The following is a 114,845-nucleotide window of genomic DNA, read 5'->3' on the forward strand; positions in this document are numbered from 1 at the left end:
TTCCTAGTGCCGCCAGTTTGCAGGGCCTCTCCAGGCGGCGCGCAGGACAAGGGCCGCCCGGCTGCAAGTGGGGGGCGCCGCGGGGCTCCACGTGACGCCGAGGCCGGCGCCAGGGCGCCGCCCATCGGGGCGGAGGGAGCGCGCCGGGCGCGGGGAGGCCACCTGCTCGGGGAGCGCCCGGGCGCCGCAGCTCTGCGAGGGCGCGCCACGTGCGCGGCCGGCCGCCTCCTCCTCGCCTGGCCCCGGGCGGCGGGCGGCTTCCGCGGCGAGGCCGAGGGGCGGGGGCCGGCCGAGCAGCGCCCGATGCGGGCGCGCCAGAAGGCAGGCGCGGGCGGCGGCGGCGGCGCTGGGCGGGCGCAGGATGGTGGGCTGCGTGGGCTGCTTCTGGGGGCTGCTGGGCTGCTGCCTGGTGGCCGTCTGCAGCTTCAGCTTCCTCTCGCCCGCCTGGATCGTCCGCGAGCGGGGCGGGCGGCGCGGGGCGGCGGCGGCGCCGGACGACGAGGGCGGCGAGGTGAGCTTCGGCTTGCTGTGGCACTGCGCCGAGCCCTGGCGCCGCACGCGCGACTGCTACGCCTTCGGCGGCCTGGCGCGCTTCGGCGAGATCCCCTCCGGCTCCTGGCAGGTGAGCGGGGCCCTCTCTCTCCCGGGGGGCTCTCCCGCCGAGTGGGTCGGGGCGGGGGGCTTCGGGACCGAGCGCCAGAGGAGGCGCGCCTCTGGATCTCTGGGCGAGAGCCGGCCGCTCTGATCTGTTACGGATAGAGTGCGGATAGAGCGCGGCTCGCCCCCGGATGCGCGTAGGTAGGATCGCAGGCGAGGCGGTGCCGTTGAAACCAGCGAGGTGCTGGCAGTAGGGGCGGTTGGTTTCCCCCCATTCCCCCCCCTTTACAAGTCCCTGCAAAAAGAAACCGATAGGAACAGCCGCTGCGGTGGTCGCGCTCTCGGTGGCAAAGGGGCGCACCGTCTTGGCGTCGAACCCGCAGTTCGCGGGCACCCGGTCCCGTGTTCGGCCCCTGGCCGCTTCCCGTTGAAGTCGAGGCTGCCAGCTTTGGGAGGGCTTCGCCTCCAGGGAGGGGCGCCTTGGTCCTCAGCAGCTTTCCACGTGCAAGCCCCCCTCCCTTTCCTGGCATCTCCGCTTGGAAAGATCTTGGCAGAGCCGGCCAAAGCACCCGGGCAGCCCTTACTCAGTCCGAGACCTTGGAGAGCTACCTCCAGCCCGAGTCCTCAGCAGCGCTGGGCCACCACGTTGCCCGCTTGGTCGGACCCTCTGTGGGGCAGTTTCAGACGTTACTGCCTTGAAAACATTCTGTGGCCACGGTGCCCCTGGGCTTAGGGCTGCTTAGGAAAGCAAGGTGGAGAAAAAGTATTGCCCAGAGCAAGCGGCTGATGCTGGGTAGGGTTGCCTTAGCAACATGAGGATTAAAATACTGGCGCCTTTAATGGGGGAAAACCGGCTAGGTCGATCTTGCACTGTCGTTTTTGCTTTGGGCTGGTGGCCCTGCTTGCCCTGTTAGGAGAGAAGTTTGCTCAGGCTGTGGATCTGGGCGCAGCTGGCACGGATTTTTCTTCGGGGCATGGCATAGGCGTTTGGCTCCCAGATTTCTTACAGCTGCTCTTTGTTTGGAGAAGAGCCCCTTGAAAATTAGACTGAACTAAAACAATTCTTAAATTTGAGAATGTTTTAAATCTGTGGGGAACGCTTCCCTTTGATCTGAACCTCGCCTTTTGTTTTCTTTGATGGAAAAAAAGCTGCTCCGTCACTATGCCTTCTCAGTCCCGATTGCTTCCCGCAGTAGCCTTTGAACTAACTCAGTTCAGAAATGGGGGTTTTGAGGAGGTGATGGGAGGGTAAGGCAGCCCTGCTCTTGTGATTTTAAGGCCCTACATAAAAGTGACGCTGAGCCTAACAAAGGTCCCTATTTGGGGCTGCATGTGGCAAGTGCCACATTTAAATCAGGACCCTGATTCCTGTGCATGCAGCATTAACATGCCAAGACCCCGTTATCCCAGCACGTGCCACATTGGTGCGCAAATGCTACACTTGTGGGAACTAGAGAGCCAGTCTAAAGATACACCTAATCTGGAATGGGCAAGTTCCTTTCCACATACCTGGTGTCACTTTGGAAGCTAGGATGGCCCCACCTTCACTGGGAGTTGGAATAACGGAATGGGGACATCCGTCCCAGGGGAAGTTCTCATCTTGTCCTCAATCATGCGGCCAAGGGAGGATAAACAGGAACCGAATCCAGATAGGACGGACATAACGGTGGCTGGTTAGATGTCCCTGTTGAAATGTCAAGATTTTCCCCACTGGTGATGGAGTGTAACTTTCATTGAAGGATCTGGGGTCACACTAGATGTGCAAGTTTTTAAAGAGGTCTGGGTTCCTTGCACTCACACAGCAGCTTTGGGGAATAGCTGTTAAAAATAAAAGAGTACCCGAATATCCTCATATTCCCACGGGGTTGGGGGGGAATGACTCCTCCCCTCTGAAGCTATTCCCCATGTCAAAATAGCATGGGGGGGAGTTTCCCCCCTGTTTTCACTGCTTCACATGCACAGAATACACCACTTGGAGCAGAAAAAACGGGGGGATCCTCCCTCCGGTACTATTTTGACAGGGAGAAATGGTTTGAGGGGGGAGGGAAGAGCCCCTCCTCCCCCCACAGATGCTTTTTGAGGCTGTTTGGGCTCTCCGTTATTTTTAACAGCCGATGTGTGGTTGCAAGGAACCTGAGTTGGATCTTGGAAATCTGGAAATCTCTTTAAAAACCTGCATGTCTAGCTTGACTTTTAGTTAAAAGGGTGATAATCCTGCTAGATCCAAATCTTCCGCTAGCAACAAGAAGCAAGTGTAGTTGTGAGAAACACTTTCTTCTAGCTGTCTTCAGTCTCTTAATGCCTAATGGGCAATTCTGATCCATGCATTGCCCATTCGGGATTAACTTCAAGGCTAGATTACTGCAACATGCTGCGTGTGGGGCTGCCCTTGAAGTTGATCCAGGAGCTTCACCTGGCACAAAATGTGGCAGCCCTTTTGTTATAAGAGGCTACCTGTTAGGACCACGTTACACCACTCTTGAAGTCTCTCTGCATGTTGCCTATTTGTTTCTAGGCCCAATGTAAGATTCTGCTGCGTACCTTTAAAGTCCTTTATGACCTGGAACCCACTTACTTGAAGGACTGTCCCTCCCAGTGTGAACCTCTGCGGCGGTTGCACTTCTCACAACAGGGTTTCTTAGCAGTCCTCTTAATATGATCCCAGACCTTTTCTGTGGCTGCCCCACTGCTGTGGAAAAGTCTCCTAAGAAGGGGTGAAGCAGGCGCGTGCCCTTGGAGTTTTTCCATACGGTTGTAGAACAGAACTAGTTCAGAGAGCTTTCCCTTTGTATACTTGAAAGCAATTCTGATACGCTGTGTGCAGCCAGGCACATAGCTGCTTACAGGCTTGCGCGCCTCGTCTCTGTGGTATGAAAAGCGTATGGCTCACATGCAAGATGTGAACGCCTGTAGGCTTTGCTTGCTTTTTTGGAAGCTGTTTGTGAGCTCCAAGGCAGGGGAGCAGATGCTGCTTGGGGGGCTCCACCATGCTTCATTGTTGCCTCTTTTCTTACTGAGCAGATGACCCGGGTGGGGGGGGGGCGGACTTCTCTCCTCTTCGGCTGGACACTGGGCAGTGCAAGCTCTTCTTGACCGGTTTAGTTTTCAGCCTGGCAGCCGTGATGGGGGGGGGGGGTCATCTTTCACCGTCAGATCCCAGCCATTCATGGCCAAATGGTTTGTTGATGTGTATGGCACTTTTAAGAGGTGTTTTCCTTGTTAGTACAGAGTGAAAACTCTGAAATTGGGTTAATTGTATATGTTACTATAGGAATGCAAGTTATGCTGTTGCGAGTAAAAAACCAGATACTAGTTTGACTTGTTAATAACACTTGTATTTATTGTTGACGTCAAAAGCAGGGCTTTTTTTCAGGGGGAATGTGGGGGAACGGAGTTCCGGAACCTCTTGAAAATGGTCACATGGCTGGTGGCCCCGCCCCCTGATCTCCAGACAGAGGGGAGTTGAGATTGCCCTCAATCTCAACTCCCCTCTATCTGGAGATCAGGGGACAAGGCCACCAGCCATGTGACCATTTTCTCTGAGGGCAACCCACTGAGTTCCACCACCTCTTTTCCCAGAAAAAAAGCCCTTGTCTAAAGTAACACACAGTAAGTTTTCGCGGTTTGATCTTGCTGATAGAGGGACTTTGCCAGGCCATTCAGTGGGCTGAATGGACTCGATTCCCCAGTCCAGCGCTCTACCCCAGTGCACCACGCTGCTGGCTCTTTACGTTTATGAACAGACAGGTGCTAGAGATGGAGCAGCCAGCAGAACTTCTGGTTCTGCTTCGAACAAGATTACCTGCCAAACGTACCAGGCTACCGAAGCGGCCTCTCTCGTTGAAGGACAAGAGCTGCCCGTAAGCATGTATGTTGAGTAATCAAACCCAGCATGTGAACTTGTGAAGCAAGCCCTTGAATGGTAGCGCACACACCCCGCCCCTGCGGGATGGTGGTTTTAATTAAAACAGCTTAAGTGTATGTGTGTTTACACACATTTTCTGTTTTCTCATGAGGGTGTCCATTTGGGGGGCAGTTCTTCTCCCGTTTATTGTATCTCAGTGCCTCTCTGGGTGGGAGGTTATTGCCCCCATCTCTGAGCAATCCAAACACAAATCCTTCAGAGTGGTTTGGCCAAAGTTGCTGACGCGACACGCTGAAGATCAAATGGGACGAGACAGGCCCTTGTATATTTACATACCAAGGCTGGGACTTGGAGAAGGTTTGGGTCCGATCTCTCTTCTTCCAGTCTTGTTCCCTTCTAAAATCTGAGCCAGTGTTACTCTCTCTACTTTCTTGGTAACCAAGTTACTCTCTTGGTTTCCTTCTGGTACCCAAGTATTGTAGGCAGAAAGGGCGATGTAAACGCACGGGTGATTTTTTGTTTTAAGCTGGAATGGGTGCTATTGACAAATGAGCATAAGGGGGAAACTGGCGGTGCTGCTCTAAATGCCTCTGCGGTGCTTTTGGTTCACCTGTTGTTCTTGTAAGCACTTAACATTTTAAAAAGTCAACTCTGATGCTGAATCAAGGTGCATTTTGTGTCTTGCAATTTAATATGGAGATAGATGCAAGAATGGCTTTGAAGCGTTGCTGAAAATCTCAGCCTTTATCTCTGCTAGATTTGCTGCTTTGCATCCCTCCTCCCTGATGAAATTTGAAATGCCCCCCCATGCACCTCACAGCCCAAATGGTCCTGATCTTGTGTGAGAAGGAGGGGGAGGGGGGGCTCCAAGAGAGCATTCAGGAAATGATCAGTAATGCACGCTGTGTGTTTGCACTGGGGGAATTATGTTAATCACCCTACAAACGATGCTTTGAATAATGCCCAGAGGTTAATTAACAGGCCTTTCTTCTGCAAAGAGGGCCGCCTTGTCTGTTTAAAATGGCAAACGCTGTCTTAATTTTCCAGCCCTCTCTTCTAATCTCTCTCTAACTTGGAGTTTCTGGTTCATAATGACCTGCCCGTCTTTTAAATTATTTTTCAGTTTCTTAAGTGACCCCCTCCCAGTGTTTTGTCATGCTGATGTCTGGTGTTCAAGCAGCCTCTCTTAAATCCTGGGAGAATTCAAATGTGATTCCTTCTTTGAGTAACCCACCGTAACCAAGGTAAAAATGTATTGCAGGATGCGCCTGGTGGCTTAGCTCGAAGTGGGGCATCACCAGCTCCATCCTCCATCCTACAAGAGATTTCTGTCCATCAGAAATCAACAGAGCCAAAAGAAGCAATTCCTGCCATTTGGTGGTGGTGGTGTGTGGGGGGGGGTTCCTCTCTGTTTGCCAGAGTTGACAGTTACCTGGGCTGTCCAGTTATCCGGTGAATGTAGCATCTCCACCTCATCTGAAACTTGAATTTTATCTGTTGTGGATTTTGCATTCTTGTAGCCCATCATTAACTTTGTGGTGATGGCCCTCTTTGAAAAAGAAGTAGTGTCCGGTGTATTGAAGATTGCATGCTGAACAGTGTCAGACAACAGAAAATTGGCCTCCCTCCTGCCCAGGTTGTGCGTAGCCAGACAGATGTGTCTAATGCTGTTTGGAAGCTGAAAATAGGATTAGGTGCTCCCCTGGCCTGATCCAACAGCCTTGTTTTGATGTATTCATCTATTTTTACAGAACAGATAGATCCCTGGGTTTCTGTGAAATCTAAAAGAGAGGGAGGCCGATTATACATTTGTGTACCCCCTCCCCTTCCCCAAACAGTGAACAGTTCCCGGGTAGAGCCTAGAAGGTTATGACAAGTTTGTAATAATTGCTTTAGTTGCAAAAATATAAGCAGAGCACAGGGGGAGGTGAATACGCATTCAGACAAGGTACCACATCCATTGCAGCTCTCCAAAGAGAAATCTTTCCCCCCTGGTGCTTCACTCTTTCTCTCCTCTTCAGACTTCCAAGCCCCTTTATTGCAGTTTGGTGTAGTGGTTAAGAGTGGCAGGACTCTAATCTGGAGAACTGGGTTTGATTCCCCACTCCTCCGCTGGAAGCCAGGTGGGTGACCTTGGGTCAGTCACAGCTCTCTCAGAGCTCTTTTAGCCCCACCCACCTCACAGGGTGGTTGTTGTGGGGATAATAATGAACACTGCCACCATACCACATGCCTCATTTTCCACATCCAGACTGCTTCACCCCTCTTCCTGAAATTCATGAATTCCTATGCACCAGAGCATCAGTTTTGTTTACAGAAGGCTCTGGGAACAGTCTCCAGTTAAAGGATCTCAGGGCCAAGCTACAAATGACGAGTGACACTTGAATGGCAAGTGAACAGACTCACGTGTATTCCTCCCTGTTCATTTGCACTCCACTTGTGCTCCACTTGATCACGTGGGGCACAAGTGGAGCGCAAGTGAGCAGGGAGGAATACACGTGAGTCTGTTCACTTGCCGTTCAAGAGTCATTCGTCAAGTGATCAAGTGGAGCGCAAGTGGCGCACAAGTGAACAGGGAGGAATACACGTGAGTTTGTTCACTTGCCGTTCAAGTGTCATTCATCACTTGTAGCTTGGCTCTTAGTTAACTGGACCATGAAAGTCCCTGGAGAGAGACAGCCACTGAAGTTGATAGATGTGGACTAGATGGACCAGTGGCCTGCTTTGGAGAAAAAACTGCAACATGCACTTAAATAAGAAAGACCCGCAGCTCAGTGGCAGAACTCCAGCTTTGCATGCTGAAGATCCCAAGTCCGATCTCCAGTCTCAGGATCTCACGTGTTGGAAAAAAGGCCTCTCTGCATCTGAAATCCGGGAGAGTTGCTGCCATTCAGCAATGCAGTAAATGGATGTATGTTCTCGCTTGACTTCAACCAACTTGTATTGTCGAAGGCTTTCACGGCCGGAGAACGATGGTTGTTGTGGGTTTTCCGGGCTGTATTGCCGTGGTCTTGGCATTGTAGTTCCTGACGTTTCGCCAGCAGCTGTGGCTGGCATCTTCAGAGGTGTAGCACCAAAAGACAGAGATCTCTCAGTGTCACCACTGAGAGATCTCTGTCTTTTGGTGCTACACCTCTGAAGATGCCAGCCACAGCTGCTGGCGAAACGTCAGGAACTACAATGCCAAGACCACGGCAGTACAGCCCGGAAAACCCACAACAACCATTAAACCAACTTCATTTTGAACCAAGGGTTCAGAAGCAGAGCATAAACGACTTACGTTGTCTAATGTCAATCCTAGAATGGATTATGTTCTGTTTCAGCAGTCCTTCAACCCTGTATTGGATCCTTGCTAATGTAATCCGTGCTCTGTAAACTTGTATTCATCTGCCATATAACATTGTTTTATGGAAATGTCCTTGACACTGTATGGAAATGCCTACCCTTGTCCTTGCTACTGATTGTACTGATCTCACACTATGTAATCCGCCTTGACTCTCAGTGAGAAAGGTGGACTATCAATGACATAAATAAAATAAAAATAAAGAAGGCCCCGGATTCTGTCTCCGGCATCTCTGACTGAGGGCTCACAGATGACAGGAAGGACCTTTCTCTGTCTAAGATTTTGGAAGGGAGGGAGCTGTCAGGTCTTCCTGAACTTGATGGACCAATGGTCTGACTCAGTTTAAGCCACCTTCCTCTAAGCCAGTTTAGCGTAGTGGTTAAGAGTGGGGGACTCTAATCTGGAGAACCAGGTTTGATTCCCCACTCCTCCACTTGTAGCCAGCTGGGTGACCTTGGGTCAGTCACAGCTCTCTGAGAGCTCTCTCAGTTCCACTCACCTCACAGGGTGTTTGTTGTGGGGATAATAATGACATATTTTGTAAACTGCTCTGAATGGGTGTTAAGTTGTCCTGAAGGGCGGTATATAAATTGAAAGTTGTTGTTGTTGTCCCCCCATCCCTCAGCTGAGGGAGAGGTTGTTGTCTGTATTATCTCCCTCAACATGAGAGCCATCCAGAGATACCTTCTCCTGATACTAAACACCTACTGAGGCAACAACCACAGCCATTAAGGAACACTAACCTTCTTTTGTCAAATCCCAGCAGTAACCGTAGTGTAACACCCTTTCATTAGGACCAACCTAAATCTGAAACGTAGCACAAGCTTTTGACTTCCCTGGGGTAAGTTGGTTTCCCCGTCAAATGCTACTTCAGGCATATCCGTAATGCTAGACCCCTTCATTGAACCCAAGAGTAGAGGCGGGCATGAACCGGGAAAATGACGGTTCATTTCAGTTCATGGTTCGTTGCGTTTCACAGACGACAAACTGCCATAAACTTGCCCGGTTTGTGAACCAGTTCGTTATGGTTCGTTGGTTCGTCACTTCTGGGGCTTCAGAAGGTCTGCAGAAAGCCCGTCCCCCTGTTGTCTAGGTAACAGATTGATCAGCGCCAGGCTGCCTGAACCAAAAACCGAACCATACCAACCGCTCTAAAAATCATAGCAGTTTGTTGTGGTTCATCAGAAATGAGCTCCAACAAGCTGCTGGTTTGCGAACCAAAAAAAAAAAGGCCCAGTTCATGACAAACTATGGTTCGTATTTCGGTTCTTTCCCATCTCTACCGGAGGGCCATCTCCCTGGCAGTAGAGAAGTGCACAGAAGTAGCTCTTATCTGCTCTTTGTGTCTCCATGATGGCCACCTCTGAACATGAAGGGTCTCCTCCAAGTACTAGCCGCTTTGCGGGTTGTGAACTCCCAAAAGTGTGTGGCTGGTCTCTAAGAACGTGGGAGTTAGTGGTCATCTTTTCCAAAGCCATCTGACGCCTGCAGCACCACTTGTATTGAAGCTTCTGGAGGATGCTTCCGCTGCCTTGTGCATGTTAAGCGTTTAGGCGGCTGGATTGAGAGAAGCACTGATGTGTCTTTGTGTTCAAGACCTCACCCAGCTGTAAGATACTGATCAGATGGATGGCACGCGGCGGGGGGAGCTTGGGTGCCTCCTAATGATGACTCCAGCTTTGGCGTTGGCTCTGGGAAAGGATTTCTCCTTCTCAGAGCAATAATGAAGGCACGCCGGGAAAGAAAGGTTGATTTGGCAACCCTCAACAGCCCCCGAGGTGCCGCCTAATTAAAATTGCATTAAGTCTCTTTGCCTGCCTTGATGGAGGTCACAGGCAATGCTTTTGATGTGCTAATGCCTTCCTTTAGCCCCCCCTCTTCTCAGCCATCCATCATTTCTCACACACGCACCCTTTAGATAAAAACACGCATGTGGAAAGTCTGCGCAGCCCTCATCCCAGCTTCTGCAATGGATCCGATGCATTGTTTGTCTCCTGGCTTCCTCCCTGTTTTTTTTTTCCAAAAGGTTAAAATAATTTGGCTTGAACCTCTTTTCAGGATAATAGTATAATGCTAAGTGGAGTTATACCCTTCTAAGCAAACTGTGCCGCCAAAGCCTGTGTACATTTATTTAGGAGGAAGGAAGGAAGTATCCCAAGTCTCACGTTTGAATGCAGTTACTTCCCTGTGGGGGTTTGTAGCCTTTTGCACCCTTGACTAGCCAGGAGGCTTTATTCTAAAAGCAAGGTGTGTGTGTTAAAACCCCCTTTCTTTCTTGTAGTTAGATTTGGCCTTTAACAGTCTTCTTACAGCCTCTGGGTAGTTTGCTGCCACCAGGAGTTATATTCCAAAATAATTTAAATTTCCCCTTTAATAACGTGCCCAAGCGTCAGGCTCCTTTGTGGGTCTATGTGGCCCTGAGGATAGGAATGAGATGTAAGAATAACTGATACTTATTTTTACAAGAGGCGTATCGGTTTCATACTGTTAATTAAGCTTGATGGTTTCAAAGATAGTTCTCAGTTGTTAAAGTTTCCTCACATAGGCTCATTCACAGAGATATACATAAACTTTCCCTCTCAGGTGTGCACACAGTTTGCCTGCTTCAGATTGAATGTTCTCTCACAGACACACAAAGTTCAGGCTTCCACACAGGTTGCCTGACTGAACTAGAATGCAAATCCCCTCAGACTTCCACACAGGTTGCCTGCTTTGCCCAGACTCAGTATTTCTCTCAGAAATGCATAGACACCCTCAACCTGCACACAGCTTGCCTGTCAAAACCAGATTCAATATTTCTCTCAGAAACACCCAGTTCAGGCTTCCACACAGGTTGCCTGACTGAACTAGAATGCAAATCCCCTCAGTCTTCCACAGGTTGCCTGCTTTGCCCAGACCGAACTTTTCTGTCTCTGCTCAGTAACTAAAAACTGCATTCACTCCGCCCACCCTCTCAGTCATCAACCGGTCATCTCACTCCTTCATCCCTCTCTTTCACCCCCACTCTTCATCTGTACCACACCAAGCATTTAAAGAGACACACACACACTTAAAATCATCACAGGGTGGGTTGGCATGCAAAAATAGAAGAGGGCAGAAGGACAGAGACCCCCAGGTTTGGAAGCAGAAGTGAAAATTAAACCGAGGGCTGGAGCTGAACAACGGTGCTGTGGAATTGGGTAGCAGTCTTAGTTCAAGCCCAGTAAATGGAGGTTTTCCCTTCTCTGTAGCCACTTTATTCTTTAATAAGGCTGGTAGTGAGGGAGATCCTAATTTATATTGTTTTGAAAAATCTGTCTGCTCCGCTGGTGGGCTCTACGTTTAGGAGGTGGATGAGGGGCTGTGGCTGGCTTTGAGGGCCTCCCGGTCTTGGCTAGGAGCTAACATGGGGGCTGGACAGCTTTGGTGTTCTCAGTACACCTGGAGACCGGAAGTGTGCCTGTTGCTACAAGAGGACTGCCTCACAACTGGTCCCACTCTGGAATAAAGCTGCCTGTACCTGCAAGCAAGAAATTTAGTCATGGAGTTTGGGCGTGGCACTGCTGTAGGGTTTCTAACTCCGGGTTGGGAAATTACTGGAGATTTGGGGGAGTGGAGCCTAAGAGCTAGACCACACAAGATGAATTACACGAGGACGCTCAAGTGAAGCAAGATCCAATGTCAGCTGGGAAGCGTAGTTTGAATTTCACTTCTCTCTACAGTGCCAGCCAGATTGTTCCTCAGAGGGTTTGTTGATAATTGATAGAGATCCAGTCTTTTGGGATTAGAGTTACAAACTCTATATAGTTCTGCTAATAGAACTTGTTCTCCCCTAAACTTGGGGATTGTCCCTAATGTAAGTCTCCCAGCCGTAAACCTTTACCAACTCTTGGCTCCCGATTTATGTAGAGCCTTTTCTCTGGCCAGATTTAATGTTCTTCCTTCAGCCATTTTATATGGCAGATTTCATGGGATTCCTTATTATAGCAGGTGTTGTCCTTGTTCGATGGACTGTGTTGAAACTGTTCCCCATGTTCTTCTCCAGTGCTCTTTTTATCTGGCGCCACGCCGGGATCTTCTACATCCTATTTTAGCCCAACTTTCAGAGTTTTCTGATGATTTTAAGGTTCAGTTTCTGCTTGACAACCCAGATGGGGAAATAACTGAAATAGTAGCAAAGTATCTCTACAGTGCCATGGCTATACGCCCTGACAAGTAATATTCTATACTGGTTTTGCTGCACTGTTGCCCTGTCCCTATCTGTAATTTTAATCTCATTCTGTATGGATTCGTTTCTGTATTTAATATCTTACATTTTATATATGCCAATAAAGGCTTGCTTGCTTGGCTTGCTTGATAATTGATAGAACCTTGGGGGAGGCAAAGAGGAAATTAATAAACCCTCTGAGGAGCAATCTTTGCTTGCTCTGTAGAGAGGTGAAATTAACAAACACTCTGAGGAGCAATCTTTGCCGGCTCTGTAGAGAGAGGTGAGAGTCAAACTACGCTTCCCAGCTAACATTGCATCTCCCTTCACTTGAGCGTGTTCATGTAATTTGTCTCATGTTGTTTGGCTCTAAGAAGACCAGGATTTAGGAGAAGAGAATTTTTAAATTGACATTAAAATTTGAATCTGTAGACAAATGCTTTATTCTGCCTCGACTAAAATTTAATAGATACCATGAAGTGAACTTTGGAGAGGAGAAGTACTGTCTCTCCCATGGGATCACCCATTGAACATCCCCAATTTTCCTTATTTTAATACATTTTTAAAGTCCTTCTCAGTAGATTCAGCAGGGTGCTGAAGGAATGTGAATTGTCACCTGAAAGTACTTTTAAAGTTAATTTTCTGAGACTCTCTCTGTCCCCAATTGGAGTCCTGTAGCCCAGACTGCGTCCTTCATCTGCTCTTCCCTCCTTTGGTTGTTCCTAGAAGGGCAGGAGCAAACCGCCATGCACCTCAATTCTTGCCAGATTTTTTGTGTGGATTTTGTGTTTCAGTGCTGTGACACCTTGTCCTCCCTTCTCATCCCCGTGGCCCTCACTGCCAACTCATTTTGATTCTAATTTGTTTATGGAAATGACATACTGTCACCCTTGGTCTTTATGGTATGCCTGATCCTGTCGTATCGGATAAAAAATCCCGTGGTTGCAGTTAGAGAGGTTGGGGAGGGAGTAGCAAAAAAAAAAAAAAAGTCTCTCTGGAATCTATTAATATCCAGGAGAGGTGAAGATTGCAAGCTACGAAGGAAGTCTCCTCTGCTTTGATCTAATTCTGTCCTCACCCTCAAAGCCTGAGCAGCATCAGAACAAAAGTATCATTGAGCATATGCAGAGCTGGTCCAAACCCACCTCTCCAAGACAAGAAGCTTGGAAAGATGTGCTGGAGAGGGAGTTTTGCCTTATGAATGGCTCTGGTCGCCTTGGAGATTTCCTTCCCGCTTTTCTGGATCTTGAGCTCATGTTTCCTCCATTAGTCTGCACTTCGGTTTCTCTGCCCCAGCCCCGCTTCACTTTTTAAGCTGCCTTTACCCTACAATCCAGTGTCAATCGTGTGTTCTGTGGATGAGTTTATAGAGGCCGTGTACATTGCATAAGCATCTGTGGATTCAAGCAAGCCCCTCTTTATTGGAGCTAATCAGAGTATCACAAAAGGGTGCTAATGAAAAGGCATTGCATGACCCCTGTTTTTGCAATGTTTCTATGGACCAGCATGGTTAGCTACAATCTCTGTGGATTTGACGGAAGGGACATCTTAAAGATGTCTAAAGCGTGTCTAGTCCCCTTGACATTCTGCCTGCCTCCAAACTCACATGCTTGCCCACTGAACTAAAACTGTGTTGAGGCATCAGTGAACATTCTGTGACATCACAGAAGCTCATCCAATAGCTGGGAAGGAGGCAGAGCTGGAAGATTAACCAGTTGCCTAGACTTCTCAAGTGTTGGAGGGAATGATTTCCCTCCTGCCCGATGCTATTTATCCTTGGCCATAGCAGCTCCATCTTGGAGCATGTGATCCTCTCCACGGGGTCCTTTGCACTTTGAAAATGTAATTGCAGAAGCTGCTTCTAATAGCACACCTCTAGAGTCAGGCATGTATTCTTTCTGGATCCTGCATTTGGAATCTTATTTTTTGCATTAACCAACTTTACTGCATGCATCTGATGAAGAGAACTGTGATTCTCGAAAGCTTATGCTACGGTGAAGTTGGTTAGCTTTAAAGGTGCTACTGGACTCTTTACTATTTTGCTACTACAGACTAACACAGCTAACTCCTTTGGATCTGTTTTTGCATTATTTCCCTATCAGCAATCTTAGGGCTCATAAAACCTCCTTGTCCTTTCTGCTCCCACTCCTGGATGTGATTAATTGTTTATCCCAAATAAATTAAGAGCCCCTCAACGGGTCTATAAATATGCCTTTCTGTGGCCTCCATAAATCCTGGTTGATGATAGATCTATACCCGTTGTTTTATTTCCTTGGGTGTGAGATGCAGGCTGTGGCCATTCTGTTCATTAAATATATCTGGTCATACTTGCACAAAAATCTCGTTTTTAAAAAAATCTGTTAACTCCAAGTGAAATTTAAACTGGAAACCGGCATAAGCAATGTTTCTAAAAGTCCTCGCCTGCTCCACAGCTAATTTTTACTGGACTTAGGGTTGCCAGCTCTGGGTTGGAAAATTCCTGGAGATTTGGGGGAGTGGGGGATAGAGCCTGAAGAAGATGGGATTTGAGGAGAGGACAATCCTCGGTGGGGTGTTATGCCGTGGAGTCCACCCTCCAAAGCAGCCACTTTCTCCAGGGGAAATGATCTCTATCTGGAGATCAGTTGTAATTCCAGGAGGTCTCCAGCCACCACCTGGAGGATGGCAATCCTTTACTGGATAGACAGCTTAAAGTGGTAATAGATAGCCATGGGGCATTTTTCTTCTCCACTAGCCAGAAGTCCCAGGGCTTCAGCCATCGCACTGTACAATCCCCCAAGTGGGGCTGTCAACATCCAAGTGGAGCTTGAAGATCTCCTAGAATTACAACTGATCTCTAGCCAACAGAGCTCAGTTCACCTAGAGATGATAGCTGTTTTGGAGATAGATTTTATGGCATAATATCCTACTGAGGTCTCTCTCAACCCTAAACCCTGCCCTCTCCACACTCAACCACCAAAGTCGTCAGGAATTTCTGAATCTGGAGCTAGCAAACTTACCTCAAATAACCAAGTTACAATAGACAAATTACACGAGGAGGAGCACGTGAAGGGAGTTGCAATTAGAGATGGGCATGAACTGGGAAAAACCCGAACCATGTGGTTCGTGGCTCATCAAATTTCACGAACCATGAACTTTCACTAACCTGCCCCTGGTTCGCAAACCTGTTCGTTTGGTTCGTGAAAACATCACATCCAGGTCAGAAAATAATCACTTCCGGGTCAGCAGAAGGTCACTTCTGGGTAAGCAGAAGGTCTGCAGGAAGTCCATCCCCTGTTGCCTAGGAAACTGATTGATTGGCACCAGGCTGTCTGCAGTGACGAACCAAAAAACAAACCAAATGAACCAGCCTAAAGCTCATGGTGGTTCGTCAGAAATGGGATCTGATGAACCGTGGTTCGCAAACCACGAACCGGCCTGGTTCATGCTTAATTTTGGTTCTTATTTTGGTTCGTGCCCATCTCTAGTTGCAATGTTAGCCAGGAAGCTGAATTTTAAAAGAGATCAGCTTTGTCAATTTCCCCTCTCTACAGGGCCAGGGAGATCCCTGCTCAGAGGGTTTGTTACCTCCCAAAGGCTCTGTCAGTTTCACTTCCCCTTTTAAGAGGCAAAGAAGAAATTAAAAACCCTTCTGAGCAACATCTCCCTGGCTCTGTAGAGGGGGGAAATTGACAAAGCCTTCCGATCTCTTTTAAAATTCAGCTTCCCGGCTAACATTGCAACTCCCTTTACATGCTCCTTCTTGTGTAATTCGTATCTTGTAGCTTAGCTCTAAAAGAAAGTATTTCTCAGGGTGGGTTTGGCCCAGAGACAGCCAGTTGCTGAATCCCATGCTAAAGTTATAAGGAGCTTAACGGGACCTCGTCAGCGACTGCCTTCCTTGCTGACTTGGCAAGGCAATCAGGCCTTAGCTCAGAGGAGCCTGCAGCCTACATTTTTGACAGTGGGGGAAGTGACTGAGAGCCAAGCGACAAGTGACGCCTGACACAGGTTGGACACTTGTCAGCTTACCTCAAGTTTTGATGAGAAATGTAGGCATCCTGGTCTTACAGCTCGGCTCTCCATTTAATTGAAGTTTACAGACCCCCCCCCCCACACACACACAACGGAGGGGAAGGGGGAGCCCAGCAAGAGCCCGACGCCTGCACTCCCCTCCCGACTTCATGTTCTCCCTCCCATAGACTGCCGCTCTGTAAACTTCAATTAAATGGAGAGCCAAGCTGCAAGACCTGGATGCCTACATTTCCCATCAAACCTTGAGGGAAGCTGACAAGTGTCCAACCTGTGTCAGGCATCACTTGTAGCTTGACTGAGAGTGAGGGGCCTAGGGAAGGGAGGGTCAGCCGCAGATAACAAGTGGTGCATCCAAACTGGCATAGCTGCTTATATGCCTGGTTCCTTTTCCTTGTGGGTTAAAGTCTGAAATTTAAATTTAAGTTGAGCTTTTATGGCTCAGGGTGGCTTCATGGTGGGATTTAAAGGAGGAGGGAGGGCACAGCTGGTGCGTGGGGCACCTTCACTAACTTGTGTGAGTCTTCGGGGGAAGCCATATTGCTGTGTCTCCCAAATAAGCTTGATAGGGTGGATAAAAACACTTTGGGGGCACTGTCTGAAAATCCTATGCCCGTGGCGGTCATGTGTGCCCGTTTAATAGAACACTTAATGATATTTAATATTAGAACAATACCTTTTGGGGGTATGTTAAAGCTGATCCCAGACAGTGGCTTGGTTCAGATACAGGAGTAAGCTATCGGAGGCAAGAGGCAATAGAGTGGCCTCCCACATGTAGAAGTGTTGTTTCCATGTTGTCTTCGTGTTTATGTGTAACATGTGCTTGCTATTCTGGGTCTTTTGCTTTCTTTCTGAATCCTGTAGCATTTGGCATGTTGGGGTCTCTCCTGTGTATGCAAGGCTACAGTTTGGGAGCAAAAGCCATTTTTAGTACCGTGAATATAATGTATTTTGAAATATGTACCTGGAGCTGAATTGGTTATAAGGTACCTTGGGAATGTTTAGTTTGGAGAAGAGGAGGTTGAGGGGGGACATGATTGCTCTCTTTAAATATTTGAAAGGCTGTCATTTGGAGGAGGGTAAGGAGCTGTTCCAGTTGGCAGCAAAGGGTAGGACCTGAAACAATGGGCTTAAATTACATGCACAAAGGTACCGGCTGGATATTAGGAAAAACTTTTTCACCGTCAGAGTAGTTCAAAAGTGGAATCAGCTGCCTAGGGAGGTGGTGAGCTCCCCCTCACTGGCAGTTTTCAAGAAGAGGCTGGATGAGTATTTGTCAGAGATGCTTTAGGCTGATCCTGCATTGGGCAGGGGGTTGGACTAGATGGTCTCTGTGGCCCCTTCCAACTCTAAGATTCTATGATACTATGATTTTTCCAGTGCAGTAACTTTTTCCGGTGCTCAGACTCTACGGCTGTCGCAGTTGGGCACTGCAGAGTGTGGATTTACACACGCACACACCACCCTCCCAGTCCTCTCCCACTGAACTATTTTTGGTTCCTGCCCTTTTGACTATTTCCTGTTATTCTCCAATCCTTTCCTCTAGTTCTGTCGCAAAGGACAATGGAGAAGTGCCAGGATCTCCTAAAATGTCAAAGACAGTTTTGTTGTGCTAGCCACAGAGAGCAGTAATTTTGTTTTCCTGCTTAGAAAATAAATGGCATGTTTTCTAAACCGTTGTGTTTTCTAAACCTAGTGCAGGCTCCAGAAATAAACCGGCTGCCTCCTCTCTGTCCAGTTTTGGCAGCCGGGGAGGGGGGGGGGGCGTCTTCTTCCTGTTTGTCTCCAAAGTTAGAAGGTATTTTGTATCTCAGGATGAGTGCGTGACAGTTTTTCTCCTGCGCTAGTAACTGTGGCTTAGTTGAAATTGTCGCTTGTCTCTTTGTAAGCCTAGATCTTTCATGGGGCTTGTTTAGCGTTCTCTATCCTTGTCGTGTTCGGGTATGTTCTGTCTTGGATGGCCGATGCTGTTGAGCAGCAACAGCTTGTTCAATGGAATTGACTGGGACAGGCCCAAAAGAAATAACTTTGTCACACAACACGTAATTTTAATTCATGGAATTTGTGGCCGCAAGATTCGCCCACTGGTTCCGATGGCTTTAAACGTAGTTAGAAAAATTCTTGGAGGCTAGCACAATCAACAGCCATTGATTGTGATGACTAAATGGAACACCCATACTCAAAGGCAGTATATCTTTAAGTAACAGTTGCTGGAGACATTTAACAGGGGAGGACTGTTTCCCTTGTGCCTGAAGTATGGGCATCTCGGAGGTATCTGGAGGGAGTAATAAATAATGTGCTTCCGGAAAGTTGAAAAACATCCTGCCCTGATGCAATAGTGATACTTATCACTCTTGTACCTCCTTGTAAGTGTAGTGGTTTGGAGTGTTAGCACTGGACTGGGGAGATCTGGATTCAAATCTCCCTGCAGGCCATGAAGCTCAGCAACTGATCTTGGGACAGTCATTCTCAGAGCGGTTGGATGGGGTTTTCCCTTCCTCCATGTTTACTACCCTGATACCTTTTGAAGGAGGCCTGGAGAGAAATGCGAAAAATATTAAAAATGGAGCCTGGCAGACCATAGGGCATATGTCTTGAAACTCACATTAGATCTATCACAGCTTATACAGGGGAACCTTCTTTTCTGTACTTGCTAGGTCCCTTAATGTCTTTATCAAAAATAATTTATTTATTTATTATATTAGATTTTTAGTCCGCCCTCCCCGCCAGGTGGGCTCAGGGTGGAGTACAACATTTCAAATTACATAAATACAGTTAAAAACAGATAAAACAGTATACAAATAACATCAAAACAACTTTATACAATACAGCTTCTTTTCAGATGGTGATGATAAAATACTGCTTTTCAAGCCCTGGCTCATATGTGGGGTGGTGGACAGATCTTTAGTGTGGCCGGTGGGGGCCCAACCTAGCCTCCACCATATGCCTGTCTTACATCTCTGTCTTACAGGCTCGGCGGAAAGATAACAAATCTTGCTGGACCCTGGTTTCCTCAGACAGAGAGTTCCATCGGATCGATGCCAGGACCGAAAAGGCCCTGGCTCTGGTCGAGGCCAGGCGGGCTTCCCTTGGGCCAGGGACCACCAACAGTTGTTTATTTGTTGAACGAAGCATCCTGTGGGGTACATATGGGGAGAGGCGGTCCTGCAGATATGCTGGGCCCAGTCCGCATAGGGCTTTATAAGTCAACACCAAAACCTTGAACCAGACCTGTTAACCAGCAACCAATGCAGCTGGCGTAGTATATGTGTTATATGTTCCCTAATTGGGACCCTTGCAATTACTTGCGCAGCTGCATTTTGGACCAGCTGTAGCCTCCGGATCAGGCCCAGGGGAGGCCCTGCGTAGAGCGAGTTGCAGTAGTCTAATCTAGAGGTGACTCTTGCTTGGATCACTGCAGTTAAGTCATGGGTTGATAGGTAGGGGACAAGCTACCAGGCCTGTCTTAGATAAGAGAAGCTTTTGTGCGTCTTAAATAAGAGAAGCTTTTGTGCGTCGCCAGAACAGACTTCAGTCCACCATATCTAGGACTGCTGCGTCACAGTCTGAGGTTACTGGCAGAATTAACCTTGTGCTGGAAACGCTGGCAAAGTTTTCTCAGCGTGCTTGTCTTCGGATATGTTTACCTGCTCTCTGACATCGTCAGCCTGAGAAGGACACATGGAGACCGAGAGCTGTTATTCCAGCGCTGGAAAGATCAGGTGTCTCTCACAGTGCAGCTGTGGACAAAAGACTCCATTACATTAAATGTACCTAGATTAGACCTCAGCAGGAAAATAGCTGTGTGACGGATGGAATGCGTGCTTCCACTAAGAGAGATGTTTAAATTATTAGGAAACAAAAAAATCCTGCTGATCAGCAAGAAACCACTCTGCGCAGAGACACTATATAACCCTCTTCTTTTTAAAGTTCATTAGGCTTTTCTGCCTTCTCCTCTTTTTCTTCCCTCCATCGTTTTTATACTATTCTCCCCTAACCCCATTTGTTGGATGATTCTTGTAAAAAAAAAAAGTTTGGAAAAATTACTTTAAAAATGGAAACTGGAGAACATCTGCCATGAATATGCATGCTGTCCTTAGAGAAAGACTTCATCTAGAGCAGAGGTGGGCAAATTGCAGCTCGTGGGCCACATGCGGCCTGCTACAGAGTTTTTTGTGGCCCGCCAAGGCAGTCAGAAAAATCCACCTTCAACTGAAATTTCCTTCATTTCCTTCATTCCTACATTTGTCTCATTAAACTGATTCTAAAATTAAATGTGCTTGCAGCTATAGATGATATGAAATTAGCACAATAAATACATTGAATAAAACTACCACTATTTTATTTAATTTATATTTATTGATTTTTATGATACAATTTATACCTTTTCTGAAATGCATAGTTAACTAATGAATGCAATCATTATGAATGAATGCTAACCTCCGCTCCCAAAAAGTGGCCCCCGAGCCAAAACAATTGCCCACCCCTGATCTAGAGTATGGAAATAATAATACTGACTTACCTTATAGGGTTGGTTGCTAGGATTTCAAGGGAGTGCTTTAGAATCTTCAAAGCATTTTGTTGCATATTATTAGCAAGAATTCAATTGTAGGCTGTTGTGGCTGAGGCCCTGGGACTTGTGGGAACAGTATCTAAGAGTCCTCTCTCAGTACAACATATTTTGCATTATACCCCCTTCCTTCTTCCATGTTTGGAAATGTGTGAGGTGTGGGGCTGAGCTGCTTTTTGAACTTGAAATGTACAATTGCTTCTGGGATGTGTGTACCAAATTTCCATATGCTCTCTCAGCATTCAGCAGAACGGTTGGGTTAAAAAGAATGCCAAACAGGTGTCAGCCAGGGATGGGCAATATCTAGATAGAGCATTCGTCAGATCCCATAGGGCTGCTCTTATTTTTCTTTTTTGATTTTGTCTGTTATTGTTGATCCCTACTTTCAGTTCACCTCATTTTTGTCGCTCCTTTGTGGTATTCTGTTTTCTTTTTTAACATCATCAGCACAAAGAATCTTGAAAGACATTAAAGGAGAGGGAAAAAATCAGCACAGGGAAAGAGGAATTGGTGCGGAAACAAGACCGGTGGGACGATTTCTGAAGAGGGATATTCAGACGCAACCAGGCGGCTTTGACCTGTCTCTGCCCTCTTGTCTGCCATCTTATTGCTGGATCCTGTGGAACAAGCAATCTGTATGGATCGCTCTCACTCCTTGTTGACTGCTCCTGTTCCCCGGGAAGTTCAGAGAGAGATCTGGGAGTTTGCCACCCCTGTTGGGCGTTCTCAGCTAGGCAAACGATTCTCTTCTCTCTGGCAGACTGCGTCAATAGATGCTCAGTCCCCATCCAAGGGTGGCTGACGGGGAACAGTCACGCCGGGGAACTTCCTCGTTCTGTTCCCGTAAATAATACATCAAGATGGCAGATCAGAAATGAAATTATCATTGGAAATGCATGAGTGCTGGCTATTAATAACATGTAGGGAGCGGGGGTGGGGAGGAGCACTTCTGTCCCCGTGATTAATTATGCAGACGAGCGGAGGGGAGGCTGCAGTGGTTCCTCCGTGGGGCGGTGGTTGTGTTGCTCCTTGTTGGGGGGGGTGCCTTAAGGATGCATTCTTACACATGGATTTCCCATTTTTCTTTGGGGATGCCACGATAGCTAAGAAAGATAGTATCCAGCTTGATCAGACCAATAGTCAAGCATCCTGCATCCCTTAAGCACCATCCAGGTGCCTCCTACAAGGTCCCAGGCAGGGTGACAGAGGCCAAGGCCTCCCCCTGTGATTGCCGTCCCCAGCAACTGGCTTTCAGGGGTAAACTGCCTCTGGACATGGAGGTTCATATAGCCATCAGGGCCTTTTCTCTGGGAACTTTAGTCTAATTACCTTCTAAAGCCATCTCAGCCTCTGACTGTCGCTACATCATCCTGGGGCACTGAGTTCCGCAAGTTCAATCCTGAGTTTGTGTGATGAAATACTTACCTTTGTTTACCCTGAGTGATAGAGTGTCCTTGGGATCTGGTATTACGGGAGAGGGAGACAAATCTCTCTGGTTCCTGCATGCCTTTCATGTCCCCCTTTTTCTAAATGGAAAAGATCCAAACTCTTTATCCTCCGCTGAGGTGAAAGGTGCTCCAACCTGCTGTTCGTTTTGGCTTCCTTTTTCTCTACCTTTCCCAGCTCTGCAATATCCTGCCAGATACAGGCTTTCTTTTGCCAGCTGCTCAGATGGGCTGTTGAGCTACTTGCCCCGTCTCCTTCCATCCTGACTGTACAGGGCAGGCTGGCGAAATCCAGGGCGCTGGGGTGAACAGTATTTTTGATAAGTTTTGAGAATTTTTCCAGCCACCCAGAAACCAATTTCAGTTTGATGTCTTGTTTGCATAGATATTTCTCTCTTTGCAGAATTTGAATGCACTTCCACCTTGCGTGGATTCTGGCTTATCATTTGGCGTGTGTGTTGCCTAGCCCCATGGCAGAGGTTCAAACATCTGTTAATGGGAGTTTATCTGGTGTTAAATTAGGTGCAGCTCCAGCACGGATGGAAATGCCGGATGTGTGACTGGGATAAGAAGAAAGAGAAATGAATTTCTTTTATGATGGTACTGGGGAGTCTGGCTATGAATACCAAATGAAACCTTGGTAATGTAGCACTTGAATTATGTTTTCTCTGCCAGGTGGAGGGAGGAAGGTGAATACTGATCAGGGGGCAGTGTTTACTGCTCGGGCCGGGAGCCTGCAGGCATACTTAGGAAGCCCTGTCTGTGGCTTCTACGGTAGGGCCATTTTGATGCTAGATGGGAATTTTAGGCTCTTCAGAATCTCTGCCTTTTTGAAAGCAAGCTTCTAATCCACAAAACGAGGCTAATAATGTTGTGAAATCTCACAGGCTTCTGTGATCTGTACCAGGCGAGCGCAAAATTTGATGTGGATTGTCGAACTCGGCACGGTCTTGCCTTCATTGTTCGGTTTTCTCTGTTTAGGTTAATTTTTTCGTGAAACAGTACAAGCGTGATTCTAGTCCTGCAACAGGAAACGGAAATTTCCAAAACAAGCCATAGTGGTGGTGGTGGTGGTGTTGAGTGGTCAATTGCTGGGTCTTTGATTAGCCCCTTATCCCAACATGCAGATGTATGCCAAAAGAAAAATAATAATAATAACAGTTCCTACGCAGTCTGTGATTTCTTGGGCGAAAAGTTCAGGGACTGTCATCCAAATAAATGCACATTGCCTTAAACCCTAGATTTGAGCTGTCTTCATGTAGTGACTCTGTGTGTGAGTGTGTGTGTGTGTGTTTAAATGTTGGTACAGAAAACCCCAGCTTGTGTTTTGCCTCTTCTGTGAACTTGCCAGGTGACCTTTGGCCGGCCTTCAGTCTGCATGAGAGTAATACTGGCCTACTTTACAAGGTTGCTGAAGGATCCATGGATCAGTGGTCATGATTCTCCTTGGCATGCATGCAGGTTCTGTCCCTGGCATCTCCTGTTGAAGTGGTGAGGCATGAAAGACCTGTCCTGAGGTCCTGGGTAGCCACTGTCCGTCTGAGCAGCCAGGATTGGCCTTGGTAGATTAATGGTCTGAGGCAGCTTCATCCATGATACATACTTTGTGGGAAGGAGTATCTGATGTGCTTTGAAAGCACGATCTAAACTTTTGTGGGAGCTTTTGGGCAGAGGAACCCGTGTATATGTGTTTTCTGCAAACTTATTCAAATCCCTAATACATTCCTATCTCTGATCTGCCAAATGCTATTTTCTCTCTATGGCCATAGATCCAGAGGAGTTAGCCGTGTTAGTCTGTAGTTGCAAAATAGTAAAGAGTCCAGTAGCACCTTTAAGACTAATCAACTTTATTGTAGCGTAAGCTTTCGAGAGCCACAGCTCTCTTCGTCAGATGCAACTTTATTGTAGCATAAGCTTTCGAGAGCCACAGTTCTCTTCGTCAGATGCAACTTTATTGTAGCATAAGCTTTTGAGAGCCACAGCTCTCTTCATCAGATGCAACTTTATTGTTGCATAAGCTTTCGAGAACCACAGTTCTCTTCATCAGATGCAACTTTATTGTCGGATAAGCTTTCGAGAGCCACAGCTCTCTTCGTCAGATGCAACCTGACGGTTGCATCTGACGAAGAGAGCTGTGGCTCTCGAAAGCTTATGCAACAATAAAGTTGGTTGGTCTTAAAGATGCTACTGGACTCTTTACTATTCTCTCTCAAGGATCCAACGGTGGGTGGTGCTGCTGGAGAAGGACGAAGCAGGTCATGGCTTGAATTGGACAGTTCCACCACTGGCGTGGCAGGGCTTTCACTCATTCCCTTCCTCAAGCGCTAAGGATAACAATTTTAAGCAGCACGAAATACACATGCAACTTGAAAGCTGGGCAAAACTGTCGACACGCTTCTTTCCCGCTTGTCTAGTATAACCTCTGTGTGCATTTTTTTTAAAGTTAAGGAATGTATTACTGCAGCGAAATGAGTGTAAACGGTAGAGTTGCCAGGTCCCCTTACCCTCCTGGGGGGAGAGGGGAACCAGTGCTTACCTTTTCTTTGCTCCCATCATGCTTTTTGCGTGTGCCTCTGCAATGATGTCACTTCCTGGAAGTGACATCATCACATAGGTGCAGGGGGGGTATGCATGCTTTACTGCAGGTCGATTTTGGTCCCAAACAGGCTTGTTTGGGGTCGAGTGCTCTTGGGGTGCCATGATGACATCACTTCTGTGGGTGATGTCGTCGCATCACCTTGGGAGCATGCCCAGGAGGCCCATTCCCACACCTTTCTTCTGCCCCGTCTAGGTGACTGGTGGCAGGGGGCGGAGGGTGGGAGCAGGGGATCCCTCGCTCTCACCAGGGGAATGGGATCTTTATCATGGAGGGGGGGGGCTACACTCAAATGGGAAGTGGTTCCCTGCAGCACCTTCACATCTGCACAAAACAAAGGAATGGCCCGGACTTGGGCAGTGTTCAGGATCCCGGTTTGTTGACAGAGGATACTGTGCTGAGAATAGTTAAAAGAAGATAAGACACTCCTTTACTCACAACGCAGTTAGATGAAACGGAAGGGTGTTGCCTTTAGCTCTTGTGCAACATGCTCAGTTTCAAAAGTCACTGTGAAGAGCGAGCATTTGTACCTGCGCCATAGCGTGCCAGAGAAGGCATAGCTTTCTACTCTCCTATCTCCCCTCTCCCTGCATGGGGGAGAGGGGAACGGCCTGTTTTTGCTTTTTGCTTAATAGCACTTTGTGAGCACGTGGGCAATTTCTGTCCTGCAAATATCATGGGGCGGGGGAGGGGAGATAATCTCTGTTGTTGCCCCAGTGCCAAAACCACAAGCCAAACTGAAGGGGGCATTCCCCCACATTGCACTGCTCTGATTTTATTTAAGATGGTTATGGATTTTCTGGGCTGTATCGCCGTGGTCTTGGCACTGTAGTTCCTGAAGTTTCGCCAGCAGCTGTGACTGGCATCTTCAGAGGTGTAGCACCAAAAGACAGAGATCTCTCAGTGTCACAGTGTTATTTAAGATGCTGAGAAATCCCGTCTATTTTCAGTGTTTCCTTTTGGAAAAAGTTCAAGCTGCACCTGTGTCCATGAAATAAAATCACTGGCTACTGACCATAAGCAGTTGCTGATGGGCCGAGCGCGCAAGGGCCTTTAGGCAAGGGTTGCCAACCTCCAGGTGGGGCCTGGAGACTTCCCAGGATTACAACTGATCTCCAGACTATAGAGATCAGGAGAAAACGGCAGGTTTGGAGGGCGGAATGCATGGCATTATACCCTGATATGGTCCCTTCCCTCCCCAAGCACCATCCATTCCAGAAATTTCCCAACCTGGAGTTGACAACCCTACCTAAAACTGCAATACTACTATAAAGTTGCCCTAAAGCACACTGCTGGAACAACATAGTTAGCTGCACCAGGGACTGTGCTCGCAGATACAGTGGAGAGGGAGGCCTTCCTTTTGGCATCTTAAGATTTTGGTTTCTCCTTGCTCTCCCCCCATCCCTGCTGTGGCTAGTAACACCCAGCAGTATCACCCAAAACAATGTTTGAAAAGTGCAGCTTTGATTTCATGCACAGCTCCTAGATAGGTTTCAAAATTCAGACCCCCTGATTCATTCATTCATTCATTCATTCATTCATTCATTCATTCATTCATTCATTCATTCATTCATTCATTCATTCATTTAATATTTGTATTCCGCCCTCCCTGCAAGCGGGCTCAAGGTGGATAACAACCTTAAAATCATTTTAAAACATTCCATATTAAAACATTAAAACATCATATATAAAGTCTGCCAAGAAAATGTTGTGATACGATGTCCCCCCATGGGTCAGTAATGACTCGGTGCTTTTATAAGAATAGCAGCACTCTTTTGCCTGGTGGCAGCAATACAACTAATAACCAACGATACAGCAGTACAACTGAATATAGCAGCACAGCAACAGCAGCTGAAAAACAAACAGGGGTGGGCAACTTTCACAAGGAGGGGGGTGGATGTGGCATCCTCCGGCCAGTGGAGGCCCAGCCTCAGCCATGAGCCTGGCGGAACAACTCTGTCTTACAAGCCCAGCGGAAAGATAGTAAATCCTGCCGGGCCCTGGTCTCAGTAGACAGAGCGTTCCACCAGGTAGGAGCCAGGACTGAGAAAGCCTTGGCTCTAGTTGAGGTGAGGCTGGCCTCCCTGGGGCCAGGGACCGATAACAATAGTTTTTCTCCCGATTGGAGAGTCCTCCGGGGAATATATGGGCAGAGACGGTCCCTCAAGTATTTTAAATTCAAGTATAGAATTTTAATATGCCTCGACTCCCTCCTCCTCTTCTCCCCCACCCGGCAGTGGGCCATGTCTGACAGCGGCAGGGCGTCTTCTGCGGAGTGCCTGTTAATTAAGAAACATCCAGGCACGGCTGGTAACGAGATCCATTTTATCTATCAGTGGAGGCAGCGAAACGCATCAACAGAGTCTAATGGCCCTTGTATTCAATGCCTAATCTTCACGCACGGAAGACGCTTGCTGCTATCCCCTGCCCTGCGATCCTGACCCCTCTTGGGACCGAGGGGCAAGTGAACCGTGGGCAATACATTTAACAGGGAAGGAGCAGAGAGCCCCCAAAGGGAGGCGGAGAGCCAGCACCAGAGACCTGGCCCATCAAACTTCCGCTTCGGAAATCAAAGTGGGATAAATGTTTAACGATCTTACGAGGGAACTGAAGGAGAATGTTGGATTAGAGGAAAATCCAGTTTATTAGCTCTTGATTCAAGCAGGGGGAAAAAATCAGCATTAAAACGTTTAGGAAGGTGACTCGTTCTCTTCTCTCCCTCCCTTTGCCTCCATGAGAGTTAGGAACTTAAGGTATGCGCCGATTACGGGAGAGGGCATCCAGTTAAACATGAACGTTTTTGCAGTGGAGTTTGGAAGGATTTGTCTGGTAACATAAGGGTGTTCGGTCCTGAAGTTTTTAAATTACAATTTGAGGTTGGTTATTTGGAATTGCCATGTGAAACCCAGCTTCCCTAGTCTTTCTGAATCGCATCTCACAAACATTGCAGTCCATGTTTTTTCTTGGCACTGTGTGTGGCTTTGTCTCCCTCCACCCTTCTTTTCAGCTGCCTACTATCTCCCAAGCAGTCTTTGTGACAAGTACTGTTCCATTCCCTACGTATGGGGACCCGTTTTTAACATCAAAAAATTTCACACACACACACCCACATGATAGTAGCTGTACTGCTAGTACCCATTGTTTGAGAAAAGCCATGATAACAAAAAGCTAGTATGAATTCATTCACGCCTTTTATGGATTTGTATTTAATTAATCACAAGAGCATCTGCATACGTTTGGAAAATAGCATTATTTATTCTACAGAAGCTCTGTTTGCTTATTTATTCTATGAAGTCATTTAATGAGATGACTGGTGTATTTTTACTGCTTTTGGAGACTGGAAGTCTGGCTGAAGGGTAGACTGTACAGACCAGTGATTTGACCTGGTATAAACAAGCTTCATACGTTTATATAGTTTGGAGGTGAAAAGAAATCCTCCCCTCAAGTCATAGTAGCTGACTTACAGTAACCCTTGGCAGGGTTTTCCTGGCAAGAGACTAACAGAGGTGGTTTACTATTGCCTGGCTCTGCAACCCTGGTCTTTGTTGCAAGTCTCCTATCCAATTATTAACCAGGGCCAACCCTGCTTAGCTTGTGAGATCTGACAAGATCAGGCTCACCTGGGCTATCCAAGTCATAGTTTGGAGGTACTAGTGTACAGTCACCTATTTGCTGACAGTTAAGTCTGGGAATTCACTTGGATGTCTCGTGAACTTACAATCCTTGACAAAACAATTGGTGGAGGCTTATTTATTTTGATTTTAACCCTTCTTTTCAGTAGTTCTGTTTGTATCTGTTTGCAGAATAAAAGGCCGATAAGCCACTTACATTGCTCTTAGCAGAGATAAAGTCATCAATTTTCAGCTGCTTTGTAGACTTTTCTGGGGTATGTTGATCTGAGTTCACCCTCCTCCGCTTCCCCCCCCCTTCTTGCAAGGGCTCGTGATTTGCAACTTCTATTCCAGATAGCAAACCGTCCAACTAAGAACAAAGCCACAGCTTCTCTAGTTAAAATAGAGTCTAGTTGAAATAGATTAAGATAAGGCAAAACAACGCTGAAACTCTAAAACCCTAGCAGAGAGATAAGGTACGGCTGCACGCTGCCTGCTTTTTAGTAGTAAGTTGGCTCCGAAAGGCTCACAGAAATCGGAATCAAATAATGAATAAAGTGCAATACGTAATGTTCCTTGTCAAAAGAATTCTTGTGGATCCATGCTTCAACAAGGGATGCCTGATTGCCCCCACCTCCGTGGCCTTAGCAGCGGCGCTTGGGTTGGAAGAAGGGGGATCTCATCTCCAGAACATGGTGTCAGATCTCTGGGCACAAGTGTTGAGTTTCATGTCTTTCCCACAGCTGTGACTAAGCATCTGAGTGGCAAAATGAGTCCAGTGGCACATTAATGCATAGCAGCACTCAGAGCTTTTTTTCAGTGGGAACACAGTGGAACGGAGTTCCGGCACCTCTTAAAAACGGTCACGTGGCTGGTGGCCCCGCCCCCTGATCTCCAGACAATCTAAACTCTCCTCTGTCTGGAGATCAGGGGGCGAGGCCACTGGCCACATGACCATTTTCATCGAGGGAGTTACCACATCCCAGTGACTGGCACAGTCTTGGCCTTCCTGGGCTGCCAGAGTTGTGGGAGGGGCCAGGGAAGCCGCCACCTGATCAAGGCCCAGGCATTTCCACCTAATACCAGAAATGAGAACAGGTGGGTGATGGGAGCCAATGTGTCTCACCCAAGCCCCTCACGAGGAGTGGTTCTCCTCCTCGCAAGCAGGTAAGCAGCCCTGAGTGCGTTGGTGCACACTTGGGGAATTACTGTTGGTGAAGATGGCCCTATGCTGCGTGCCTGGGTGGGGGCTTGGAGTTGGCAGCCCCAGTTGAAGAAGTATGGCAGATGAAGCACAGCTGTCAGCCATTCAACTTGGAGTTGAGGGGGGCACGGTGGCTATGATGGTGAGCCTGGGGGGAGGCAGAAACCTGCCCGAATTGAATGGATCTGTTGGACCACTTGCAATAACTTTGTGGTACCCAACCCATAGGTTGGGAACCACTGCCCTACGCTATAGGTGGGGATCTCCCTGAAGCCGTCATCTTTTGTTTCCAGCACTTAGCAGCTGACCCCCCCCTTCTTGACAATTAGAGTGTTTGTTAATATTCTGTAGCATCACAGCAGCTTGGTTAGATGTGCGGATTGCTACGATAAAATATACACAGTGAGGCCAGCGAAGTGTCATGGGAGGGAGTAACCATTTGGAAATCCCCCACCATCCTGTGCTCTAGCATGGCCAAAATTGAAAAATTCCTGGAAATTTTTTGAGGGGAGGGCTTGGGGAGGGTGGAGTTTGGAGAGGAGAGGGACCTCAATGAGACATAATGCCATAGAGTCCACCTTCCAAAACAGCCATTTTCTTCTGGGGAGCTGATCTCTGTAGTCTGAAGATCAGCTGTAATTCCGGGAGATTGCTAGGCCCTGCTTGGAGGTTGGCAAACCTGTCTCAGGGGCTTTACCCGGCTATTTCTTCTTCTACCCCACTAACTGATTCTCGGTACATTGTCTCCTGGGGCACAAAACCATCTTGGGCCAAGAGAAAAGGTGGGGCATAAATATTTTAATAAAGAAATAGAACTGCTCTTTCCTCGCCATTGTATGAGAATTCTTCCCCCTTTTTGGTTAACTTACAAACTGATATTTTTCTACATACTTGCTCCCCCCCGGTATGTAGGAACGCCTAAGTTTTTTGTAGGCGGCTTTCATGATTGGTCCAAGCTGCCCCAGTTTACTGTTATAGCAGGAAGAGAACGTCTGAAACGCTTGACGTTTTTTGCCAAGGGGACGGGGGTGTAGATTAAAGACAGGTCCCTCACTGGCATATCTGTCAAGAGTGACGGAGGCCTAGTCAGTGGGGACCCTGGGAACCCTTCAGGACTGATCACGGTGCTGCAAAAATTCAGAGAGATCTGTTTGATTCACTGCATGCCTTTCCTTTCCAGACAAGTGCGGTGCTGTGCTCCGGGGGCTGTGCCCTCTTGGCCTTCAGTTCCTTGCTGGCTGTCATCGTGATCTTCCTTCCCGGTGGGGCCTGTGAGAGACGGGTGTGCACTCTAGCAAGTTACATTCAGACGGCGGCAGGTAAGTGAGCAGGTGTCCTGGCTTGAAGTGAAAGCTGCATAAACTGACTCCCCCCGCCCCCTTTGGCATGGGGTTTCCAGGTTTGTGTGTGCATTTCCCTTTTCATTCCTCTTGTCCCCGTGCTTCTAAGAGAGTTGAGTTTGTGACTTCTCTAAAACTAGGTTTTAAAATATATAGAATTTTAAGGGGGGGTGGAGGATGAACTGGGCAGGGGAAATGTATCAACCACGTAACACGGTGCATAAGTGGCTCGGCTGCGAATCAGCGCTCTGCTGGTTCGAATCCCACTCCTGCCATGAGCTCAGTAGGCGGCCTCGGGTAAGCCACTCCTCTCAGCCCCAGCTCCCCAGCTGCATTGTGGGGATAATAATAACACTAACTTGTTCACCGCTGTGAGTGAGGCACTAATCTCTCTAGAAGAGCGATACATAAGCGCCATTGTTGTTGTTGCTGTTGCTGTTGTTATTATCAGGGCTTTTTTTCTGGGAAAAGAGGTGGTGGAACTCATTGGGTTGCCCTCGGAGAAAATGGTCACATGGCTGGTGGCCCCGCCCCCTGATCTCCAGACAGAGGGGAGTTGAGATTGCCCTATGCACCATGCGGCACAGAGGGCAATCTCAACTCCCTTCTGTCTGGAGATCAGGGGGCGGGGCCACCAGCCCATGTGACTATTTTCAAGAGGTTCCGGAACTCCGTTCCACCGTGTTCCCGCTGAAAAAAAGCCCTGGTTATTATTATTATTGAGTCATGTATTGATGAATGGAGTTTGCCTATGATAGCTGCCTACTGGTTATACAGCCAGGGGGGCCTGGTGCCGGGAAGCATTCCATGGGGAGGGGATATTGGTGGGACTTTTTTAGATTTTTGTGCAAACCTGGGTGCTGACCTAAGATTGTACAAACAGCCCCCTTAAAAATGCATTTTAAAATACTTCCTAGTATTTCCGTCTAGTATTATATGCAGGTAATTGTATAGCCATTACAGTGGCATCAACATAAAACAACTCAGGCTTCCAGACAATTGCTGACACATCTATTACAAGAATGGCTTGGCTGTGTGTTGACATTTTCTTGAAGATAATTTTGCTTTCTTAAAGTATTTCAACCAGGCCTGTATTTATGGAAAGCAACAACAACAACAACAAAGGGCTATAGGAGGCGGGAGGTTGTTTTGTTTTTTAAAGGCCGGTGGAAATGTCAAAGTGAAACTACTTTGGTGTTGCTCTGGGAGTGATTCATTTTTCATGACTGCACTGAACTGGTGTTAAAGCTTTTGCACGTGGGCAGGGCCCGTGGCTCCCGTGACTGAGCATCTACTTTACATGCCGATGGTTCTTGCTTCGTTTCTCTGCCTCGCCAATAAAATGAGGGCTGGGAAGGAATTCCGCTTAAGAGCTTCCATAGCCACTGCCTCTCGGAGAAGACAGTACTAATCTAGGTGAGCCAGTGGTTTGATGTAAGATAGCTTCACGTATTTCCGTATTGCCTGTTAGATTATAAGATTGTGTTGCTACCCCTTAAAAATGGGAACTGGGGGGTGGGTGAAGAGGCCCTCTTCTGTCCCCCCCACTCCCCAAAAGCTCCTGCTTCTTTTTGCTAGTTACTTTAAACCAGTCTCTTGTGCCCTCATAATCTATCAACAATCAGTTAGGGCTTTTTCACTATGTGGACTAGAAACTTGGGCTGATTTTATCTTTATCGAGAACACAAAAGTGCTTAGCCCTAAGGAAGATATGAAATCCTGGGCACTTTCCGTTCTTGGTGGAATGGCACACATCTTCCCCGCTCCACGCTGACCATAAATGAATCCAGCTCTTTTACCTCGGCTGCCAGGCAACTAGAACTTCTCTTTTAAAGGTATCTGTTTTGGGAGAGTGTTGTGGACCCCAAAGAGGGGTCAGGGATTGATTACAAATCGACTTCGATTATTGTTCAGTTGACTCACGCCACCACAGTTCAAATGGGAATTAATCCATATAACCACAATTAAAAGGCGTGGAGTAAAAATGGTTAGTGACACACAAGGGATGGCCGAAGAGCCTTAAAGGAGCTCAATAGCTTGATCAAACAAATACAGTAAATTTCCTTTTGTCAATACGAGCCTGCAGTGATTTATTTCCAGCTCTGAGTCTCTCAACCCCTTCAGAAATCCTCCGTTCTTACTTTAATTACCGGGGTCCATTTTTCTCTTTAAACTCCACAGCATTTCAAAAGGCCATAGCCATCTGTATGCTGGCAGGGCATTTGTTCTTGTTCTTTTCTGGGAAAGGGCAAGCCTGCGTTACTTTGCATTTACACATGCGAGGAGGCTTATGGAAGGGTCTGGCTTAAGGAGGGTTGGGAGGGGGGTGCAAACCGTTCTGCTAGCCAGAATGTTCATTTACGTGGATGAAGGTAATAAACTGGGGCGGGGAGGGGGCAGATACGCTATTTTGAGGCTGCCTGGGGGTTTGCCAGGATTATAGAATCCCCACCAGGATTCTATAAGCTCTGGGAGGGTTAAGCATACCACTTTCCATCTCCCTTCTGTTTTTTCTATTAATTTCGTAGTGTTCTTCTCAGCACTGCACTTGTCTAGAAAGAGAATGTCAGGTATGCACAAATCTCCATTCTGAATCAGACCCTGGGTCCGTTCAGTCCAGCGTCCTCTTTTTTCCCCACAGTGGCCAGCCTGATGCTCCGGAAAGCCCACTACAGGTGTTCAGTGGCCAAACCCTCTTCCTGTTGTTGCCCCCCATAAACTGCAATTCAAAGGTATACTACCTCTGAATATGGAGGTTCCATTTAGCCATTCATGCATGGTCTCTTCTCCATGAAATAACATACCTGCTTCATTTAACAGAAGGAGACAGAATGCCTCGGTCCTGGAGTGTTTAGTGCTGTAATGGTAAGTCCCCTAGATGAGAAACTGCCCACAGCCAGTTGTCCTGTAACGTCACTCCAAATCAGCCGCTTCACCGTGCCCAAGGATAGGGCCAGCTGTAGCCTGGATCAGCAAGACCCTTGGCTCACCCAGGAGGGAGCTGGATTCCGTCAAAGTTTCCCAGCCCACCAATCTTTTTACTGGTTTGCCCAGTAAAAGAAACACCCGCTGAGGCGAATAGCAGCAGCATCTGAAACTTTGATGAACTTTGAATTCTCTTCCATTTGGCCCAGGGGCTGCCAAATGCCATATTTTTTATCTTATTTTTTAATTTAAAATTTTAATTCATGTTACTTTCCCACCTCGCTCTGCTCCTGCTAGATTATGCCATGTTCTTCCTTTCGCCCTCCCTGGCTCTTTTCTCCCTTTGTCCCCTGCCCGCACCGGGGAGTAGAGAACGATTTCTGAAATGGGTGCTTAACTTTCCTGCTATACTTGGCTGTTCCATCCAGGCCCAAAACCCAGTTAGCAAAGTAAGATTGTCTGTCTGTCTGTCTCTTAGTGCAAGTCTTACCTTTTGTCCTAGGGAATTGCAGAAGAAGGTGCAGAATTAGGCCTTTTCACCAGTGCCAGAAAGTGAACCTAAGTATTTCTGGTCTCTTAAAAGCTGAGAATAAGCATTAAAAAACAAGTTTCTTTCCAGAACTTTTAATGCTGCCAGGATTTTTTTAATGGGCTTTTAAAAGTTGGTCTCCCCACCCCATTCTAGTAAGTAGCGATTTGGAGAAAGAATATACTGGGCAAGGGGATGCTTTGGGTGAGAGGGAACCAACCATCCAATTCTCTAATTTTCCACCTACTGAAGATAAGAACTGTGTTTTGGAGCTTTTTGCAGCTGGAAGAAGGGAATCCCTGCACACCAGTGTGCTCCAGGGAAGATCTTTCCCACTGTTTCAGACTCCAAAATGGCATGTCTTCTAAAGGCTCCACGGGAACTTGATGCTAGCACAGCCCGTCTTGCCTTAGGCAGCTCCCATCTGCTGCCACACAAGGGACGCTTTCCCTAATGTTTGTCGGCCACTTGCCAAACCCCGTCTGCTTTTGAGAGCCCTCTCCTTGTGTGCGATCATCCCCCCCAAATGCTTCAATTTCCTCATTCACCTGCAGAGACGTCACCTGGCGATTGCATATGGAAGACTCCCTCTGTGCTAACTGGATGCCATTGCCAGCGGCTTAATCAGCAGCAGCATAAGCTTTATTGCATTGGCTCACAGCCTTAGCAATTAACACCCAAAATACCAACAGCATCAGAGTTATAATACAACAATCACAATAAGAGTAAAAACTCTAATATACATTACAGTTTTATAAACGGTCATTAAGATCACACAAGAATTTGAGTTAAAACCAACATCAGTTCAAGCAATTCAGTCCAATAGTTGACAAAATTCACAGATTTATCCATCAGCTACAGTAACGGTGGATGGCTTTGGTAAGGCCTTTATCACCCTTGCAACAAACTTTGCCGTTTGCATCATTATCCATTTCCTTTTGTCAGCAAGTAATATAGTTAATCTATCATTATCCGCTCTCCCTGGATATTGTAGTAAAATATTCCCAAGATATCTCTTGCGTTCTAATGCAAATCTTGGGCAGTAAAAGACCACGTGGCCTAGATCCTCAATAGAGTTCTGATCACAAGTCCTTTATAGGGGATTGTGTTATAGTGGAGTCTTATTCCGGCTCCTTTAATCCTCTTTCTCCACCCCTCCCCTTAAAATCTCGAGGGTTCCGGATGCTCACAGATGCAGCTTCGCTTGGCTGCACTCTGGGTCTTTGCATCCAACACCTGCTCTTAGGTGCCTCCCCAGGAACTTCAGGTCTCGGCTGTTTTCCGGTAGCGGAACAAGGAAGATGTTTGATGCAGCAGCAGTTCTGGAGGATTGCCAGAAACAATAACATTTTAAAGTTGCTCGGTACATGTTTTGGGGATTTTACTAAAGGAAATGTGAGTGGGACTTAATTTTCTAGAAAGCCTTCCTAAGAATGAGGGGTGGTGGTGGTGGTTTTTCCAGTAATGAAAGAGTTCTGCCAGGGCAGACCCAGGTCGCCCATGTGGCCTGGCTCCCTGTGTCCCAGTGTTGCCTGCCAAACCTGCCTCAGTTGGTGGCCCATCCCTGCATTTGATAACATTGAATCCAACGAGTTCATGATGTGTTGAAGAGCTCCTTTGAGGGCAGCAGCTCAGAACGCCTTAGAGCACCTTAGCTGGGTGTCCCGCTTGGACCCTTCTGGGATGAGGATCTAACACCACTAATCCATTCTTTGGCAACCACCCCTTTAGACTACTGCCGTGCCCTCGTATCCTGGAAGACTGAATGCACCTGTTAGTGCTGAGCTCTGCTGCTTCTCTCTCAAGGAAACTGAGACTTGGCTTAATTACGCTGCAGAGTAACCAGCAAATGTCTCATGGTCTCCTTGCAAGGGCCAGTTGCTAGCGTGTTGAGCTGGCCGTTGGCTCCTTCGGTACGAGATTGCATACTTGCTTGTGGAGAGGGTTCAGGCAATCTCCCAGCCTTCACGCAGCACCCGAAAACAAGAACACGTGGGGAGATGGGATGATGCTGCTGTACATGGAAGGCTTGCTTGTTTAGTGGACTAATCTCCACAAACGGTCATGCGAACGCACTTGCCTTTTCAAGACCAAACCAAAAAGGCACCCCAAGTGAAAAGCAAAAATGTAACACCTCTGGGGGGCTTGGCAGCACTCAGAATTACTGACTGAAGAACAGCTGTACCACTATGTGAGTGCTCCTCATGTGACTTCAAAGTGTCACGAGTGCCTGGCTGGGATCACGGGGGGGGGCAGGGGGGGTCTCATTCCAGCTTTAGTTCTGCTGCCTATCTGCTTCCTGACCTGTGTCAGGCTTTTCGAAACATCAAAATGATCGGGCGGTGGAGTAGCCTAGGAAGCAACTTCTCTGACGCATTCCTCCCAAACCTCTGAGATAGGGAACCTCAAGACCCAAGGGCAAGATCTATTCCCACTCCAGTCCTCTCTTGGGGGAACGGGGCATATTGCATAGTTGTAAAACTTGGGAAGCTTAATATATAGAAAGAACACTGCCTGCTGTTTTCTCTGCTTTTGAAATGTGGCTGTGGCAATCCGTGTCTGGTTTCACAAAAGTCTTCCTGCTTGGTCTAATCTTCGGAATGTTTCTCTTTGAACAATGGGGATAATGCTTTATATTTTTAATGGTTACTGCCGATGAATTGTGTAGTGTGTTTTAAATTATTGTGATCCGCCCTGAGCCCACTTGGTTGGGGAGGGCGGACTATAAATTTAAGTAAATAAATAAATATGTGAGCATTTGAGTTTGAGATATCCATTTGGGGGGCGGAGCTGTTCCTCAAGAGCATGCTCTTCTGTTTTAGAGGGCGGGACTTCTATGGACCAGGGGGTGTATCTGGTGTGAACTTACATTTTTAGGCACTGTGGATTTTCTCGATGGTAACAATAGTAACCAGATTCTGTCTTGGCTGTACCTGTGCCAATCTTGCTGTCATTTTTCCTTCTGATCAGATGGGGTGAGAATTAGGATTCATCACTCGGCGGTGTGGGAAATGCATTTTGCATATGCCCAGAGGCGTTCTCCTCCAGATAGTCCAGGACTCAACCCTGGTATTGAAAAAGTGTTTCCTAGGCTGCATCTTGGCACAAACAAACCATTTCAGGCAAGACAACTTTTCCCTCATTTGGGCTGAGTGTTAGAGCCCAACAATGCATTGCAATGCATTTTGTAGATATATGCAGGGCTCATTTCGAGGGGGAACGCACAGAAACGCAGTTCCGGCAGTTTCTCAAAGAGGTCACATGTCAGGTGACCCTGCTCACCTGACTCTCGGCCATTTGGGGCCCGTTTTGGCCTGGATTGGGGCCGAAACGGCCTGGATTGGGCCTCTGACAGGTGGTGGATTTCTCTCCTGCTCATCAGTGGCCCGATCTTGACCATTTTGGGCCCCTTTTCCGCCATTTTCAGCCCTTGTCATTTTGGGCCCAATTTCGGCCCTGAATGGCCAGGATTGGGTCCAAAACAGCCAGAATAGGTGATGTCAGGCGGTGTGGCATATGCAAATCAGTTATACTAATGACACACTTCCGGTGATGGCAAGAGGCGTGGCATATGCTAATGAGTTATGCTAATGAGTTCCTCCAGCTCTTTTTCCACGAAATGACCCCTGGATATATGTATTGTTAGTGTGTCATATTTAGAATGGTGTGTTTTTTCTTATTCTCTATGTTTATTGTTTATTATGTTATGGTGTATAGTTTATAGTTTAAATAAAGAAAATTCAAACGGAAATGCATTACAGTGTACCCAAGTCTGCCACGGGGACCAACAGCCGTATTGTAGCTGTGAGCTTCCAGTGGGAACTCCATTTTGGGTCACATCCATGGTTCAGATTGAGACTGCAGCCCAGGGCTGGGAGGAGCTCCTGCCTCCCCCCAAGTGCTGTTTTCCTGAGCTTTTAAATGGATTCATTTCCTCCCAGGAGGTCACAGTTGTGATAAGGCTTCAGGTCCCTGTGGCGGACTTACATTACGTACATTGTACCATGTCATTTGGCCCTGAGTTTGAAGGGCTAGACAGGTGAGGTTCGATAAGGGTGGGGCTACCAGACAAAAGATTTGTTTAAACACTTAACATGTTGGAATTCATATAGTTTTCTCTCGTGCCCATAAGAAGATCCATCTTCTCCCCCACCTGCTAATTCAGCTGTTGCTGTCATGCTCAGCCAGATGATTTTATACCCCTGGGGGGTAATTTGATGGCTGCGTTTTTGCCCCTGCAGATGCGTTCCCCCCCACCGCCGCCAAGCTGGCAGCACTTTGAATCCCAGAACTTGCTGTGCAAGAGAAGCAGTTAGTAAACCCGGCAAGGTTTGTGAAATGAGTTTGCAGAGAAGAACCAAGGAGGCAAAACACGAACCAGAATTTCTTCTCAGTTTTCTGTGTTCAAGTCCCTCATTCCCTTTGTGACTTCATTGGTTCAGACGTACACTCCGCCACAGCACCAGCGTGGTGTAACGGTTGCTAGAGTGTCAGATAAGGATCTGGGAGGCTCCGGTTGGAATCCCCCTCTGCTGTGGAAGTTGCTTGAGTGACTTTGGGCCTACCTCTCGGCCTAACCTACCTCACAGGGCTGCTGTGAGGTACAGAATGGAGGAGGAGAGAATGTTGTAAGGTGGGGTATAAATGAAGTAAAATATAAATACATGATACATAGACGGGAATGGTTTTTGTTTGGGTTATGGTTAATCTTGTATTTTTTTGTTGCTGTGGTTATACTAAATTGTGAGGGATTGATTATTCCGCCTGCCTGCCACCCGGTTTTGTATACCATAACAGCTAAATGTTCCTGAAACTGTATTCATTTACCCTATGACATTGTTTTGGAAATGTTCTTGACACTGTATGGAAATGCCTGCCCTTGCCTTGCGACTAATTGTGCTAATCTCACACTATGTAATCCACCTTGTGTCTCAGTGAGAAAGGCGGAATATAAATTGCATACATGCATACATATTTTGGTCATAGGTAGTGTCAATTAGAGCCAGTTTGGTGTAGTGGTTAAGAATGATGGGGCTCTAATCTGGAGAACTGAGTTTGATTCCCCACTCCTCCGCTTGAAGCCAGCTGGGTGATCTTGGATCAGTCACAGCTCTCTCAGAGCTCTCTCAGCCCCACCCACCTCACAGGGTGATTGTTGTGAGGATAATAATAACGTACTTTGTAAACTTCTCTGAGTGGTTGTTAAGTTGTCCTGAAGGGCAGTATAACAACAAATCAAATGTTGTTGTTGTTGCTGCTGCTGTTAAGATACTTATTTATACACTTGTGCTGCTGGCCAGTGGCTATTGAACACGCCCCCACACACACAAACACAAAAACATTTTTTTTTTTTAGTGAGGCTTGAAGAGAAACATGTTGCCAGCAAAGGCTCCAGAAATTTGAGTTTTGCCATGGGCTGACTGGAGCTGTCTGCTTCTCTGGCTTTCCTTTCTGTTCATGAACTGGAATTGGGGCCTTCTGTTGGCAACAATTTTTGGCTGGGCTGACATTGCTTCTTAACAAGGGCCTCACTTCTTTTACTGGTAACAGTGGATGTTTAAACATAAATAAGCTGTAAGCAGCTATATTGGTCCATGCAAAACCCCAAACCAAAATCCATGTAATACTTTTTATTAAGAGCAACCAAATTGACACAAAACATTGTACAACTTTTCAAGCGTATCAGAAGTCTTCATCAGGCGCAAAGTTACAAAATTTAAAGAGCGAGGGTGATGGGGAGCATATTTTTCAAGCCTTGATGTTACAACCTGATCTTAAAAGCATTCTCTGTGAAATGTAGGCAGGCATAAAGTTCAGCTTTACTGCTGGTCTTAAGTTATGGCATATTCTTCGGGAAGAGGCAGAGCATTTGATGACATCTATTCTTTGTCCACTCATTGGAAATGCAAAAGACAGCAAAAGTTCACCCAAACTGTCACTTAACTTGTGCTTCCCTGTGTCTTTTTGTGTGCACACAAAGTGCATACATGATGATATCACTTCCGGGAAGTGACACCATCATGTCCGCCACTGACATACTCCCATGCTTTGCGTGGAGCAAATTCAGCCTGTTGGGGGCCAAAATTGGCCCCAGTGAAAATGGGAACATGCCCACGGCTGGCGCGACGATGTCACATTGCAAAATGACGTTGCACCCTGCTCGGAGTGCACCCACTGCAGTCTTTCCCAGGTTGCCTGCTGGTGGTGGGTGATCACCAGGGGCGGAGGTTGCTGCCTCCCACCAATGGCCAGCAATCAGCAGGCAATAAGGTAAACCCTAGGAGATTGCCTGCTACTGGTGGGCAACTGGGAAGCCTAACTGGTTGTCTTTATATTAACAATGTTTAAGATAAATGTCATGTGACATGCAAGCTGTGGAGTCAATCACAGCCCAGTTGGGTGGGTTTACCTTGGTTTCATGAACACAGCCCCATTTGGACTATTCTCCTTTTTAAAAGAAGCAGGTGTGCTGTGGCTCTGCGGGTATGTGTAAATATGTATGTTAAGGGCAAGGCTCATTTCGAGGGGGAACGCACAGGAACGCAGTTCCAGTAGTTCCCCAAAGAGGTCACATGACAGGTGGCCCCGTCCACTTGACTCTCAGCCATTTGGGGCCCATTTCAGCCTGGTTGGGGGCCGAAATGGCCTGGATCGGGCCTCTGACGGGTGGTGAATCACTCTCCTGCTCAGCAGCGGCCCGATCCTGACCATTTGGGGCCCCTTTTCAACCATTTTCAGCCCCTTTTTGCCATTTTGGGCCCAATTTTGGCCCTGAATGGCCAGGATTGGGTCCAAAACAGCCAGGATAGGTGATGTCAGGGGGTGTGGCATATGCAAATCAGCCATGCTAATGACATACTTCCAGTGGTGGCAAGGGGCGTGGCACACGCTAATGAGTTATGCTAATGAGTTCCTCCATCTCTTTTTGTACAAAATGACCCCTGGTTAAGGGAAAGGTTATCTGAGCATGCACAGGGTTTTCCTCACTATTGAACATCAGCCTGTATCCGCACACTTAGAATGGTCAGAGGAGTTCCTGGCAGGACCTATACTCTGGTACTTCTTTCAGAGACCATGGTCTGAAATGCTCTTGAACAGTTATAAATTTATGGGCAGTTATCGAAACACATGGCTAAACCTTAGTCTGCGATTCCCTGCTTGCTCTCTTCTTCTGCTTTTTGCCCTCCTCTTAACTGTACAGGGTCATACTCTGCCCAGATGTCTCTCTCGCACACACGCAACCCCAGGTACCACCAGCCACTGCAGGGTCAGTGTGGCAGGTTAATCCAGCCTGCTTTCTCTGATAGAAAATAAGCTTGGCGTTAGGAGGGCTTGCCATAATCAGATTAAAATGATAATGTAGATACTGCCCAGGCAACAAGATAGATTAGCGAAAGCTTGTTTCGTTTGAGGCCTAGCTGTGTCCACGTTCATCTACGTAATCCTGACTTAATTGGCTTTTTGAACTAGAAGAGAAAAGCACGGGAACCACCTTTTTATAAATAAATAAATTGCAAAGAGTTTCCAGCTGTCCTGCAAGCCTATTAGAATATTCATCAGGCTTCTTGCAGATATTAATTAAAAATTACACAACCCTAATCCTTTTTGCATAACCTAATTAAATTCCCCTGGTCTGGGGAGATTTTTTTTCCCCACGCAAAGTTCATTGTTGGCTGACTGATGCCCACGCAAAGCAGTTTTGCAGTTTAATGTGATTATATTGTGGAGCAGAGCTGGGCACTGCAGACAGACGGCTTGTCTGCTATTTGAGGCTGTTCGGGGCAAGATTGGGATGGGAGGCAAATTGCAGGGGCTAATCCTTTTAAACCCAAACCTGTGCTTGTGATTAAAATAAGGAGGGCGAAAGTTTAATACTGCCTAGAGGAGCAGTGTGTAGTTCCAGCTCTCCTTCGACAGTTTTTAGGCACCCACTTCTTTCTTCTGTGTGGGTAAAGATGAGCTTAAAATCATTAAAGAAGCCACAGCAGCTGTCTCATGGGTGGTAGTAACCCAGAGTCTTTCTGCATGAGACATCTGACATGTGAATAACATGTGTTAGGAGATGCAAAGTTAGCCAGGAAGGGTGGCTTAAAAAGACAGAGCCAGCGGCAGGGCAAAGTTTTTGTTATACACTGGAGGGGCTGTGTGAAGGGGCTGTGAAATGCCGGAAGGGAAACTTCAGCCCATTATAACCTCTCCAGGTCCAAGCCCGTCTCTGGCAGGCAGCTCCAGCCCATTTCCGTTCCTCACTGCCCTCTGGTTACGATCTCACACAGTTTTAGACTGGAGAAGTAAAATTGACAGTCTTCAGGGAGGCGAAGATGAAATTTACAAACCCTCTGAGGAGCGATCTCTGCCGGCTCTGTCTTTTAAAACTATGCTTCCCGGCTAACATGGAGTCTCCCTACACTTGACAAACACACGTCGAGGCGTCTTGTGTAGAGAGACACCCAGTTTCACAACTTGCGTTACGAATGCACGTTCCTGTAATTGCTCTGGTGTGGCCTGCTTTTTGAAGTGGGACAATGTATCTATCCCTATTTTCTCTCCACTCTCCAGTAATTTTTATCTATATTTAGGTAATGCATAGGCACCAACCTATAAGTGCCCTTCACAGCTGGCTTTTTCCTGATTCAAACTCTATATGCTGGAATCTAGCTCAACCGGCTAGTGTCTTAGCAGTTTGTAGGGGCGCATCTTAAGAACACCAGTAAAATATTGCACCAAAATAACTCTGGTGTGTGATCGCATTAAGATTGTGTTCTTTGCTGTGTTTTCTCCATGCTAAGATTAGTAAGTGTGCATTGGAAGTGTGTGGCTATGGGGGTGGGGGATTTGAGGTTGTGGAATGAATCAGAAGTCATGCTGGGCTCTGCCTGTTTCAGATGAATTTTAGAAACTTTGCTAGTTCAGCAGAAAGGAGGAACGGAACTTGGCTAAGACAGAAATCTCTGGAACAATAGAGGAACGGAATCATGTGTGGGGAGGAATCTACTGCTCCCTCGATGCTTCCAGCATATGCATTATCCAAATGCATATGTTCCCCTCTTCAAAGTATTGTTTTGTTCACATGCAAATTTATGGAGGCTTAATTGGTCAATTAAAGCTTGTACAATTGATTTCTGCAATGAGATGACAGCCCTAAATCTTAATTGGGCTTGCTTCCAAGTAAGTATATACTGGGAGGAGGGGGAAAGACACATTAAAAATTGGCTGGCTTTAGGGCAGAAAAAAAATTTATAGGAAAAGCAATCAGGGTGGGTAAAATTCTTGCCTGACCTGTCTGGTTTCTCACGTCTCTCCTTCCCCATCCGACCCCGCTTCTTTTCCCCAGAACCAGCTCACTTGATCAATAGAGGTCCTGGTCTTTCCAGGTTGCTGCTTGCAGTTCCGTGGGTGCAAGCGAGTTCCCCACTCCAAGCATCGATCCCTCAGACGGTTATTGATCTGAACAGCGTGACTTATTAGGGGACGAGTAATTAGTAATGGTGAAAAGGAGGTTGAGATGGGAAGGTGCGTGTTTGGGATCCCGTTACCATCAGAAGATTAGGGTTTACTGCACTGTCGGTCATCCGCTCACCCCACCCCTGAACAGGTCTGGACAAGTAATTGCCTAAAATGGTGTTAAAAGAGACTGAATTCTTCAAAGCAGTGGGCAGGCAGAAGGCAACTTTCAGCATTGGATTCGTGGGAAATGCAAGGACAGTCAATAAGTGGATCGTGAGCATTGACGAGACCAGAATTTGAAATCGGCATATGAAGGAATGGAGTCACAAGCCCTGTTCCCTCTTGGTTTCAGGAGCTTTAAAAAACCCTGCAGGTGTCCTTTGTCTCCACTCAGTGACGCTGCCCCTTTCCCTTACTCCTGTGGGAGGAGGATTCCAAACTTCTATCTAGGTCATAGCCGCTGTCACCAGCAAATCTGAAAGTATCTCCTTGCTAGGCCGATTGGCACATCTAGTGCTCTGCATTTGCTTTGTTCTTTAGAAGCTCAGCCAAATCATTGCATCTCCTGCTTTTCTTGTACTAGCTCGGGTGGGAACAATCAGTGGCACCTTTGCAATTTCGAGCGCACCCACTGCACTTCCCCTTTACTGCAGTTAAGATAGCAAGATGGAATAGGTGTGATACCAGGTGCTTTGAGCATTCAGATTATATAAACAAATATAAAGAGTACCCATGGTCTGCTCAAGCATCAGGCCGAGCAAGGATATAAAGAAAAGGAGGAACACGCAAATCCCCTTATCTGAAACGCTCTATTTATTCTAGTGATGTGGTTTGAGAGTCCTTCTGCCTTCTAGGTTGTTCTGGTCTTCATGCTTGGAGAGAACGAAATTACTGTCCTTTGGACTGTCCAATTCTCTGTCCCTTCAGGTGAGAGATGGTAAATCTTTTGTACTTTGGCTATAGCATAGGTATGTCCTGAAGTGGTCTGTGTTTAGGCTGGATGGCTTAGTCCCTGGCCCCCTTCATTCTGACAACTGTGAGTTTGCAGCTGGTTCCAGAGTGCCGTCCCAGTGGTTGAATCAGTGGGGTGAATTCTAGGGTGGAGAGCATTTCTCCACTCTGCCCAATTAGAACATTTCCATATTTGATTTTGTTTCTCCCTTGTAAAAAAAAAGACGCTCCACCTGTAAATCGGCCCTAGTTTTTCTTTTCTTTCAGGATCCTACCCATTGATGAATGTGTTAATTTTGCAGAGGAGTTAGCCGTGTTAGTCTGTAGTAGCAAAATCAAAAATTGTCCAGTAGCACCTTTAAGACTAACCAACTTTATTGTAGCATAAGCTTTCGAGAATCACAGCTCTCTTTGTCAGATGCATGGAGGGCAAGAAGAAACTGGTCATGCATCTGACGAAGAGAACTGTGATTCTCAAAAGCTTATGCTACAATGAAGTTGGTTAGTCTTAGAGGTGCTACTGGACTCTTTTTGATTGTGTTAATTTTGTCATCTTTTCTGCTCTCTCCTTGCAGCAGCCCCCTCCCCTCCAGGTCCCTCGTGGCTTTTATCTACGTGGCTCCCCTGATACCCACCATAGCCTTTTTGGTGATCAAAGGGGGGGGGGGCTCCTCCATTTGCCTGCTGAAAAGCTGCTAGGATCCAACTTTTGTGTGAATTGCATATAAATGGTGGAAAAGAATAGAGGCAGGAATGAAAATGAGGCAGATGGAAACCAGGGGCAACAGTGACAGCTTGATGGAGAATCCAAACAAGCAAATGCCCGTATCGGCTCATCTGTAATTGTAGGCCTGATACAGCGTGTGTCTGGCAGGGTTTGTGATTCCTGCCTCTGTTGTGTCAGAATAGTTTGGTCCTGAGAAGCTACTTGATGTGTTGGTTGGACTGTCTGAATAGGACTAAAGCTGGTATCGGATCTTCCCTCTACCATGAAGCTCACTGGATTATCTTGGGCCAGTTGCATGCTTTTTCTCATTGTAACCTACCTCACAAGGTGCTTGTGAGAACAGAATGAGGAGGGGAGTTCAATGTTCACCGCTCTTAGCTCCTTGAAAGAAGGGCAAGATATAAACCTAACAGATGCTTTGGGGAGCAGCTCTCTCTCTCTCTGTTGTATATTGTTTTGAACTAAATTTCTGTCCTATTTTAGTTTTGAAGGTCAGTTCCTATCTTGAAGGTCTGTGGGGGAAGTGTGCCTGTTCTCTGCCCTTCCATCAACAATGCCCTCATACATCGGTGGCACCTGTACTTCATAAACTGTTGATGTTCTTCTATCACTTGGTGGTGGTGGTGGTAGTGGAGAGTGCCCTCAAGTCATAGCTGATTTACGGCAACCCCTGACAGGTTTTCTTGGCAAGATACTAACAGAGGTGGTTTGCCATTGCCTGCCTCTGCAACTCTGGTCTTTGTTGGAGGTCTCCCATAATTACTAACCAAGGCGGACCCTGCTTAGCTTCTGAGATCTGATGAGATCAGGCTCACCTGGGGCTATCCAGGTCAGGGCATCGTTTGTTGGTACCCACGTTTTATGAGCCCTCTTCACCCCCAAAAAGGAATATTATGAGCAAGTTTTGAAATTGAGTAGCTCCTCTCAAGCATTCAAAGTGCCTCATGCACATTATCTTTGCAACTCTGATACAATTATTTCATAGAGCAGGGCTTTTTTTCAGCTGGAACATGGTGGAATGGAGTTCTGGCACCTCTTGAAAATGGTCACATGGCTGGTGGCACCGCCCCCTGATCTCCAGACAGAGGGGAGTTGAGATTGCCCTCCGCGCCACTCAGTGGCGCGGAGGGCAATCTCAACTCCCCTCTGTCTGGAGATCAGGGGGTGGTGCCACCAGCCATGTGACCATTTTCTCCGAGGGCAACACACTGAGTTCCACCACCCCTTTTCCCAGAAAAAAGCCCTGATTAAGAGTATTTATTATTAGTAATGATAGCTTCAAGCAGCGGCATGATGTGTCGCAGCAACTTTCTGTTCTCAGTGCCACCCAAATGTTTGATCGGAGAGCTTCCATGCCGTGAGAATTGCCGTGGCTAACGCCCTCCTCCGTTGTTCCTCCAAACTGGTAAGCAGTGGGCGAGCAAAGAAGGAATTGATGGAGAGGTGGAGGGAAAGCCATCTGTCAGCGGTGACAGTGCAAAACCCAGATCCATGACTCATTTCTCCTTGATTAATATATTAATCAAAGAGGTCATTGAACCAGAATCACTCCTGACTGGTGGATTGTAACGAGAACCACAAAACGTGCAGACTTGGGAGAATTACGGTTGAATTATGCCCACTAACTTCTCCTCTTTGCACCAGGATGATGGGGGCAGGTCTCTGAACTTGGAGTGTTCTTTTTTTTCAAAATTTCCATAGATATTAAACTTCATCTGATATTTACTGTGAATATTATTGTTTATATCTGTCTAGCGAAGCTGCCTCCTGCAGTGTTTGCTCCGTAGTGCTCGGTCGTTTCTGACCTTGCTCCTTAATGAAATGTGGGATGGGAGGGGAAGATGGCCTGTGCTTTCGGCAGGTGGAAGTTCATTGTTGAGCACTGTCCTGTGTTCTGCAGGCTGGCCTGGTTTGGACTCCTCTGGAGTAGGGCCACCAGCTTGGCCAGCTAGGCTCAGGGGCAAAGAGTGGCAATGGGCCTACACTTGGAGCGGGAGCTTGGAGCCTAGGGTGGCATACAGGGCTTGCGCCTAGTGGACTGGCTACCTATATTTGCTGTTCTTTCTCTGCCTCAATCCTAGCCTTTTCTGTTTCCATCCTGACTTTTTCTGTCTCTGCTTCAATTCTGGGCAGTTCAGCCTTCATTCTCATTATTTCTAACTAGAGTTCTCTTCAACAGTCCGCTCTGGTGTCTCCCTCAGCCTCTTTATTCTTCGGTCTAGCAGCCATTTCTGACAGGATTTTTTTCTGAAATTCTTCACAAACTACTACAGCAGAGTAAGATATTGATGTTGTATTGTGGTGGGAACAACTTGTTGGGAGTGTGCTATTCGGACCATGCCGCTACCACCTGGTTCCTTTGGCATGGTTGATCCAGTAAGGTAGCCTTCTCAAGCCTCAGCCTGAATAGGCTGAGAGCGATGATCTGTCTCAGCTGCGTCTGCTGACAGGTGTTGAGGCTCTCCAGGCTGTGCTGGGCTCTGGTCAAGATCCTGAGAGAAATCACCACTCTCCGTGAGGTGGCGCACAGCCAGCCTGGCACTTCTTCTCTGTGCCACCTCAGCTGGGACCTACACCTCTGCCATTCCTGCAGAGTGGAAGACAATCTTGAGGGGGCTGTGGGCCTGGGTTCATGTCCTGCCTAGCAGAGGCTTAGTGGTTATCTCAGGGGCCAGCAGTGAGGGCTCACTTGCAGGCTCTGGTAGAGCAACCTCTGGCATTGCTGGAGGATGGTCAGCAGGTGCCTTTGCAGCATGAAGTCCTCCTTGACCCTGTTTGTCCTCCTGGATCCCAGACCTGGCTCCTCAGGCTCTTCCTTTCAGCCCTCCAGATCAGAGTCACTGGTCAGAGGGGGTCATGACAAGCATATTTCTGATAGATGGTTGTTGTGGGTTTTCCGGGCTGTATTGCCGTGGTCTTGGCATTGTAGTTCCTGACGTTTTGCCAGCAGCTGTGGCTGGCATCTTCAGACAGAGATCTCTCAGTGTCACAGTGTCAGGAACTACAATGCCAAGACCACGGCAATACAGCCCGGAAAACCCACAACAACCATCGTTCTCCGGCCGTGAAAGCCTTCGACAATACATATTTCTGATAGTTAAATAAAATGTCACCTGGCTTTCAGAGCAGGACCAGTTGCGTTTTTGGATGTAGTGGAATCTGATTTCTTTCTCGATATGCGTAGGGAGGAAGAACTACTCTGTAGAGAGCTATGTGGGTTTTGGAGGCGGGTGAGGCAGAAGAACTGAGGGAGTTCATAGGAGTCCGCATTTTCTCTGAATTGTGTGTGTTTTAACCACCCATTTTTCTATCGGAAAAGGATGGTATCTAGCAAAACTTAGCTTTTTATCCCTAAGGCTTCTGCAAGTTTTTGTATTCTAGTGTTGGCTTTGAGCTAGTGGTCAGCAACTGGAAGCCCTGGAGCCTCTCCTGCCTGCTCATGTGCCCTTCCAGTTGCAAAGACCAAAAGAGGGATAGTCATACGGTTGCTTTGAGGCGGGGATGGCAGCTCTCGTCACGAATCTCTTGAGCCTAGTATGGTATATTGGTTGTTGGACTAAGATCTGGGAGACTTGGATTCAAATCTCCACTCATCCATGAAGCTCGCTAGATGGCCTTCAGCTTGTTGCTGTTCTTCAGCCTTATCTGCCTCAAAGGGTTGGTTGTTGTCAGAATAAAAGGGAGGCTAGACATGTCCATCTCTTGAGTGCCTGTAAAATTGGAGAATGCTTATCACATACGAGGGACTCTGCGTGCTTTGGACTATTTGTGCAGTGGGTGAATCCTGATATCCCTCTCCTGGGGTTCTTAGACATCCAGTGGCCATCTCTGGGCAATTCATGAATATCCAAAAATACCTCAGTGGAATTTTTTTTAAAACAGTGACATAGTAAAAGGACACACACACAAAACCCCTTGGTAAGTGTTTTTGTGCCACTACAGAGGCCATTCTGCCCAAAGATGCATCAAAGAGCAAAATCCGCCTCCACAGATGAAGGGAAAAAATGGCCGTTTTTCTCACATGAAAATAATCCTTTGTAATAGTGGTGGACGGTTCCCATTGGTATAAGGAATGAAACAACCCCTTTTGTTTCCTGCGGAGGAAATGCTAACCTTTATGGTTCATCAGCATTTGGGCTTCTCAACTCTCTTTTCAGGACTTTTCCTCTTCCCGGCAAGCTAATCCGTACTGACCTTTCCAAAGATGTCGCACAGGAGATGCCAAGCTTGTCTTTCCTCCCAGTGTTGGTAAAAATAGCCTCTTCCTGTTTACGTAGCAAATGGCGCGGTGGATCCGTTTCAGGAGGCGGCTTCTGCTTCTGATGTTACAGAGAGATTTCAAAATCCTAGGCCGGCTTGGCTCACCAGTTCCCCTGTGGGAAAGAGAATGTTTGTGTATAGAGTTTGTGGGAGGGAGGGTGGCAGAAAGCTAAGCAAGGTTGGTACTTGGATGGGGGACCACCAAGGAAGACTCTAGAGAGGAAGGCAATGGCACACCACCTCTGCTTCTCACTTGCCTTGAAATCCCTTTTCTGTGCCGTAAATCAGCTGCAAGACGACATGTGTACGTGTCGAGTTCTGACCCACAAAAATAGTATTACTAATAACACTTCACGTTTCTATAGCACAGTCACTTGAATCCTTACATTTAGTCCTATAAGTTGGAGAGTGCCCTCAAATCATAGCTGACTTATGGAGACCCCTGACAGGGTTTTCATGGCAAGAGACTAACAGAGGTGGTTTGCCATTACCTGCCTCTGCAACCCTGGCCCGACCCTGCTTAGCTTCTGAGATCTGACGAGGTCAGGCTCACCTGGGCTAAATGAAACCCTGCCCTCAAGTCATAGTTCCCAAATAACAGCCTTCTCTAGGAGCAGCAACGGACGTTTATAGGAGTGACACTTGAATGGAAGTGTATGAATTTTGAAATCCATGTCAGTGGAATACCATCTTTGATAAAGACTCAGAAACAGGACCCAGCATACAAACCAGTCAGCCCGTTAGATGGTCTACTCTGCTTGCGCCACTTGGACTTGGACTCAGCAACTAAACCTGTGGACTTTTTGAACGTTGCATAAATTGTAATAGCATTGTATTGAAGGAATATCAATTGTTCGTGAGCTATACCATGCACTAGCACTTTATGTATGAGTCTGTGAAGACTGTGTACTGGGAAATACTGAATGGCAATATTATTTCTGGCAATAACAACACAAGTCATTTGAAAGTGATTGATAAGTCTTTATTTCGTTAGCACGTCATGTATTGTTACTTTTGTTACTCAAGTCATAGTTGACATGGCGACCCCTGGTGGGGTTTTCATGGCAAGAGAGGTGGTTTGCCATTGCCTGCCTCTGCAACCCTGGCCGACCCTGCTTAGCTTCTGACGAGATCAAGCTCACCTGGTCTAAATTAAATCCTGCCCTCTAGTCATAGTTGAGATGGCGACCCCTGGTGGGGTTTTCCTGGCAAGAGCCTAACGGAGGTGGTTTGCCACTGCCTGCCTCTGCAGCCCTGGTCTTTGTTGCAGGTCTCCCATCCAATTACTAACCAAGGCCGACCCTGCTTAGCTTCTGAGATCTAATGAGATCAGGCTCTCCTGGACTCTCTAGATCAAGGCAGTCCTATAAGCTAGGCCAGTATTATATATCCTGATATTGCTGATAGGCGACTGAGGTGAAGGAAAGCATTTGCTTAAAGCTGCCTGTTCAAATGTAGGGGGGAGATATGAGTGGAGGACTCCCTGGGTCACAGTTCATTCTTCACGTCCCTGTGATGCTCTGGCTTATGTGACGCACGTTTCCAGGCACTTCTTTGCCACCTCATTGAGCATGTTGCCTGAGGAAAAAAACGGGAACAAAAAGGATCTCATCCCTTAGCCATTTCCAAGAGCCCTAGCATTCCTTTGTGGGGGGTGGGTGTCAATTGAAAGAGGCCAAAAGAAAGGATCGTAGATGGAGAGAGGCTGCCCTCTGTTCCAGACCCTCTGCTAGCCTCAGGTGGAACTTTAACTTTAACTTTAACTGAATTTTTATACCGCCCATCTCCCGAAGGACTCAGGGCGGTGTACAGCAAAAATAAAACATACAAATATATGTATTTTGAGGGGGAACGCACCGGAACACAGTTCCGGCAGTTCTCCCATGAGGTCATGTGTCAGGTGGCCCCGCCCACCTGATTTTCGGGTATTTGGGGCCCGTTTTGGCCTGGATTGGGGCCAAAATAGCCTGGATCGGACCTCTGACAGGTGGTGGATCACTCTCCTGCTCAGCAGCGGCCCGATCCTGACCATTTGGCCATTTTGGCCATTTGGCCTTTTGGCCATTTTCAGCCCCTTTTTGCCTTTTTGGGCCCAATTTCGGCCCTGAATGGCCAGAATTGGGTCCAAAACAGCCAGGATAGGTGATGTCAGGAGGCATGGCATATACAAATCAATTATGCTAATAACACACTTCCGGCGCTGGCAAGGGGCGTGGCACATGCTAATGAGCGATGCTAAAGAGTTCCTGCAACTCTTTTTCTGCGAAATGACCCCTGCTTCCCACACAGATGTCCCTCTGGAGACCCTCACAAGATGGCCATTGTGTCAGCCATAGGAAAAAAATTATTAAAAGTTGGTTGTGCAGACTCCCCCCCCCCCCCCCCTGTGCATGGAGAAAAATGGATCCTGTTTTACGCCAGGCTGCATCCTGTTCTGGGCTGCATTCCAGTAATGCAAATGACTGCTAAAATTAGTTTGAAAGAATATGCTAAATGAGTATGAAATCCAGTTTTCATCCTGATTCTAAATGCAGGCCCTCCCCCCATTTATATTTTTGTTCAACATCACTGATAAAAAGCATTTGCTGTTGTCTTTGTTTTGTGACATCGTGAACAATATCGAGCATGATAATGCTGCTGATTGACATAGAAACGTGTATATAATAACTGCTCTTATATACCACTCTTCTAGACAGATTAGTGCCTCACCCACAGAGGTGAACAAAGGCAGTGTATTGTTATCCTCACAATACAGCTGGGGAGCTGGGGCTGGGAGGAGTGGCTTACCCAAGGCCATCTACCGAGCGCATGACAGCAGTAGGATTTGAATCAGCAGAGTGCTGATTTGCAGCCCAACCACTAAACCACGAATGGTGTCCAGTTTGCAGCTAAAGATTTCCATCTTCTCTTTTTTTCTAGTCCCCCTTCTCAATAACTCTCAGCATAGAAAAGATGTGCTAACAGCAGGATTCATTGACAGCCGTTGATTGGAGAAGTTGCTTTCGGGGACAGGTGCAGTTTCTCATTGTGTTTTGAAAACACTGGTAGCATCTATGCTGGATTACTCAGAGCCTTGCTACAAGTGACATTTTACACGTGAAGGATAAAGGATCATTTTTGCAAGTCTTTCTGGGAACTGTAGTTCCTCTCCCCCACCCCTTTTCCTTCTGTTCCTTCCCCTCGCTGCCTGAAGAGACAGAGAGAGCCTACGGCAACATCAGCTTTTGCAAATCGTCTTGCTGGTGGGGGGGGGGGGGAATGCTCCGGAGAAAGCTGAGAAAGTTGAAGCTGCCTGTCCCAAAGATCATTGAGAGCAGGCTTGTGAATGGAGGAACGATTTGCAAAAGTTGCTGTTGCCGTAGGCTCTCTCTGTCTCTTTGGGCAGTGAGGGGAAGGAACAAAAGGAAAAGGGGTGGGGGAGAGGAACTTCAGTTCCCAGAAAGACCTGCGAAAATGATCCTTTATCCTTCACGTGTAAAATGTCACTTGTAGCAAGGCTCTCAGAGTTGTGTTCGAGCCAGGGACTCAGATCTGCCCTTAATTTCATATACTCGGGGGGTGTCAAGAGAACACCCTGTCTTTTGTGTAAGACATTCTTGAAAGCTGCTCTTTTCTTTAGCGCAAGCGTCGGCCCATCCTTCTTGACGGTTCTTTGCGGATGAGGGCACGTAAACCTGAGTGATTTTCCTCGTGACCTTGCCAGTGCAGTCAGGCTGCTCTGGGAAGCCAATAAAACCGACAAAGCCTGTTGCCTTCTGATAGGGATATAAAAAATATAATTACTTCATCGGTGACTTATGATTCCCTGCAAGCAGCCCCCCCCCTTCCGTCTCGCTCTGTTTTTATTTTATTGAATTATGCAGCGGTATTCCTCAAAGACCAGTAGCAGATGGCCAACTCCGGCCAGGCATTTAATAGGTTGAGTTATTGCCCTTCGGAGAGTCTACTTGAAACGGAGGTGGATTTGAAGGCCATTTTTTCCCCTTCACCTTGTTCTTCTGGGTTGCCATGTTGTTTTTATGGCAGTAGAAGGAGGAAAGCAGCAAGATGTTTTATGGAGAGGCAAGTTCATGAAGCGGATCTGCCACGGCGTGGTGTGAATTTCTTTTTACGGCTGTGTTTTTGTGGCTGAATGGTGCGTGGCTTTTGGGACACCTCTTTGCGAGGGAGGAGGTGTTTGTAGAAGCCAGCCGAAGGATAACAGGTTGCGAGGTTGAGAGCCAGGCTGTTGCCATTTTGAGTGGCCTTTTTATGTCATGTGAAGATCAAAAGTGTGGGGGGAGCCTCACACTTTGAGAGAAAACCAGACTCCCTGGAAGGAAAAGCCCCCCCCTCCACTTTATTCCCATTCCTAACTTAAATTGTTGAGAGATTTTTTTAAAAAAAGAGATATGAACTTTGCAAGCAAAACAAAGCTGCTTGACCTGTTTGTGATTTTGTTTTTGATGGAAAGACAGCATCCAGTGTGAGCTTGTTTGAAATCCTGCCAGCAGGTCTGCTTGGCTGTGTTTAAGTAGGAATGCCCTGCAAGTAAAGGGACAGTCCTTAGACCGGGGCCGTAAATCACATAGCCCTTATTCCAAAATAAGAGTTGTGGCATTTTAAACGTTCCTGTTTCCCCAGCTTCCTGGGTCAGATTCTATTTATTTATTTTGTGCCCTGCCTTTCGCCCCATTGGGAGCGGTTTCTATTGTCCTCTCCTCCCATTTTATCCTCACAATAATTCTGTGAGGCAGGTTAAGCTGAGGGCCAAGCTAGAAGTGACGAATTACACTTGCCTGGCAAGTGAACAGACTCACGTGTATTCCTCCCTGCTCACTTGCGCTCCACTTAATACCCCAGGGTTAATACTTCCTCCCTCTCCCAGTACTGCAGTCCTGATCCAATCCAGCCCTTCTACAGCTGCTGTTTATATGAACATGCGAAGATGCCTTATCCTGAGTCACGTCATCGGTCCATCAAAGTCAGTATTATTGACTCAGACTGGCAGTGGCTGACCAGGGTCTCAGGTAGCTGCCTTTCACATCGCCTCTAGCCTGGTCCCTTTAACTGGAGATCCTGGAGATTGAACTGGGGACATCCAGGATGCCAAGCAGCTGCTCTACCACAGGTCCTCCTAGACATTTTAAGAGCTGGGAGATCCATATTTGGGTCTCTGTGTTGTTTGGCTGTATTCTTATATGGCACCTGTGTGGTGATGGTGGAGAGTGCCCTCAAGTCAGAGTTGACTTATGGAGACCCCTGGTGGGATTTTCATGGCAAGAGACTAACAGAGGGGGTTTGCCATTGCCTGCCTCTGCAGCCCTGGTCTTCGCTGGAGGTCTCCCATCCACTTACTAACCAAGGCTGAACCCTACTTAGCTTCTGAGATCTGATGAGATCAGGCTCACCTGGGCTATCCAGGTCAGTGTCCAGGTGTGGCACCTGTGAAAGAGGATTACGCAAGTCTCGGAAGAGGGGTGGTCAAATGCTGTTGGTCAGCGTTGCCAAATGGATTCTTGTTCAAGCAGCTGTTGGCCAAGCAAAAGAGCCTGCTCTGGAGGGATGGTGGCAGCTTTCAGGCTTTCCACACCAGTAGCAGAGAAGACCCAGGGTATGCTTGTATGGGGGTAGCAGATGGTGCTGAGGAAGACGGCTGCGCTCTCTCTTGAGGACAGGCCAAAGTGCATGTCATTGTTTTCTGCCCAGATGAAGCTTCCAAAGAGTCTTGTGTGAATCTGCTGTTAGAACTTTCCTGTGCAGTGATTTCCAGACTGGCGTGCAAATCTGGTCTTTCAGTGAAAAAGCAGCCAAGCTTTACCTGGAGGGTGCGTCATCGGTGTTGTGTATGCCAGCATACCTGCCAATATTGTGTTATGTATCTTGTGCTGCCCGTAACGGTTTGCTAAGGTTCTATGCTGTATTTTGTATAACTCATCCGAGAGTGTGTCAACTGCTAACTTACAATGCACTGAGCCAGTGGGGACTGTCTGTTATCTATTGCAAGTATTTACTTTCACTTCTGGAGTAAATGTCCTTGAAAGCAAGCTGCGGGCAGCGAGCAATGTATCTTTTCTCAGAGACTGCGGTGATTTCATTCTGTACTCTGTCTAGCCTAAACTAATCAGTTCCCATGTAACTCTTTGGGGTTTTCGCGCCAGAATGTCAACGGACCCAAAGGGCAGGAAGTTTACCTATAATAGCAGTGCCCTTTTTTGAATAGTCCTGCCAATTGCTACCTTTGTGTGAACACCCTGAACTGTATGGATCTCTAATAAAGTTGCTTCAACTGGAACACCTGTGTGTTAACTGTGGAGAACTTGAAGGGATCTAGCTGCCAGGGACTGACAATTGGCCAGTAACTTCTCTGTTTTGAAGCAAATCTGTCTTCAAATCTGTCTGGGGAGAGTGCCATGGCTCAGTGGCAGAGCATCTACTTGGCATACAGAAGGTCCCAGGTTCTACCCTTAAGAGGATCAGGTAACAGGTGATGTGAAAGCCCCCTACCTGAGACCCTGAGAGCTGCTGGCCATCTGTGTATGAGTACTGACCTTTTGGACTGAAGGTCTAATTCAGTATAGGACAGTTTCATATATGTACATCCAAATTCCAGCCACCACTGTCCTAATCTGGAACAACGTTGTTGTGACAGAAGTTGCACATCTGCATGATAACGTTATAGGCTGACTCAACTTATTCTTGGAGCTCTTGTTTTATGTGAGGGCTAAAAAATCCTTGCAAGAGATTCCTGGCACCTTTGTGACACTACTTGACTGAGAGTTATGACAGTGAAGCAGAGATAAAACTGATTTTTAAAACTGGTAGTGTGGTTTTTTGGAGAGAAAAAAAAATCGAGTGTCATCAGTAGCTACAAATGGGGTTGTGTGGATCACAAAGGTGGGTTTTTTGGTATGGGGATCCAGAAAATCCAGCATGGGCTTTTTTTTGTTTTTCAGAGTTAATTTTTTACTGTTAAGGTTTTGCCAGCACCACCACCCCTTCTTTCTATGAAAAAGACATGACTTCCCTATTTCGTTCATAGGTCCAGAGGAGTTAGCCATGTTAGTCTGTAGTAGCAAAATCGAAAAGAGTCCAGTAGCACCTTTAAGACTAACCAACTTTATTGTAGCATAAGCTTTCGAGAGCCACAGTTCTCTTCTCGTCATGCATCTGACGAAGAGAACTGTGATTCTCGAAAGCTTATGCTACAGTAAAGTTGGTTAGTCTTAAAGATGCTACTGGACTCTTTTCTATTTCGTTCAGGAGCAAATCAGCAGAAAGTACAAAACGTGATCTTGCCCAAGTGGCATATTAAAGAAAGCAAAGATCCTCACCCTCAAGCCTGCTAAGCCAGGCCTAAAACTTTGTGGATATTGTTGATTTTAGATTGTGAGCTCTTCAGGGCAGAGGCCTGCCTTCCTTTTCAAGTGCCAGCATCTGCTACAAGTATCCTGTAACAATTCCAACAAAATGAATCAAGGTGCTCAAACCATCCCAGGATAAATTCCTCTTCACCTCCAGTCCCTTAGGCAGTCGATGCCCCTAAATGAAGAGTGTGAAGCCAGGCAAGGGGAGCAAGGATTAATTACCATTCCGCCATCCGATGCTGCTTTCACCCACAAGGCACCATTCATTAAGATCTCACTGAGGCAGGAATGATTGAACAAGAGGCCGTGAGGAGTGCAGCATAGGGGAGATGAGATGAGAGGGAAGTAACCATCCAATCTCAACAGACTCATGGAATGAATCGGCGATTCGGCTTTTTGAGAGTCCTGGATTCGTTGGCATCAGTCGGCCATCTGAGTGACCCTGCGGAAGAATCTTTGATGTTTGCCTCTTGCTTCCCTCCCCCAGTTATCCCAAGCATAACTTCTTAACGTGGGATGTCAGAAGGATGAACTGCTGGTTACATCAGCCCTTCCCGAGGCCCAGAACTGTTCAGAAATCCCCCAGGAAAGTAGAGCAAGAGTAAAATGCAGAACTGGATGCAGAACTGTGACACTGAGAGATCTCTGTCTTTTGGTGCTACACCTCTGAAGATGCCAGCCACAGCTGCTGGCGAAACGTCAGGAACTACAATGCCAAGACCACGGCAATACAGCCCGGAAAACCCACAACAACCATCGTTCTCCGGCCGTGAAAGCCTTCGACAATACAACTTGGCTTTCATTTTAGAACAAACCAGCAGGCAAGTCTGATCCTTATGGCTGAGAAGATGTACAAGTGAATGCATGGTCTCAGGAGTCAGTGGAATTACTGAATAAGGTTCCCATTTACTGGTAGGGGGTGGGCATCCTGTGGAGCAGTGGGGGAAGCAGCATAAATTAAGCAAAATAAATGACCTCTCCTTCAGGCGTCCATAATGAATGCTGGTCGCAGAATTCAGCTTGCCTTTATTTTGCCCATTTGGGCTGACCGCTCTGTATTCGGCACTAAAACACACTTAAATATCTGTATGAAGATGGGCATGTTTGGAGGGGAGGGATGTTTGGGGCATCCCCTCCCCATGCATCTAATCCTAATTTTTTACTCTCTGCAAAAAAGGAAAGACTAGCAGGCTCTTGCTTGCAGTAATGAAAGGAAACACATTATCTTCTCAGCCTGCAAATAATGGCTGTCCGTTGAGCGATTATTGTAATGTTGATGATTGGCCATCTTGAATTCATCATCTTAATAGAAGGCCATTTGTGGGATCCATTTGCTTAATAAGGCTTCCGGCCACATGCAGAACCCTGGGTGGGTATTAGCATGGCGTGTATGTTGAATTATTGGCTCCTGTAGAGAGCTCGTGGTGAGCCCCCGGCTCAGTTCAGATGTTGCAGCCAAATCCTGTTTGGCTGTTGGGAACATGCTCCGTGTTCATGTGCGCGCATGTATCTTTTCTACTTCCTGTTCACTGCTCCCCCTGTTCATGGCAGTGTCTAAGTTGGGTGTGTTGTGTTTGCAGTTAACCACTGTTTGTTTCTAAGCAAGACTGGAAAGATCTCACAATATGAAGTAGGTTTCTGGTTAGCAGACGATAGTTTGTCCTAATCAGAATGTGTCTCACTTGAACACCATGGCTGCCTTTGCCTCCAAATATTCAGATTCACTTGGGGATAAAAGCTTACGGGGCAGCCAGTCTAACTTTTTCCGAAGCACACCTGTTCAGGATGAAATCTTCAGGGGTTGTGCCCCTCGGCTGGATTGGGCCCACTCTTGATGAGCAAGTTCCAGCTATATATCCTGGTTCGTAGTTACTGTAAACCAGGAAATGCAGGAGGGAAATCGAGCAAGGTGGGAGACACGTGTCAGCACAGAGCACTTTGCGGTGGCACCTGAGTGTGCTGTCTTCTGGTGCCTTCTCATCCAGGAGTCCTTTTAGTTTGAACAAGATTTGTGTTGAGTGGGTTGGGCCCTCCGTTTACAAACAGAGTAACTTTAAGTGGTTTTAAAAGGGGAGGACGGTGCAGACACTTAGATGAGTCCTTTGATTTTTATTGCTGGAAAAGATCTGAAACAACTTTATAAGGTTTACAGTCCAGTACTAGCCTGTGTCAGCAAGATCTGTTTTATTTGAATTACGCTTTGGAAGTGTAGATGCCTGGGGAAGGCAATGGCAAACCACCCCGTAACAAAAGTCTGCCAAGAAAACGTCATGATGCGATGCCCCCCATAGGTCAGTAATTACTTGGTGCTTGCACAGGGGACTACCTTTTCCTACCTTTACGGTTTGGGAACATTTCAGTTCACAGACGGTCACTAAAATCCTGGTTTGCCTCAGCAAGGGTCAGTTTTATTACTTTTGATCTTTGCCCTGCAGGGGAAGGAGCTGTGGCTCAGTGGTAGAGCCTGTGCTTGGTATGCAGAAGTTTGCGGGTTCAATCCCCGGCATCTCCAGGTAAAAGGCCGAGGCAGTAGGTGATGTGAAAGACCTCCACCTGAGACCATGGAGAGCTGCAATACTGATCTTGGTGGACCAAGAGGTCTGATTTAGTATAAAGCAGCTTCATGTGATTCTGGATCTGGCCAGTATCCCAGTCTGGATGGGCAGAGAGGCCAGCCTTGGGTAACAAGCCAGGATTAAGGTGGGATGTCTGCATTCATACCAAAATTAAGGTGAGCTGGGGTTAACAAATACTTCAAGCAATGGTTGCATGTCCTGGCGTGAAGGCCGCTAATCAGGGCTTTTTTTCTGGGAAAAGAGGTGGTGGAACTCAGTGGTGGAACTCAGGACCACACAATGACGTCACTTTGGGTCAGCTGGAACAAGGGGGGAGTTTTTTAAAGTTTAAATTGTCCTCGGTGAAAATGGTCACATGGCTGGTGGCCGCGCCCCCTGATCTCCAGACAGAGGGATCTCCCCTCTGTCTGGAGATCAGGGGGCAGTGCTACTAGCCATGTGACCATTTTCAAGAGGTGCCAGAACTCCATTCCACCTCGTTCCAGCTGAAAAAAAGCACTGCCCCTAATAGTAGTAATGGAGTGGCCGACCTTCCAGATGATTATGGGTTTTGCATGAATTTTGCAAGAATTATCCTGCTGCCTAGAATGTCAGTCTCCTAGAGTCTGGGAGAGCCAGGTTCAAATCCAGCTTTGCCATGTAAGTTCACTAGGTGATCTTGAGCCAGTCATCTTCTTTCACCCTCATCTCCTTCACACAGTTGTGAATATACGATCAAAGAAAGGAAGGGAGAATGATATTGTACACCGCTTTGCGTCCCCATTGAGAAGAAATGCCATGAATAAACGGGTAAATCAAGCCACCACTTTCCAGCTGTGGTCAGCCGGTTGCTTCTGGGAAGCCCAGAGAGCAAGTCCTGTCCGTTCCCTTTCTAATCTTTGCAGCAGCTTATTCCGCTGGAATCTTTGTTGGCAAAACGTTTCCCAGCAAGATGCAGAATTGCTGACTGTCTCCGTTTTTTTAATGCCATGAGAACTTTTTTCAAGTTGTAACTTTCGGGGGGGCGGGGGTAGTACTTTTCCTTTGGGATGAGATAGAGGAAGAAATGCCACCTTGGGACACGCTGAGGGCAGTTATGGCTCATGGGAACTAGGATGGAAATGTTGACCTAGTTTTCTGCCTCTCACATGGGACAGCTGTCCCACTTCTTTTTTCTCTCCTTCCCTTTGGGCTCAGCTTATTGGAATGACTTCCCCATGAACACCTTTATGATCAGCTTTTATTTTTGCTGAGCTCGCATGAAGTCTCCCAATGGATTGTTCAAATTGGGGCCATTTAGACTCCAGTTGGGAGCCAAGAAGGACCCCCCCCCCAATTGGCTGCTGTGTTTTGCGGGCAAAGCAAACTTCCGTTGAGGGCCTCTCAGATTGTCTTGCTGATAACTTGAGCTTCTCTGCTGATCTTTGAATGCACAGAGAGGAAGATTTACCCTGGAGCTCTCCTTTTCCTCTCTCCTCTCTCCTTTTCCTCTTTCCAACCCCCTCCTCCCCTATAATTGGGTGGCCCCATTGAAAGTAAGAGTGAAAGTGACAGAGGGGGGAATACTGATTAGAAGCCTCCCTTTCCCTTTTACTTCACAGGATTGACTTGGAGCATGAGGCAGAATAATTGTGTTCTGCTTTTTTCCAATGGTCTCCACTAGTGTGTCTTCTGGATCCTTTCTCATAATTTTGTACATTTGGCTTAGGGGCGAGGTTTGGGTTTCAAGGTAAAATGACTTTTTTGTTGTTGTTCTAATTAGTTTGCTTTGTCGTTGTACCCCGCCCCCCTCCCACACACACACCTTACCCTATTCTATGCCTAAGTTTCCTGGGCTTGTGCCTTGGTCGAACCAGAGCATCGCTGTCTCAGACCTCTGCCAGAAAAAGAGGGAAAGGTGGAGAGAAATGAGCTGTGCGGTGTTTTTATTTCTTTTTCTTTGCTTTATATATGATCAGGGCTTTTTTTCAGGGGGAACGCTGGGGAACGGAGTTCCGGAACCTCTTGAAAAGGGTCACATGGCTGGTGGCCCCACCCCCTGATCTCCAGACAGAGGGGAGTCGAGATTGCCCTACGCGCCGCCAAGCGGCGCGTAGGGCAATCTCAACTCCCCTCTGTCTGGAGATCAGGGGGCAGGGCCACCAGCCATGTGACCCTTTTCTCCGAGGGCAACCCACTGAGTTCCACCACCTCTTTCCCCAGAAAAAAAGCCCTGTATATGATCCGTAGAAGAGAGCAGGCAGGCCTGAGCTGGGGTCCTCTGACATGTGCTCAAGAGCCTGTGCTGCTGCTCTTTCAGCAGGCTTAGCTTCCTGTCCAATGGGAAAGACATTCAGCACACACTTTATTAAAGCCTTTGGTGCTTTAATAAAGACCCTTGTTTTGCTCAGAGAAAAGTCTCTTCATAGGCTCAGAAGCAGGCAGTCTCAGAGGCCAGATTTTTAGGAAACATGTCGATCATTTTATCCTCACCGCAGCGGCAATCTCTTCAAGAGCACAAGTCATCCAAGGCAAATGTTCTGGTGCAGCACTGTCTTCTCCAGGTGGATGTTTAAACCACCTCTTTTAAGCAGTCTACATGCCATGAGTGTGCGGGTCTCTGAGAGTGTATGCATGTGTGCACACATACATGTATGCACACATATGTATACGCGCACATGTATATGCATCTGTGTGTCGCTGATCATCTCCATGTTTATCAGTTCTTCCTCCAAGGAGGCCAGGATTGTATGCATGGTTCTCTCTCACTTTTGCCGTCACAACAACTCTGTGATATAGGTTAGGTTGAAAAAGCACCAGGCCCAAAGACATCTGACAAGCTTCATGGTAGGGTGGGGCTTTGAACCTATGTCACCTAGTCCGACTTTCTAACCATTACGCCAGCTGTAATTTTGAAGTAAGAAATGTTTCCTCATTTTAGTTTTTTCATTTTTTGTAATTCTAGACCTTTGAAACTTGCTGTGCATCTTGCCTCACACAAAATTACTTCTCCCCAGACTAAAATCTTCAGCATTCCTGTCTCTGGCTGAAGTGTCTGCCTGCCTGAACTTCTTCACCATGCCTAGAGGTGAGGCTACAGCCTCCTCTTAAATGCACCACAGTGTTTTGATTCCGTATGACTGCCATTTTGACATATGTCAGTCTTGTGCTCGGCTTCAGACCCGGCCAGAGCTACCTTAAAATCCAACAAGCAGGTTATTACACTGCTCCCCACCCCCAGCACACAGCCTGTGCTGCTAAGTTTGTCTCCCTCTCCCCCATCCTTTCTGATAACTTGTCTTTACAAGCCAGCGGTAGTGCCCTCAGAAGATCAAGACTTGGGTGTCTCCTCAAATGGCGTGAGAAGGTTTGGAACGCTGCTACGTTGCAAAGTCTTCTGGATGTGTTTGATCCTCCCACAGGGTTGCTTTGATAATTATAAGCTCTACATAACGATGACTCTTTGATGGATTGATTGCTTTCACCTTGGCGGGAGGAGAGGGGGAGCAAAGAGTCCGACAAGGTGAGAATGCATCTGGGTTTTCCAAGCAGCAGCCACCAACATAATAGTCTAATTAGTTTCCATAAAAGAGGGTGTGCCAGGCCATGGGTGGGGGGGGGAAGGAAAGATGTTCTTAGATGTCGGATTCCCCCACCCCCAAGACAGCAAACAGAAAGAACAGATTGCAGTTAATTGCTACTAAGTGGCTACAGTTAGAAATGGCTCACAGGGGAATTGGGAGCGCCATACCAGCACGGAGCAGTCGTCATGGCTCACAGTGTGAAATGGGCTCTCTGCCCTCCTTCAGCTCAATGTCCAAGGGCTTTGAAGAGATGGGAAGAGTGCCAGCAGACCATGTGAAGTGGCTGAGCGCTTTGGACACCGTCTCACAGGTTCTGTTCTCAGCTTAGGTGCTGCAGACCACAGGCTGGCTTGCGAGTCCCCAGCGAGGCCCACAAGAAATTGGCCTTGAGAGCAAGTTTGGTGAAGTGGTTAAGAGCAGCAGGACTCTAATCTCAAGAGCCGGGTTCGATTCCTCACTCTTCCTCTTGAAGCCAGCTGGGTGACCTTGGATCAGTCACAGCTTCTCAGAGCTCTCTCAGCTCCATCCACCTCACAGGGTGATTGTCCTGAGCATAATAATAGCACACTTTGTAAACTGTGGGCGTTAAGTTGTCCTGAAGGATGGTATATAAATCGAATGTTGTTATTGAGCGGGAGCTGTCCAGCTGGGGGAAGTGGACAGCAAATTTCAGACGCCAGGACCTTGGAGAGCTCCCAAATGAAGGCAGGCGGTGTTCTGAGGAGGCCAGAGTGTTGCTGGATCCACAGATCCCTGGGCAGGGATGGGTGACTTGCAGAATTTGCTCCTTCAGTGGAGCTGCAGGGCACATAAAGAAACGGGCACATAAAAGGACGGAGCAAACAGAAACAGCCTTAACTGGCCCATTCAGAATGCACACCCCTAACCTGCCACTGCTAGTTTGAGAGCCTGGAAAGTTGTCCACTGTGGATGGAGGAGTAAAAAAAAATTATCCTTCTGGACAAACATGGGCCCTTCGGTGTACCTAAAGTCATTCTTTGGATCAGGGCCATTGGGCTGGTTCTCCCTTTCCTTCCCCATTTTGAGTCTTGTTAAAAGCTGCCACCTGTCACCACCTAAATTGGGCAGTGAAAAACGGCCACTTTGGAGTCTGCTGAGGCTGCAGACTGCCAAGCCCATTGTCTCGCAGCGGCTTATTTCTAATTACTCGTGTTCAGTTGTCGCTTGGAGAGAACACTGATGCATCTTCGCGTGCCCCCTCCCCCCCGCGCAAAACAAGAGGCACAGATGAAACGATCAGACACGAGGATAACAACAGGTGCAATCTGTCATTGTTTAGGCCTCTTTCTGTCTCCCAGATGAAGGCTGCTAAATATAGGTACTTGGCCAATTGTTGTTTTAATGGCAGCTTGAAGGGTGGAAAGATGAGGCGCCATGTTACCTCACGACATTGTGTGTGGCAGGTGCTGTGAGGGAAGAGAAGAGAATATTTGGGGTCATTCAAGCCACAGAAAGAAAAGATAATCAGAAGAGCTCTACAAGATTGGACCAAAGTGTGTCTTACTCAGTATCTAATTTCCTACAGCGTCTAACCGATGTCTCCTGAGGCCTACAGACAGAGACACCGAGGTCAACGATACACTGTCTTTGGACATGGAGGCTTCGTTTACCATCATGGCTAATAACTGTGGGCAGGACCTTTTCTACATTAATCTGTCTAATCCACTTGTTAGAGTCAGCTAAAGTTAATGGCTATCCTAGATATTCCACAGTTTAGTTACTCACTGAGTAATTTTGTCTCTCTTGAATTGACTTCATTGTATGGCCCTGAGTTCCATTGGGGTGGGGAGAAAGTTCATTCTCCTGCCCCATGTATAACTTGGTAAACTCTTGTTCCCTCCGTTGCGATCATCTTTACTTTTATTTGAAAAGCTGTAGCTTGTTTAGCCTTTCCTGACCGGGAAAATGCTCTAATCCCTGGATCATTTGGGTTGCCGTCTTCCGCACCAGAAGCAGGAAGGTTACACTGTTTGAAACTGATCCCAGATTCAGCCTGTGGGTAGCTTGCCGAAACGAACAGTATAACCGTCACCTACTAACTAATGTAACACTAAAGATACTTGACACAGTTCTATGCAAAAATACAAAATTTACTAGTACATAAAATGAACTCTAAGTGGACAATAAAGTAAATTCCGTTTAAACAAACATGGTAGAACGTATATCACACCCTCACCTAAACAAAAGGGGGAGGGGAAACATTCAAATCAATCCCCGATGTCCACAGAGCCAATACAATTATAATAGGGCTGGAAAGCCTCTACAAAAATTCATCCAAGTACCAGTATATTTCTTACAGAATTACACATGTATGTCGCCAGAATCGCTGGTCAATAAGAATTCGATTTGTGAATTGTAATGAACATATTCAAATTGTAACCGCAACGGGTCAGCTAGCAAGAGGTCCCGTTTCCGGTTTCCCCTTCTTCAGAGCAGTTACAAATCCAGCAAGTCAAAGCGTACACCGGTGAGCGAGCCATAACTATGTTAGATGTGGAGTATGAATTGCTTTGACTGGCAACATACATGTGTGATTCTGGCGACATACATGTGTAATTCTGTAAGAATGTTTCCCCTCCCCCTTTTGTTTAGGTGAGGGTGTGATATACGTTCTACCATGTTTGTTTAAACGGAATTTGCTTTATTGTCCACTTAGAGTTCATTTTATGTACTAGTAAATTTTGTATTTTTGCATAGAACTGTGTTAAGTATCTTTAGTGTTATACTGTTATACGGTTATACTGTTCGTTTCGGTGTATTATTCCGTTACTCTCTCTACTTGGATGTTTGTGGGTAGCTTGCAGAAAAACCCCCACAACTGACCAAACTCTTGTGCTGTGGTCCTTGAAAGCACATGCTCCAGTGGCTGGCAGTGTTTGCCTTCAAAGGGTCTGGGTGAAGCAACGAGACCCAGAAATCCCTGAAAGAGAGCTCCCCCCTTTTCTTGTACCACCACCTGAAATCAGAGAAGGAAGCAACGGGCGGGTGAAGACAGAAGCGACTGTGTGTGCCGGTTGTGATCTCTCTCTCTCCCCCTTGTTTTTTCTTCACCCTGTAACCAACTGCAAGCAAAGATACCCATTTGAATCCCATTCCTCTCCTAAAGCAAAGGCATTCTTCAAGCAAGAACACTTTATTGACAAAATGGGTCTCCTGGCCTGGTTTCAAAATCGCAGCAGACCACTCTGTCATATTACTTTTTAAAGTAACTCGGTAATAAATTCAATGCCCAGGCTGGAGGAGGAAGAGGTGTGGGAAGGTTTAACAGCTTCATGATTCAGACCGGATCCATTTAATCAAAAACTCCCCTTCCCCCAAATTCGGCTAGCTGAGCACGGATCAGTTACAGACAATGAGAAACTTGCGACCACTTGCATGGAATGTGCAAGAAGGTGCTGAACAGCAAAGCATTCTAATACTGTACCAAAAACCTGCGATCCTAAAAGCACCTTTTTCTGGAGGGATTGAGCCATAAGCAGCTGACTATATGGGAGAGGAAGTGGGGCTTCTAGCAGGATCCGAATCCAAGTCAGGATGGAGCTCTGGGGCAGATCTGAAAGAAGGGGTTATCCACAAGCAGCACTGAGCACAGGCCAAAGTCTGAGTAGAGAAATCCAGTGCGGGGGGCTGCGTATTTGCTGGGATGAGGATTCAGGCAGCTGATTGGAGAGGAAAACTGGTGAAGACACTGATTGGCGGGGAGTCAGGCGGAGAAACTTAGAAGAAGACGGCTAAGGAAAGATCCAGGCTTAGCGTGGAAGCGTTTGCAGTCTGACCAGGTCAAAGAAATGAGTGAGTTGGGATGGGTGGATCTACTGGTTAGTGGTGCCTCTTTTTTCTTACTCCTGTGGCATCCCATAGACCCACACAAGAGGCAGGAGCGGGGGATATCAGGACCCAGAGGTCCCATTTGATTCTTGGCTGTTGTTCACCCATTTTACTTGTCAAGCCGAGCAAATTGAAACAGAGAGGGAGGGAGAAGACCACTACTGTGGAACTCGAATCCACCAAGAGTTTGAGGCTTTCAGATGAGAAAAATGAAGACTAAGTGAAGACGTGATCAAGGCGTGTAACTTTATGGATGGCATTGCAGAAGGGGAGATTTTTGTCAAGCGTTTGGCTGGCAAACGTAACCTTTTTAGGGAGGTGGTCCCATTCTTGTGCAGAGGTACCTCCACTGCCTGTGTGATGTTGGGTATGTGTGTGTATGTGTGCAAACAGTTCCCTTCCAAGATTTGGGTGCCCATCTCCAATCCTTTTGGGCATTTCTTCTAACTACTTCTAATTCAAACACCATTAGAAGTAAAATGATTTGGTCCTCTGAAGATCACCGCTACATGTTAACAGATGATCTGACCATGAGTATTTGGTTTTTTCCTCCCTTTTTCCTTTATAGCTTCTTTCAGTCCTCTTTCTCTTAAATCAAGCTTCTTCCATCCTGTTCTAACAGTCTTGTTGTTGTACATTAATGTCTGCCAAAAAAAATCCCCCCTCCCCCGTTCAGCTGCTATGCAGATGGTCCCATTTGCATCCAGCAACGTTTTAAATTATCATTCAAATTAAATTAAATTTGAAAATGCGGTGAGCTGTTTGCGTGAAAGCTGCATACCCCAAAGGGAGTTAACGTCGGTCAGGTTGGTTGCTTGTTTAGCAGGGGGGAGAATGTGGTTGATGTTTTCTATTAATGTACCATGACTTTGAGCCTTCCTAGCTTATTTGTGCTTACTACAGCCAAGAGAACTCTCTTCAAATACTATATTTTACATCTCTTTAAAATATGTGTGGTGTCAAACTGGTATGTAGAATTTTATTTGCCACTTCGGTACATTTTTATCTCACCTTTGCTTTAAGGAGTTTAGGACTCTGCACATGGTCCATTCCTTTTTCATTCTCGCAACAATCCTGCAAGGTGGGTTAGGCTGAAAGAGTGTGTGTGGCTGGCCCCAAATCCCTCAGTGCGCTTTGTGGCTCGGTGGGGATCTGAACTTGGCTTTCCCTGGCTGTAGCTTGACACTAACCACTCTACAGCACTCCTTTCAGAATATGAATCCGTCTGCCAGGTTTCCTTCTTGATATTAGAGAATGTAGGGCAGGCGAATTAAGATGGTGGTGGGATTGGGATTGGCCTCCTTTAAGAGGGCAAGAGAGGGTGGGGTGGGGTGAGGCTGTTCCAGAGAGGAAGAACCAGGGATGCTTTCCTTCCAAAAACTGTTTTTTTAAAAAAATATATCATATTTATTTTAATTATAAATAGATAACAAAATATATTTACAATATAAGATATACTATTGATACAATCTTATTTAGACATTAATGGAAGTAAATACATAGTATTAGTGAGCCTTTTAAATTGTCAAGAGGACAAAAAAAAAGAAGAAAAAGGGAAGGAAAAAACTCAAGTTAGTTGAGCTGATATACTTTAGTTCAAATATTCAAAATTGTTTGATAAATTTTGGTTTGGTGGGTGTACATTTTCCATAGAAATAAACTCAAAAAAGGGAAATTTTCAGCTTGGTAAATTCCGTCATTGATCTTTTCAAATAAGAAATGGTCCCAAATTTTAGAATACCAACTAGTAATCCAAAAACTCTGTTGACATAACAGCCACCAGATGCTATTATTTTTATTGTTTATTATATTTCTAATCCGCTCTCCCTCGAACGGGCTCAGAGCAGAACTCAACATATGTAAGGTAACATGAACATGTTAGTTTAAAACCAGATAAAAACATCAATAAATACAGCAATACAATTTCCAAAAGACAGCAGCACACACACTACAAGATCCAACAAGAACAGCAATCTGTGACCAGGTGGCCAACCTGAAATCAGGTCTCTACACTGCAGAGCTTGAAGGATGCTGAAGCTTCTAGCCGTAGCACCTCATTTGCTTTTTTGTCCAACCCCTTCCCCCCTTTCCCTGGCTGGCTTTAGGAAGAATGCTGCCTGCTGTGCTCTAGTCATCTTAGAATGCAGTTGTTGGTTTAATGACCCAGAACCACAGGTCCTTATTGTCCTGTCTCAGGCCCATGGCTGGTTTGGCCATTCTTGAGCTACAGGACCTTGGACAGCTCAGAAGCTGACAAGTTGCTCCAAGGACATCCAGTAGAGTCAGACCCTGAAGCCTCGCCCAGGCTCTTTTTTTCCTGATGCGGAGCCCTTCCCAGAAAGGCATTGCGTGTGACTCTTAGAGGTCTGTTGTTGTTACTGTTCTTTAATATGTCCTCTGGTGTATCTGATGACTGATGCTGTGATGTCCAGGGCTCATCTTCAGGGCTGACAGCTGAAGGGGGCAGGGGGATGCTGGCTCTGTTGTTCAGGCTTGGAGGGGGGGCATCTCCCTTCCAGCCTTTTCCTCCCTTCCAGCCTGGGCCGTTATTTCCTGCCCACCCAGTAGGAATTTTGGATTCCCTTCTACCAAGATGGCTAAAGATTTACAGGCTCACAAAAAAGATCTGCTACGTGACTTGGCTTTCACAGAAAAACAATCAGATTCCCCATATCAGACAGAAAGATTGTGAATCTTTTGGAAGCAGGTTAAAGTCCATCCCTGTTTTTGTCTTTATTTTAAAGAGGCACGGTTTCCTTTTGTTTTTGCTCCACAAAGTATCTCCCCCCCCCCCCCCCCGCAAATACCGCAGCATCTGCTGGGGCCTAACAGAATGTTGAGAATCTGGTGCTGTCAGGTGATATAGATGATCGCAGGGGGAACAGCTCAGGCCCAGATGTGAGTCCTCCATGCTATGCCCTCTGGCTGCTGCTGGCTTCTCTATGTCTGTCTTAGTACCCCAGTAAAAATAAAATGGGCAACATCAAGGACCTCCCTTAGGAACACCTCAGAGGCTATTTCTCTTCCTGTCTTTTGGATGGGAGAGGGACTAAATTTCTGGCAAATAGGGATTGATCAGGTGTTGTGATTTCCAGCATGAGAATTCCTGGTATATTCTTGATCTGTGGGAAGCATCTCTCAGCCCAGGGAGTGATTCTGATTCTGAAAGAGGCCTGCCTCACACATGTAGGAGAATGATATGGTACAATCCTGAGGTGACAGAGTAGACTGCCTCACTTCTGGTGGCAGGTGAACACATAACACTTGCCATTTACTGAATCAGACCCTTGGTCCATCAAGTTCAATAGAATCTAATCACTGGTGGTGGCTCCCAGGGCCTCGGGCAGAGGTCTTTCGTGCCACCTGCTGACAGATCCTTTAAACGGGAGGTGTTGGGGATTGAACCTGAGACCTTCTGCATGCTAAAGCAGATGCTATTCCGCTGAGCCACGGGCCCCTCCCCACATCTTGGAATGCCTGCATGTTCTTTAAAAAAATGCTCCCTATAAATAGAAAATTGGCACAGCAAGCAAAGAGGTGGTGAACCTTTTCTCCTACTTTGCTAGCTTTATGCCTGAAGGGAATTTTATGGAAAGAAGCATTCAAAGCTGGGTCGTGCAGTCTAAATTATGCTGCATCTGCTTCTCTAAAGCCCATTTCTGTACTCTCGAACATTGCTCTGTTCTCTGGTACCTGGAAATGTGTGTGACCAGGCATATCACTTGAGCTTCTAGAGTGAACTTGGAATCATGAATCGGGGGGGGGGGGGTTATTTTGATGTCCCCTGCAGTTGTAGAGAATCTTGCAAAGCTAGGGCCCTGTCGGTTTAACCCACAGCAGCACAAAGCAAGGGGCTAGCTGTCTGTCACTTCGTTTTATTTCATTTTAGGGAATTAATATACCATTTAGCTCTTGGTGGTAGTAAGCAGAAGATGTGAAATCAGCGAACATTTTTTTAAAAATGCCAAAGCAGAATATTAGACCAAATAGCAGAATATCAGACGTAATAAAATAAAACCTGTAAATTTCTAAAGCCAGTCTCCATGTGGGAAAGGGGGGGGGGGGCTGTAGCCCAGATTTTCTTGCCTCATAGGGGGAAGCCTGAATCAAAAATGTTGTGTGTGTGAAGTGCCATCAAGTTGCAACCACCTTACAGCAACTTCATAGGCAGTGCTTTTTTATGGGAAAAGAGGTGGTGGAACTCAGTGGTGGAACTCAAGACCGCACGATGATGTCACTTTGGGTCATCTGGAACAAGGGGGGAGTTTTTAAAAGTTTAAATTGCCCTTGGCGAAAATGGTCACATGGCCGGTGGCCCCGCCCCCTGATCTCCAGACAGAGGGGACTTTAGATTGCCCTGCGCCGCTGGCATGGAGGGCAATCTAAACTCCCCTCTGTCTGGAGATCAGGGGGCGGGGCCACCGGCCATGTGACCATTTTTAAGAGGTGCCGGAACTCCGTTCCACCGCATTCCCGCTGAAAAAAAGCCCTACTCGTGGGGTTTTCAAGGCAAGAAGCTATCAGAGGTGGTTTGCCATTGCCTGTCTCTGCATGCCAACCCTGGCTTTCCTTGATGGTTTCCTATCCAAGTACTAACCTGGTCTGACCCTGCTTAGCTTTGGAGATCTGATGAGATCAGGCTAGATTGGGCCATGCGTGTCAGGGTATCAAACATTCTGCAACATGGTGAATTAATTTCAGGGACTTTTCTGTCTCGCTGAAATGGAAAGCAAGTGACCAACTGCCCAACCAAATAAAGCAGAAAATCATGTTTCCCACCCCTCCTTCCTGTACGTTAGCGAGCAGCATTCTGGCACCGAACTCCAGCAGGCAAAAACGGCGTGCTTAGGTAGCAGGATAACAGAGGCCCAAACAGTCCGTTGGGTGGGTCTTTCCTCTAAGCCAGTTAGAAAGTGGCATGTTTCATAAGACAATTGTCTGTTCTTCCCTTCTCCACTCCCTCTGTCGCTTAACTGGATGTTCCGCCTCGTTTTCTGTTGTCCTGGGTATGATTCATTCTCCTTCGAGATAAAACAATTGCTGAAACCACATATTGATTGAGTGGGTTGGGGAAGGTAAGTGGAAAGCAGGTGCTTGATTTACAGGTTCGCAAGCTCCAAAATATCTGCCCCCCTGCCCGAAACCCATATTTTCATCTGGGGGCAACAGAAGGATCTGGGAGACTTGCAACGATTAAGCATGAGCTTGCTTGGTCATGCTGCCAGCACCCGGCCAGTGACTGTTTGTGCCGATTCCGTGGGCTCCACTGCTCTGTCACTAAATGTGAGCAAAGAGGGATGGATGCTGAACAGGAGTGGGCCTTCCTCACGAGGGAGGGGGGCAGGATTTGGAGACAAGGTAAGGGTCCATCCTGCCTGATCCCCAGTAAGCTCAGTCCTCTGCTGTTTGAGACAGGAAAAAGGGCAGTGCTTTAAGCTCAAGCTAAATCATGCCTGTGCAGGACTTGGAAATACTGAAGCATTGGGGGGGTGTCTTAAAAAGACATTGCAGAGCTTTACAAAGCTTACTGGCAGTGTGAATAAACTTCTTATATTGGAATGGGGGGCTGGCATTGATTGGCAGTAGATTCAGAACAGATACTCCAAAAATGTGCTAGTTCATACTTGCCCATTTCCACCCGGGGTGCCCAATTCCCTACTCCAATTAGAAACGGGACAAATGAGAATGGAGGCAAGAATTTTTCTGGCCTCGGCTCGCCAATGGCTTAGGACACATAAGAACCCAAAAGGCCTTTTCCATTTAATAATTCAGGATGGCTACCAGCCAAAGTGGCTACAGCAGACTGAGAGCAAGTTAAAAAAGATGGGCTTCTCTCTTGAAGCTGTGTTGTCCCAAAGTTTTGATGCTGCAAAATTACAAATAAAACAAAGGGTATGTGACATTGAGCGTCAGCAAGACGTAATAAAAAATCCTAAATTTAGAGCATCAGAGGAATCCAGATACCATATGAAGATGGCCCAATATCTAAATAATTTAGAATTCCCTCCCTTTAGGAGGGCTTTCACTCTAGCGGGATGTGACGCCATGCCATCCCAGGTAATGGAAGGGGGATATAAGAAGTTACCGTATGCGCCAAGGATTTGCGGGTGTCCCCTTGGAGTGGTGGAACCCTGGAACACATGTTTTTTCACTGCCCCTTCAGAAAAGGATTAGAGACTTGGCAATTCTTCCCTTGTTATCTGGATTGGAGGGGATACCAGATAACATATCCTTGGCAAAGCTATTGGCTGAAAAAAATCCAGCTATCACTAGAATGACAGCTAAGTTTTGCGCCCAGGTGATTGCACAACAAAACAGACCATCAAATACTGGAATGGCCACGAGGGAGTCCCCTCACCCTGATTAAGTTTTTAAAGACTTCTTCCTAATACCGCTTTTATATCAGGGGAATACAGTGAAACAAAATTCACTCAGGATTTTGTTAAGCTTACCTCTATATTGCTGTATTAGGTTATGTGTTTGGATATTTTATTTGAAGTATATGAATTTTGAACAATGTATTTTATCTTGTTATGCATTATGTATAGCTGGTCTAAGGACCGTTACAATAAATACCTACCTACCTACCCACTTGCCCATTAATACCTTTGTGGAATTCACTTTCATAAGAGACAGTAATAGCTGCTGGCTCTGTGGGCTTTAAAAAAGGATTTGATGAACTTATGGAAGAGGCCGGCCCTGTCAGCCACTATTAAACAGAGAAGCTAATAATGGAGCCTCCATGTTCAGCAGCAGTATACCTCTGAGTATCAGCTGCTGGAGCTTAAACAGCAAAAGAAGACTATTTATCACCATGCCCTTTTTTGTGTCCTCCTGGAGGCATTTGATGGTTCCCTCTTTTGGAGATGGGATCCTGGGAGCTTCCATACACATCTCATTTCATGCATGGCCACACATGCTTTGTAATTCCATAGGTCTGTGGGAAAGCACAGGACATGGTAAACACACGAAGGGCACACTATTCGAGTTTATAAGAACTGCTTTCTCTGTTTTTCTTTTTTTTTTAAACAACCGTCTGATTTATTGTCGAAGGCTTTCACGGCCGGAGAACGATGGTTGTTGTGGATTTTCCGGGCTGTATAGCCGTGGTCTTGGCATTGTAGTTCCTGACGTTTCGCCAGCAGCTGTGGCTGGCGTCTTCAGAGGTGTAGCACCAAAAGACAGTGATCTCTCAGTGTCACAGTGTGGAAAAGGATGACTCAGCCCAACCCCACCTTCCGGAGTAGATATAAATTACCTGCCAACATCTTTTCCACACTGTGACACTGAGAGATCTCTGTCTTTTGGTGCTACACCTCTGAAGATGCCAGCCACAGCTGCTGGCGAAACGTCAGGAACTACAATGCCAAGACCACGGCAATACAGCCCGGAAAACCCACAACAACCAACCGTCTGATTCTCACGATGTGTTTAAAAGTGTAAGCAATGTTTTCTGATTTCTCAAAAGCTGCAAAGGTGGTGGCCGGGGAAAGAGTATGATTGCCCTTGATCTCCCATGAGCAGCAAATGGAATGAGTAGCCGTGGAATTTATTATGCAGAATAACTGGGGGAATTGGAGAATAAATTATGCAAACAGTGGAAAACAATTCCTACAGCTTGCAGAATCGAGCATTGCCTGGTGCGGAACGGTGGGTTTCCGGTGTGCAGAATTTTAATTTATTTTTAGTACCAGCCTCCCCTAGCTGCCAGTACTGTCAATGCAGAGATCCTTTTCTGCCCTTTCCTCTTTGCGAAACGAATGTCACCTGCCAGACAGCGTAAATGGTGCTGCCCGGAGAGAAGGCCTCTTCTATCAAGTAGTGGGAGCTCTTGACTTAAGCAAGGTGACTTCCCCTCGGGGGGGGTTTTGCTAGGAGAAGAAGGTCCTTGAGACGGGCTCCATAACGTTATTCCATAATGCGGCTGCTTTTTGTTTTCACCTGAGCACATGGTTTTACTCAGAACACCCTGCCCCCCCCCCCCACCGAGGAATTTGCATTAACAATGTAGAAAGCAGGCTGAGCAAAAACGGCAAGTCTCTGCCCGGAGAAGGTTACAGTCTGCACATCAGGAGGGTGCCACAGCAGTAGGGGAGGAGATCAGGTCTGCTGAGCCCAGGCATGTCCATAGGCTTGTTGTCAGAAGCAGGGGTCATTTCGTAGAAAAAGAGCTGGAGGAACTCATTAGCATAACTCGTTTGCATATGCCACACCCCCTGACATCACCTATTCTGGCTGTTTTGGAACCAATCTTGGCCATTCTGGGCCAAAATTGGGCCCAGAATGGCAAAAAGGGGCTGAAAATGGCTGAAAAGGGGCCCAAAATGGTCAGAATTGGGCCGCTGCTGAGCAGGATTGTGATCCACCACCTGTCAGAGGCCCGATCTGGGCTGTTTTGGCCCCGAAACAGGCCCAAATGGCGGAGAGTCAGGTGGGCGTGGCCACCTGACATGTGACCTCTTTGGGGAACTACCGGAACTGCGTTCCTGTGCGTTCCCCCTCGAAATGAGCCCTGGTCAGAAGGGAAGGGAGATGGGAGGGCTGCGTCTTGCTGGAAACAATCTCCTTTGAGGAAGAATTGGAAGTGAGAGAGGTGGAACCATGTTGATCAGGGGAGGGCGGACTTCACACCTGAAAAATACCTTCCTTTTTTCAAAATTTGGTTTGCTAAAGATACGGAACTCACCTGCTAAATGTGGAAGATGTTCCTCTCCCTGCAGTGGCAACGCCAATTGCAGGTCACCCTGCTGCTCCGCAGAAAACGTACTTTGACGTATCTGTCCGTACAAGTCTCAATTCCCATCTGAGTTCCTTACAGCACGGGCATTTCGGCCTCAAGCCTTACAAATGCTGCATAGGCAGACCTGGCCACAGGCACCCCACCCAGGCTGCCATTTTCCAGATGAGAAATACTGAGGCCGACAGAGAAGCTAGTGCTCCTTCTGAGCTGCCGTTTTTCAGTAGAGATTTGTGTCAGCTCGGCACCCTTTTGCCTCAGAGAAGCACAGCCGCTAGCTGACTGAAGGCAAGACTCGGCTCCGCAAAGGGGCCCACCGTCACAGGGTTGTTGTACGGTTTATGGGGCGGTGTGGTGTGTGTAGCACTTTGAACATGCTGTGTTCGTATATTGCCTTTTTCTTTTCATCGATTATTAATAGTGTCTAGGGCCGAACGTCTTGGTAATGCTAGTAAACACCAGGGTGAGCTGGTGTATCTCAGAAAGTAGCAAGGCACGACAAACTGGCTCCCATAGGTTTAAAAAAAGATCTTCCCCCCCCCTTCTTCAAGGGGGCATCCCAAGAGAGAAAAATTTAATTTTGAGACTTTGCCAGAACCCATAAATAAGCCCTGTCTTGGCCTCTAAGGCTGTGGTTAAAATGCAGGGTTGGCAATGTATATTTAATCAGCGCGAAGGGCCTTTTTGAATGGTTTCCCTCTGCCGACGGATATTTGCCATGCGAGGCATATTTGGACTGGGGAGGGAGTGCCAGCCAGGTCAAGAGGCCGGAGGGATCCAGCGTCCCAGCCATTCATGCCATTGTTATCTGGTCTCCGTGGGGCTTCCTCTCCCTCCTGGAAAAATGTGCTGCAGGCCCATAGCAACGCCCAGGCGGCCGAGTTGTGCCTTTTGCTGCTGCCAACAGAACGGGGCTGGCTTTTGTTCCAAGGAGGCTTGCTGGACTTCCTAGTGCTGATTGCCCTGGGATTCAAGTGAGCAGGAGAAAAACAGGAGGGGGTTAGAAAAAGGAGGTTCCCCAGAGGAGCTCGGTGAGGGATTGCTGGCCTTGGGGGTAAAGGCAGCCAAAGCTCTGGCTGGCAGCTTTGGGCACCTGGCCTTTGGGCCTTCTTCACTGCTTGCCCCTTCGCTCATATGGTATCAGCTTTCGTGAGCCACAGCTCACTTCTTCAGTCTATGAAGAAGTGAGCTGCGGCTCACAGAAGCTCATACCCTACCACAAACTTTATCAGTCTGATAGGTGCTGCTGGACTTTTGCTCTTTTCTATTGCTACAGACAGACTAACACGGCTACCCATCTTGATCTATCCCCTTCGCTCATGGTTTTCTTTTCCCTTCTGCTGCCTGCTCCTGACTGCCTTGTTCTTTCTTTATTTTTTTGAAACCCTACTTTTCAACCAAAATGGCTGGTAGGAATTGAAAGTCTAAATGATCAACCATGCAAGTTCAGCTGCTGCTTGGGGATGGGTGTCTCAGCAGGCATTGGCTAGAGCCAGTTAGGGGAGGGAGGGAGGGGTCCTCTGCTGGAGGTGGGGGGAGGCACGCTGCAGGCTGCTGTTCCCTCCTCCTGCTGGGCAGCTCTCTTCATTTCCAAGCTCCTCTGACTGCCTTTGGACTTCTGCTTTCCAAGGTTCTCCAATATGCCCTGCTAGACATGCCCCTTCTGCCTGCCTCACTTCCTGGTGACCTTCAGGCAGTTCGCAGAGCCAGCATAGAATACTATTGTGTTGCAGTGCATATGAACAAGAAGCCAAATGCAGCCCATTGTGAAAGGCAGAGAGACGCCCATTATGTTTCGTGAGGTGGTGTGAGGATTGAGGGGGGTGGGCTTCCAGCATGTAGACAACTAGTCCACAAAGCAGAAAGAGCTAAGTTAAACAGTGTTCTGGTGAGCCGGTTTATTACATGCAGGGTGCGTTGTATCAGGGTAGCCTTCCAAAATAGAGACCCCGTTACTTATAGCACCTTTGCACTATATTTCCAGTTGTTGCTGTGAATAGGTTAGTGTTTTGTAAGATGTTTTTGCACAGGAAATCCCCCCCTCCCCCTGAAAAAAGATGCCAGAAGCATGAAAGTCTGTTGGCTGCTGGAGAGAATGGGTTGAAAGACTCTGCCAGGAAAAAAACTGCTCATATGGAGCCATTTTTATCTTTCCTTGAAATGGCCCACTTTTTTGCCAAGCAGGAAATTCCAGGTTCATCTCCACTGGTTCCACTTCTCTCCCCTCCTGCCCCCCACCCTATTCCCCCTTCCCCGCAGCTCAGGAGCTGGCCGTGGTGCTGAGTGGTAGGATTCCCTAGGCTTGGTTGCTTTCCAACATGATGACCACAGTTGCCTAAAATCGTTGGGCCGGCTTTTCACAACATGTTTTTCAAGTCTCAGAAGTCCTCGTTTGAGCCCACAGTTGAGTGTTTTCAAGCATCAGTCTTCTGTGGAATCTTGGTGTGCACAAACCTTAAGAGTTCTCAGAGCTGGTGAGTAGCAGAGAGATGGAACTGAGTTCCAAAAGGCCTCTAGTTTGAATTCTGCCTCTGCTGTGAGCTTCTGATCAACTGCAGTGCCTCAGTTTCCCCTGTTACAAATGCATTGAAAGTCAGGCCAGCCCTGCATCAAACGGTTTTTGCCAGGCTTTGCAAGATCATGTTCGTGGCATGCTTTGTGCACTTTTTAAGTACTGCATAAATTATTATTTTTTATCAATATATTACTTTTCATTTTGAAGCGAGGCATGCCTGCCAGGCTTCCGTCTGCTTGGAGATGAGAAGAGAGGCTGGAGGGAGCCAATAAACCTTGAATTTCTAAGGCAAAACAATGACCTTTTCAAACTGAGTGTCGCTCCACTCTTGATTGACAAGGTGAGGAAAAAGCCACCCATCCATGCGTTAACTTTTTGATGCTGGCTTCAGAGGGGCTGTGAATGGAGTGTGCTTTGGGGGTGGGGCTCCTTTTTGTCTCCAAATACGGCCAAGTTGACAACATGGGGGAGGCCATTTTTAAAATTCAGATGATGTCCCCTAGAGACCCACATCTTGAATTCCAACAATCTGTGTTTCAGTGAGCAGCCTGTGGTCTTGTTGAAGGGAGAGCATGCTAGAGGTTCATAAAATTATGTGTGCAGTGTAAAAAGTGGATAGAGTGCCTTTTCTCTTACTTCCATCATATTAGAGCTTGGAGGTACAAGTTGCTGAGCAGTAGATTCTGATCTGACCAAATTACTTCATACAGTGAAGAATTAGCCTGCGGAACTCACTGCCACAAGGTGTAATAATGTCTGCTACTGAGTTAAGAGGGGATTAGACAAATGCATGAAGAAGAGGCCCATCAATAGCTATTCGATATGGTAACTAAACAGAATCTCCATGTTCAGATGCAATAAATCCCCAAATATCAGTGCTGGGGAGCAATGGGGTGAGGGTCTTGGCCTGCCTATAGGTGTTCCAGGGCCTGTGAGGAACAAGATGCTGATCTGATCCAGCAAGGCTGCTCTTATATTCCTAAGAGGGGCCACCGTTAAATGACAGACAGTTGCTTAGCTTTGTGATTTCAGTGGCTCACGTGTGCCAGAATTTAGCTTACGAAGGCTCTGCAGAACTGGTTGAACCGAGCTTGCTTGGGGCCTAGCAAGCTCAGTTCTCGGCCGCGTTTCGGACCGGTTGTAACCTCTGGATCAAGTTCAAGGGAAGCCCTGCGTAGAGCGCGTTACAGTAGTCTAACCTAGAGGTGACCATTGCCTGGACCACTGTAGTTAAGTCGCGGGTCGAAAGATAGGGGGCAAGTTGTCTGGTCTGTTGGAGATGGAAGAACGATGACCTGGCAACCGCCATGACCTGAGCCTCCATTTTCAAGGAGGCATCCAGGATCACCCCCAGGCTCCTAACTCTCAGAGCCGGTGTAAGCACCGCCCCATCGAGTGTAGGAAGCCTGGGCCCCAAATTCACACTCTCGCGACTCAAGTACAGGATCTTCGTCTTCAAGGGGTTTAACTTCCGCCGACTCTGCCTCAACCATCCAGCCATGGCTTCAAAAGCATGCTCCAGGACATCCGGGGCCGATCCAGGCCACCCGCCCATCAACAGGTATAGCTGGGTGTCAGCAGCGTACTGATGACACCCAAGCCCGAAGCTTCACACCAGCTGGGCGAGGGGGTGCATATAGATGTTGAACAATAACAGGGAAATCACTGAGTGCTCCAGAACTCCCAGCATGTGTCTGGTTTGGATCTCCTGTACGTGCTTGGAAGGGGGGGAAATAATGCAAAGGAGAGGGAAGATGCATGCATGGCTGGTACCTGTTCTTTCTTCCTCCCCTCCCCAGGAGTTTAAAGCAGCCCGGTGGCAGGAGGGGGGGAGTTTTGATTATGGAAAAAGGCAGAGAGGGCAAGAGAGAGAAAAAAATTCACCGGTGCTGTAGCCCTGTTCCTTTTGCAACTGAATTGCACGTCTAGAGATACACGATTGGACCCGCATTGGACACGGATCATTTTACCTTTCGATGAGAAGTGAGTCAAGGGATTGGGTATCCTAAATCTGGCACCCTGAGTGGGGAGGCTCTATCCTGGTTCCCTGCTTGTCTGGATGTCAAAAAAGAAACAGAGCCCAAGCAGGTAGAGCCAGGCTCTGGGAAGAAGCATTTACTTGCTTAGGATTTGAGTCAGGAGGGGCAAGAAAGGTGATGGATGCATTTGGCATACTGATCATTTTCTTAAGGAGCCAGCGTGTGTGTTTGTCAGAAATATCCTGACCTTCTTGGCATTCATTGTGGAGAGCTGTGGGTTTCTTTCAGAAAGCTTTCCTTTGAGAAATTCAAACGCCCAAGTCGGCAGAAAAATAAAATGAACAGAGGCGATGGTGATATTTTTAGATTAAAATAAATGCATGCCCTGGTTCTTGGGAATGCACATCTGTTGATGAGCTGAAGTCTCCGCATGTGTGTTTGTGGAGTGCCTGTTTCATGCTTTGTATTAAAGAGCCCCAGGTTACCTCTTAAGGAAGAGAATCCACAGCAAAGAAATGATTTTTCCCTGCCAGAAGATCCATTGTCGCTGCCGCCTCTGCCTTTAAAAGAAAGTCCATCACACGTCTGTCCTGGAGATCAACGGCTTCGTTGGGAGATAAGGTGGCGATTAATGGAGGATTTGTTCTTTGCCAGAAGAGAATTTTCCCTGAGTAGATAAATAAGGGGTTGAATTCTTACCCTTTCTCAGAAACTTGCCGTAAATAGTATTACCCCCCAGCAGCAGGGAGCGGTCCAAACCTGCCCCTTCGAAGGTCAAGAGACAGAGAAATATCGCTGCTGACAAGGTCCTGCTCCGTGCTGTCACTTTCCAGTTGCATCCGCTGACCAATTTTCATTCAGACCTAAAGAATTGTGGGCAGCTGATTTGTAGCAACGCAGGCACTTTAAGTAGCAAGGAAGTGTCTACGAAAGGGCACTTCTGAAATACAGAAGAGTTGTGTGGCTTCTGTTGCAGCTTGAGGTAGAAGCAGGCTCCAGCCAGAGGGGCATCTAGGCAGGATTTGGGGGGGGGGGTGCGCACAGCCGGAGACTTGGGGACTCATTCCACCCACTAGAGGCTACCTCTTTTGCCTGGGTCCTAGCCTCACATGCCAGACCTCCCCTTTTTACCCCTGTTAACTGCCTTCTTCCACACAAAGGGCTTTTTAAGCCTCTCCACCCGGCAATGGACGAAAATGAATCTGTCTGGTTTTTCTTCTTATTGCTACAGAGATGCTCTTAGATGAGCAAAGCAGTGCCAGCTCCAGATTTTGGGGTGCCCTGGACAGACTGAACTCTTCTGTGCCCCGCTTATGCCCTGCTTATGCCTACCTGAGCCCCCCTTATGCCTACCTGTCCCCTTGGAAGAGGAGACAGAGGGTGAGTAGTACAATAGTCCAGTGCTAACCCAGTTAAAAAACATGACCCTGTTAAAAATCTCCTCAGCAACTGCAGTCTGAAAATGAGTGGCTTAACTCTGACTAATAAAAGCCAGACCCTAAAAAATTATTTTTGGGGGAAGCGCTCATACTCTGAATCTTGGCACATCTGCACAGAAAGGGAGGCTCCCAAATGGACTGTAGCCAAGAGAACCCTTCTTCTGCTTTTAGCACGTTTGTGGGACTCAAAATGCATCCAAAGGGGAAGAGATTTGAAATCAGTCAGCCTGTAGCCAGCATTCTCTCCCTGTACTATTTCAGACAATGCTTCATTAACATGCGGAATTTGCTGCCCCCTTTAAAGAGGTTGGGAAAATTATCCAAGCATGAAAACTTCCATGTACAGAGGCAGTATTCCTCTGTGTATCCAATACCTGAACCACAAAACAAGGAGAGGCCCATTTACTTTGACTGTGTAGACCAGGGGTGGCCAAACTTGCTTAATGTAAGAGCCAGGTAGAATAAACGTCAAACGTTTGAGAGCCGCAAGACGTGATGCATTGAAGTGACGTCAGAGGAAGAGGCGAGTTTGGGGGTTAGTATTTTGAAAGTGGCATCACAGGAAGGGGTGGGGTTTTGGTGCAGTATGCTGGCAGTGACATAATCGGAAGGGGTGGAGCTTGGGAAGAGCCATCACCTGACCTTTGACAAAAGTGATATCACATCCTTGATAGGCTTCACCCCCAAGTCCCCAGGTATTTTCTGAGTTGGACCTGGCAACCCCAACATTGTTATTAAAAATATGAAAGACATAGACTAAAATAAAATAAACTGTACAGCCACGGCGATACTCAGAGACCTCTGGGAGCCACACAATATGTCTAGAAGAGCCGCATGTGGCTCCCGAGCCACAGTTTGGCCACCCCTGGTGTAGACACTAGGTTAGATGGACCTTGGATGTGACCCAGCCTGGTCTGATTAAAATCCAAAATTGTGTTTTTGGAGCATTCCAACTTTCAATTTTTCCCCCCTGGTCTTGGGGCCAGATTGAGAGTCTCTCACTAGATATCTTACACGGAGACGCTCAAGTGCAGGGAGATGCAATGTTAGCCAGGAAGCCTAGTTTTAAAAGACAGAGCTGACGAAAGATTGCTCCTCAGAGGGTTTATTAATTTCATCTTGGCCACCCCAATGGAGAGGTGAAATTGACAGAGGCTTTGGAGACATGATGAAATTGACAAACCTCTGGGAGCCATCTCTGCTGGCTCTGTCTTTTTAAACTGCCCTGCTGTAGAGAGGTGAAATTGACAGAGCCTTCTGGGAGGCGAAGATGAAATTAACAAACCCTCTGAGGAGCAAGCTTTGCTGGCTCTGTCTTTTTAAACTACGCTTCCCGACTAACATTGTGTCTCCCTACACATGAGCATCCCTGGGTAAGATGTCTCGTGCAGAGAGACTCTGAGTCCAAGTAACAAATTAATGCACGGAAAGAATCTCTGTTTGGACTTTAATGCAAGCAAATGCCCCTCTTTCCCTTACAGAAGATGTATGAACTGATCTCATTTTTTAAATCCTTCCATGTCGGGGTGGAGATGGGTGACCCCTTTTAGAATGATTTAAACAAGGGCCTTGTACAGTGAGGCAAACTTGCCAAAAAGGGAACGTACATCACAAAGATGGGTTCAGCTGAAGCAGCAGTCTTACATTCTTCCCCGATGCTTTTAAGTAGCCTTGGGTCAGTGTGAATCAGCCTTGAAACCAAGCTGTTGAGCTGAATGATGGAGAAGGTTGGGGCTGGTGGGTTGGAGCCATGCGGGGATGGGGCAGTCCAAGAGCAAACTGAAGAGGCAGGCCAGAATCAGCAGTCTTTATAGGACTGGCTGGACTGCTGTTGGCTCCAAAGTTCTTTTGGTCCCTGCTGAGTTGATAGTTTCTGAACAGGCAGTCCTGGGATGGGTGAGTGGCCATCCCGAAAGCAATACTTGAAAATATCACGACTTTGTTTCCATAGCAATTTAGAAACCTTCAAATTGCTTAGCACTCAATGGCCAGGATTCAAAGAACCCCTTGTACAGTTTCATATTCCTGAAAGTGTCTTGGAAAGGAAAAGCGTCCCCCCTACCTTGAAGGTGCAAAGTAATGGAAGTGAACCTTAAAACCACTTTGCTGTCTGGCTGGGGGCCATTCAAAGGGGGTGGGAGTCAGATCTCCTGCTGGTTGAGCAAGAGCACCTTAGGCTAGGCTAAAATCAGGGCTTTTTTTCTGGGAAAGGTGGTGGAACTCAGTGGGTTGCCCTCGGAGAAAATGGTCACATGGCTGGTGGCCCCGCCCCCTGATCTCCAGACAGAGGGGAGTTGAGATTGCCCTCCGCGTCACTGAGCCGCACGGAGGGCAATCTCAACTCCCCTCTGTCCGGAGATCAGGGGGCGGGGCCACTGGCCATGTGACCATTTTCAAGACGTTCCGGAACTCCATTCCACCGCGTTCCAGCTGAAAAAAAGCCCTGGCTAAAATAATGCTTTCTGCACTGGCTGTTAGCACAAGAATCCTTCAAAGAACCCCGTCATGTAGGAACAAGCAAAGCGTCTTGCCGGCTCCCGCCAAAGGCTCATCCAGTCCTGCATCCTCTTCCCCACAGTGGCTGACCAGCTGCTCCCAGAAGCAGAGCCTCAGAGGCCAGCACCTCCCTCCCTCTATTGATTTCCTCAAGCAACGGGCATTTGGGGATAGACTTTTTCTCAACGTGGAGGTTCCATTTTGTCCTCCTAGCTAACAGCCACCAGTGGTCGTCTGCTTCATGAATTTGTCTGACCTGCTTTTTAAAGTTTACTTTATTGGGTATCACTACATCCTCCTTAGGGGAATGGCCGTGGCTCAGTGGTAGAGCTTCTGCTTGGCATGTGGAAGGTCCCAGGTTTGTTTCCCGGCGTCTCCAGTTACAAAAGGATCATGCAGCGCATGATGAGAAGGACTTCTGCCTGAGACTCAGAGAGCCACTGCCCGTCTGAGTAGACCATACTGACCTTGATGGGCTGATTCAGTATGAATAAAGATGGGTAGCCCTGTTTGTCTGTAGCAGTAGAAAAGAGCAAAAGTCCAGTAGCCCCTAGAAGACTAACAAAATTTATAGTATTATAAGCTTTCGTGAGCCTACCATCTTATCTAAAAGGTATCTGAAGAATTGAGCTGTGACTCACAAAAGCTCATACCCTACCGCCATTTTTGTTAGTCTTATAACAACAGTATAACATTCAATTTATATACCGGCCTTCAGGACAACTTAATGCCCACTCAGAGCAGTTTACAAAGTATGTCATTATTATCCCCACAACAAAACACCCTGTGAGGTGGGTGGGGCTGAGAGAGCTCTGAGAGAGCTGTGACTGACCCAAGGTCACCCAGCTGGCTTCAAGGGGAGGAGTGGGGAATCAAACCCAGCTCTTCAGATTAGAGTCCCACGCTCTTAACCACTACTAGGGGCTACTGTTCTCTTGCTCTTTTCTACTGATTCAGTATAAGGCAGCTTCACACGCATGTGTGTGTGTTTGTTCACAAATGGCAGCTAGCTCCATGTGTTACGGACTCTTTGAGCTAAGAAGTCCTTCCTTTGGGTCAATCCTGGATCAGCTTTCCATCAGCTCTCCTTGGGGGCTCATGAGTTCTGGTATCTGGAGAGAAAGTTGTCTCTGTCCACTTCTTGCATGTTATTTAAGCTAGACACACTCAAGAGAATCTCAAAAAGATAGAGCTGAAAATCAAGGCTTGCCTAAGGCTTCTGAATGAGTTCACTGCAGAGGTGAGATTTGAACTGGAGATAACAACCCTAGTAAAAAAACCTCTGTCATTTCCCTCTAGATTCTAAGAACATTTGAGGAGAAGAGGAGACAGACCCCCCCCCTTTGTTGTTGTTGTTTGATTTTCCATACGGCTGTAACAAAGCCCCTCCTGGGCTGCGGAGAAACAGCAACTTTAGAAAGAACCAAGTGCAGGGAGCCCTTTGAGAAATACTGTTTCTGATGTGCAGCAAGTGCATGTTAGAAGCAGACTCATGAAAACCAGAGTGGGGTGGATGGTGGAGGGACTTTTATAGCTGGGTTTTCGGGGGGGGGTTAAACAAGAGACAGAGGCCTGTGGTCTTCGGAACAGTGACAGTCATAGGACTCCGGCGTGGGCTTGATAAATAGGAAACTCTGCTTTTGACCCCGCACCGAGGAGGCTTTATTAGCAACCTGGAGAAAAGCACGCCATCAATATCTCTCCCGCCCCCTGTAATGCCGATGCGCCAGGCATAAGGAACAGGACAATTTCCTCTGCGTGTTTCAGCTAAGAGCCACCGCTGGGCCCTCTAAGCTTCTTTGTTCGAAGGCTGTAATTGGGCAAATGGTTGTTTTCTAGATCCAGCAGGATGCTGTAGGAATTCTGCTGAAGGTATGATGGACAGATGTGGCTGGGGTAGGAAAGGGGTTTTTGCCAAGGCCCCAGGGATTTGTGTTTGCTTCCTCCAAAGGTAACAGCAGATGCTTGTGGAGCTTTTCGAGAGTGATTGTGAAGTGTGCCTTTAAAAAAAAAAGCGAATGTGCACAGGCATTTGCTGGAGGTGCTACTGCTGAGACGTCTAACCCCTTCCCTAGGGTCTCTGAATGGGCGACCACATCTGGTCCCTGGTGCTCGAGCACATCATGGCCTATGAGCCCAAAGTGTGCAGTGGACCATGTGGCTCACTTCAGCCGCTAGTTTTGAACAGTTTCTCTTCGTAGCCAACAGAACAAGCATCTGCCCCACGGCGTGGCTGAAGAGTTACTCTACACGTTACTTCTTTTAGGAGTTCTCCGCAGAGTCGACCTGGGCTCTGGGCAGACACACATCACCTCGGGGATTGGCTTCTATAAAAAACAAATAGCATGCAAATGGGCTCAGAAAGCTGCCGCAGGGGGAGGGAAAGCTGCTGCCTTTCTCCCAAGCTTCCCCTCGCCCCCCCCCCATGCAAAAACAGTGTGGAGGGGAGACATTTCCCCAGTTCTGCTGTTCCACGTGGAAGTGGAGCATGCATATGCGGCAGCGGAAAGGGGGAAACTCCTGTCCCGCACTGGGTTTGCACAGGTTGGCTCCGTGGAGAACTTGTAAAAGTAGTAACATGTAGAGTGACTGTAAGGAGGGATGCCGCCACATGATCCGGGCACCCTGTTTTAACACTTGGGGTAGATTAGGATGTGAGTGAGTGGCTGGCTGGCTGGCTCAGGATCAGTCAGGAGTTACGTGGCTGAGCAGAGTTTTGAACCTGGGCCTTCCAAAAGGTCAGCATTCCACCCAGGGCTCATTTCAAGGGGGAATGCGCAGGAACGCAGTTCCGGCAGTTCCCCAAAGAGGTCACATGTCAGGTGGCCCCGTTAGGGTTGCCAGCTCCAACTTGGGAAATTCCTGGAGATCTCGGGGGTGAAACCTGGAGAAACCTGGAGAAAGTGAGGTAGAGTCCACCTGCCAAAGTAGCCATTTTCTCCAGGTGAACTGATCTCTGTGGCCTGGAGACCAGTTGTAATTCCAGGAGATCTCCAGCCACCACCTGGAGGTTGGCAACCCTAGGCCCCGCCCACCTGACTCTCGGCCATTTTGGGCCCGTTTCAGCCTGGATTGGGGCCGAAACGGCCTGGATCGGGCCTCTGACGGATGGTAGATCACTCTCCCACTCAGCAGCGGCCCGATCCTGACCATTTTGGGCCCCTTTCTGGCCATTTTCAGCCTCTTTTTGCCATTTTGGGCCCAATTTCGGCCCTGAATGGCCAGTATTGGGTCCAAAACACCCAGAATAGGTGATGTCAGGGGCTGTGGCATATGCTAATCAGTTATGCTAATGACACACTTCCGGCGATGTCAAGGGGCATGGCATATGCGAATGAGTTTTGCTAATGAATTATGCTAATGAGTTCCTCCAGCTCTTTTTCTACGAAATGACCCCTGATTCCACCACTAGCAAACTGGAACAAAATAGATCAAGATGGGTAGCCATTTTAGTCTGTCTGTTGCAGTAGAAAAGAGCAAGAGTCCAGTAGCACCTATAAGACTAACAAAATGTATGGTAGGATATGAGCTTAACAGCTGGTGAATGACAATGGCAGGTGTGATTGAATAGGGTGGGGTATGCAGAGGGGTAGTGGGTGTGGAGAAATCAGCATTGGTGATGAGACAGGAAGCCTAGGTCTCGATTCAGTCCAGGTGGATGCATTGTCTTGAGCTTCGTTATCGGTTGCAATTCAGCTGTCTCTAATTTCCCTTGAGGCTATTGTCATTCAGCTTCTGTAGTCACTCCACTCTCCAAGATATTAGGACAGATGGACTCACATTCTAGCTGTATCTGAAGAAGTGAGCTGTGGCTCCCGAAAGCTTATACCCTACCACAAATTTTGTTAGTCTTATAGGTGCTACTAAACTCTTGCTCTTTTATACTGGGACAAAATGCACAGCTTTAAAGAATAATAATAGCAATAAATAACTTGTTTTTCGTCTATGCCTCCCAAAGCCTTTCCTTATGGCAGTCTTAGCACAAAGCAGAACCTCTTCATCCTTTGCAAAGAAGGAAGCGATCTGGTAGCCTGGGGCTTCTGCCGGGTGAGAGCATTTTACCGAACAAGTACAAAAAAAGGGCCATAGTCTCCTTCGTGCAATCAAAAGAGGGGACAAAATATCCAAAGAGACTATACAAGCAAAATATCACAAACCTTCAATACTCATTTATCTAATCAGAGAGTTCATTCATAATATTAAAGAGTTCATTCATAATATGAACTGTCAGATATAAACAAACAAGCCGTTGCCAACTCTCCGGGAGCGGTTCTCCCTCCAGGAGCTTTGTTGCCTGTTGGTTGGAACCAATGTGGCCATGATGGGCCGTTGCCTGGAAGAAAACACAAAAGGACATTTGATAAGGAATTATTGTACTTAGGATGGACACTGCTTAATACAGGCTTGATTGTTTATATCTGAAAGTTAATATTATGAATGAACTCTTTAATATTATCAATGAACTCTAATTGGATAAATGAGTATTGAAGATTTGTGATATTTTGCTTGTATAGTCTCTGGATATTTTGTCCCCTCTTTTGAGAGCATTTTACCACCTGCACAGATGGATAAAACACACATTGTCTGCTTGGCAGCTGGAAATAGGCTAATTCACCTCCGTTTTGTCCTTCCACGCTCTGGTAAAACGTTCTCGCCCGGCGGAGGCCCTGCATTGCCAGATTGCTTCATGCTTTGCAAAGGGCGAAGAGGCCTCGTTCTGTGGCTGTATTATTAGGTCTGCGGATAAACCGCATCAGGCCAATAAATCTTCTAGTGCCGTTCAGGAGCTACAAGGTGGTGATGGCCCATCATTTTTTTCTTTTCATGGCGAATAGAAGCAGCAGAGTGTGACCTGGGTCATTGAGGGCACCTGAGGGTTTGGTGGCTCTTTTCCCTAAAGCTGTTGATGTCTACAATGAGTTCACGTCTGGCTTACATCCAGGTCACGGGTGGGAGATCTCTGTCAACCAATGGATGCTTTTACAGGTGAGAGGGTCTTACCTGACCTCGTTGCCTCCTTGATTGGCTTTATTCATAGTGGTTAATTTACAGACTCAGAAGGAAACCGCAGCTTTGTCTGTGGGGACTGGGCTATGCTGTTTTTGCCAGGCACATTACCATTACAAGGAGAGAGCCAGAGGTTTCCAGGTGGTGCTCGCGGGGAGTGGGCATGTTTCTTGTGATGTCTGAGCCGTCCTGGGTGACCGTGAGCGGCAATATGAAGTCTGCTCCAAAGCTAGGATCCAGCACAAATGCAGCTATGGCTCTGGATCTTAGCCTTGAATGAGACTAAGCAGGGCTTTTTTTCAGCTGGAACGCGGCGGAACAGAGTTCCGGCACCTCTTGAAAATGGTCACATGGCCGGTGGCCCCACCCCCTGATCTCCAGACAGAGGGGAGTTCAGATTGCCCTCCGTGCCAGTGGCGCGGAGAGCAATCTAAACTCCCCTCTGTCTGGAGATCAGGGGGCGGAGCCACCGGCCATGTGACCATTTTCATGGAGGGCAATTTAAACTTTAAAAAACTCCCCCCCCCTTATTCCAGCTGACCCAAAGTGATGTCATTGTGCAGTCCTGAGTTCCACCGCCTCTTTCCCCAGAAAAAAAGCCCTGAGACTAAGCATGGTGAAGACTGGCAACCAGGTTTCCCTGTAAGGGGCCTGTTTCTGTATTTGAATGACGAGTATGCCCGGTGAACGGATTGTTTAAGTGTTGCCAGTTTTAGCCATTCATGGACCATCCCACACCTCCTGTTCATTCTTGGGGCAACCTGTTTCCTCTCTGTTGTTCTCCTTCCCTGGAGTAAGGCAGGCCAGCCCAGTTTGCGCATGGCACGTCCAAAAAAAAGGGTGTTACCTAATGAGGAGGTCTCCTTGCGAGTTGGGGGAATTAGCGTGCAAGGAGAGGCAGTGGGAGGTGGGTAACTTAATGATATCTCCCCCTATGTCTACGAGGATTGTCCCTGCTAGAGAACTCTTTTTAATAAGCAGACAGATGTTCAACCCAAAAGGTTTTTTTACTGAAAATAACAAAGGTAAATTGCACACAAAAACACAAAGCACACACACAGAGCTTAACTAGAAAGCAGTGGTGAAAAATGGATAAGAGTTTGAGGGATTGGGTGATGGTTGCCATCCAGAAGTCGGTGTCCAGGAGAGAGAGCGTTGAGCGGCCAGCAGGTCAATACAGGAGAGCTCGGACAGAGGTCGGAGGGTGGATGCTGGATCCGAGACCATGCACACAACTATCGTGGAGAAGTAGTCTAGATATACTGTGGAACGTAGCTTGGGGCAAGATTACGTCTTCTACCCCCAAAATAATGACTTGATGGTTGTCTCTGGGACAAAACGAGCTGGAAGATTGTCTCCCAGGTGGGACAATAAACCGGCGAGCTGTCTCTGGGTGAGACAATGAAACTAGGAAGGTTTGGTAAAGTCTTCCCAGGCGGAACTAAGTGATGCCTGATGACCTGCGATGTATGGGTGAGTGAGGCTCTCAGAACCCTGAGTCTCCTGAGAATGGGAGAGTGGATAAGGGAAGATTGGTAGGGGGCATTTAGGTGATTAATTCAGGAACTCCGGGAAGACCCTGTTGTCTTAGGATCTTTGCACATCTCTTGGCCATGGGGGTTGAAAGCTGGCCTCACCTGACATCTTACGTGCTAGTAATTGTCTGTCTCCTGGCCGAGATCTAGCAAGGATAGCCTGCTCACCCCTTTGGCTCTTCCTAGGAAACTCGCAGCCACGGGGCAGCTCCTGGAAGGGCTGGACCAGTCTGCCTTTCTCTTTGCTTTCATAAGCTATAATTGTTACCTCTCCCCACCCCCCCACTGCTGCTTCCTCTTTTACGTAGCTGGGAATCCTGTTTCTTTTTTATCATTGATGTCAAAGCAGGAATCCTTTATAATGATACTATGAGTCTCTACACAAGACACCTCAGCGTGTGTTCATCAAGTGTAGACACAATGTTATCTGGGGAAATGTAGTTTAAAAAGACAGAGCCGGCAGAGATCTCTCCTCAGAGGGTTTGTTAATTTCATCTTCACCTCCCCCAAGGCTCTGTCAATTTCACCTCTCCAGTCTCTGTGTGGGGATCGCAACCAGAGGGCAGCCAGGAATGGAAATGGGCTGGAGCTGCCTTCCAGAGCCGGACTTGGACCTGGAAAGGTTATAATGGGCTGAAGTTTCCCTTCTGGCATTTCACAGCCCCTTCACACAGCTCCAGTGTATAGCAAAGCCTTTGCCCTGCCATCAGCTCTGTCTTTTTAAACTATCCTTCCCGGCTACCATTGCATCTCCCATCCCATGTCCTTCACATGTCAGATGTCTTGTGCAGACATTTTGTTAGTCCAATCAGGGAAAAACGCTGACTGCAGTTAAGTCCCCAAAAGGGAGCATCCATGTCAAAAACTGGGATTCTCGAATTGTGACCGCAAAATTCACAGGCATGCCTGTGTTTGGGCTGCACTCATGTTTTGACATCTAGAGGCAGTGAGCCCAGTTGAGCGGTCCAGAGCCGTGAAAGTCTGACGTACCCCTGTGCAATATCCAGGAGCTCTTCGGCAGGCAAGTGGAGGGTTTCCCCGAAACAAGTAAGTTTTTGAAAAAGCTGCTGCTTTACTCCGTCAAAGACCATCTCTTCCTTCCTACCGGCATTTTTTTTTTGTCTTGTGCCTGCTAACTGCTGCCTCCCTGGGCGCCAGCCCCAGGACAGAGATGAGCAACTCAGATGGAAGCGATCCAAGATGGCTTTCAGATATCGTGGAATTGCAGCCTGCGTGGCTGAAATTAAACCAAAGGAAATAATTCTGGACAGGAAAAAACAACCATTAAAAAGGAGGAAAATTGCACATGCCTTTTATGGTGGCCGCAGCCCGCAGCTTTTCATTGCTCTGCCACCAAAGATGATCGCTACTTTAGGGTGCAGACGGATGACCTTGTCTGCCGCTAGCCTATCGTTTGGGTTGCCTTTGATAGAATAACTGGGAAGGAGGACTCACTTGTATTGCAGGCCAACAGGGGCCTGGAGTAAAGAGGCTGTCCTTGAAAGCTTCTGAAGAATAATGAAAGTGTCTTTCGCACATTCCAGGTGCTTCATAGATGTTCTCTTATCATAGCTACTACAGCATTGTCAGTTGGGCCAGTATTTCTTATTTCTAGGGAGAAGAGTGCTTGTCTAAAATGGACAGGTAAGATTCGAACCAGGGACTCCCTGATCGTTAAACCACCATTCATAAACCACTATAAAACACCATCCATGTGGGCCATTAAAGTTATGCAAGCAGATTATTATTATTATTATTATTATTATTATTATTATTATTATTATTATTATTATTATTATTATTATTAGTTGTATAGCATTTTCATAGTTCAAAGCATATTAACATAGTCAGGGGTTTTTTTCTGGGAAAAGAAGTGGTGGAACTCAGTGGTGGAACTCAGGACTGCACAATGATGTCACTTTGGGTCAGCTGGAACAAGGGGGGAGTTTTTTAAAGCTTAAATCGCCCTCGGCGAAAATGGTCACATGGCCGGTGGCCCCGCCCCCTGATCTCCACTAGATTGCCCTCCCCATCACTGGCGCAGAGGGCAATCTAAACTCCCCTCTGTCTGGAGATCAGGGGGTGGGGCCACCAGCCATGTGACCATTTTCAAAAGGTGCCAGAACTCCGTTCCACCGTGTTCCTGCTGAAAAAAAGCCCTGAACATAGTCACCTTTACAACAGCCCTATAAGGTAAACCAGCATTATTATCCCCACAATGCAGCCAGGGGGGGGGGGCGTTCTAAGCTACCAAGTGATTTTATGGCAGAGAGGACATTTAAACTTGGGATTCCCCTCATCATAACTTGTTCTTAGGCTTTAATTTCAGGCAGCGTTTAGTTCTGGAGAACGTGTAAATAAAAGTGAGTGCCCTTGAACATGTGCAAAGTGTCAGAGTCCTGACTGCATTCCTATGGTTTTAGAAGCAAGAGCTTCAAGTGTACGTGGAGAATTTTCTGTCTGTTGCCGAATTCAGCATTCTGATTTCATCAGTTTTTCCGAGCCCCCTCACTTCCTCTGTTCTTTTTCCCCAACATCGTAACTTGTTGAAATTAACACTGTGTGTTTTGTGCTTGTTGTGTAATGTTGTTCCCATCCTTTGCTGTGTGTTTTAGCAACTGCTGTCCGGGGCTGGTATTTGCCCTATTGGAAGGCCACATAGAAGCTTTTTGGAAGTGACTCATATCAGCCCGGCAGCAGATAAATAAGGAGTTGGCTGTGTTTACAAGCCATCTTGGCAGATGTTCCAAATGGGCCTGTGTGTATGCTGGCTGCCGCCCCCTTGATGTCTTAACACGAGCCTCAAAAGGCCTATGGAGGTTCAACACACCAGTTCTCTGCACTGGCCAGTGTGTGCAGCTGCTTCTTTCTGAAACGCTGCATTGCTTGCGTCCACATTCTCTTTTTGCCAAGGTTGGAAATCCTGCTTGCGAAATACCTGCTGCGATTCTTTACTGAAAAGCCCTTCCTTTGGACGGCTGCTGGCTGGGAGTTCGAGTTGACCTTTTTTGAAACAACAACCCTGCGCCATAGGTTCTCTCTACACAAGACATCTTACACGGGGATGCTCAAGTGACTCACTTTCTATGTGGTCTTATTTCAAGTGTCCTCCGTCTCCTAGCAGTGCATGTGTATCCCCAGTGGGAGAACAAGTGTAAGATCTCTCACTTGACCCTACTCGTGTAAGATTGTTTAGAGAGACTTGTAGAGACATCTGACAAGACATTTGACACTTGTTCTTCACGTGTCGGGAGACGCAATGTTAGTTGGGAAGCATAGTTTTGAAAGACAGACCCGGTGGAGATTTCACCAGAGAGGGCGGATTCTCTCACAGCCCTCCGATGCCTCTGGTGTCTTCCCTTCCGGGAAGCTCAGTCACTTCAAAGTTTTAAGCTACGAGGGTGGCAAGGCAAAGGCTCCAGAAGGGGAAACAGTCTAGCACAACAGAGGTGGTGGAGGGCTATGAAAGAATCCCCTCTGGACTGATCTCCGCTGGCTCTGTCTTTCAAAACTATGCTTCCCAGCTAACGTTGTGTCTCCCGACACTTGACGGGCACGCACCCAGGCGTCCCTTGTTGAGAGGCTTTGAGAGCCAATCTACCAGTGATGCCTGGCACAGGTTGGACTCTTGTCAGCTTCCCTCAAGTTTTGATGGGAAATGTAGGCATCCTGGTTTTACAGCTTGGCTCTCCATTACAGCTGCAAGACCAGGATGCCTGCATTTCCCATCAAAACTTGAGGGAAGCTGACAAGTGTCCAACCTGTGTCAGGCATCACTAGTAGCTTGGCTCTCAGTGACCTTGGTTATCTGGTTTGATGAGGAGGTAAAATCACAATCTTCACCTGCTTTGCTCTGACGCCGCCGAGCCCTTGGCACTGCTGCCACCTAGACACTCAAGCCGGAATTGCAGGCGCTCCTTGTCACTAAACAGAAGGAGTTAAAGAATGCGAGGCCAGTTAGGTGCCTTGGGCGTGTGTCCTGTCCCCGCCTCTCCCCCAAATAATATGGCAAGCCTTTTGATGCGACTTTCCGAAACGCAGCTTGAGAAAGGGCTCAGGCATTCAGAGCCAGGCAGCCCGTAATCCCAGTGGACTAATGCCATCTCTTTGCATTAACCCAAGGGGGCTATTTAGAGCCTGGCTACAGTTGACATTAAGCAAAATACCCACCAGTTTTTTTTGGGCGGGGGGCGTTATTAATTAATTTAATTTAATTTATTAGATTTATATTCCGCCCTCTCCACACCAGCAGGCTCAGGGCGGATTAGAATTTACATACATTTAAAATACATCTAACAATGACACAGTTTAAAATTATAAATATATAAACATCCTAACATTTAAAATACATATATATATACATACACGTATACTCAGCGGCATAATAAAATGCACTATGTGCATACACAAGGCACCTCCATTTCACCTCACCAGAGCATTTACAGTGGAGCTCAACAGATGTAGGATGTCGCTAGTGGGGAGGGCAGAGACCATGCTCGACTAGACAGGGGGGATTCCGCCTAGCATCAACCATACGCCTGGCGGAACAGCTCTGTCTTACAGGCCCAGCGAAAAGACAGTGAATCCTGCCAGGCCCTGGTCTCATTAGAGCATTCCACCAGGCTGGGGCCAGGACTGAAAAGGCCCTGGCCCTGGTTGACGCCAGGCGGGCCTCCCTGGGGCCAGGGACCTTCAGCAGATGTTTGCCATTAGAGCGAAGAGTCCTCTGAGGCTCATATGGGGAGAGGCGGTCCCGCAGATACACCGGTCCCTGTCCACATAGGGCTTTATAGGTTAATACCTAGTTATCTAGTGTTCCAGTTCTCTTGTTCACCAGGGACAATTCCTGTTTTCTGGGACATGTGCTTGGTAAATCATTGTGCCCGTTCTTGCCGTTTGGGGGAGACCTTGACCTTTTAACCTCGCTACATATTCCCCCGCCCCTGCTTGAATTTCAAGAAACCGAATCTTTGGGGGAACAGATGTACCATGACTCTACATTGCGCTTATGAACTCTGCGGCCCCCTGCAGCCTGCCATTTCCTCACACCGCAGCCAACATGACTCACCGCAAACGGTTAAGTGGGCTCACTTATTAACAGACTATTGAGCCTTTTTCATGTACTTTTGCCTGAAAGAGAAGGGACCCTCTTTGCTTTGAGAATAATGCAGGACAGCCCCTTGCGGGAAACATGGAGGGGTGGATGTTTTCATGATTTCCCCAGGGAAGTCCCTTGATCCTTTGAGGCTTCTTCTTCCCCTCTGAAGTGGTTCTGTCGAGATACAGTGCAACCTCTTCAGCGAGAGCCCAAGTACAGGGGGAGATCTGTGACCAGACGGGAACAGCCCAGCAGGCCTGCCTTGAGTCAGGACTGGAAGAACGGAGCCGTTCGTTGTTTACAGCAGTTGTGGGGATGCATCGAGCAGAGACGTTTGGCGCTGAGAATGGGAAGTACACCACAGAGTCCCTGTTTTCATCTCTGAAATGTTCGTGGAGCAACTGCAGTGTCTTGTTCCTCACTCCCAGGCCTACAAACGTGGCAGATGTTCCCCCCTTTCCTTACTGTCTTGGTTGCTGAGCATGCAAATAGGTCTGAGCCTACCGGGGGGGGGGGGGTAAAGGAAAGGAGCCTTATGCCTCTCTGTAGATCCTTGCAGAGAAGGGTGTTGGGCAAGAGACTGTCCCAGGAGGAAGATTGCCGGTCTCCCATGCCTAGTCTGTTACTTTCTCTCAATTTTCTTACGGTACCAACAAAACGATTATGCAGGGAAGGGGAACTGGGGCTGTCGGTCATCCCTTTGGAAGGCTGCAGGCTCCATTTTATTTGGTGTATATTCTGATCATGATATCTTTGCATGAAAGCAAAGGTCACTCTAAAACCTTTTTTCTGCAGGAAGTCAATATAAATTGTCCTAGTTCTGGAATATCTCAGTGGGTCGCAGTGGGGGATAAATGCAATCTGGGCAAAGCTCTGGCAGGGTAGCTGGCTAGGTTTGGAGAAGGCTCACTGAGGCTGTACCACTTCAGATGGAAGGAGAGAGACTCCTACAACTAGAGAAAGTTTTCTGCCAAGAAGAAGGCTACACTAGAACTCTTTCATCTGGTGGTTTTCTATATGGAGGGGATGTTTTGGGTACAGGAGCTTTTGGCCATACGAGGCTCCATTTGTAGTCTGGAGAAACCCTCCCCCTTATGAGACTCCCTCTGCAGTGGCACAGCCCAGATGCTGGAAGCAAGAATTCGGGCTAACTTTCCAAGAAACTGGCGGTCTCTACCATGGTGATACAGAAGCCAGAGTCTCTTGTGGAGAGTTTTTTTCTCAGCCTGTTTTCATGGGACAATACATGTTTTATGGCTATGTTATAAATCCTCCCAAAGCAGGCTGTATATAGTGAAAACTATCAGCTACTGTACGGCTCAGGAAAGGCAAGCCTGTAAACTATAGCAAAGGAGAAATGACACTTCCTCTTCTCCGAAGTCTAGAAGATTAGAAAGCAGAAATGAAAGGTGACCTTCTACAAATGGATGCTAACGTCTGGGCTATAAACCATCATGCAGCTGACATGGACCTTCCGGCAAAGAACGCCCATCGGGGTTCTTAGTGGCGCAGCAGGGGGGGAAGGAAGTCTTGGAAAGGCTGGGAGCCAAGGCGGGCAAGGGACGCTGCACTCGGCAGCAAAAGGTGAACCAACAGTGGCACATTTGTAGAATTGGTGCCGCTGCTTGATTGCTGAAAGATCTGGGAGGGGGCACTTTGAGGTTTAAACGGGTGGCTGGCAAAACCCCTTATTGTTATAATTCCACCATCAGTGTGCACAGCACTGTATGGAGTGCAAGAGGACAGTTCACTCCCCAAAGAACTTACAGTTTAAAATACTTCACCTTCTGAAAGTATCTTCCCAACAAACTACTCTCCTCCTATAGTTTTGCTTCTCAGAAACATCCGTTGCTGGAAAAGCTGAACACCCCCAGCACTTGATCAGCATTTGGTCAGCACTTCACATGGTGTGGGGTCCCAGTTACTTGCCGGTGGATGGCTACCTTGCAGCCAGATGGCTGGGACCCCACGTGGTGTAGCGATTTGAGCGAAAAGCTATGGCTGGACAGACCCGGGTTCAAATCCCTGCTCACCCAGGAAGCTCACTGGGTGAACTTGGGCCAGTCATTCTCTGCCTAACCTACCTCCCAGGAGTGTTGTGAAGAGGCTGGAGAAGCAGTTGTTGATAGCTTAAGGCTTTTTGGAGGAAGGGCAGGAGAGAAGTGCAGCAGGTACGTTTGCAACTGTCATGATGAACACTTAAGTCACAACTTTAAAGTGGAGAGAGGAGGTTGAGAGCCAGTTTGGTGTAGTGGTTAAGAGCGTGGGACTCTAATCTGGAGAGCCGGCTTTTATTCCCCACTCCTCCGCTGGAAGCCAGCTGGGTGACCTTGGGCTAGTCACAGCTCTCTCAGAGCTCTCTCAGCCCCACCCACCTCACAGGGTGTTTTGTTGTGGGGATAATAATGACATACTTTGTAAACCGCTCTGAGTGGGCATTAAGTTGTGCTGAAGGGCGGTATATAAATCAAATGTTGTTGTTATATGGAGCAAAATGTTAAATAAGAATATTTCTGACTTGGCATGGGAAAGAATAACATACAGTATCTTAGAAACTTGAAAGAGAAGCTTTAGAAATTACTGTACTCCTGACATTTGACTCCTGATGAAATCCTGCCATAATACATAATATTTGTGATAAACTTCATGTCAAAAATGTTCTGAAGTAAAAGATTTTTTTCACATGTGCTAGGGTTGTACCACCTACTAAAACCTTGGGGGGAGTCTGACGTACAAACAGGTCAGGTGCTTCTGTTTGAACTTCTGCATGTATGTTGAGAGTCTCTTGATAACTGGAAATATATTCAACTGACTTAGAACCTGTTGGCGGCTGCCAGAATTATAGCAGCTATACACTTTGGCGTCAGTTGTGTTTACCTTCCCTCTCCAAAAAGTTTACTAAATCTCAGAGTCTAGTCGAGATGGCTGAACTTATTGAGCAAACTCAACAAATCCGTGATAAGATTAGAAACGTTCTCAGTAAACTGGCAGCGTTTTATTAACCTAATGAAAACACATTATAATATGAATATTAATTTATTCTAGACACTTTCAATTGTGCAAATGTGTGTTTTTGTACAGTAGTTCTGCATCTGTCTGTCTGTCCATCCATCCATCTCCTGACCTGGACGGCCCAGGCTAGCCTGATATGTGTGTGCTACGTGCCATCAAGTCGCTTCCGACTTACGGCGACCCTGTGAACGAAAGGCTTCCAAAATGTCCTATCGTGAACAGCCCGGAAAATCCACAACAACCATGAACAAGCTTGCTCAAATCTTGCAAACTGGAGGATGTGGCTTCCTTGATTGGGTCATGCCATCTCATTCTGGGTCTTCCTCTTTTCCTGCTGCCGTCAACTTTTTCTGTGGGGTAGCCATAAGTCGGCTGTGACTTGACAGCACTTCACACACTCACAGATATAGATGGATGTACTACCAGGTCCCACCAAAATTTTAACGAAGGAATTTTTTTAATGAATACAGAAGTAATATCCATACTTTCTAAATGGAACCTGCATGTGTATCTGTTTGGAAAGGTGCCGTTTGGCTGCCTCCTAGAAGCTTAGGACTGGGTGGTATCGGTGACTACATGATGGCTTCCCTTGGCCTGATCAGACGGGGGAGGGGAGCAGCTCTTCTGAGAGTTTGACATTTTTCAAGATGTAAGAAATAGCCATTCACTCTTTAATGATTCTGACATGCATGCAATGTGTCAGTGTGCATCTTTTCTGTACATCGTGCTGTGTCTTGGTAGTATAATGGTTGGAATTCTGTACTAGGACTGGGGAGTCCACTGATAAAATCCTCTCTCAGCCCTGCAACTGCCTGGGTGACCTTGGATCAGCCCCCCAGCCTTACTTGCCGGCACGGGGGGTGCATGCTGTCCTGAGCTCCTTGGAAGAGAGGCTGGATAAAAATGTGATGGACAGATGTGGTTGTGGGTGACTGCTACCTGCCGGTTTGTGGGGGCAGCAAAATAATCGAGTGACCCTCCCCGCCCAAAGCTGTCTGAGAGCCAAGCTACAAGTGACGCCTGACACAGGTTGGACACTTGTCAGCGTCCCTCAAGCTTCGATGGGAAATGTAGGCGTCCTGGTTTTACAGCTTGGCTCTCCATTACAGCTGCAAGACCAGGATGCCTACATTTCCCATCAAAACTTGAGGGACGCTGACAAGTGTCCAACCTGTGTCAGGCGTCACTTGTAGCTTGGCTCTGAGCCTGTTCCAAGTTCTAGGGCAGAGGTGACAGACGTGAGACCTGGCGTTCAGTTGGACCCTGCACTCTGCACAAGTGAATAAATCACCTTGAGGGGTAGTAAGAGCCAGCGTGATGTAGTGGCTAGAGCGATGGACTAAGATCCAGGGAACCCAGATTTGATTCTCCGCTTTATCACAGAAGCTTGCTGGGTGACCTTGGGCCACTTACAAACTCTTAGCCTAACCTACCCCACAGGGTTGTTGTGAGGAACAGCTGAGGGAGAGGACAACACCATAAGCTGCTTTGGGTTCCTATTGGGGAGATAGGCGGGGTATAAAAAGTTAAATAAATAAATAGCAAGTTGATGCTCTGAAGAAGCACAGGGACTTTCTCCCTGGGGCTGTTGTAGGGTTGCCAACCTCCAGGCAGTGGCTGGAGATCTCCTGGAATTACAGCTGGTCTCCAGGCCACAGAGGTGAGTTCACCTGGAGAAAATGGCTACTTTGGGGGGTGGACTCTATGGAATTATGCCATGCCGAGGTCCTTTCCTCCCCAAACCCCACTTTCTCCAGGTTTCTACAGGTTTCACCCCCCCCCCCCCAGATCTCCAGGAATTTCCCAACTTGGAGCTGGTAACCCTAGGCTGTTGTTGTACAGTGTGTGACATACCCTTGGGAATAGTGCTCATGCTGTTAATGTTGACAACCACGAGGTCACTTGCCAGAGCATTACAATTCATGGCCTTTGGCAGTTCGCACCAAACTGTAAACCATAGGCCATATTATAGGTTCAGCAGAAGGGGTAAGTGGGACTTTACAACCCACCGGCTTCCCTGCGACTTTAGAGTAAGTGGTTGTGACTGCAGTGCTAAAAAAACTTGTTTTCTGATTGGCTGGTGGTGGCAGTTTGGAAAATATGGTGGGGACGAAGCAACGTAAGAGGATTTCTGCTATTTTTGTATATGGATTTTCCTGGCAAATGAATCCATCCTGCCTGCTGACTTGCTCTTTGCAGCCACAAGTTGAAGGGGCTGGGTTGCTCCTGTGCCATATAATGTGCTTATTTTGCAAGATACCAAAGCCACTAGCAGGCGAGTGGAACAGAAATCAAGTGGAGCCTTTAATATTTAACCGAGTTTATTCAAATGTAAGCTTTGGTGACCTCACTTTTTCCAATGCACATGAAATGAAAATTTGACATGAACATTTATTTCAAAAATCGCAGGGAGGGGGAAAGGAGGGGTGAGACGGAGTTGTGGCAGAGAGAGAAGGACTGGAAGTCACTGGTTGTTTACACTTCACAAATGATGGGAGCAATTTCAGGGCTTCCCATTTATTTTTTATTTATTCGAAATGCTTTTATCCTGCCTCCTCTCTGCAAACTCAAGGCAGAAGAGCAAAAGGGGACACAAACGTCACAAGTGTCCAGCAATCAGGGAAAACTAGTACACAAATTTAAGCACACAATTAAAAATATATATATTAAAAAGTGTAACAAGCACAGTCAAAGACAGTTTCTCCTCCACCTAGTGCCCTGTGGATCAAAACACTCTTACATGCCATCCTGCAGAAAGCAAATGAAGGTACCCTCCACACCCATCCCTGCAGCCTAATCCAGAGGAATGGACCTACCACGGAGAATGCCCCACCACCAGACGCTCCCATGGGGTTCAGAGACAGAGAGATAAACCAAGGCCTTTTTAGGTCGGGACAGACCAAATTCCAGAATTCTGCCCTGCGCTCCTTTCTTTTCCTCCTCCTTAGTTGATTTTTACCTTCAAAGTGTTTCCTTGGATAGAAATGATATCCTCAGTAAATTAATACCTTAGGCCTAGTTTAAAAGAAATTGTAGGATGTGGTCCCGTACCTCCTCAAAACCAGACTTTAAAGAGACAGAGTACCCTTTCATAGGAGAAGATTGTCGATCCAGTGTTGCAGACACTCTTGCCACGCACAGTTTACATCACTTGTGCACATGAGAAAGTGACTCTTGCAAATGTAGGCATCCTGGTCTTGCAGCTGTAATGGAGAGCCAAGCTGTAAAACCAGGACGCCTACATTTCCCATCAAAACTTGAGGGAAGCTGACAAGTGTCCAACCTGTGTCAGGCGTCCCTTGTAGCTGGGCTGTGAGGCATTTACACCAAAGGTTGAGTCAGGGCTTGCACTGGTGTGTTCTATCTTGAAATGTTCCTGTGCAGTAAAGAAAAGCCTGCCTTCTCTCTCTCTCTCTCTCTCTCTCTCTCTCTCTCTCTCTCTCACACACACACACACACACACACACACACACAAAACCCCAGCGCAGTGGAAGAGAGGTGGTTCTTCCTATCTTTGTGTGCTGTGCCAATTTTGTGTTTGCAAGCAGTTTTTAACAGAATGTGGCCTCCCAGTTGTCTGTCTGCAGTTCATCTGGCCAACCACCACTTCCCTCAGAATATGTGACCTGGATTGAAGAGCTATCTACCCTCAGAGGGATCCCCTCCTGCATTTAATTCCTTGTTACTTGCTGTCATGGTCTTTACGTTGGAAGGGAGCCATGCCGGTGCAGTGACTCATGAAGAGATGCTCCGGGCAGCCTCCTTGCAGGACAGCTAATGCTGCTTTCTGTTGCAGGACAGCCAATGCTGCTTTCTAATTACTCAAGCAACAGAATGTATAGCAATGCATTATTTTTCATACAAGTACTTACAAAAGTTGTAGGTGGCTGGTATCTTCCTCGAACTCCCTCCCCTGCTCAGAAGGGAGTGCTACTTCTAAGACTGCCTGTTACAACATGTACAAGCCTTATCTAAAGGCTTACAGAATTACTGTGTTTCAATCTGTATAAATGTGCATGCACATAATTACTTGATCTGTGGCCTGAAACCCCGTGGAGTTCATTACCAAGCATGGAAAATTCCTTTCCATGTGCTAAAACCGTCTTCTTTTGTCTTTTCTCTTCTAGTGTTCATCATGGGATCTGGGCTTTTGGTCTACCCTTTTGGTCTTGGTTCTACAACTGTGCGGAGACACTGTGAGAATTCAAGCCTCTACTATGCAGGAGATTGCCAGATTGGCTGGGGGTACATGTTGGCGATCGTCGGCGTCATGCTGTCCGTCTTTTTGCCGTTCTTTGCAAAATATGCACCAAAAGAGCATGCCTCTCCGACTCCAATACCCACAATTTTATAGTATTTTATTTGTACCTAACTATAGACAAATTCTGTCTGCAACCGAAGGACAGCAAAACTGTTAAAGCACTTCCTTTTTTAGCCATGGTGCTAAAGAGAGATGGAATCAGACACTACAAAGATCCAAAGTGCGCAGCTAAGTCTTCCGTACAGATGAAATATCCACCACTCTGGACCCGCAACAAAGTCTGATCAGCTGTTGAGAATGCTGCAGAGAATGGCTGAATGCTTCAGGAAAAAAAAGGAGAGAGAAATCTGTGTTTGTCCTCAAGATATCTGTCTACCTCCCAGTTTCTTTTTTGTGTTTCAAGATCTTTTGTAAAGCCTCACCTCACTTTTTATATCTTATTAAATGTCAGGATTTTTGAAACCCCGTTGTTTGGAACCTGACAGGGCTATTTTGTTAGAGTTTATTTATACAATAAGTGGAGACCTTACAGATCTAGTTTAGTAGGGGCAAGTTGTGTGCGAAAAAAGTGCGCCCTTTTGTTCTCTTTTGTTTTGTAAATTGGTACATACCAATAAGGTGCCTGGATATTGAAAATGTACAGGCTTGTCTTTTCGTATGGTCAAAGCATGAATCTCTGGACCGACCGCAACGTGATTGAGCTCATCTTTGACTAAAGAGGTGTGTCTGTTTCTAAAATACTTGGCCAATATTCAGGGGTGGCATTTCAGATTTTATCTGAACATCTGCCGATACCCAAGTCAGAACACCGTGGTCTGTCTAGCACTAACTTGTCTGCCCTGACTGCCAACGGCTCTCCAAAGTCTCGGGCAGAGGAAGGTCACAGCCAACACCTGCCAGCTGAGATGCTTCCATGGGAGGGACCAAGAATTGCACCAGGGACTTGCTATATGCAAAGAGTCACAGCCTTTCAGTAGGAGAATGGGATTCTTCACACATTTTGAAAGCCCGTTATTGTGTATATTCAAGAGCATCTGTTGTGGTTAAAATCTTATCCCATAGTAACTATCACAAAGGTATGAACACACATTAAAAGTCTCACAGTTTGTTTTTTTGTATTAGAGGGTTTTGGCATACACTCTTAGAACACTGGCCCACGGATGTGCTTAGATCAACAGGTGCTGTCTGTAGAGCCGATGTGTTGGTGCTGGGATTCAGGCTTTTGGTCTAAATCCTGGGCGAAGGGGGGGAGGCCCTCCCACCTCCATAAATGGTGTCCTGTCTATTACTGAGCCCTTAACAACAGGCCCATTTGAACTCTTACATTCAACAGGAAAGTAGAAAAGAGCAAGAGTCCAGTAGCACCTATAAGAGTAACAAAATTTGTGGTAAAGCATGAGCTTTCATGAGTCACAGCTCACTTCTTCTGAGCTTCTTCTATCACAAATTAGACTAAATTAGACTAAATTTTGTTAGTCTTATAGGCGCTACTGGACTCTTGCTCTTTTCTGTTGCTACAGACAGACTGAGAGCCAAGCTACAAGTGACGCCTGACACAGGTTGGACACTTACCAGCGTCCCTCAAGTTTTGATGGAAAATGTAGGCGTCCTGGTCTTACAGCTTGGCTCTCCATTTAATTGAAGTTTACAGAACCCCCCCCCCTTACACTCAGCGGAGGGGAAGGGGGGCGCCCAGTGAGAGTCCAATGCCTGCACTCCCCTCCTGACCGTGTGTTCTCCCTGCCATAGACTGCCGCTTTGTAAACTTCAATTAAATGGAGAGCCAAGCTGCAAGACCAGAACGCCTACATTTCCCATCAAAACTTGAGGGAAGCTGACAAGTGTCCAACCTGTGTCAGGCATCACTTGTAGCTTGGCTCTAACACGGCTACCCATCTTGATCTTAACTGGAAAGGTTATTTATCTAGGCTACAATTTTTACACGGAGTCATTGTGAAATAAATTGACCTGCTACAACAGCACCTCTTTTAGCAATAACTCTTAATTTTGATTTTTAAAATATCTGTAATGACACGGGGCTCAACCCTGTGGCGCATGGAGTGTCCGCATGTGGTCATTTAAAACCCTTCGGCATGCATCTCGCAGCGTCCCCGTATGAGGATTAGAGGAGCGAAGCCACTTACGTTGAAATGCACATTTGATGCCAATGCAGTGAGAATGCTGGTCAGAAAGAGAGATGGGGATGAGGCCTCTTGTTGTTGGAAGGATGGTCTCGGTCCATCAGTTGGCGAGACTGGAGGGTGGGGGACAGTTGATTATGCTGGGACAGGCATTTGTGAATTGTATCATGCAACTTGGAGTAAATGGAGCCCACGGTTTCTGGCCCATCAGAACACAACTTAAATTTAAGGAGGGAAGGAAAAAGCAAAATATTCTGAGGTCTGATAGCAGCAGTGGTGTTTGCTGTAGCTTTGCTGCTTTCACAAACTACATTAAAAACCCACCATTTGCTTCATACAAACAAGCATCACGCACACTTGCTCTCCCACTCTGTGTGTGGTAGAGAATGCCTTCAAGTCACAGCTGACTTACGGCGACCCCTAGTTGGGTTTCATGGTAAGAGACTAATAGAGGTGGTTTGCCATTGCCTGCCTCTGCAACCCTGGTCTTCCTTGGAGGTCTCCCATCCAATTGCTAACCAAGGCCGAACCTGCTTAGCTTCTGAGATCTGATGAGATCAGGCTCACTTGGGCTATCCAGGTCAGAGCTCCACACTGTGTACAGAGGAATAATGCTCCAAATATGTCCCTCAAAATAATTGCTTGTAATTTTTTTTTCAGGTAGAATTTTCAAACAATTATTGTTTTTTAACATATCTTTAAAAGAATGAGCACTATATTGCATGCGAGTCCATGGAGGGCAAATGATTGCAGAGTAAATGAACTCAGCGGGCAAGTAGTTGTGGTTGGAGGCACTGGCAGGCGCACTGAGGATTTACACATTTTCATCTGTGACTTGTAATGCTCTCAGATTCAGGGAGAACTGGTACAAAGTCTTCCCTTACTAGAGGGAAGCTAGACAGAGCTGCATAGGAACTTTGGAAGCTGGTGTAATATGGCAGTTGAGACAATGATTCAGAAAGTCCTTGATTCAAATCCTGCCTCTTGTAGTAGCAAAATAACAAGTCTCTTTACAGGAGATGACTTGGTGTGTGTTCATCAAGTGTAGGGAGATGCAATGGTAGCCGGGAAGCGTAGTTTAAAAAGACCAAGCCGGTGGAGATCGCTCCTCAGAAGGTTTGTTAATTTCATCTTCACCTCTGGGAAGGCTCTGTCAATTTCATCTCTCCAGTCTAAAACGGTGTGGGATTGCAACCAGAGGGGCAGCCAGGAATGGAAATGGGCTGGAGCAGCCTTCCAGAGCCGGGCTTGGACCTGGAGAGGATACAATGGGCTGAAGTTTCCCTTCTGGTATTTCATAGCCCCTCCCCACAGCTCCAGTGTCTAGCAAAGCCTTTGCCCTGCCGCCGGCTCTGTCTTTTTAAACTATCCTTCCCAGCTAACATTGCATCTCCTGACAGACGTTCTTCACGTGTCAGATGTCTCGTGTAGAGAGACTCAAAGAGGGCTGCACAAGCATGAAGCAAAAAGCAAGAGACGATGCAGTGGGAGAATTAATTTTAATTCATTCTACGACCCCTACACGTTTCACATATGCTTCATCAGGCGGATTTGAAATAAATACAATAATAAATAAAAACCTTAAAAGCATTAATTAAAAAAAAAACACTTTTAAAAGACAAAATGAACTAAGCATATGAAGAAAATAAGCATTTCCAAAGCATATAATATTGGGTTCAGGAAATTCTTTCACAGATACAGTACAGAGGCACATTTAGACATAATAAGGTTTTATAAAACATAATAAGTGTATAGATGTATTATAACTGAACTGTAAAATATCATAGTCGGAATGCTTCCCACAACAGTGTTTAAGCAAAATGAGTGGTGATCTGGCAGGTTTTTATCTTGAATCAGCAATAAGAGCTTCAGGCTTTTGTTTGACGTATGAGGGACCAAAGTCTGGAGTCTCTAAATCCACGCTCCTTCTTTTCCCATCAATGCACTATTGTTTTGAGGATCTGATTTGTATATAGCCCAAAATATGAAATCTGTGGGACATTTCTATGAAATGTACAAAAGGCACATGTGGGTTTTTTGCTATGAATGTTGCTATTATGTTTTTAGTTTCCTGGACATTTTACCCACACAAATCTTGTCACACGGGTATTTTATGATGTAAATTACCCATTAGTAAAATTGTTAAGAAAATATTGTTTGTTATCATAATGATTAATGAATATTCGTACATAGTAAGTTTCAGGGCTTTTTTCAAGCTGGAACGCCCCAGAACTGCGTTCTGGCACCTTTTAAAAATACCCACGTGACGTGTCACGTGGGTATTTTTAAAATGGTCTGTTTGGGCCATTTTGGCCCGTTTGGGCCCAGAGAGGGCACAAAATGGCCCGAATGGAGCCGTGGTGAGCAGGGGAGGGTTCCCCTGCCCAGCAACAGCCCATTCCAGACTGACTCGGGTCCGATCCATGCCGTTTGGGGCCGTTTCGGCCATTTTGGGCCCAATTAGAGGCCAAAACGGCCAGGATCAGGCCACTGCTGAGTGGGGGAGGGTTCCCCCGCCTGGCAGTGGTTTGTTATAGGCCGTTTCAACCCCGATCTGGGCCACTGTGGGCCTATTTCAGCCATTTTGGACCCATTTAGGGCCTGAAATGGCCAAGTTCAGGCCCAAAACAACCAGGATCGGGCCTCTGTTGGGCAGGAAACACTCCCCCACCCAGCAGCAGCTCGGTCCCAGCCATTTTGGGCCCCTTTTGGCCATTTTGGCCCCAATTCAGGCCCAAAATGGCCAGGATTGGGCCCTAAACAGACAGGTTTGGGCCGCTGCCAGGCGGAGGAGTGCTCTCCCGTGCAGTAGCAGCCTGTTCCAGGCTGATCCAGACCGTTTTGAGCCCATTTGGGCCTGAAATGGCCTGGATCTGGCCATTGCTGGGCAGGGAATGCTCCCCCATGGTGGAGAGGCCTGTTCTTGGCCAATTCAGGCCTAATCTGGGCTGAATTCCCCCCCCCCCCCCATGTAGCACGGGAGCGCTCTCGGGGCAGCCACGGCCTGCATGAGGATGTCACTTCTCGGAAGTGATGTCATCACACAGTCCCAGGAGCGTGTGCGCGCATGTAGTCAGAGGCACACCACCTCCTCCCAGGAGTTGCTCTGGGTGAGAGTTCACCCACCTCTTTCCCAAGAAAAAAAGCCCTAGTAAGTTTACAAAGTACACAATTTCTGCAAAGATAATGGCTCACAGGTAAAGTGGATCTAGGTAAGATTAGTTGGGAATTCCTGGGTTAAAGAAAAGCCTGGAGCTCATATCACTGGTTTGAAATAAAAACCTGTCAGATCGCTGCCCTTTTTGCTCAAATTCTATTACTGTGGGAAGCATTCAGACTATGATATTTTACAGGTCAGTTACAATATGTCTGTATAAATACGTATTTTATAAAACCTTCTGGTTCTTACTTATGTCTAAATGTGCAAACTGCCTTTGTACTGTATTTGTGAAAGAATTTCTTGAGTCCAATCTTATATGCTTCAATGTTTGCCTTTTGAAATGCTTATTTTCTTCATATACTCCAATCGTTCTGTCTTTTAAAAGGTGCGTTTTTAAAAATAATGCTTTAAAGGTTTTTATTTATTATTGTATTTATTTCAGACCCCCCCAGTTGATGCATATGCCGTGTGCACAAGGGGTCGCAGAGGGAATTAAAATTAATTCTCCCACTGCACTCATTGTCTCTCGTCTTTTTTGTCAGATCTTGCCTCCATCATGAACTTGCCAGGTGGCCTTAGGCGAGCGGCTCTTATCCCCGCCTTAATTTCCCATGTGAAACATGAGGTGATTAATACTGGCCTAGCTCACCAGAGTCCTAGAACATTTGAACGCAGTGCTAAACAGGAATATTATTGTTGTAGGCAGAAATTCAGAAAGAATAAATTATTGAGGATTCTGAAGCCCACAAGACGCAGTTTACACTGGCAGCAGCATCACTGGGGGCAAATTGATGGTGTGATGAATAAAAAACGAATCTAAGAAAAGCAACTAACAGGTTTTAAAAAATGCTGAAATGAGAGGAGGAGAAATTGGAACATTGCTGTCTTTTCTTTCCTAACCAATCGGTGCCTTTTAAACAACAAAAGATCAGTAATAAACCATTCGGTTCAAAAAATAAGTTCATCAGCCAGTGAAAACATTGTACAGTGTTGTAAAAAATTGTATTTCTCTGTGTGTGCGTTTTTTTATCTGTGTTGTGCAATGTTTACAACATCACTGAAATATTTCACTCGGAAAGTGGCTTGCTGGTGTGCACCAGGAGTCCTCTTTTGCAAAAATTGGATATCGGTGTACCCAAGTAGGTTCCGGAGCTTATTCTGGTTGAAGAAGTTGTCATTGGCGAGAGTCTGGTTCTTGGTTTTTGTTTTGCATTTAAAGGATAGGAACAAAAATCACTGCAACCAAAAACTCATTTCAAGGAATCTAAGAAGAGTGTTAGACTTATTTTTTTTTTCAAAAGTATGTATCAGAAAATGTAGATCAGTGCTTCCATTTTGTATTTTTATTGTTTGAAGACTTTTGTTTTAAGTACGTGCCATTAATGGAGGCAGAAAAGCACTTCAGAGATTGTTAAGGGATTCTTTTAGTGCAGGGCTTTTTTTCTGGGAAAAGAGGTAGTGGAACTCAGGACTTCACAATGACACGTCACTTTGGGTCAGCTGGAACAAGAGGGGAGTTTTTTAAAGTTTAAATCGCCCTCGGTGAAAATGGTCACATGGCCGGTGGCCCCGCCCCCTGATCTCCAGAGGCGCAGAGGGCGATCTAAACTCCCCTCTGTCTGGAGATCAGGGGGCAGGGCCACCGGCCATGTGACCATTTTCAAGAGGTGCCGGAACTCCATTCCAATGCGTTCCAGCTGGAAAAAAACCCTGTTTTAGTGACACAGGAAGCAGTCAGTTTTAATTGAACCGTTAACCCTTGGAAGTGTGGCTAGTGGATGCATGTTTCCCTGTCAATAGATAAACATGGTAATCTTTTGACTACTGATGTGCCATGGCCAGTCTGTTCTCGTAATCCAACCCTGGTAAGAGAGTGACTGTTCAGAACCGTTGGAGAAAGAAGGCCCAGGAAGCGCCCGTCCCGCTGCCTCGCTGTTCCCTACTTCTTGGAACATCCAAGGCCTCTTGAGTGCTAGTTCATTGTGACCCACCCTGAGCCTGCTTGTGGGGCGGGCTATAAATTGAATATTTAAATAAATAAATAATAGTTCATAAGAGTGTGAATAACAGACTCCGCTGCAAGAGAAACTCTAGTGAAGCCATGAAGAATTACATAATCAAGTGCTTCTGTGAGCTCAGAGTCAGAGGAGGCTGCCCGTTGTGTCCCTGCAGAGTTAACTTCTGTGTTGTTGTTCCTTTGCAGAACTTGTGATGTGACTGGAGCATTTGCCTGCTTCTAATGCAGAAATGGAATTTTTTTAATCTTTTGATTCTGTATTCCACTTTTCTCACTAACGGACACCCAAAGCAGTTTATCGCATCCTTCTCCCTTCCTCTATCGCAACAACAATCCTATGAGGGAGTTTAGGCTGATAGACTTTGACGGGCCCAAGGCCCCACAAGTTTCCATGGCAGAGCAGGATTCGAACCTAGTTGTCCCAGGACCTAGTCCTCCACTCAGCAACGATGCCACACTGTCATTGGTTACCTGCCCTTAGAGGAAACTGCCTGTTGCATCCTTAACCAAATCAAGAGTTGGACTTCCATGAGAGTGAAATGTGCTTCTGTTTATTATTTTTTATATTTGTTCTTTCAGCGATCAGGTGGAGAACTACAGGCTTCATGCTGAGGCTTCATTTGGACATCACAATAAACGTGACATGTTTAAACCAGTGGTACTCAGTCCACAGCTCACCGAGAGCCGCTTTTGCAATTACCATCAACTGAAGAAGCCATATTTACTTCCATCTCTGGCATGAGGCCTGCACCTTGGAAAGGTGCAGCTTACCCATTCTTCCAGCAGTGACTGTTTCAAGGTGGCAACCATCTGCCAGCCTCCAGGTGGTAGCTGGAGATCTCCATTGGCCAACCTAGAGTTGCCAGCCTCCAGGTGGTAGCTGGAGATCTCCTGGAATTACAACTGATCTCCAGGCTGCAGGGATCAGTTCCCCTGGAGAAAATGGCTGCTTTGGAAGGTGGACTTTATAACATACCCAGCTGAGGATCCTCCCCTCCGCAAACCCTGCCTTCTCTAGGTTCCACCCCCCCCCCCCCGCAATCTCCCTATGCCAACCACAAGCCCTGCCAGAAAAAGGCCTTGCTCACTTTCCTGGAACTTGGGGCAGGTGCCACGCTGTGGCTCAGAAAAGCCACAGGTGGAATATACAAGAGCCACATGTGGCTCCTGGGCCATTGAGTGAGCATCACTGGTTTAAACCATGGTTTGAGAGCAAACTCGGGTTACTCTACTAGATATAAGCAACAAATTCTGATCTGCTAATATACCTCAGAGTTTGCTTCTTGCCTCTTCTCCAACCCTCTACAAAGAAGAGGACAGCTTCCTTATACTGCTGTTTGCAAGAGATGTAGTTACACCTGTAAATTGTGTTTTTAAACATCACAACAAACCACAATTAGTACAATTTGTGGTTAGCAAACCAGATATAAACCCTAATTTGGAATCCTGATTTGGTACTAACAAACCATGACTTTTTGAACATTGTACATTTGAATGTCTCATCTAACCGGGGTTTAATCAAACTTCAGTTTTGTATACTATCTGAATGCAGCCTTAATGAAATTCAGCTTGAAGATGTAATGGCCTCCATGGAGAAAGAAAATGGTGCTGTTGGTTGAAAACTATGTGCAATTATTTTGTGATGGCTCATTCACCCCTTGGATTTATTTATTTAGATATTTACCAGATGCATTTCTTCCAGTTGATCAGCATGTATTATGCAAAGCAAACCTAAAAGTGCAGTTGTTAATAAATGGAGTGTGATTGTGAGTGTATGAATCAGTGTTAACATTGATAACATTAGACACAGGTTGAGATGACAAATTTACAATCCCTGACTAAATCCAGAGTAGATAAGGATATATTACTAACTCTGCTGGGAATGTAACCTACCAATACTTTGGTTGATGCTGATAAATCACTTTTTAACAAGTACTGTCTGTGAGTTCTATTGTGCATAACAGCTTTTTTTAAATTACTGGTTCAGGTTTCAAGTTTTATTCTAAATATAAATATATATATATATAATTTTTATGTGTAATTAAAAGCTGTATTTTCCATGACTGTGGTTTCTGCATTTTGACTATGTGGCTCCTTGCTTAGAATATTAACTCCCTCCCCCATATTGGACTTGTTGAATAAAATACTTCCGATTATTTGAAATGTGAATTTTCTGACTGCCAACATTGTATGATAATAAAGCAATTTATGCTGTCAAGACTTTGCTCTCATTTCCCCATCATTTCAGTAAAAACTGTCCTGTGCAGTTGCTGCCAGATGTGTCTCTGCAAACTTTCTCCCTTTGTGCCTCTCTCATTCCTTATCCAGTTTTGCTGTAAGCGTAACATAAAATGCTGTTTGTGTCACTTAGACTGGATCTGTTCAGGATTGGGCTGCAAGAGTTCAGGCTAACTGAGGATGCAACGGCACCACCTGACCACAAGCATCACTTCGTTCCAGTCCTCTGAGAGTGGAAATACACATTGCGAATTACCTGGGGACGCTCAAGTGCAGAATTTTATGTGTGGGCCTCAGTTCACATGCAGGCTGTCTCTTTCTCAGCACACATGAACGCTACTTTTACAGGAGCTCCCTTTGTGTGATTGCATTTGCAAGTCAGTACAAACTCCACCCGCCACCACTGAGTCTCAGCTCTGTTTTCGCAGTGGGAACTCCCAGGGATGGACACCTTAGAGCAAGTAATTTAGGCTCCTCTGACTTGCCAGTTTGCATTTCTTTAAGGTGTGAGAAACTGTCAAGATCTGCATTTTAATGAATGGATGTGGGAGGTAGGGGAAACTGGGAATTTAGCAGTTGCAAATAGCCGGAGATACTTTTAGCGGTTGAAGAGGAACTGATATCCAACAGAGCAAGTGGAGCAAATTGAAGTGTGACTCTGCGAGCCAGGGCATGGGAAGTTGGAGAGGGGACACATGAAATGAAGTTCACTAGGTACTTTGTAAGGTGTATTTCCACCCTGAAACATCTAGGCATCAGTAACCAGATTCTCTCTGCCCAACCTGCAGAGGGGGTTATCTCTCTCACGTCCTTTGGTACGCTGCCACCAGCTGGACATTTTAGGAATCGCCGGTCAAGAGAGCCAATGCTCAAAAGTTTCCCTTCTGTGGTGCCAATTAAAGGCTCTGCAGTGACTGGTTACTATGGGGACAGCTTACTGCACTTGCACCCTCCTGGGAAATTAGCAATCCCTTGACTAACCATTTCCCTTTCCCTAGCACCCTTTTCAAATAACGTGTTCAAACTGTGGAGGTCTATGTGGTATGGAGAACTACTACCAATGTTTAAAATAATAAAGAATTTATTGAAAGGAAGAAATCTGCATGCAGCAGTCTGAACAAGGAGAACATATACATTCCCTAGCTGGTCTTATTCTTAGACTGGCTCTTTAATCTGGGATACAACCAGGGCTTTTTTTCAGGGGGAACGGAGTTCCGGAACCTCTTGAAAATAGTCACATGGCTGGTGGCCCCGCCCCCTGATCTCCAGACAGAGGGGAGTTGGCGGCACGGAGGGCAATCTCAACTCCCCTCTGTCTGGAGATCAGGGGGTGGGACCACCAGCCATGTGACCATTTTCTCTGAGGGCAACCTACTGAGTTCCACTACCTCTTTTCCCAGAAAATAGGCCTGGATACAACTGTGTTCTAAAAGCTTCCCATTACCTCGGTGCCTTTGTCTGGGCAGTTAGCACTTTGTCACCTCCATGTGACAGTGGAAGCTGTTAAGATGGAGTCCAGGTGTGAGAACTCCTTCCACCCCATGGAATCAGTCAAAATGGACCCCTCTCCCTCCATGCCAAGGGATTTTCTCTCTTCTGTTCTCCCACCCCTTTGTGGGTCAAAATATCCTTTCCTGAAATCTGGAGCCCCTCTAGCCCCTCACACACCCCAAATCTCTGTGTCCCTTCTAAGTGTTAGATTCCAACCCACATGTGAGCTGGCCACTTTTATCGTTTTGAGCCTGGAGGGCCATTTATATTTGCAAGTTTGTGCATGTACACACGTCTGTGCAAAAAGTGTGTGTGTGTGTGTGTTTGGTATGCTGGGGTGGGGTGGGGAAAATGGGCTTGGGGAGGGAGGAGGAGGAGGGAGGAGGAAAACAGGCAATTGGCCAGTTTGAGGGAGGGAAATGAATACTGGCATGGGCAGAACAAACAGTAAGAATGGGGAGGTAGGATTTCATCTCTGCTGAGAGTCATCATGGGTATCCTTCTTGTATATCTATAAATGCTGAAAAGAAACATAAAACCTAAAGTTGTTTACAGTTAACAGCTATGACATGCTTCAATTTATATAGGGTAAGCTTAGAGTTGCATGGAGTTGTTCTCAAGTTGGTTCCAGAAAGTAAACTTTAGGTCAATATATTATATGTATATGTATATATGGGTGTGTATGTGTATGTGTATGTGTATGTGTATGTGTATGTGTATGTGTATATATATATATATATATATATATATATATATGCAATTGCTATTTTTAACTCTTGTTATAATTGTCAATATCGTA

The 114,845-nt window shown here is 46.9% G+C and overlaps 1 protein-coding gene across 1 annotated transcript; it reads left to right on the forward strand.

Moving 5' to 3' along the window:
* Positions 1-361: 361 nt before the first annotated feature.
* LHFPL7 (LHFPL tetraspan subfamily member 7) lies at positions 362-103,611 on the forward strand. Its single transcript, XM_055001771.1, has 3 exons — positions 362-622; positions 30,609-30,747; positions 102,866-103,611. The coding sequence occupies exons 1-3, from the start codon at positions 362-364 to the stop codon at positions 103,090-103,092; spliced, it is 627 nt and encodes a 208-aa protein (XP_054857746.1). The 3' UTR covers positions 103,093-103,611.
* The last annotated feature ends 11,234 nt before the right edge of the window (positions 103,612-114,845 follow it).

Source organism: Eublepharis macularius, chromosome 17, assembly GCF_028583425.1.
Source record: "Eublepharis macularius isolate TG4126 chromosome 17, MPM_Emac_v1.0, whole genome shotgun sequence".
Classification (NCBI taxonomy): Eukaryota; Metazoa; Chordata; class Lepidosauria; order Squamata; family Eublepharidae; genus Eublepharis; species Eublepharis macularius.

Coding starts and splice junctions, on each gene's coding strand:
- LHFPL7 (XM_055001771.1), top strand. CDS start 362: ATGGTGGGCTGCGTGGGCTGCTTCTGGGGGCTGCTGGGCTGCTGCCTG. Junction 623..30,608: donor TCCCCTCCGGCTCCTGGCAG/GTGAGCGGGGCC, acceptor TTTCCTTTCCAG/ACAAGTGCGGTGCTGTGCTC. Junction 30,748..102,865: donor TTACATTCAGACGGCGGCAG/GTAAGTGAGCAG, acceptor TTTCTCTTCTAG/TGTTCATCATGGGATCTGGG.